Source organism: Siphateles boraxobius, unplaced genomic scaffold (assembly GCF_051911475.1).
Source record: "Siphateles boraxobius isolate OS27281-9 unplaced genomic scaffold, OSU_SipBor_1 16, whole genome shotgun sequence".
Taxonomy (NCBI): Eukaryota; Metazoa; Chordata; class Actinopteri; order Cypriniformes; family Leuciscidae; genus Siphateles; species Siphateles boraxobius.
The window spans coordinates 10,014,360-10,158,538 of NW_027508766.1; the positions used below are offsets into that span (position 1 = coordinate 10,014,360).

At 38.6% G+C, this 144,179-nt stretch overlaps 2 protein-coding genes and 1 long non-coding RNA gene across 4 annotated transcripts; 2 read left to right on the top strand and 1 right to left on the bottom strand.

Moving 5' to 3' along the window:
- The first annotated feature begins 508 nt into the window (after nt 1-508).
- On the top strand, nt 509-3,472 carry dmrt2a (doublesex and mab-3 related transcription factor 2a). The gene is made up of 4 exons (XM_077231534.1): nt 509-725; nt 1,010-1,368; nt 1,534-1,636; nt 2,098-3,472. Exons 2-4 carry the CDS (start codon nt 1,036-1,038, stop codon nt 3,174-3,176), a joined length of 1,515 nt encoding a protein of 504 aa, XP_077087649.1. The 5' UTR covers nt 509-725; nt 1,010-1,035; the 3' UTR covers nt 3,177-3,472.
- Nucleotides 3,473-51,051: 47,579 nt separating this feature from the next.
- Nucleotides 51,052-64,128, bottom strand: LOC143739235 (uncharacterized). The gene is made up of 3 exons (XR_013204154.1): nt 64,063-64,128; nt 52,618-52,727; nt 51,052-51,526 (listed from the first exon to the last, which is right to left on the bottom strand). It is a non-coding gene; the product is annotated as an uncharacterized LOC143739235 (long non-coding RNA).
- On the top strand, nt 63,116-117,423 carry smarca2 (SWI/SNF related BAF chromatin remodeling complex subunit ATPase 2). 2 transcript variants are annotated; one of them, XM_077231553.1, is made up of 35 exons: nt 63,116-63,238; nt 65,034-65,273; nt 65,457-65,586; nt 71,011-71,343; nt 71,538-71,636; nt 73,936-74,203; nt 76,640-76,766; nt 77,798-77,971; nt 80,026-80,199; nt 80,619-80,789; nt 80,960-81,010; nt 81,156-81,286; nt 82,131-82,188; nt 82,433-82,533; nt 86,184-86,331; nt 86,771-86,934; nt 87,506-87,572; nt 87,695-87,805; nt 88,350-88,592; nt 88,694-88,807; nt 89,889-89,996; nt 90,099-90,185; nt 91,395-91,441; nt 91,563-91,729; nt 91,905-92,068; nt 93,441-93,668; nt 96,065-96,142; nt 96,320-96,538; nt 106,760-106,977; nt 112,340-112,445; nt 112,806-112,907; nt 113,402-113,525; nt 115,262-115,398; nt 115,765-115,778; nt 116,118-117,039. In XM_077231553.1, exons 2-35 carry the CDS (start codon nt 65,049-65,051, stop codon nt 116,167-116,169), a joined length of 4,740 nt encoding a protein of 1,579 aa, XP_077087668.1. In that variant the 5' UTR covers nt 63,116-63,238; nt 65,034-65,048; the 3' UTR covers nt 116,170-117,039. The 2 variants fall into 2 exon arrangements, with proteins under 2 accessions (XP_077087668.1, XP_077087667.1); XM_077231552.1 differs by lacking the exon at nt 115,765-115,778 and having other exon boundaries at nt 63,131-63,238; nt 116,118-117,423.
- The last annotated feature ends 26,756 nt before the right edge of the window (nt 117,424-144,179 follow it).

Here is a 144,179-nt window from a genome sequence, read left to right on the forward strand (position 1 = left end):
CTATAATTACATAAACAACATAATTCAGTTGTCCAAGCTAAGGCAATTTAAATAAATGTAACCTTCACGAAATATGCAAAGTGTTTATTTTTTTCTTTAAGCATCTGCCAGCCAACGTGTTAAGTTTTTAATTTATTTTCTTTTATCAAATATTATTTTATTAATATAACTGTCGTTTCTTAGCGGGAAATAATAATGTAACATAGCTGTAAGTCTTAGCAATAAATAATTCATTAATAAGCCGAGACATGGGGTTTGAAACTAGATGTGTTAAACAGCTGAACCCCCATTGTGCTCCGTGATTAATTTATAGTTTCCTAGAAATGTGTTATTTGTAACTTCACTCCATTAAGAAGTCTTAGTTCAGAGAGCGATTCGATTCCAGCCAATGGGGAAGCTCTGTTTCACATCGAGCCAATCGGGATGTGCTGTCACACGCCGTCTCCTGATTGGCTCTCTGCGAGCGGAGCTTCCCTATTGGCTGTGCCAGATTTGCTGCGCGGATCTTAGAGTTGAAAGGCTGAGAGAATCTCACCGCACATTTCAGTGACAGATCAGGTAGTCTAAATGTTGCTCACTGAAAAATATTTGAAGGTGGCCTAATTTACTTTGTTAAAGCGCACCTATCGCTTCAACATCTCTGGGAGAGGAGAAAACACAAGTCCTGGTGCTATAAAGACTTTTGGATATACTACACTCATATTTTATTGATCCGCTTTGGCAAGGTAAGTGTCTATGAGAAAGGAAGTCGGAATGCTAGATAAATAAAACATTAAATATTCTGTAAAAAAAAAGAGCCTATTTTTAATTGTTGCATTAAAAAAAAGGTAAATTCAAGCTACCATGATAAGTTTTATTTCAACCACTTTGGTCTACTGAGGATAATCTAATTTGACTATTTGAAACTCAAGTTGAAACTACAATAATTAAGTGACGCTAAATGAATGAGAAATATTTATAATAGGCTACTCACTTCAAATAATTGACTATTTATCCTCATTTCTTCTAGACAGCATCTATTGACGCGTCCTAAAAATGACGGATCTTTCGGAGTTTGAGATCGACGTGGAGGGCCTGGAAACGGAGAGCGATGATCAGGCTGTGTTCACCGGCACTGGCGAGGACGAAACGGCGACCAAAGAAGATGACAAGCCAAGCCGCTTAAACCTCGGCTCTGGAGACCAGCGCAAACTGAGCCGGACTCCGAAATGCGCCCGCTGCAGGAACCACGGCGTAGTGTCGTGTCTTAAGGGGCACAAGAGATTCTGCCGATGGAGAGACTGCCAGTGCGCAAACTGCCTTCTGGTGGTGGAGAGGCAGCGCGTAATGGCTGCTCAAGTGGCCCTGCGGAGACAGCAAGCGACAGAGGTGAGTGCGCGCTGAATAATGCATCAGACCATTCATTGTCAAATATCAAATTGAGGAAACAAAAAGTGAAACAAAACTGTGAACAGGCAGACTTTCTATATTGCTACAGAAAAAAGTTACTTTTTAGAGCATAATCTCATACAACTATGTATCATATAATTTTAGGACAAAAAAGGAATATCTGGGAAGCAAATGCCAGTGGAAAGACGAAGTATCTATCAGAGACACATCCGTCCATCGACCATGCTGGCAAAAAGTATTTTAGAAGGTGGGTAAAAAATAAAAACAAACTGCATGCACAAATTGTGAACTCTTCCTCGCTGCTTATTTAAAGCTCAAGATTGATCTATCTGACTTCTCATCCTTTTCCCCTTCTTTTTAAAACTAATTTTCTCCTCTTTCTCTCAGCCTTTCTTGGACTTCTGTCCATTTCAAATTAATTCACTTGGTTCCTCTCTGGATATTTTCATGGCGTAAGCTCCTTTTAAATACAGCATGTTTAACTTACAATATTATTATTATTATAAAATAAAACAATTAAAAAATAAAAACTGTACATGATATTATTGATGACAAAATGTATAAAAAATCAGATTGAACAGAAAACACATGTTTTTGTTTAAAACAAATTTAGAAATTCTTCACAGTAAAATAAATCAACAGGGTCTGGCATAAACCTGGTCTGTTGTTCTATATAAATTGAACTAAATGTATCGTTTTCAATCACAGGATATCGTCCAGTGCAGAACGACCCATATCTAGGAGCCGGTCCCGCTTTGCCCCCTCCTCTGAGCGACCGCATGAGGAAGAGACGAGCTTTTGCCGACAAGGAGCTGGAGACGATCATGCTGGAACGAGAGTACAAAGAACGGGAGCTTCTCGAGTCCAGCCAGCCCAGCTCTGCCTCACTCTTCCTTCCCGGCAATATGGTCCATGCTGCCGAGTATAACTCCTACAAGACGGCCTTCTCATCCTCCTCGGCCCCATCCACGGTTGAACCTTCTCCCAAAGATCTCTGTGGCTTCCTGCCTGGCTGTCTGGATCTCTCCCTGCAGTACGCAGCCACAGGGGGGACGACGGCTAACGTGGAGCTCATCTCCTCCAATGTTAGCGTAGCGACCACCTATCGCCAATACCCGCTCTCACCTCGCTTCGTCATGTGGCCGCGGGGCAGCAGCAGTATTGGGGATGCCCTGTTATACCAGCAGTGTCTCTTGAACGCCACCGCAGTCCAGAACTTGAAACCTGGAGCTGTTTGGGATCCAAAGATGATGTGCTCATCCGAGAGCCACCCGCCAGAGCACGAGGCAGCGGCATCCAGGCTCGAGGGATCTCGAGTGGCTCCAGAGCCCTGTGACCTCCAGCCGGGGCCCAGAGAGGCTCAGACAGGACTCGGCCAGAACGGAAGTGCCCGTTCAGCCTTCTCGCCTCCTAAGAGGGCGTATGGACAAGCTTTCCCAAATGTAGGGAGCCATGAGCATGTGATCAACAACATGAGCAAAGACGCTGCCAAGCACACGCTGTCCATGAAGCTCAACTCCTTCCATTCCCTCATACAGCAGACACTCAACGACAAGAATCCGGAGATGAATGGACCGTACTGTAAGGAACTGCTGGAGGAAGCGGCGAAAAAGTTCAGGGAGGGTACAGCCAAAGACACAGTGGGACTCAAAAGCTCAGAAAGAGCGGGAAAGGACTTTGTAGCAAAGCCATGGAGCACCAAGGTCACCGCAGGAGAGTCTCTGTCGTTCTCAGTGGAGGCCATATTAAAAAGACCTGCGCTTTCTTTAAATCGGACGTCCCAGTAAGGCTTCCTGCTAAAATAATGATAATAATTTTAAAAGCACATGCTTGCTTTCTACTGATTGTATATTTATTCACACAGACACATTTGGACATTTAGAAAAAGAAATGTCAGGAAAATGACACTAGCATTAATCTAAGCAGCAATGCTGTTTTTTTCCACACATCTGTATATATAAAACTGTACATAGCATTTCAGACATGCATGTTGTACATTATAACACCTCATAATGTGTAGATTATTTAAATGTAAATGTTAATTTTTCTACTTTAAATAAAATGAAATTTTTAAATATTTTAAGATGTATCATGTTCCTACCATACTTAAGAAAAGTTATTGTTTATATTAATCTTTTTAATCAAGGCAATAAAACAAGAAGAAAAAAAGACAAAAACAACATCAGTTAATTTTAAATATGAATACGAAGTAAAATATATATATACATATATATATATATATATATATATATATATATATATATATATATATATAATGACTGATAAACTTTAGCAAACAATTGCTGCTGAAATGTTCATTTGTTATTAATTAATTCGTGAATTGTGGCTTAGAGCAAAAGCAGAATCAATGTAAGTATGTGCAAATACTGCAACTATACACGTGATATTAACTCACTTTAATTCTAGACAGATGACAATGAGCTTTTTGTGTACATTGTTCAAGGCAACAATTTACATTGGCCATCAAGTTTATAGAGTAACTGTGTATGTTTGTCTAAAAGGATAAATTATTTTGTTGACTTATTCCACTTTATGTGCAAATACGGAGCACCTGCTCAAGACATTAATTTTCTACATGTATCACAGATGTCCTTGAAGGAAACACGAGAAGTCCATAAATTGTGAAATTCCCTTTACAATTCACTCTTTTTTAAGATTTAGCTTTAGCTGACGTCAGATTATGCTGGGCCGTGTGTAAATGCAGCACTTGTATTCTGAAGATGATAGAGAATAAAATAAATACATTGACAGCTAAAGCTAAAATGATATTATTCCAAACTATTTATGAAATTATTGTAAATGGACCTAATAAATGTTAACAATATGAGACTGAGACAGTTTAAATGCTCATTGCACAGTTCATTGGTTCAGATGGAATCATTTCAGGCTTCAAATGGAGCAGGGAATAGTCTCTCAGGAAAGCCCTCTGCACGATATCTCCTAAACCACTGAGAATAGCATGAAATTATAGATTGACTACAGCTGTTCTGTTAGTCAAATTCTGCTTTCTTAGGAAGAACAGATCCTGGTAAGGAAATCGTAGAAACAAATTTCAAGAAACGATCACATTGTCGGTATCACAAGAAGGTTGTTCTGTGCTCATTTTACCTGTTATCTCCTCACTTATTTACTGTAAATACCCTTGCAATGTGGAAAATGGGTCAGTAACTATGCAACAGTAGGATAAGCTTTTGAGTTCAAATAAACTGAAGCCAGTGAGGGTGGATTGTAACAGTAGGACAGTGGATCTGCTGATCAGCCCTGTTCCCATAGTGTCAGATTTAGCACATTAGCAAAGTGCCATCACTAGCATTGCCAGCATGTTTGTTCAGTTCCTTTTACTATACCCTTATGTCAGTCTGTTAACCCGTCTGTTTAAAAACTGTTGCTAACACACACACACACAAGGAAAGCAGATCAGGACCCTGTTGTTCCACATTTATATTTCCTTAAGCAGAGTTTGGGAGCAAGGATGATAATGCATTGCAGTTATGTGAAACAAGCAGTTTTGTCTTTCAGCATAAAGAAATCAGATTAGTGAGAATGAGATAATAAAATCAGATTTTGATAACAGACAAGACAAATTATTATCTAAACGCAGAAAACCATCACTCACTGAAAAAAAGATCACAATTTGTTTATCAGAATTTAATTTAAAAATAGCAGTCTTATGAAACAAAACTTTTATCTTTAAGCATAAACCCCACTACTGAGATTTATGCTCAAGTCTAAACCAAAAACTATTTGTTAATGTAATGTACTCTTCAATTCAAGATATACAACATTTTGCTTCTCAACTTAATCTTGTTTTTAAGATAGATATTTTTAATGGAAAACAAGACAAAAAAAGGAAAAACAGATTAAAAAAAATGTTTTGTGCAGCGCCAGTAAAGCAATGAAAATGCACTTCTGTTCATTTGCATTGCTGCACAGTTTACACCCAAAACATTTGTCTGGCCAGAGTAGGTGAGGACAACTCAAACTTTCCTTTCCACGTCATTGTCCCAACTCGCACCTTCTTTTTCACTCGTTCCTCCCCAGGTGCAGAACAAACCCATCTCTCAATCTGTTGACTTTGTCGCCTCAGTTGCTCTGGCCGAGGCCTCGCTGCAAGACGCTGTGCATTTAACACACATTAAGCCAGAGAGCATGCAAACCTTTACGCGGGGAAGTCACAAGGCCACAGGGTTATTTTGACATGCGAAATAAATGGCGTGCTGTAAATTTTGCATTGGCTTTCACCAATGCATGAACGAAAGGGGCAGGATCCCAATTTGTTACCCTCATCTCAATGCCAGCAGATTTTGTGTGCGGAATTCCTGCAAGGCAACTTGTAATATAATAAGAAATGTGTAGCGCTGAAGCTTTTTGTCAAATTTGCGGCTCTTAATTACCATGTTTGCTAAGCTGACAGCTGATGAAGTCAGTGCGGGTAGTTGAAGTTGTGTCTGCTCACACACTCACACACAAACTACCATCATCCACTGTGTTTCCATGGCGGAACCTTGTCAGGCAGGTTTATATCATTAACACCTGTGGGATGTTTTTCTTTTCTCCTTCCTTTCACTTACCCCTCTCTGTCAGCGTTTCAACACATGCACAAACAGTCTTTTACAACATTGATTGTATTCTCCAATAAATAACAGCTGAGGATATCAAGAGGTTTTCCCTAAACAAACAATGCTGGAAATGTCACCTCCTCCCTTTCATGGCAGGTTCATAAAGTCATCAGCCAAAGTGACAAGTCAGGGGAGCGTGTGAATTGAGAAGGGAAGTACAAATTAATATCACTTTTCAGATCAGTTCATATCAAAGCCAAGCCTTGTGCTTGTGATATTTATTCAAAGTGGATCCAAACAATAGTACAGTCCTGACCTCCTCGCTGTGCTCCTGCGTTTTAGCTCTCGTTTTTTTCGTTGTAGTTTGTTCGCAACATTTCCAAGACATTCAAGTAGATAAGCAAATCGCCTCAAGTTCAATGCAAATGCTTGTGAATCCAAATGTTTGTAAAGCGCTGCCTGTAACAACATTTCGTCTTGATTCGTCCTGGCTGGCCTTGGCACGTTTGCCCATCACATGTTTTTCTATAGCTTGTTCGACTGTTATTGTTGAGGGGCATTTTGTGTGAGTTTAACCTGAGTGTTTTGTGTGTACAAGAGCAGCAAACTATCTTCTGTGTCCAGCAATGCATGGTCTTAATTTGCGATTCTGAAAAGAACATGGAAATTGTATGGAAATCCTTGGAGAGAGACGTCAGATTTTACTGCAAAAGTCATTTTTGAAGATCTTTGGTTAGGCTCATTTACAGTGCCCTAGCAAGAGAGCCAAGGAATGATGCCATACTAAATCCAGAGAGGACAGCATTGCTAAATGAAAATAAACCTGTTCTAATGTGCTTTTTTGGCTAATAAATGCTTGTTTTGGTGATTAGTTGCATCTAATTGGTTGGCTGTAACCACCATAGACATTAAGAAAGATACAGCACTGTTCAGAAGTTTGGGGTCAGTAACATTGTTTTGAAAGAAATTAACACTTTTATTCAGCAAGGATGCATTAACTTGACCGCAAGAACTTTCTATTCGACAAAAAACCCTGAAATTCAAAAATATGAAGCAACTGTTCTCAACATAACAATAATATAATGTTACATAATAATGTTATGACATAATGACGTTTTTTGAGCAACAAATCAGCATATTAGAAGGATTTCTGAAGGATTATGTGACACTGAAGACTGGAGTAATGATTCTGAAAATTCAGCTTTGATATCGCAGGAATTAATCACAAATAATATAAAACATACGATATTACATAAAATATATTAAAACAGAAACCAGTTCTTTTATATTGTAATAATATTTCAATATAATATAATTCATATAATTTTTGAATGGCACATTTTGAACATCATTTATTTTTAATTCAACCTTTTCTCAAACACAATTTCAACCATGAAGAAACATTAAAAAGTCATTAACAAGCTAGTAGGGGGCTCAGCTCCCAGGGGGCCGCAGTAGCTTCGCTAAAGAAGTTGTCACCCATTATTGGAGTCCAATGACAAAACACAGCTCTGTTTTCCCAGAGAGCGCGCTGTTGGCTTCCCATCGCTATCCACAAACCCTCAGCTTGGGGTTAAGAGTCCGGCCCCTGAGGCTACTTGACATCTGGCCTGGCCGTGGCTCTCTGATTCCTCCTCTCTGTGCATTCTTGGGGTAATGCCTGCTGGGAGAGAGGGCTCACTTCCCTCGTGCAAGCAGGCCGGACAAAGTCTTGCTGAAAGATCAGGCGAAGGGGAAGAGATTACATGTCAGGTTAAGAGTGGGTGAGAAGCAAACACGGGAGCCCCTGATGAGAGCGTGAAGAGGCTCTGAGGGAGGAATGTACACAAGGGATTGTGTTTGGGTTTATTTTGGGGTGGTTATTGTTCAGTAGCAACAGGCGGTGAAATAGCGGGTGGTGAAACATAAAAATGGTTATACGGAAAGACAGCTAATTCAGCCTGCAGACGTGATTGTCTTTTCTTTATTAGAATTCTATTATATTTTATTTCATTATCTTATTTTTATTTTTTTAGGTCTTAATACCATCTTAAATAAAGCACCACACACATCATACATTTTGTAAAGCTGATCTGTGAAAAACAATAGAAAACATAATAAAGAATAAATCTAATTAAAACTTTTTTTTCTTACAATAGAATAATCTAAGAAACGCAATAAATCATGCATATCCACATCATAATCATGTTTAAAGGCTCATCTGTGTGAAACAAACATTATCTTTAACAAACAATCATTATTTAATTTAATTTAATTATTTAATTTCATCATTTCATTTCATTTTATTTTGGATTGCAAGGTTCGTCTCTTTTCTGCAATCTTCTAACATCTCTCTTACTTTCTCTTCAAACAATAGGAGGCTGTTAAACTTGATAGGCATTGCTGGCCTCACTAGCACATTTACACAGCAGCGTCCGTGTGGGTAGCATGCTAGCCTGACAAGATGTAGCTAATTCTTGCCATAGTGGCAGGACGTCCGTGGAGGACCGACCGAAGAACTTTCTACAAGAAACTCAGTGAATGACTTCTTTTGTGTGACACACTATTCAAAGGAATCATGATTAAATTTCGAAAGTCATTAAAATAGGTTCCTCATGCAAAGCCTGACAAAGAAACTTGTTTGAACACACACACCACAAACTTAACCTTGCTGGAGGGTAAAGACTGAGTCGTTGCTACTCTGACACTTAGACTCTATTTAGCCAACAATATGTGTGCTAATCTCTGTGTTGCCATGTAAACACAGATTGTTTCCTGCACAATGTTGTGCAATAAAACTGGTTCATACCTTTGATCTGCTCTTTTCTAACATTAGGGACATCATGTCCAAATACCAGCCAGCAGGGGATCTTGTGACGATCCCAACATCTGCAGGCTATTTGATTTGACACAACAGGCGCAGACTGACCACTAGACCACTTTTTCAGTTTTTGGCCACAATCAGCATGGGCTGACCACTACAATAGCTGATTTGACTGGATTTGAATAACTCATTATCGCTAATGTGGTTTGGGCTTCTATTATATATGAAAACGAAACCGGGAATATCTGCACTGTTCAAGAGAGTTTAAGTCATTTTTAAACGATTAAATTCATTGCCTTATTAAATATGCCTTATTTGATGAACTAAAATAATCGGCTTGAACTACAATACCATTCAAAAGTTTGGGGTGGGTATACGATTTTTAATGTTTTTGAAAAAATCTCTACATTTATTAAAATACAAACAGCAATATTGTCAAATATTATAACAATTTAAAATAACTATTTTAATATATTCCTGTGATGGTAAAGCTGAATTTTCAGCATCATTACTCCAGTCTTCAGTGTCACATGATCCTTCAGAAATCATTCTAATATACTGATTTGATGCTCAAGAAACATGAATTATTATTACTAGTTATTATTACAGTTGTGCTGCTTAATATTCTGGGGGAAATGGTGATACTTTTTTTAGGATTATTTGATTAAGTTCAAAGGAACTGCATTTATTCAATATGTATTTATTTTAATAACATAAAGTCTTTACTGTCATTTTTTATATATATTTTTTTTATTTTTAATGTTTCCTTGCTGAATAAAAGTATTATTTTATTAAAATTTAATTAAATCTTGCTGACCCCAAACTTTTAAATATTATTGCATATATTTTATGTATATTAAACTTACACTTATAAATTATTAAATAAAAACGTATAAATGATACAAGCCAAGTATAATGTATCAAAATAATATTTTGAGCATCAACTGCATAACAACATAAAACAAAACAGGTATATAAAGGTACAGTTAAAATAAATGAAATAAAATGAAATATATGAATGACAAATCATGATAAAAGTAGTAATTGTATGAGATATGTGGCTTTCAAAGACTTGGGATATAGTGCATGATTAAAATAGATTTCATACTATTATACTCTTGCAACTCCTCTAGATAAGTAGAGCAAATACTGTCATTTAGCATTCTTCATCATCTCAAAAAATGCTCTAAGACCATCAAATGAAATTCCTTTGGGTCCACCTGTTTCTTTTAAGTATACATAGAAACAGTAAATATCCTGATTTGTGTGCTGTGTCTAATTCTCTTACTGAAGGCCTCCGCATGACAGAGAACTTAGGTGTGATGTCCTGTCACATCACAGATACACAGATTTAGATTTAGGACTCAGACCTGCCCTACAGTGGAAAGACTACACAGAGGAGCCTGTTACTAAACCGATCCATACCATATCTGACATTGAGGAAGAGCTGTGAACATCTCATGTTTCCCCCTCTATCCAGGTGGCATTTCCTCCAGGGTGATCCTCTGCCAGCCTTTGCATCCCACTCCATAATCTGCCAATGGGCAAGACTGGACGTTACTGAGGTCACTGGGCTTCTCAATACCTTTAATTGATACATTTAAACATTTCAGTGCCAATGGACGAGATCTCCAAAGTTGTAGGTATTCATTTCTGGAGCACACAACAATAAAAACACACACTTGACTCCACTTTTAAATTTCACAAGATGTGTTGTCTTTTACACAGACACATGAAAGACTTGAGTGAGAACCTGAGAGAGTGAGGGGTGATGCCCCTCATGTCAGTTTGGACATTGAAGTCATCAGATATATCTCCTGAAACCTGGCTCTTGAAACAAAGCTACATATGCCTTTACTTTGGAGTGCAGGACTGAGATAAAAGCTGTCCTGTCGCTGTCCTCACTGTGGAAGTATTATAACCTCAGAAATACAACACGTCATGCACATCCACATCATAATCATATTTTTGTCAAGATGATCTGTGTGAAAAACAACAACAATAAACATGTTTTTTTTAAATGTATATGTGTATATATATATATATATATATATATATATATCTTCTTTTTTTTCAGATTTTCAGATTTTTTCAAATTAAGGGACAAAGGGTTACCAGAGCCTGATACAAAATATGATCAATCACATAGGGACGTCTACATTTCTTGGTGCTGTCACTTTAAGGCTGGTTTGAATGTGTGGTAGCAAATGATTTATGTCTTAGAGCTCATTATAGAAAATTGACAAGTCTTAAAATACGCTCACCTGCAAAACAGCTTTTGGAGCAGGGCTATCATTTGATCAAAGGCCTTCTGCTGAAATCTATGAGAAAAACCCTCATGTTTTCTTAGAGGGAAAAAATTATATCACCCCTGTAAAAATGATCTGCGTGCAGTGCTCCTTACTGAACAACTGAAAGATCATACTGTATGTTAAGACATTACCATTACAGACTGAACAAATTTGCCCTTAGTCTTTATTTCAAAGACGATAATATGATAATTATGTATTTAAGTATATATTGTAAAGTATTTTTCTCCTCCAAAATCCATTTAGAGGCCCTTTGAAAGGCAGGGGGGCGACATGTGCAGCTCAGCTGCTAGCGGCAGCCAAATGCAAGACTTCCTGCACACATTACAGTAACAGAGTGAAAGATTTATATCCGCTGCACCAAATATGACCCTATGAGGCAACGTTCAAAACCATCCTTATTAGTCCCACACCCACAGGTTATATGCTTAAACAGCACATACATGTTTGTCATTATAATTACTGTACTTTACAATTACTTAATCTTAGGAAATTGTATGTATCAACCCATATACAATACAGCCCTACTGTTTGCTCTGTTGCAATTTGCCGTCACTTGAGTCATGGCAGTAATTAGAAAAATAAAGGGTGTGTTCAAGCCTCAAATCCACACAAACTAATTGGATTCAAAAGAGTTTTCTTTGCCAATGGCAGTAAAACAATCTGTCATATTTAGTAGCCTACTGCTTATAATAGAAACATCCAGCAAAATAATTCACAGCTTTAAATGCAGGTGATTCTTGAAGGAAATGGGGTGGATCACTGTTTGATGAGAGCATGGAGGTGAATAAAAGACAGCATTGGCCAAGTGCCAGCTTCACGCGGTTACTCATTGTGTGGAAAAAGGTACTTCACTACATGCATGTTTCTCCTTTCAATAACGCTCTTCATAAATAAACACCAACTTTTTCTGTCAAACCATGGAAGATGTATTGTCTTAAAGGGAAGTTCAGCAAAACAAAAACAAAAAAAATCATTTATGTCGCACTAAACTTTTGTAAAATGTGAAACACAAAAGGAGATATGTAGAGATATGTGTTTGTTATGTTTTACATATAATTTTTCTCTAGTTTCCCCCATCCACTTTCATAGTAAAGTTGAAAGGCAATGCAGTTCGGACATTCTGCTAAATACTTTTTTCACACTATAAAGTCATACATGTTTGGAACGATATGCAGGTTAACTTCTGCTTGCTTTACTTGAAGAATAACATAAAATATAAAATAAAATGACAGACATCATGCACATCCATAATCATATTTTTGTCAAGCTAGATCTGTGCGAAAGAATATAGGATAAAAAAAAACTGTTTTTACAACTTGCTAAATATAACTTTTTTGAATAAAATAAAACAATAAAATGAACATTTAAAGACAATTATTCAAAAGGATCACTGTCAGACTATTGTTGAAGAAAATAGTCTGACAATGATCCATTAAACGAAACCTATTATGCCCCTTTTTACAATATGTATTATTCATTTAAGCCCACCGGCAAACTATAGTTGCCGCAGTGTATAGTTGTCATTTTCCTTTTTTAAGATTTTTTTTAGATGTTATCCATGTTTTATTTCTCAATGACATGCAAGCAAACAAACACATAAAGGATATATTAAAAAAAGGTATTTATTTCCTTCCTGTCACATGAGGCTGTCAACGTCTTACCTCTTCTTCCAAGACACATAGCGAAGGCAAATCCTCCCAAAGAAATGCAATTTTCATTTTACTAATAAGTATTTTTGGTTGACATATATATACATAATCATGAAAGTCTCCAGAATCATCCAAACGAAACAAATCTTACAAGAGATCTATAGTTTTTTGTAACTATAGTTGCCGGTGGGCAAATGCCTTGTAAGTACATATATCATGGGGAAATGGGGTATACTGTGTTAATAGGTTAATAAATCAAGGTTATTGCTCTTGTTTAGTGCACTTTGCTTTCATAATATCCTACCTAAAACCCTTTAACTAAAATCTCTACTGTCCAGTAGACCTTAATTTGATAAATTTTGATAATTTGAAAAAATATATATTTGTGTTGTTTGGTATTTTGCTATTTGTTTTAGTTTTTTGGTCTACGTATAGAAGTAATTTTTTCTTCATTCTAATTATTTTTATTGATTTATTTTCATATTTGTTTCATTAACTTTTGTTTAGATTTTTGATATATACACAATGCCCTGTTGGGGAAACTTAATGGCTCCACTTTGTTCCGCACTATGTTCCACCACTTTAAGACAAATGTATTTGTTGTTTGTTTTGTTTATCATAAACAAGAGATTATAAGCTAGATGCAGCCTTTTTTGGGTTCGCATCAAATGTTCTTTGACTGTTATTCATAATAAATGTGTTTATAAATAAAGATTGATCTGTTGAAAGCAGTTAGATGCCAAATGTTCTTCTCCCGTTCAAATTTGACATTGAAGGGGTGCATACAACATATTTGCCCACCGGCAACTATAGTTGCCGCACATTCAAATACGATTTTCAAGAAAATAAAAAAAAACCTAGAGAAAATAAATGCAGAACATGTTCACAGAGGACACGATTAACACAACTATATGCATGAAACCATTCAGAAAAATTTGGGCACAAATTTGATATGTCTCTGATATTCCCAGAGTGTGTAGCCTATATGAAGTTTTAGCTTATGTGATTGGCGCAAAGCCACAAATGTAGACATTTTTTTCTCTCTAAGAAAACATGAGGGTTTTTCTCATAGATTCCAGCCGAAGGCCTTTGATCAAATGATAGCCCTGCTCCAAGAGCTGTTTGCAGGTGAACGTATTTTAAGACTCGTCGATTTTCTGTAATGAGCTCTAAGACACACAATGTCCCCATGACTCAGATGGCAGGAGTCTATGGAGACTCTTAAGTGCATTGGTACATCCCAAAACTCAACACTTGTAATGCCTCTTTGGTGCAGACATTGTACAACTCCAGCTGCTACAGTGAGGATACATAAATGTGGACTCTGGTGCTTCTCACTCAGGGCTGTGTCTATGCTAATAGGGCGGATCATCACCAGCTGTGGGCGGGGCTTCTCCCTATACAATGACGTCATTGTAGGGGGGAATTTGAATCAGCTCGTTTGAAGAGACTGCTTTTGATTTGTTGTAATAAAAAAAAAAATGAGTGAGTAGATTGTTACCATTATAGGCTGATTGTTCTCACACACTGTTGAAAAATTGGTGTTTAAATGATGTGTATTCAATTATGAATTTTGCACAATAGGTCCCCTTTAAAATAGATTTTCTTTCATATTGCTTAGAGAGCACATCAAGATTTTTGCCAAAGAGAGTTTTTTTCAGCATTATCTGCCATTTATAATTGTAGCTGTTCTTGAACCCAGTCCAACACTGCCATCTTCATCCTACATGCAGTAGCTTGGCATGGTCTCAGCAGAACTGGAGGATGGACGGCTGTGGTAGTAATGAATGACAACAGAGATGATTGCATTTACGAGACAGCCTGCATGCAGTGGACCCCCTGTCAGCCATGCTTGAGGTGATGGGACCATTTTCAGAGGTGATGGAAAAGCCAGACCACTAGTGCAGTATTTTACTGTTTCTTCCTCGCTGGAAAATCCTCATTTCCACCGAACACGTTGGTGTCTCAGGCATTGAGTGACCAGGGAAAGTGTATATAGGGCTATACCATGACATGTGTAAGAGGATATTGGTGCATTTGAAGTTTTAAAAGCTTCTGCCTGAAAGATTTAGTAGGAAGAGAGAAAGGGGAAATTGTATATGACACCTTTGCGAGAGCACTCTTATAAATTGGAATAAATTTTCAAAGGAAATAATAAAATCTGTTAACCCCTCCCACCCAGTTCCATGCTGATAGGCTCCTTTCAGGCTTGAAAATTGACATTTTTTACAATTACTGCAAAGTATTCGCTTCCAGGCTCGTACCTTCCATGGTGCTCTAACAGACCAAGCTAACTGTTTAATGGTCCAATTCAACCATTTTTATATCTCTGCAGAAAATATGGGCTATTATTTTGGAGGAAACTCAGAATCTATATAGGACCGCAGAGGAAGACAAAGCATCGATTTGGTTTTAAATTGACGAACTGATGGGAAAAGCAAAGTGCATATAATAGCATGTGTGACTTCAAAAAGGCACCACATGTTGAAAAAGGAAAAAAGAATACTTTTCTGGTGTGTCATGCTTGACTGCGCTGGCTTGTAACAAACCTGACCCAGTTGAGCTATTGGTGACGCAAGACCGACGCAGTGACTTGTTCACAACGGCTCATCTAAAAGTTCCCTGCTTTCATCAGGACTCAAACCGGCTTGCCAAAGCTATTGGATTTACTTATATCACTTTCAGTAAAAGAAGTCTATTTTAGCTCATCAACTTTAGTGACTTCAACTAAAGGTTTAAGGTCAGGGTGAATATTTTGGATGTGCTGCCTGACAATACTGATCAGATCAGATACTCGTCTGATTTGCATTTTCATTTGGAAAAGTTTATCAGCACCTGGAGAAGATTTGAAGAAGAAAATGAAAAAAAAATACAGTAATAAAAAATAAATAGACTAAATAATAAATGGTATAACATTCAGAAGTTTGCGGTCTGAATGTTTATGACAGTCTCTTATGCTCACCCAGGCTGCATTTATTTGATAAAAAAACAGAATAAACAGTAATATTATTCAATATTATTAATGTATTATGGCTAAGCTGAATTTTCAGAATCATTACTCCAGTCTTCGTTTACATGATCCTTCAGGAACTATTTTGATATGATGATTTGCTGCTCAAGAAACATTTATATTCTTATAAACGTTGAAAACAGTTGCGCTGCTTAATATTTTTTGTGGAAATGCTGATTTGGATCTCAAGTAACATTTCTTATTCTAATAAATAATAATTAATTCCTGCTATATATATATATATATATATATATATATATATATATATATATATATATATATATATATATATATATATTATTTATCTTAGCCTATACTGACCCTAAACTTTAAAATGGTAGTGTATATATTTTTTTTTTGTTTTTAAGGGCTTATTTTGGAAGTGGACACTTAGTAAAAACAGAAGCTTAAGCAGCTTAACTGAACATAAATGCATATCATAACCAGATACAGTATGATATGATAAGATATGATAATAAATTTCTCACAAATTACAGATACTTTTATTTTCTTAATCTTACTCTCTTAAACATAATTAGCCTTATTAAATTATTAAATTCTTAATCAGTACTCTTTAAGTTCTCTTAAATCTAACCAATTGGGAGGCTACTTGTAACCCAGCAGCCAATGAAAGTCCATCTTCAGAGACTGTAGTATTATCGCCACAATACAGATCTCTGTCAAGTTTCAATGCCTCTAACATCTGTTACCTCAATGCGAGAGACCCTAACCTGCTGCCCCTGAAGACCAAACATGCATAGCCTTCAATTTCCAAGCTTGACCGTTACAAATCCCATCCAGAGTCTCTGTTGCAGAAAGAGTTATTCCTTCATGTAGATGAGACCAGGGATCAGCTTAGCATCTGAACTACAGTTCTCCACAGCCGCTGAACTCCATTGCCCTGGGTGTGTACAAACACGGCTAATAAATACATCAGATGGACAACAAGAATCCTCTCCCCCTGTGATCGGAGAGGTCGTTAAACCAAGTTCTGCTTTATCAAAATGAAATTCTCTGCATCTGTAATAAGTATCAAAACTCAGCCGTTCTTCCTACCTCAGCTGCTTCCCAATGGAGAGACATTATTTACGAGTGGCTTGGCCCCCTGATTCTTCTGAGGGAACTTGGACACAAACAGTTGACAAGTTCTAGAGCAGCATGGCAGTCGAGAGGTGCCTAGAAGAGATGGCATGCTGCTCCTCAGCTCCATACACCTACAGCCTCCATTCTAGTGGACATGTCTTTCAGAAGGTTTCAGTAGGGGCTCCGACAGTCGAAATTGCATCATCGTTGGAAGGACATAATTGCAACCAGACATTTCAGTCTATCTATATATCTTTCAATCTATCTCAGCTGTATTTGTCTTCCTCAAGACTTGAATGATGAGCTATTGTTGGGATGAGGCCCTGATTTCCACTTATTCATATTGTTTAAACAGATATTTTGCTGTAAAGTCTCTTGGTCCATTATAGAGCTCCATAAAAGCCATTTCTTATGCAACCAAAAGGCTTGACATGGCTCTCACTGGATATCATTTGGCCCTCGAAACCTTAGTTCACTCAAAGCCTGACATCTTAAAGCCTTCCAAACACTTTGTTGGATAGTCTTACCGCTTCTTAAGAACACTTAATCCATATAGGCCCTGGAAGGTAATCCATGGGAGACTGGCAGGAGATGTCCTGAAACATGGGTCCTTTTTTGGTACAGAGGCCATACAGGTCTCCACAAGTCCTCTTCTTTAATCTCACTACGCTTAGCTCTTGTGCTCTCCATGACTGCACTGTTGTCCTTTTCAGAGTTCAGATCTCACACCCTCATGTTAACCATGCCACAGCTCCAAAAGCACCTGATTACAACACTTCATGTGAGAGGATTGCATTGCATTGAGAGCATTGTGCTTTTCTTAGGAAGAGGCATAACATTTTGTAAGCAGGTATGTGGCTACAGCTCTGCATTACGACTTGCTTGTTGTTTGTTCAGAATTACAGAGAAGAGAGTGGAACAGCGGCTAAATCCTGCTTAAATAAATGTTAAGAGAAAAACAAAGACCCCCCCCCCCCCAAAAAAAAAAAAAAAGAATTCAAAGAAATGTATAAAAAATACAAATAAAACAAAATAATAAAATAAAACAAAGAAATTGGTTACACTTTATTTTAAGGGGATGTAGTTGCATTGTATTTACTCAAATAAGAAGTGAGTAATATCAATTAACTACACGTACTTACTATAGAGTTACAATTAGGGTTAGTTACTTGTAATTATGCATACTTTACTGTTATTACTGTAGTAAGTGCATGCAGTAACGTGTAACTACATCACCTTAAAATAAAGTGTGACCAAAAATCTGGTCACACTTTAGATTATAGGATCCAATTCTCACTATTAATAACTATTAAGTACGCCTCGGTAAACTAATTATGGTTTATTAATAGTTAGTAAGGTACTTTTAAGTTTACTGTAGGTATTGGGCAGGGTTAAGGGATGTAGATTATGGTCATGCGGAATAAGGCCTTAATATGTGCTTTAAAAGAACGAATAAAAGGTCAGTATCCTATGCATGCTAATAAGCAACTAGTTAATACGGAGAATTGGACCCTAAACTAAAGTGTTACCAAAATTTCTTATGCAATTTTCGTTCTTAATTGATCTTGTTTAAGTTTACTGGAAAAAAATATGTAAATGTAGGGTGGAAAAAGTTCTGGGAAAGAATGCAAAGGAAATGTCCTGACACGTCCCTAAATATGTCAAACAGTTTCACATAATGGTGCCCTATCAAAAAGAATAAATATGATCTTCCTGTTTCTAGCGTCCATCTGAAAGTATGATTTCATGCAGCACTCATCCATCATGGGATCAGTTACTGAGTCCATACTTTTCTGGGCACCTGGAAGAGTACACAAACTATAGCACAAGAGACACACGCACTAACTTATCTATGCAATGGAAACCATCTAACATGTTTGAACTTCTAAACTTTTTTGTTGACGAAAGTTGCCTATTTATCTTTCCACTTAGGATGTCAAGTGCATTTGTACCATGTTTCCCCTGGATTTATTTGTCCTTTTGGTGTGCTTTCCCCTGGTGGGAGGCTGGTCGTTTAACTGCAGAGGACTCAGCAGGACACAGCAAATGCCCACTTCCTCTCACACTGTCAATGCTGTACCTGGGAATGTGATATATTGTGGTTTTAATGGTACAGCTCCTTGACTTGGTCTCTGAGATATTTAGTGATGACTAAACAGGCTCTGATTATAGAAAGTATATAAGTGTACACACACACACACACACACACACACACACACACACACACACACACACACACACACACACACACACACACACACACACACACACACACACACACACACACACACACACACACACACACACACACACACACACACACACACACACAGAAAGTGTGTGTCATAGAAAGGAAACAAAACAAAACAAAACAAAACAATGCTTAAGCACTCCAAAACAAGACTGACAACCATATTCTGCTACTGTGAACATTGTCTTTATGTTCTGTGAACACAAAACACTCAGCCTCACTGTAAAACCCTGCCTGAGGACAAGAGAAGTGTAAGGCGGTGTAACTGACCCTGCATAAACACTTTCAATAAAAGTTAACACAAAATATTTGAAGAACCACAGGCCTTGAGGTTTGTGTGAAGACGAACTGGCCAGAGCTGTTTTGCTTGAGCAAGAGCGGATCCAAACCGACCGCCTGCAGTTACTGTAACGCCCTGCCGAACAGGGTGATGCAGCTATTTCCGTGAGTGTACAATACCAAAGGAATGCACAGAAAGCCATAAAAGAGAAGCTGGATTCTAGATCGGAATATATAGAGGAGAACATTAATCTCTGCAAGAGGTTTTCCTTTTGTTTCTGGAAGACTCTTTCAGGGTTTACTATTCAGTCCTTCATGTGTCCACCTGTTTTTGTTTTTTTTCAGATTTTTTTTGTTTCCACCTCTCAGTCTTTTGTACAAAGATTGGGGAGGGAAGCAAATGTGTAACGGATGTGCAGTGATGTGATCTTCCGAACTGATCTGTTCTTTGATACACTAACCTTTACGGATTAGAATAAATCAGAGGTGAAGTCTCAGTCTTCAACCCCCAGCCTTCTTTTATTTTCTCTCTTCTCTCTCTCTCTTTCTGTGCAATCCCACATGTGCTCAATATATCACTTAAGGTATATCACCTTATCCCTTTGTTTATCATCTCATAGGATAACCGTGTGGAATCCTCATGCTCAAGCGTTCCATGTCTATAGTATTTCCAAACGTATTTTACAAGAGATCAGTTACTGAGCTGAATGCTTTGCAGCAGCAGTGCTGGTAGCGCACATGATATCTTAAATGTAACAATCAAAGAAGCATGCTAGATTTCGGTATTTCCGCTGGCCTACAGATGTGCCGATGATTCTCTCACCCCATCTTCCAAAATCTGTAATGTCAGTTTTGGCAAAGAAAAAAAAAAAACTTCAAACACACTAACATCTTATCACCATGTGTCAATATGAAGTTGAATACAGAGGAGATTTACTGTGGCTCCTCAAGCTAGTTCTACTGATTCTGCTGGTGTTTGCACTATTTCTACAGTATGTCACTAATCATATAAGCAATTTGGAGGACAGGGCACTATTTTTGAACTCTTCATCATGTTCCTCAAAACATTCCTGAGCAATATGTGCAGTGTGGGGGGTGCGTTATCCACTTCCACCAGGAAACATAATTGTCATGAAGGGGTGTACCTGGTCTTCAACAATCTTTAGGTAGATTGAATGTGTAAATGTACGTCCACATGAATGGCCGGACCCAGGGTTTCCCAGCAGAACATTGCCCAGAGCATCAGGCTCCCTCCACCGGCTTGTCGTTGTCCCACAGTACATGCTGATGCCATCACTTCCCCAGGTAAACGGTGCACACGTACATGGACGTCCATGTGTTGTAAAAGAAACCGTGACTTATCAGACCAGACAACCTTCTTTCTTTACTCCAAGGTGTGTTCCGACCCTTGCATGCCCATTCTAGGTGCTTTCAACAGTGGACAGTGGTCATCATAGGAACTCTGATTGGTCTGCAGCTACGCAGAGCGTGATGCACTGTGTTGTGACACATTCCTCCCATAACCATCATTACACCTGTGTATATACAGTATATAATAAAAAAAAACTAGTGTTAGCAATTTATCACTTTATCACAATACCATCTGATTAATCTTTTGCAATATCACTTTAATTAACAAATGCCAGATCCTTAAGGATGCCATTCTTCAGGAAGTTTCATTATTTTTGGTGGGAAAACAAAAGCAAAAATTACTAATAATGAATTTGATGAATTTTGAGATGTTTTAGTATTAGTATTTTTTTGTAATTTAGTATTAATTAGCACTCTTTCAAAAAAAATTGCACACATAATATCAGAATGGCAAAATATATCTTATTTTTATCTCTTACAGAGGAATGGCAATGACTTTAGCTCTTTATTTCTTGTTAGGCGTCCTGCTAAATTTCTTGCCATTGTTTGAATATTCAAGCTATAATTAATCAAGTTCAAGTGTATGAGTGTGACCAGGGCATATTTTTTATTTAAAGGGCACATAGGTTCACAGCACAGAGGAGCACATAGGTATAATGCTAATTATATAATTTATCATGAAATCATATTTTATTAAATACAATTAAAACAAAAAACAGAATAGTGTTTAAAAAATGTCACTAGTGATCTCAGACTATTAGTCCTGACACATGTGTAAATTATCACTTTTTTCACACTGAGTAGAAAATAAATGTGCTTGCAATTATCCAGCTGAGCTCATACCATGCAAATCCTCTACGGAAATGATTAAGTCCTAAGGATTATTAATTACCTATGACCATCTTCTAAAATAGCATCTTTTGACATTTGAATGAATGAAGGCTTCCAGTGTCTCACAGACTCTATGTGCACGAACAGTGCCAAAGAAAATGAAGGAAAGAAAAAAAGGAGTGACAATGGAGATAAATGAGCTTTCTTTCTTCAGGCTGAGAAATGAATGTGGAGTCAGAGAAAAGTAGGACGTTCCATCCCACACGTCAGCCAATCAATGCCTTCACAGAGAGACCGGCGCTGTCTGCTTCTGTAGGGCTGGTTGATGGGACAAATGAGCTTTTGAATGATGACACGTCCGCATTCAGTCGGCTCATGGCCAAACCTTAGCAATAGCTGCCGGGAGACTGTCTAGTGACTGTTGGACAGTCATGAAATTGTTTGCAAATGTAAAGCAGTTATATTCACTTGGCCAGTACCTGGATTTGTATTTGGCTGACAAAGAACATTCCAACAGGACAGGCCTTACAAATAGCCAAAGACAGACTCTTATAATATTATCTAGACTTTTTATTATTAGAAAATATAGTTTTAAATATTTTTTTCTAACATTATTCCTCGGCCAGTGCTGTTAAAATCATGTAATTTTTCAGTAACAGTGCTTATGTATAAACAGAAGCTCAATAAGTTTCAAATTTCAATATGTTTTTAAGAACAGAATAAGGATTTTGTTTTACACTGCTTGTCCCAGATTTGTCTTACACTTACACACATCTCAGAGAACATGTCTATTCATTTCTCTTGTAAAAAAAAGAAAAAAGTATTGTATCGAATAGACCACAAGGTCAAGAAGGGGCAGCCAGATATGGTGTGTTAATGTGACCAGGAAAAGTGGAATTAGTTTTAATGTTTCACATGCTAATATTTTTACAGTCTCCCACAGTTTTGTATTACATGACACTGTAGAGGAGGAGGAGGAGGGGGTGGTCACCTTTCAGATATTGAAACCTTATGAACACTGCTGTCAGTGTTCCAGCTCCATGTCTGCTTGAATGGAGATGCACATGCAGTTTTCTCTCACTCTTTCTCTTTCAGTGGTTATTTTATGTCCACATGCACCAGGGTAAAAATGTTAATATGTTTTCGAATGCAGAAGGGATGAGGGTGCAAATCTGTTTTAGGAAACAGAATCTTGTTTGCAGAAAACAAAGAGGGTGTTTAAGTGCTGATAAGAACATGTGGCAGTATTAACAGAGAATACGTTTTTCATATAGGGGATTTCCATGAACTGAAGAATGGGCTGGTCTGAGATGGAAAATGTTAGCTTTGTGTAGATGATAAACAGCAAGTGTGCCACATCAAATGAGCTCTCATTGTTGTGATATTGCAAAATATAATTAATATACTATCACAAAAACTCAGTGTCCACAATTAACTACACCTCCCAAAAGCAGATAAATTGAGATAATTTTACAATCCAAAATATTTATATTATATTCGATCAACAATAACTGAAACACTGGGATGGATGTATATATATATATATATATATATATATATATATATATATATATATATATATATACACACACAGACTATCAAGAGGTTAACAAGGCAAAGGTGAGATTGATTAATTACTATGGTGATTAACAAGGGTAACTAAGGAAACCAAATCCACTTGAAGGCAAGCCTGCAACCTTAGCCGGAAAAAGCGTAACCCCTGCTACTGCGGTACGCGGGTTAGACAAGAGGCCATTTTTAATGGATGTCGATGGAGGAGAGGCTTCATTACGTAGAATAAACCCTTTTTTTGAGGAAATAGTTTATCATTTAATAAATCTACAGCCCATCGATTAACCTTCAACATGTTTGCTCTTAAACATTTCTTTTTATATTGATCTATTTCTAGTGTACACCGAATAAAATGCTGTTTTATAAGAGAAGTCATGGACAATTGCGTGACAGGTAGGATTCAGTTTACGGCACTTCTCATTCATTTCTATGCTGTCCGCAAACAATGATTGATGTCGCACAACTCAATTAAATGATGTCAAGGCTGTAATGGGATTGGTTGTCAGTGCACATGTGATCCAAGTTAGTCGTTATGCTCTTTGGTTATGCTCTATGCTCAATGGTAGAGCTGAGGACCCTCCTATCTCCCAATATTAAGACCATCTCTGAAGGAAACAAAGTCAGACAGAAACTAAACATAGGAAGTGAAAACATGTAAACAATAGAAATAGCAAAACACTTCAAAATAAAAGGTCCACATTTTAAAACCATGGAGCACAAAACCAGTGAACATGTAACAACAATGGGACAAAAATAATACAAAGAAAAAATATTTAATGACTCCAAAATGTAAAAAAATAAATAAAATAGGTTTCTCACATCTACAGAAAATAATAATAATAATAAAAAAGTATATATATATATATATATATATATATATATATACACATATAATACACAAAACAGCTTGTGAGACAATGAGAAAAGTAAAAAGAGAGAGAAAGCGAGCGAGCCAGAAAGCAATAGAGAGAGAGAGCAGGAGACGGGCAGATAAGTCATCCATCCCTGTTAACTATCCTACAGCTCAAGAAAGCAGTTGATCATAAAAAGATAGCTCTGCGTCAGTGAGAATTAATCTTCATGCATACCGTTCTCTGAGATAACACAGCAAAGCACAAGAAAAGTCCTGTCTGTTAAGTATGATTTGTTTAGAGAAATACATGCAGTGTTGCCAGATTGGAAATGTCCAAGTATCGTACCAGAAGCTCAAAATGATCGTATTTGGAAAAAATGATCGTACACGAGTCAAACATACCGAGTACATCTATTTATCTAGACCAACAACTTTTTGACACGACAAGAAAATTACTTTATAGCTAAATTATCGACCTCAGCTTAAAAACACAGATCAAGCGCCGCGGCAGAAACTTTTTATTTTCTCTTTTTTTTTTTTCTTGCAAAACATAAAAAAATGACATGTTTATGATATACAACTTTGTATATACAAAAGGAATGTTAACTTATGCTCGTGAGAGAGAGTCATTCTCCACGATGATTGGCCGAGAAGACGTAATGTGAGATGAGATGTAAGACATGCGTAACACCACGTTCATCTTCTCCTCACAATCATGACAGTAGACGTAGAATCCACAGCTACATCAATGAGTATAGAAGTCCTATGATTACGACAGCCATCATTTTGAAGTGTCACAAAATTCAGAATTTTGTACATTATGGAATTTTTTTCATAATTGATCGTACATCGTACAGAGGTCAAATCTATTGTACAAATAGCATTATAATTGTACGTCTAGCAACACTGAATACATGTACTCTTATTGAGGATGTTAATATTTAAGACAGGGGCTACAATCCTTGTATTCTCCAGCACAAAGAGTATTTAACTTGCTTCATTATCAACTGCCATGACTGCGAATGAAAGCTTGTGTCCACACTTAATTTTTGTTTTACAGTCAGGGTCCTTAATTCAGTTGATCAAGTTGATCCATGTTTGAAAGCTACAAAGCAGCTCCAGTTCACAAAACGCAGACCATCTTATTAGACACATGTTGAATTCATTGCTGTTGACTTCCACTTCATCCAAGAGTTGCATCAAAGAGACGCTGACAGTCCTTATATAACATAATCTTTGGCAGGTGGTAATAAAACAACAGATCTGGCTCAACTATCGGTCCTATGTGGTGAAGAGAGAGAAAGAAAGAAAGAAAGAAAAAAAGAGAGAAAGAGCTGAGAGAAAAAGTGACAATGAAACTGTTAACTCCCACAATGGATGTGTTTATGCATAATTTATAGTAGTTCATAAAGCTAAACTGTAATTTAAACAGTCTCATTTTTGAAGAATGACACATATAGGTTGATGACAAACGTTCAACTTCAAGTTCCTAAGAGAATATCAAATAAATCATCAAGACGAAATGTTTTACTGATTGATATAAGGACATTGTTGGATAATCAAGTGATATTACTATGTGCACTTTTGTCCACAACCATCAAATCACAAACACAGATGAAATGCAGTCACAAATTTGTGAGATGCTCCTTTTTGTCAGTCACATGATAAAGAAGTAGGAAAACTAATCATGACCATAGGAGTGAAAGGTTATGCTGAAGCAATTAGACCTTGGTGGTGGTCCATGAGTCGGCCCATAAAACAAAAGATCTAAACCAGACACAGAAAGCAGGCACTGTGTTACAAAAGAAGGAAAGTTGAGTCAAATAATTTGTCACTGTTGAAAAGCATTGAGCTGAAGAGGTCTAAATCAATTTTCACACCCTCTAAAAAAAGGGCAGTATTTAGGTATTTTTTGTAAACATTGCTAATTCTATTTGAGGAATCCTGGCATGCTCCTTACAGAGTTTTTATTAGACATAGTGATAAAACAGAAAATTATTGGCCTAAAACATGTCATGTGCACGTGTTAGGTGCTGTTAGGGTTACAGTCTCTATGTTATCGCCAACTTGTAATTGGAAAACCATGTTTCTGAAGGAAGTGAATGATATCAAAGCAAACTGAACAAAACTACAATATCAAGACCAAAATTACATCATGGCACAGGCCTTATAAAATGTCGCCATATGGCAATAGCAAATTTTTTTTTTGACAAAATGCTATACAGTGTTTCAACAGGGTTGAAGAGCCATAAAAGGTTTAAATCTTTTATGTGTTCTTTCCTCTTTGCTGTTTCTCACAAAGACTTGATTTCACAAATGATTTACAGCAAAATCGTGCTCTCAGATATACAGTATGACATTGATCAGTTGTCACTGTAAACACTCAAAATAATTAATTGGCAAACATAAATAAAATAAAAAAAATTGTTCAATCAAGCTAACTTTTATGAGTATTTAGAACTTTCTTTTGCCTTTGAGTTCACAAAACTGACACATTTTAAGTAATCTGAATTGTTTCATTGTTTTGAGTTATATGAATATCTTTTAATTTAGACGGACTTAAGATTAACTGAAACTGGGCTGAGATTTATATTTCCCAGCATGCTTTGCCATGACGCTCAAAAGGAAGAGTAAATGCTAACATTAAGTGTTATATAATGTTTTTGTGTGCAAGATTAATGTTAAGTGGGATATTTAGTAGTGTTTAATGTTTTGCTATGCTAATTTAGAAGAGTTTGTAAAGATGTTGTTAAATGTTCTACATTGTCATACTACAAAAAGAAGGAGCGTGCGAGGGCTAATTTCTATAAAGACCCATTCAAATTCGTAAAGAAGTTATTCACCAGTGAGAAGAATGGCACTTTAAAAGCATCTAGGGTTGAGCTAGAGCGATATTTGAAGGAAACGCATACAGATTGAAAAAGGCATGAGCCTATGTCAATTCCGTCAGATATCCCACCCATCACCCAGGGGTGGTGATGGCGCAGTGGATAAGACACATGCCTTTGGTGTGAGAGACCCGGGTTCGAATCCACTGTGATACACCAATGTGTCCCTGAGCAAGACACTTAACCCCTAGTTGCTCCAGAGGCGTGCGACCTCTGACATATAGCAATTGTAAGCCGCTTTGGATAAAAGCGTCAGCTAAATGAATAAATGTAAATGTAAATGTAATCCCACCTATCAATCCACCAGAATTCCAAATGGAAGTCTGTGCACCTAAGTGGAAAGAGATAGAGCAGGTTGTGAGAAAGGCAAGGGCTTCATCATCTCCAGGGCCTAATTCTGTGGAAATTGATCAAAGTGGCATGGGAAAAGCAGGTTGTACCTAGAGCATGGCAGAAGGTAAGATTTTCTTCAGCATTATTGCGCAGAGATTGTCAACCAACCTATTAAAGAATGGCTTCATTGACACTTCAGTTCAAAAAGCGGGCATTCCAGGATTCTCAGGATGCTTAGAATACATCAATGTTATCTGGCAACGAATTCAATCAGCTAAAAACGAGAGGAAGGAACTCCATGTGACATTCCTGGATTTGGCTAATGCATATGGTTCAGTTCCACATGAGCTTCTTTGGGCAGCATTTGCTTTTTTTAGAGTACCAATGTCATTAACAAATTTAGTGAAAGCCTATTTTGGAGATTTGTAATTTAGTTTCTCAACTCCAAAATTCAGCACCGCATGGCAATGCTTGGAGGTTGGAATAATGGCAGGATGCACCATTTCTCCACTGGCTTTTACCATGGCAATGGAAGTAATCATTAGGGCATCAAGATGGGTAGTAGGAGGAGAGCGCTTGGCTTCTGGGATGCGACTACCACCAATCAGAGCATATATGGATGACATGACAACCATGCCTACAACAGTAGCCTGCACTAATCGGTTATTGGGGAAGTTAACAGATAATATCGAATGGGCACGAATGCAATTTAAGCCTTCCAAATCAAGGAGCATCTCGATAGTTAAAGAAAAGGTAGTAGATAAAACGTTCTTCATTAATGGTGAGGCAATACCAACAGTTTCTGAGAAGCCAGTGAAGAGTCTTGGGAGATGGTACGATGGGGATCTAAAGGACACAGTTCAAGTGGGAGAAGTTAGACGACAAGCAGTGGAAGGGTTGTAGAGCATAAACAGCTGGGCTCTACCAGGCAAACTAAAACTCTGGTGCTTTCAGTTTGGTCTACTGCCAAGGTTGCTGTGGCCACCGACTGTGTACGATGTTTCTTTGACAACAGTGGATAAGCTGGAAGCGTTAATAAGTTCATACATCAGGAAATGGTTGGGAGTTCCACGCTGCCTTAGCAGAGTGGGACTTTATAGTAAAGGAGTATTGCAGCTGCCAGTCTCTGCTTTTACCGAGGAGTTTAAGTGTGCCAAGGTCAGACTGGAAATGACTTTAGCAGAGTCACGGACAAATGTGTAAGGGAGGCAGCCCCTGTGGTAAAAACTGGTAGAAAGTGGTCATCAAAGGAATCTGTAGTAGAGGCAAAGGCTGACCTTCAAATTGGGGATATCGTGGGACAGGTACAGCATGGAAGAGGGGGTTTTGGGCTCAGTTGAGCTCCTCCTAAATGGCACAAGGCAGGCTCAGCTCAAAGGAGGAAGCTGGTAGTCAACGAGGTGCAAAAGCAGGAGGAGAGGATGAGATGTATAAAGGCCATTTCCCAGGCCAAGCAGGGAGAGTGGATGAGATGGGAGAGTGTGGAACAACGCAAAATGGGCTGGCAAGACCTTTGGTCAATGGAAGAGAGTAGGATCAGTTTCCTTATTAGGTCAACATATGATGTTCTCCCATCACCGCAGAACCTAAACCTCTGGGTAGGAGAGGATCCCTCTTGTCCTTTGTGTTCATCACCTGCCACATTAAGGCACATTTTGACAGGATGTAAGGTGGCTCTTAGCCAAGGTCGGTTTACTTGGCGCCATGACCAAGTATTGCGATGTTGGGCTTTAGCATTGGAAGGCAAGCGTAGTATGACCAATACGTTGCCGCCTGTTCTAGCAAAACATTACACGCAGAAGACAATATTCCTCCGCCCAGGCGATCAACAACCAAGAAAAGGTGCTAACACCAATTCTCGCCCAGGACAACTGGAAGCTGCTAGGGACTGGAAGATGCTGGCTGATCTTGATCAACGGCTTATTTTTCCACCTGAGATTGCCACCACTAACGACCAGATATTGTTTTGTGGTCTGGATCAGCACGCATTGTTCAACTGATAGAGTTAACAGTGCCATGGGAGGATGCGGTAGATAAGGCATATGAGAGGAAGAAACTGCGATATGCTCATCTGGCCACTGAAGCAGAGTCCAGGTTTATCCAGTGGAAGTGGGTTGTCGAGGTTTTGTGGCACACTCTACAACCCGGTTCCTCAGAGACGTCGGATTCAGTGGCCAAGAGTTGCGTCGCACAGTAAAGAACTTATCTGAAGCAGCAGAAAGGAGCAGCAACTGGCTGTGGTTGAGACGGAAAGATTCTAGCTGGCTGTGTACAGGCCGCCATGCTACGGTTTCGCAGAATTCTTGAAAACTTGAAGAGTCTGTTGGTTTATTTTTATAGGTTGTATAGTATTTACAGTCATTACGTTCCTGTGTATATTGCGTGAATGACGGGTGGTTGGGCAGATATTGTGTTTTGCGGTAGGTGGTATGCCATACGGAACCGTTGCCACTGAAACTGCATATTAACACACCAGTGGGGCTCGACAGCCTTAGTCAAACGGGTTGGCGCGTATGGTTGGGTTGCGGAGAGATTGTGGTTAGGTCTCAGCAGCAGGAGGGATGTAGAGGTCAGTAAGCTGGGCTGAGTTGAGTGGGGGACGGAGGGGGGTGACTCTGGGACGCCAGAGTCACTGTCGAGCCCTCTTGAGGTGTCGTGGGCTAGTCGACGAAACACTGAGGACGGAAGGTGCCCACTTGAAGACCCTAGAGATGTCCCCTACTCAGCTCAATCCAGACGGTTGTCATGGGGGGACCGCACTGTGGTTGCAGCCGTTGTGTGTGCTGACGCGTGTTAACACTAGACAGAAGGAGATTTACATCAACATATGGAAAGAAGCGTAAATAGATGGAGAAGCATAGGTTACTGTAAAGCTATGTCTTAGTTGGTGCTTATCTTGGCGAAATCCGAGTACAAATCAGCATGAAGTTTTAACATCTACTCTCGTGTAATGGAAATCTCATTCAGCAATTGCTATGCTATACTAATGCTATCAAAGCATTGTTTATAAATTAGCAAGTTAGCATTTATTGAATAAGCTAGTTAAAGCTAGACATGTTTCCATTGCTAAAAATATATAAATTGAGATTACATGATAATTTTATGTTAAATGTATGAAATAGCTTACTCGAATGTTACAAGTTAAGATTATTTAAACTGAATAGAAACTAACTAAAAATCTGCAAGTTCTGCTTCTTAAAATGAATTCTAAATTTTTTTTGATGTTACTGATTACCTACAATTTTTGAGTTTATCCAATTTATTCGGGTTTACAGTGGGGGGGTTATCTGGCCAATAATATGATTGATTTATTATATAAATCTACTAAAAAAACATATTACCACTGCAAAAATATACACTACCGTTAATTTAAAACATTTTTTTAAAGAAATTTTAAAAAGAAATTTATGGCTTTTATTTAGCCATATTATGTCAGTAGAATTCATATAAATGCTGTTCTTTTAAACTTTCTATTCATCAAATAATCCTTGAAAAAAATATACCATGGTTTCTACAAAAATATTGCAACACAGTTTTTTTTTACAACATTGATAATGATAAGAAATGATTTTTGAGCAGCAAATCAGCATATTAGAATGATTTCTGAAGGATCATGTGACACTGAAGACTGGAGTAATGATGCTGAAAATTCAGCTCAAGGAATAAAATACACTTAAAAATTTTAAAACAGATATTTTAAATTGTAATAATATTTCACAGTTTTACTATTTTTGATCGAGTAAATGCAGCCTTGGTGAGCATAAGAAACTTCTTTCAAAAATATCTCACCAACACTAAACGTATATAAAATGATTAAAAGCTATATAATAGTTTCACTTCTTTTTTTTTTCTTTTCTTTTTTTGGATTGGAAACAAATAAGTAGTTTAATCTGGGTGAGTTTTCACACAGTCACTGTCAGTTTTAAGGAACAGTGACAGAAACAAAAGCAAATAGTCGGATGCAGAAGGTCAGTGACATGATCTCAAGGGGAAACATTCCCCCTCCTCGGTCCATTATAACCTTAATTTGAGTGTAAAACTGACAAAGGCACTTTGGAGATTTATGTGCTTCTTTGTACTGTCGACTGCCATGTGTGCAGCCTGTTAAGATAGTGACTGGACAGGCTAGCTAAGACCTTTTAACACAGTCGGCAGACACTTTTAATCTGCCTCACACTCACTTGTTTAGATTAGATCTGGCCTCCACACATGGAGAAAGCATAGAGGGCAATTAAAAACACACTCTATCCCTGCCGGTGGCCTTTTGCACTGGCAATTGCTTCCACACTTTAGAGCAGGGGCGCGTCTGCTAAACAGATAAAGCATCGTTTAGCTTCTGTTACACTTTGCCCGCCATCAAGCAGAAGTTACACATCCGTCCACTTGAAGCGCCCTCTGTTTATTTGCTTATACAGCTTGGTAGGAGGCCATACGTTTGGTCGTTAAGACTTTGATTGCCACCTGCACCTGTCTCGGACAACGCTGTTTGTTACAATGTCTGCTACTTCATTTGGAGCTGCAGGGGAACATCTGATGGGCGGGGAAGCAATGACTCTCTCTTACCGGTCTGTTTGAATCAGCCTTTGTACAAAAGATGGAGTGAGTGGCCGTAGGGTAATTCTATACCGCATTTACCTCTAAATGAAGCAGCAGGATGAAGTGAGTCATTTGGTTCAGATAAACAAATTTGTGCAAACCTCAGCTCTGCATGGCTCTGGCCTCAAATGTGTCTTACAATGCAGCGCAAGTACTTCAACATGATATGACCGATAGTAAACTATTGCTAGATAATACTGGTTGTATTTATTTTAAGAGAGTGATTTACACAGTGAAAGCCATTTAATCCATTTTATTTTGCGTGTAATGCTTAGTCTTAATCGTAGTTTCTAATCTTAGTTTGTCCTATTGACATATGATTACTTCATAACCAAGAAATATTACAAAGATCTGGTCTTGAAACGCATGGTACCGGTAATTCTAAATGATTTTCCCTATTTTACATGCCTTCTACATCACTTCATATTCATTTATTTATTTATTTATTGAAATTGCAACTACATAACTAACAGTGTAACTTTCTTTACTCAATTACATGTTTTATTTTTTACTCTGACAAAATGGGCTTCCATTATGTCTGACGGCAAAATATGCAGAGAGCCATTTTGTTTTAACCAAAATATGTATTGCAGCTGCAAAAAGTGGTTATTTTTCTGGCATCATATTGTGATGTGTAAGTGAAACACAAGTAAGAACAGGTCTGTTTTGTTTCCTTCATGGTAAGCCACGCCATGCAATGCCTGAGCGCACAAATCATTCTTGTCTTCCACGAGAGCCCAGCTATCTAGTGTCGGAAGATGCTGTAATGACATCTAAATCAGTGATTCTCAATGACTGCTGTTGTTTTAGCATTTGACTTGCTTCTGTTTTACTGCCAGACCGCTTTTGGCTCCGGATTTTCCTCTTCAGAGGCCAACAACATGCACCAAATGTTTCACATTATCGGTGTGAAAATCCCCCAATTCTTTCGCTTTTTTTCCTTACAAGTCCATACATCCGTGGAAACTTGATATTTCATATTTCATTCTGGTTTGTGGATGTCATCACGAGAGATGCTGGTTCACATGCAACTGGCCGCCTGAGTCCTTTGATCAGCCTGACCACGACTAATTACGAATGGAGAACAACTGAAAGAAATATCGAGAGATTTCATGGGAATTGGCGCAATGGCTGAGCTCCCTAATTCCAAACGGTCACTGAATGTCCATTGAAGAGTGTGTCTTTTCAAACATTGTTAAGGTGTCAACCAATAAAAGAACAACAACTGAACTGCATTAAAGTACTACATTTGTCAATGTCAAATAAACATCACTTCACACAACAAATAGATTCTGTTCTAAAAAACGTGTTTAAGATCCAAGTTGAAAGTGATTGTACTACAAAGGTGATCCGTCGAATGTGACTATTTGAGCTTATAACGAAAATCATGTCGAAACTTTGACCAGGAAAGGCGAACATATGTGATTCAGAGCATTCGAAATAAAAACCAGCAGCTCTGGAAAACAATATCCCTGAGCTGAGATATCAAGGGAAAGATGTAAAAGGAAATTTAAAGCAGCATAAATGTTCTGAGTGTTTAAGAGTGGTGCAAAGGTCCCAGGGGTCTCATCTGGCAAAGGCCTTTGTTCACAGGGCAGGATGTATCCAGCGAGATAGTTTCCTTTCCATAACATTCTTCGTCTCAGACGTGCTCCATTGTATGCTTGAGTTCCTTATCAATTTACTAAAAAACTATAGTCTTTATCTACACTTTAACCCATTTGGGATTTCAAGATTCCTTAGAACGTACAAAAATGAAACCGGAAAAGCTAAACACGAGCAGCTGAAATGGCATGTTAGTCCACATTGTTTCTGTGAGGCATTTCTAAAAGGCTACAGATTTTTTTCCAGAAGAGATGCCAGGTCAAGCCTGGTCACAGCAGCAGGTGACTCAAGTGAGGTCATTATGTGGTCGTTAGGGTGATTTGAACCCAGCAAGCAACTGCTGGGTTCGGAGGTGAGAGCTGTCACACATCCAACAGGAGTGTTTTTGTTTTCATTCTGCTTTCTTTTTTTCTAGGGATGCTGTCTCACACCAGGTTTTTGCATGCACGTTATCTTCAAAAAGAAGGAAATTAGCAAAACTTGGCACTTTAGAAATGCGTTTGGCCCCTTATTGACAAAAGTGATTCATGCCGTTTCAAAAATCCCAAGTTTGGAAAAAGAATTTTTCATAGACGTCTTAATCGACACAGCTAAACTGCTGGTTGTGTCATCAGCGTTTCCATTATAAATCAGAAAATTAAAAATGTGTGTTGTACTTTTGTTTCAATTGTTCACACGGACAAATGCAAAGCTTTTGTGGATACGTGAAACCCATTCTCCCATGTTTTGGCTGACTTTCCCAGGCCATACTGTGATCAGCCTGAATTCATCTTACATCTCTTTCTGCCCTCTGTTTGGAACAGGTTCATTGCCATAGAAAGTGAACTGTTCCACATTAAATCCTCCCAACTACCTGTCTGATAGTATGCCAGCTGAATCCCTCAAAGTCTGCCAGGTCTTCCCTGCAGGGCTGGAGATCACAGAGAACCTTGGCCTTCATACAGTTTTATAATGACTGAATACACCGCGGGTGGTGTTTAGAAAGGCATCTATCTATCTATCTATCTATCTATCTATCTATCTATCTATCTATCTATCTATCTATCTATCTATCTATCTATCTATCTATCTATCTATCTATCGTCATGCACAAATGTTCATAAATGTTAACTTGTATAGTTAACTAAAAAATAAAAATTCAGTCATCATTTTGTTCATGCTGCTCATGCTGCATTAAACTCACATGCATAGGCATCATGTCCATTCCTTTCAAATATAAGTCCAGACTGTGGCTTTTAGAGTCTTCGTCAACGCACCTGCATCCCATGCTGGCGACCCGATTTGAGGCCTGCACAGAGCTAGTAGGACCTGAGGGGTTACATTGGTGCAGTGACCTGGATGGGAGTGAGGTTTAGAGGTTTAGATGGTAAGTCTCCAAGGAAACACGACTTGGTCATCAGGTTCCTGAGAAGCGCCAGGAGGTTGAATCCTCTAGGCCACGCCTCATCCTATCTTTGGACCTCTTTTTGGTCTTGACTTCCCTACCGAGAGAACCCTTTGAGCTCTTGAAGTCAGTGTAGATTAGAGGGTGGGGGACCTGCAGACATTTTCGGTCAGCGAAGCGTGCCTGGAATTCGGGCCGGCTGATTTTCACATCATCCTGGATACATGCCCAAAGTTCCAACCACTCCTTTGATGGTCCAGGTGGTGAACTTGCCCAACCTGCCCCCGGAGGAGCGTTGGTGTGTCCTGTTTGTACGTGGACAGCACGCAGAGCTTCAGAACCTCAGAAAAGCTCTTTGTCTGCTATGGAGCCCAGCAGAAGGGAAAGGCTTTCTACAATCTCCTAGTGGAGCCGGTGTCTTCCCGTGTGTTGTGTACAAACATTTAATATGTGGGAAGGATGGCTCGTTGTCTTGCTTGCTGTGCCATTCCCCTCTAAGGACGGGATAAGAGCACTTATTCTGCCCCTCAGGTGAGTTCCCCGGCTGGTGAACCCTGGCGGAGTTCATCCAGCATCCTCGGCAGTTAGATGCGGCAGAGGCATCTGACACCAGGTCTAGTACTTATGTAAATGCCCGGTTGGGCAGCCACTGTACTAGACTAGAAGCCCATATGCTATGATTCCCCTTTCTAGGTGATCCCATATGTGTATTTTCCATGGTATGGCTTCCCTGTTGGCAAACCCGTGTCTTTCCCACAGCAGAGTCCACTCTGCCATCTCTGTAAACGGTATTGACGCCACCCCTGCACAAGGCGGGATCTACATCTTTCACATGTAGCACTGCCCTAACGTTCAGTCTATGGCCCCATCCACACTACTACGTTTTAGTTTAGAAATGGAGACCTTTTGCTACGTTTGCACCTCCCGTCCAGACTAAAACGGCAACAACGAAGACCTAAAACGGAGAAGTTTAGAAACGCTGCCGACCCCCTTTTGCGTTTTGAATCTCCAGAGGGCGTTTTAGTGAAGACGGGTCCAAACGGAGGAAACGATGACGAAGAGCCTCACGCTCGGCTCTCTGATTGGTTGTCATACAACGGAAGAAAACATACAACAACAGCCTGGACTACCAGTTACATTAGTGCAAATAAATTCTGCATTTTACAATGCTATAGCTGCCTACATGCGCCGGAGGCAAGCTATTATTTGAGTGATCTGTGACAATTCCCGTGTGCAGCGGCGGTATCGACCGTACATGGAGCGTCGGTTTTGGGTTAAGCCGGGAAGAACCAGCGCATGGTTGGATAATTTTATCAATGAAGATGTGGTTCCTGAGGAATGGTGCGAAAACTTTCGAAGGCCAGATCGGCACTTATAAACCTCAGCGAAATCTGAGGAACAGTCAATCTGATTCCTGTTTACACCAGCACGCGCATGCCCAGTGTAGTAAATGGTGACGTGATCCACGTTTTCAGTCGTTTTAATGTGGACGGAGATCAGATCTAATACGCAGCTAAAACGCTGGTGTGGACGGAGATCGTATTCGTTTTAATTCTCCGTTTCTAAAATAAAACGCAGTGGTGTGGATGGGGCCTGTGTGTGTAACTCCACATGTCACCTCCCTACGGAATGCATGTGATCTCCGTACCATCCCTTTCTGGTTGGAATGGGCATTCTTTCCCAGTGTTATCCAATAGTCTCACTGTACAGGATTGGGGTTAATAGAACATCAGTGATTGACATTCTCCATGCACAGCTCTGTTGTTTCTTCCGCCCCAACAGGCACGGGGGGGCAAGGCAGCTTTTAGGGCACTGGAAGGGGCAGCAGTTTTCCATAGGGATACCAATTCGTCAGTCGTTCTTACGAACGTGACTGACTGATAGGGAACGTCAGGGTTACTAATGTAACCCCTGTTCCTTGAAGGAAGGAATGGAGACATTGTAAACATACAGTATACTGTATATTTATAAATTTTTTTAAATCAAAGTATGTAGCTGTTAAATGTTAGTAGAACATGTTCATAGTTAATGTGATGAACTACACCTGTGCTTACTCTGCTTGTAAACTTAAAACTGACTTCAATTATCCACTAAAAATCACCTTGACACTGATTAAATGTAACTACAAACATTAAAAATGAAGTTAGTTTTGAGATAAGCTCAAGGATAATTTGCATGCATAACTACTTACAAAATCTCTGATCGCATTACACAGTACAAACAAACATCCTATTTCGGGCATGACTTGTATGTACATTTCTTCCTCATTTTATTTCCTAAGCATCAGCTACAGCTTCTTCTGTTTCCTGGACTTCTGAGAAAGCCTCGTCTTCAACAAGTCAAGAATGATGGACACGATGGCGGAGGTGGCGGCGTCTCATGTGAAGGCAGTTGGTAGTAGTGGAATAAAAACGAGATATCTGCACGGCTTGTTGGGCTCCATGCTGGATATACTGCTCTACTACTCTAACATCTTTAATGATGCAAAAACGTGTGGCATATGGAATAACAAGCAGCCACCTAAGCGTAAAGAAAGATTCTGGAGTCACCGCTGTCAAGACAAACAAAGGCGGCACACATCAAAAGATCAAGTGCAGCCTTTAGAATCACTGGCTCTTTATGCGTTTTGTTTAGGATTCCTGATTCTCCCATGGTTTTACACTGACATTGTACGAAGATATGTGCTTGTGCGCCCACTGGGTGTGATCTCATGCAAGTTTTTAAAGACTGAATATGGTCATTGTGTAATATCGGCAATCCAACACAATGGTTTGGTTAAAACACAAGGATCAAAAAAAATTAACATTAAGGCCCACACAGAAGGACTCAAATACATATGGTTAAAAATCAGACTTTACCTGATGCTTTTGCTTCTGGCGGGGGATGTACATCTAAACCCCGGGCCTGTTACGTGCAGTCACGGCCCACTGGCGGCGGGGCTCGAGCCTGCCATTACAACGGAGGCGCTGGGAGTGACACCGCTGGGGAATGGAACAACTCCCCAGATTACCATCTCAAGCCTTGTTTTTCTACCGGAACCGCTCTCGGCACTGCTGGCAGTGGATTCGGCGAGGACCGGAGTGGGTATGATGTCAACGGATCTAGCGCGGAGGACCGGTGAATGTAGGCCTAAGGCAGGCGGGGATACGCCTGATAAGACGGGGGGATCGCCGATGGAGAGGATCGGGCATGGTGGTGCATCAAGCAACCCGAATGTGGAGCTGATCATGTCGGATGAAGTGGAGCATGTGTTGGATACACAGAATTGGACAACGGAGCGGACTATCGCGGACAAATCCTCGCTGGACGTGCAACCCATCTTCACGAGGGATCCACGTGGAGATCTAATCCAACAAGAAAGGGGACCTTTCATAATATCACACGGTTGGAAAACTACAGGGCAAAAAAAAAACCGCAAACGGAACTAATACTACGGATGCAACCGAATATTTAACACGACATAAAGCCACACTGAACAAACAAATTGTGAGTAATCACTCATATTCATTACAACATATTGTTTCTACAGTTAGTGGTGCGAAAATTGTATGGGACAGGGATGAAAAGCCCAAGGGAATCTTGGGTGCACAGTTAAACATACGCAGTTTATTAACAAAACTGGATGAGATTAAGACACTGCTAACAGACTCAAATTTACATCTTCTGGGCCTTACTGGAACCTGGCTTAAAGGTAAAATTAATACTAGTTTTTTGGAGGTTCCTGGTTATAGCTGTTTTCGAAAAGATAGAAAGATGAAGAAGGGTGGAGGGGTGCTAATCTATGTACACAACTCTTTGAAATGTATAGAAGTAACAATCGATTGTGATGTCCAAATAGAATACCTATGTGTTGACATCTCTCTATCTCCTAGAATGCATTTTCTTATTCTGTTGTTGTATAATCCGCCATCTACTAATGAGGAGCAATTTTGTAATGAATTAGAGAAACTGTTGAAGGTAATATCACATAAATCTGAAATTATTGTCATGGGCGATTTTAACATTGATTGGTTTAACAAAAGTAAAAAGAGAAAATTAAAAATATTAATCACCAAATTTGATTTTACGCAGCATGTGAAAGGGGCTACAAGAATTACAAAATCGAGTAAGACGCAAATTGATTTAATTTTTACAAACGGAGAAGAACGTATTCTGAAATCTTATAACTTCTTGACTGGAATGTCAGATCATAATATGACCCTGATGGTGAGAAAATTATCTAATAAACGCTTTGTAAAACCTAAAAAGCCTAACTACAACTCACTAATAATTCCTAAAAATGATGTTCCTAAATTGGACAACGAGTTAAAAGAAATAAATTGGTATAACATGGTGTGGGATGAGGTGGACAGCAGCTGTAGGCAAGTCATGAATAAAATAGATGCAACTGTGTCTAAATACCTAAAAGTGAGGAAAAGTGGTAAACAGAGATCTTTACCCTGGATAAATTAATCTATTAAAAAACGTATGAAGCAACGAGACCAAATCTTAAAACAAGCATTTAAAAGCAAGCTTAACAGTGATATGGTTCTATATAAAAGCCTAAGAAATCGCGTGATAAAGGATATGAGACTTGCTAAAAGTAATTACTATATCACAGCAATTACTGAGGCAAGAGGAAATCCTTCAGTAATGTGGAAAAAATTAACAACAGTATGAAACCCAAAGGAAAGCAGCCCCACTTGTGTGAACTTAAAATTGGGGATAAGTTTGTAAATGACAGTATGCGTATCGCCCAGGAATTTAATGAGTACTTTATTTTGTCGGTTCAGGAAGTGTCGGATTGCTATGATTTGAGTAATAGGGTAGAGCATTACCAACCAAACAAATTAATTGACGCATTTTCACTTGAACAAACGACTGAGCAAGAGGTTCTAGCTGTCATTGAAAAAGTAAAAAATAGTCATGCCAAAGATCTTTTTAATATTGACACTTCCTTTTTGAAAAGAAATAAAGAAATACTGGTAAAACCTTTAACTAAATTGGTAAATCTCTCTTTTAAAAATGGAGAGTTTCCAAGTGTTTGGAAACAATCTAGGGTTATACCTATATATAAATCTGGGAAGGTTGATCTAGCATGCAATTAATGACCAGTCAACATCTTACCAATTTTTTCTAAGGTGTTGGAAAAGATTGTAGCCAATCAGCTAATATCTTTTTTTGCAGTTCAATGACATACTGCATCCTCTGCAATTTGGATTCCGGCCACAATACTCGACAGAAACGGCCAATTGCTGTTTTATTGAAAAAATTAAACTAGCAATTGACAAAGGTTTTATAAAAAAAGCCTTTGACGCACTTAATCATGATCTACTTATACAGAAATTTTCTCAGATGAATTTTGATAAAACAACTCTACAGTGGTTTAAGACATATTTGGAACATAGGCAACAATGTGTAATAATTAATAATGAAAAGTCACCCTTTGCAATGTTGAAAACGGGGGTTCCCCAGGGATCAATTCTTGGGCCTCTGCTTTTCACATTGTACATTAATGATTTACCAAATGTATGTCCGGGCGCAGGTTTCCAAATGTATGCAGATGATGCAGTTGTTTTTGTGAGTGGCAAAAGTGTTGAGGCAATTACTTAACAGTTGCAGCAACATATTAATTCTGTGTCAATATGGTTTCAAAACTCAGGACTAACCCTTAATCTGAGTAAGACAGTGTCAGTTTGTTTTGCTTCCAGATTACACCCCATGGAAGAACTGCATCTGACAATTAATTGTCAAAGAATTGCCCAGGTTAAAGAAGTAAAATATCTGGGATTAATCCTGGACTCCCATTTATCATTTGAAAGTCATGTCAAAAAAATCCCTAGAACAGCTAGGGCGAACCTGTATAGTTTTAGAGTCATACGGGATTGTTTAACATTTCATGCGGCAAATACATTTATGCACAGAATGATTTTTTCTCACCTAAGTTATTGTATAACCTCCTGGTCACAGGCAACAGACACAACAGTCAGGCCCTTAAGATTGATTTACAACAGAGCTTTAAAAATATTTGATAAAGCTAAATATTTGATAAAAATATTTCTCATAAATTTAGAAAATTTTATTAAATTTTGTAACTTGAAATTAATGTATAAATGTTTGCACAAACAAGCCCCTGAAGTTCTTAGACGTCACATAGTCCCACTTCGATCAGTGGGCTCCATCACACGAGGAGCTGCTAATGGAAATGAGAAAGTGCCCGTTAGAAAAAAGACCTTTGGACAGTCGGCTTTTACTGTCCAGGGTGCTAAGCTCTAGAAGCCCGCCGAGGTGAAACACGACTTAGATCTGGGGGCTTTTAAAAATGAATTAAAGCGTTTTTTGAAAAGTGATCAAGTATGCAATCATAGATAGTTTGCGCTCAAATGCACATTTCTTTATGCAATGTCAGAATTAAGTAATGTTCTTGTAAATGTAAATGTATTCTTTTTTACTTTCTGTATGTACTGTTATGTGAAAAACCCATCTGGGGACGGACATTGCAAATTAGCCTTCGCTATAAATGTTGTAGTGTGGTGCATGTTGATTGTTCCCACTTGTCCCTATCAAATAAGTAAAAATAAATAAATAAAATAAGTGCAGCCATCACATGTCACACAAGTATCTAACTACTGTAACCAAGTCAGAACACATGGGTCGATGAAAGCACACTAGATCTGACAGTCGCAGAGTTATGAAGTTTGTCATGCTGGAAGATTATCAGTTGGGGAGCGAAAACACATGTGCGCTTTAATAGCAAAGAAGAAACAGAAATGTTGATCGATTTATAACACTGCATGTGATTTATTAAAAAGTAAATAACCCACAATGCCAAAACCGTCTCTTTATATATATCAATTCCTACACCAAGTAAAGTCTGTTACAGCACCCCTTTTTTAAATTAAGTGGTTGGGATAAAACTTACTATATAGGAGCAGAAAACATGCCAAGTTCTTCAGACAGGCGAGTGAAAAATGCGCATCTGTTGACAGTTCGGATTTAAAGTAGCTATGGTTTGAGGTAAGAAATGACCTGTGTTGAAATGGCCTCGAGCATTCCAGTGTAAAGACATGCAAACCAATTTGGTTCTACACAGTGCCATATAATATCGAGCCACCTGGTCTTGGCGCTTTTAATGTGGGACATTTCAAACTAATTCTACTTCAGAGCATCAGCTGGGGCTCCCAAGACAATGCACCTGATACTTAAAACAAGTTCACAGGCTCTATGGAAAGACAGATCGCTCCCTTGAGGATGATCCTCACTCTCAATCTACAATCTACAATCCACGGGCACCCCCTAGACTCAGATTAGGCACGTTTACACTCAACCAGAATTAATTTTGACCTCGATTTTGACAGGGGGAGCAAGTCTCCTCAATGTACACTTCAGGCAGATCCATAGACCTCCATGCAACATGATTGTTATGTCACAGCAGATCATGCTTAACTTAATTTACCCCCACCCACATAGCTCTAGTGTATGATATTGGAGTTATTTGGACATTTAACTGAATAACACTTGTAGCCACCTTAAAGGTGATGTTACACAGGGCAACTTGTTGAGCAATGTTGCTGGGCAATCTTGCCGAGCGATTGTTGCTTGGGCACTTTCCCATTGAAAATGGGCAATACATTTCTATCTGGATAATTTTGATCGGTCGTGTGCCCTGTGTCTCAGCTGGTTGCCCGTTGACGGCAACATTGCCCGGCAACCATGTTCAAAAAGTTGCCCTGTGTATCATCACCTTTAGCGGACTTTTATAGTTTATTGTAGTGTTATAATTTTCATTTGTGTAAAATTCTACAACAGCCCAAGCATACATAGAGGCCTATAGAATGGTGCATAAAACAAATTCACGCTCCGTGTGAAAGCACCCTGGCCTGCAACTAAACCCTAAATACCGGCTGAGGGGCAACATACAAAGGGCATGCAGTAACGGTGGTCTGGGCGCCCCCCCGACTGCATTGGCATCCATTGCCTCGAGTTTGCACTGCTATGCACTGGTGGAACCTTTATTAGGCTGGGTCCATATGTTGTGATCCCTACGGCGATCCCATATGTGTATTCTTCCTCGGTACAGCTCCCTGCGGCGAGCCCATGTCTTCCCTCGGCAGACCCTGCCGACACTGTCCGGTTGAGAAAACGCTTTCCCAGTGGTCTTGTGGAACAGCAGTGATTTCCCTGGCCTAAGCCCTGTCCCTTCTCTGCCTCAAATAATGCGGGGGGGATCAGAAGGCTTTTGTCTAGGCACTGGAAGGTGGCAACACTAGTGGTGTTTTAATTGGGATCGCAATCAGTCAACACGTCGACTACAATGAATGTGAGCGACTAAAAGGGAACGTCTCGGTTACGTATGTAACCCTTGTTTCCTGAAGGAGGGAACAGAGACGTAGTCCCGTCGCCACTATTGCTGGACCACCACTGGCTCTGAGTTACTCTCGGCTCCTCAGAGAAAAACAACTAGTGCGTGCATCCACTTCCATATTTATACCCATGCCGCAGGGGTGGAGTGTGTGATGCATTTCACGCACGCCAATGTGCATTGGCTCGTTTTAACAGTACTCTAAGATGACAGACTCCCTGCCATGATCCCAATCAGTCGACACGATGACTACGCCTCTGTTCCCTCCATCAGGGAACGAGGGTTACATACGTAACCGAGACGTTTAATTTAATCTTATTTAAAGTAAATCTCTCCAAGTAAGTAATTATTTGTTTAAATTGAATACTGTCACCTGAGATGTTTATCGAATCAAAACCAAATTGTTTTTGTGAAAGACAAATATGGCTCTGATTAAATTATACAACTGAACATTAAAAACAAAATTAATGTAAAGATGTTATAAAATATATATTTAAAAATAATAATAGACTTAAATGAATAGTTCACCAAATATAATTTTCTGTGGAACATAAAAATAAATATTTTGAAAAACATCTGTTTCCTTTTTTCTACTGTCTGTTTACACACTCTAATTTTCATCAATCGGAATGAATCCAATCCTATTTTATGGAGCTAATTATATGACAAAATGATTTGAATTTGAATTGTGTAAATTTGAATTATTTGCAAGTGTAATCTAACAAAACTGAATTTTAAATAGTTCTGAATTTTGAATTTTTTTGGAACGAATATTGAACATCTGAAATTTAACAAACTGAAAGGTTTTTATGGCTGAATTTTATAGACATGTATTTTCAAACAGCTAGTTTTTGTGTTCTGAATTCAAATACTGCAAATATTCAGTTTAAAAAAACACGGATTCAAGTTTTCAAGATGAAGAAATTCGGAACTTCAAATTCAGTTTTCTACAATTCAATGTCGGCACGTGATACATTTGTCTAAGCGATCTCTGGTGTTTGTTTTAAAGTATATTTTGTGTAAAATTGATTAGAACGCCACCGTGTCTACTAACTTACACAGACAGGACGCGAGCGCGCGACGCAACACAGTGCTTGAAAAGCACTTGAACTGTTGTAAAGAGCTGGGACTAGGTCAGAAATAGGATGGGGAATCGTGTGCTGTTGGGAATTTCACTGGTCGCGTCGCACCGCTCGCGTCCGGTCTAGATTGCGTCGTACGTGTAAGCATAAGGTAGCCTACGAGACATGTACGACGCAATCTAGACCGGACGCGAGCGGTGCGACGCGACCAGTGAAATTCCCAACAGCACACGAATATTATTAGCTCCATACTATTTCAGTTTCTGAAAGTCCAGTTTAACTTGCAACGTGTCAACTTGCAATCAGATTCACATATTTGTTTACACATGCATTGCATGTATTCCGAACAAAACTTCAGTGCATGTGCATTGCCCAGTCGCAATGTTCAAAACAGCAAAAACCTAGATAATGTTACCAGAGCTACCATGAGTAGAATAGCCATTTTGAAATGAAACCCTTGATGAAAGTTGACATGTATATGTTAGAAGAGCTTTTTAACAAATATTTCGTAAATCAGTCTACTCCACTGACCAGTTGCTGTAAGACATGAGACGTAAATAAACATACACAAGTTCATATAACTTCCTGTGCAGCAAGGTATTTTTGAATCTGATTGAGAAAATCAGATTCCAGCATTTAAGTTCTTAATTGTTTCCTGTTGATCAAATTATTGCAGGTCGAAGTTTCATTCCATTCAAGCTCATTCGGATCTATTCAGGTGTTTGCATGAAGGCTTTTTAGTCCGATTAAGCCATCAATCTGATTACAGATTATTTGGGTGTATGTAGCTACCTCGTCTCATCAAAGCACAGCAGGTGAGTGTGAGTACAGATACACTGTGTCTCTTCAGAGGTGTTGAATATCTGAAGATGAGGAAGATTATGGTTTAGGATTCACCTATCATGGTGTTTCCTACAGTATGCCCCAACACAGCACTGTTTTGAATGTGGTTAGTAATGGAGAAATGGCTGTTGTATTCTCCACAGTCCATGTAACTTGAGGAGGCTGCCGTTTCTGCCTGGAGACACGTTGGATCGAGGCCACAAGGTACTTGACTCTTTCAGAGTGAACCTGTAGGTTGCAGCCACCACTTGGGTCCTTCAACCTCAAATGCGAACTCCATCAAAATATCATCTCTCATGTGCCGGAGACACCCTGCTCATTTCTGCAACCCTTAACACCTATGAAACAAAACAGCCTGAATACCTCCACAGGCCTTTATTTATTACTGCTCAGTTTTACAAAGATTTGACACAAAAGAGTCATAAAGATTACAAGATCCATACACCTTTCTATTAAAAGGTGACAACCAACTCAAAAGTCAATGCTATTATTTCAGCAGGTCTTTCTCATTCCTGCAGTAACATAACACTCTTTTATTAACCTGGTTAATGGAAATGCAGAGCACCTGCTCTAAAGGGGGGGGGCTTTTAAAGTGTAGCTTTTCTACAACCCAACTTTTTTGGGGTGTGTTGCAGCCATCAAAATCAAAATTTGTTCATATTTACAAAATACAATTATGTTGGTCAGTGAAAACATTGGAAAACTTTTCTTTGTACTTTTGTCAGTTAAAAAAAGTTTAAATAGAATCATATCACAGATTCTTGATTTTAATGCATTTTACAAAATGTCCCAACTTTTTCTGATTTGGGGTTGTAGTAACAAGCTAAATAAATAGTAGGGTGAAGAAAATGCTACAGCATATCACAGTTTTAAGAACTATTGTGTTATGCATACCATCCGTCACACAGCAGACAGTCGAGACTCATGTGCGCGTCCTCTAAACCAAATCACACAACCATACGGAACATGTGTTCTCAAAATGTGTGACTTCTTACCCACACTGCACCTCAAAGAGCAAAATTTCAAAGGCCCACAGCGGCATTTATTGTGTCTACCTGGACTTTATTTTTTCGCAAAGCAGTTTCATTTTTATCACCTTGAGGAACAGTTTAGACTGGTACCGTTCACGTCACACATAAACTCTTTGTTTAAGCTGTAAATGTGTAGGCGTATGTGTCCCGTCACGTTATATGTGCTCTTTGTGATGATGGTGTGATGATTTAAAGCAGTCAGTGTTATTGAGATAACATCTTAAGTGAGTCAGTTGCAGTTGCGTCTGTATCTTTTGGAATCACATCAACTAGAGAATGATATAAACTGCTAGATTGTTGGGAAAGATTGTGCTAAATTTCCCCAGATGACCACTACAATGTCTAAATATACCGGCATTAACCCACATTGTATAACAGTGGAGATAAGAGACGATAATATAGCAGAGAAATGATACAGAACAGAGATAATGTAATGTTAGATGGCCACTTTCATTAATCAGATGCATCATGGGTGACAGCAATGCTGATGTTTCCACTCACACCACTAAAAATGCTTATCTAAGCAAAGTTTAAGATCAAAATGCCTCCATCTTGTTAATAGAGGCGTGAATTTAATCACAGTCTCTGAAAAAATTCCCTTATGGTCAGAATCTCGCAGTTTCTCAGGTAACCTCTCTTATGTGCCAAAATGCAGCAAACAACACCTGCATCCAAAAGTATTTTGCCATGCTTCATCGCTGCGATAGATACACCACCACTGAAAGAATGCAGGGACTTTCTCAAGATAGAAATGACCAATCAGACATAAGGAAGTTCACGGAGACCGGCTCCATCTGTCAAGTCCATGGCCGAGTCATGAACCCTCCTCTTCCTCATGCTTTGAGCAGTGAATGTGAGCTCTTGTAAAGATACCTGCTGAACTGCCACTCTGATTAATGCCTCCAGACATTTGACAGGCTTTGAAGATCTTTACACACATGCATGCAGTGGGTCAGTGGTGGAGGCCATGTGGTGGCGTGATGTAATTTTGTTTGTGAATGTTATAGCTGTCCTCATGTCCTGCGATTCTGTCTACTTTCGCGATTGCCCTGATAGCTGTTCTGGTACAGGTGCAAAATGTAATTCAGGATCAAAGCAGAAAACACAACATAGAGATAAATACAGGCGGTGTTCTGTAGTGCTCAGTAGATAAGACACATAAGAGGTTTAAAGGCAAAACACTGACAGAAGAACACATTTCACGAAACCACAATCTCAGCGCTTTGTGGCAATTTCACTAATTGATTGAATCAATAAAGACAATGCTATTTTTGAAGTAATACTGACCAATGCATGATTTGTGTAGCTCAATGAGAAAAGCTGGTCTTGGACTGAGGGTATGAAAAATGTTAATAGAACATCAGCCATAAATGGGATACATATGCTTAAGCACTTTGGGAATAATAGAACAAACTCTCTTTCCTCAATAGGAGAATAACCTCTGAGGAATTATTAAAACTTTCTAGAGTTCATATTTGGCCTTGAAATGGTCTATAAACGGCCAAATGATATCAAGCTGTGCTGGGGTATATTTTGAGCCATTCGTTTTTGGTTGGAATATACTATGCGAGTTAAGTAAAATGACATGCCTGCAAGAGGAATGATTAATTTAAGGTGCAAATGTCTAATTATATTTAAATGAGACAATTTTGTTTCTCAATAAAACCACTATTTGGAATATATACGGTTTTAAAATTTAATTTTTTATATACAGTATATTTAAAGGGATAGTTCACCCAAAAATGAAAATTATGTCATCATTTACTCACCCTCAAGTTGTTCCAAACCTGTATGAATTTTTTTCTTCTGCTGAACACAAAAGAAGATATTTTGAAGAATGTCAGAAACCAAACACTTGATGCACCCCATTGACTTTTTCTTCCATACTATGGAAATCAATGGGGCCCATCAACTTTTTATCATACAAGTTTGGAACAATTTGTGGGTGAGTAAATGATGACAATTTTCATTTTTGGATGAACTATCACTTTAAATAAAATAAATATGTCTACAAAGGTACTATTTATAGTATAGGCTATACTATATTGTTTTACTCTCTATATATTTACATTTACATTTATTCATTTAGCAGACGCTTTTATCCAAAGCGACTTACAAATAAGAACAATAGAAGCAGTTAAACTAACTATAGGACAATATGCAAGTGATATGACCCTTCCCAGTTCAATCTAACGTATTAGAGTACCTATATATACACTGCCTTTCAAAAGTTTGGGATCGGTAAGATTTTTAATGTTTTTAAAAGAAGTCTCTTCTGCTCACCAAGGCTGCATTTATTTGATTAAAAATACAATACAAACCCAGTAATATTGTGAAATATTATTTCAATGTAAAACAGCTGTTTTCTATGTGAATTTATAGTAAAGTGTAATTTATTCCTGTGATAAAAGGTGAATTTTCAGCATCATTACTCCAGTCTTCAGTGTCACATGATCCTTCAGAAATCAGTATAATATGATGATTTGATGTTCAAGAAACATTAGTATTAATGTTATTAATAGTTAATGTTAATAATAGTATTAATGGATCAAGTGTTGCCGTATATATATATATATATATATATATATATATATATATATATATATATATATATATATATAGTATATATAAAACATAATATATTTTTACATAATATAAAACAATATACCGGTAGTATAGCCTATACTATAAATAGTACATTTGTAGCCATATTATTTTATTTAAAGTAATAGTTCACCCAAAAATGAAAATTCTGTATATATTTGAATTTATTGAAAGGATAGCCCCTTGAGATGTAACATCTCATTTTCAAGGGGGTCCTAAAAACACAAACAAAATAATACAACACAAACAGAATAATAGTACAGCACAAAACACAACAACCTTACAAAACAAGCATACACTACAAACATACAAAACAAGATAAATGCTCAACCTTTCCCCCACACCCACAAACCACAGTAGAAATACAATAACTCAACATCATACCTGAAATATCAACAAAAAAAAAAAAAGAAAAGAAAAAAAATCAAAAACATGAACAAGTTATTTTAAGATAAGAAAATAAAGATAGCCTAAAGTGATTAAGGGAGGTAATAGATCACAGAAAGATCATTCCAGTCAAAAGGGGCTTTATACTGGATTGACCTACGTCCGACTTCACTGAAAATTTAAGGAACAAGATTTTATATATATATATATATATAAACTTTCACAAATGAGAGCAGTGCAGAACTGGAATAATCTTACCTGTTGTGTGTTGTTTTGTCATTGGTTACAGTTTATCTTTGAAACAAGATTATAAAGTTTGTCTATACAAATACAGGCAGCCCTTGTTTATGTGACAGACCATTTTAAGAGGTGCATTCTCTTTATCAGAAATCAGTATTTACCAACAAACACTGTTTAGCTGTTCAGTTCATTGTTCAGCTATTGAGCTATTTTTCATGGATGTGTAAATACAAGGTCAAGATGTCTAACACTTTCTGAGAAATATAATTTTACTTAACAGGTAGTTGCAACTAAAAACAAAACATTAAATATTTAGCATAAAAATGTACCTGCTTCACCAGATAGGCATTTAGTCCCTGGCATTCTTAGAAGATTATGAATTGAGCAAAAGAAAGCATTTATTTATACATATTAACCACATAATACATATTATATAAATTACCTAGTCTGCTTCTAATTCTAATTGAATCCATTATGTTGTGTTTCCATGTTTTATGGGGACTTTCCATATACATAGTGATTTTTATACTGTACAAACTGTATTTTCTATTTCCTTACACTAACCCTATCCCTGAATCCCTACTCATCACACAAAACTTGCTGCATTTTTACATTTTCAAAAAACATCATTTACACTCTCAGAAAAAAAGGTACAAAAGCTGTCACTGTGGCGGTACCTTTTCAAAAGGTACACCTCTGTACCTAAAGAGTGCATATTAGTCCCTCAAATGTACATATTGGTACCAGAAGTGTACATATTAGTACCTAAATGGTACATATTAGAACCCTTTTGAAGGGTACTGGCCAAGTTACAGTTTTTGTACCTTTTTTTTCTGAGAGTGTATGATTTATGGGGACCAAAAAATGTCACCATGACAAGGATTTTGGATATTGCCATCCTTGTGGTGAGAGAGAAAAACACACAAAGATAGACGAATTAAGTCAATAAACAATACCTTAAATAATTAATTAAAAATAAATAAATTATATTACAATAAATTACACAAAAATTATGATAATTAATTGGACTACTGTGGCTGCAAAAATTTTTTTTTTACTTCCAGAAGCAGGTGTCAGTAATGTGACGGTAATCAAATATTTAAATATTTGATGTTTTACTAATGTAAAGGTATATAGTAAATTTAGTTCTGTGTAATGGTAATCCGGGAACTGCCATCTTTGTGTCCTTGAGGGAAAGGCAAAGCTGCCCATGCAATAAGTGTGCTTCAAGTCACTTCGGATGACCAAAACAGTACACGTCATGTCAGTTATTTTAGGAAAAATGACTGTTTTTTTCACAGAATACAGTGTAATGTTGTTGGTCAGTCGACTTTCCATAGAATTACAAACTAGCTCTGTATCAAGAAATAGCTATAAATGTATTTATTTAATACATTTAAATTGGAATCTACACGTTCCGGTTGAGTAGAATTTTGCCTAATGCAACTGCACCTATACTGTGAATGTAAGAATTGTGTGCATTGATATTTTTCTTAAAATTCTACTGTTATTTTATTTATTATAGTTTATATGTGTTTTTCCCCCACAGAATGTTATCGATAGCATTTTTTGCCCTTTTCTTTTTTCCTGTTTGCCAACTCATTCCTCAAACACAAAATAAAATACACATTTTACTCGACATGTGCTTAAGTTATAGTTACAGTAGCCTAGGTTCAAGGATACTGAAAAAAACAAAAAACAACTCTTGCCTTTTTTAAAAGCAAACCCATCTAGCAAATCTCAGAGGTACGTTGTATAGAATTGCCGTTGACATGACAACTTATCTCTTTGGAAATGAGCTGAAGAGGCTTGTTACATGCTTCTGTGACACTTCCAATCAGCACTAGCACTAAAGTGATAGTGAAAGACAAGGAGGCAGAGGCCCAGCCCAGTCACTTTGCCTGGGCGCATTCATCACAGAAACCGCATCATGCTTTATTCCAATAAAGCCTCGTGAAACGAGAGCTGATTTCTTGCTAAATTCCAACATTAGTCACAGGTCCATATTTCAGGATTAGCAAAGTCTATGGGGAGTAATTGTTGCCCTAGGAACGAATGAGGCCTGCCCGGGTTACAGAACCACTCCATTTAAAGACATTTGTTTAGACATTGCTTTAAAAAAAAGAACGAAAAATTACTGTTATGCTACCGGATCAACGGCCACAAATTCCAGTCTTTGTAGCTGTCAGTGAAACCTTGTGAGTGATGCCTGAGGGGCAAAAAAAAAAAAGTTAGAGGAGATTTTCACTAGGTAAAGAGGTTTCAGCATATGTTAGAGTTGTCTAATGGTTACCTTGCAAAGGCTAAATAGTTACCCAAGTACTTGAAAGATCCAATTTCACAAGTTTATATGAGGAGGATCAAGACGGGAGAGCTTTCATCATAAAAGCACTTAAGATCCGTGCTGATATTCGATAGAACTTAATCACTGTTTAGAAAAAAATGGCGCCTGTCTAAGCACTCTTGGATTGGATTCCTTCATTTCAGTGAGTGGATTTTGATTTCTTAGGGGACTTGCATTGACTCGTATATGATCCCCAAACATTCTAGATCACTCATTCATTCATCCGTTTTCAGCACTGTGCTAATGCTCAATATGTCTCTTGAGATGGTCTTTATTAGCAATTCCGCATTAGCATTTTAGGCCCATCCACGCTGACATGGTAACATTTCATACTCCATAGCTTCAATCATATTTATTTTAACAATAATATTTAGTCAACCCATCTTCTGCGGTTTAATGGAATGTCAACCCCCGTAATGTTGGAGTTTTGCTAATTTTTTTAATGAAAGATCAAAAGGATAAACAATGCAGATTTATTTTTACAGCCATCTTTGATCATATCTACCAGGGGTGCCAATAATTCTGAGCACAACTGTAGATGTAATTACAGAGATCAATTACAGCTGTAATTACAGGTTTGTTTGTTTTTTTAAATACAATGTAAAAACATCTATGTATTGAACACAATAAGTGCATTGTATCAAATCATTAATTTAAATGTTACATAGTAGTTAAGTTAAAGAATATAAAGTGGAACCAAATAAATTGTAACCAAACATTGTAAAAGAATAACTTGGATCAGTGATTGGGAAACAACAAGTCAGCGCAACCCTAAATTTAATGTCTGTGATAACTTGTGACTCAGATGGGAAATAAAAACAATGTGTGTGACAGGGCCAATATGATTAATGATAAAATCTTGACAGCGTAAACTATGAATCAGACATCTGTAGAGAGCAGATCTGTGGTTATCAGACAATCGGGGGAAGTTTCTCTCTGTGTTTGTGCACACTTACCAGGTGAAGTTGAGACTTGTAGAGCGCCACGGCCATTGAAAGGCAGGATAAAAGCTCACAAGGACTGTTTGGAGTTTGGACACTTGAGATCTTGCTGTGAGGGGATGTTGCTGCTTGGTAAAAGGAGAGGAAAAGATAATCAGTTTGAGCAGGATGGGGGTACACAGTGTTCAGTTTGTGACTGTGGATTTGACCTTGACCAGCATGTTAGGCGACCGTTTAAAACAATCTTATGCAAAGAAAAAGGTTGCTTTTTGTCTTGATGTCCTCAATCACAGTTTACAATTTCAAAAGATAATTAAAATACTAAATACACAGAAATACACTGTTACTAAATGTGATACTGATAATATTCTTTACTAATGCTTACTTTCATTAATGATAGTGCAACAAGACTTTTTTTTGCTCTATAAAAAGTGATTTTAACACTGTACATATATGTAGTGTAAATTTACAGTATATTGCTGTTTTTTATATTGCTTGTTTTCCTACAGTAAATATTACTGTGGAAGTTCAATAATTTATTGCAATTGCATGATAACTATATATTAAATAAATAGTTGCATGCTGATTGTTGATGCTGATCTATTTGTGTCAATGATAACAAGCACTCAACAAGCCCTATAGATATAAACTATAATATTGCGACATATGCATTGCAAAAATGGTAATATCTAAATTGACAAGTTTTATAGTCAAAAACAGTATTCAACATCAACCTAAATTATTCAGTGATGCATATGATCCGACATATGAGATCAACACTAACTATTTACACTATTATGCAAAACACTGTGAATACAGTTTTTACTGTAAAATATGTTTTCAGTGTGTTTCAAATACAAGGTACAAGTACAAGTACAAGGTACAAGTACATTTCAATCTAATAGTAACAAAGAATTTAAAATCTCTAAACATTCAAAATACCCCATTATTATATTATTTATTTAAGCAACCAACCGCAAATAAACATATTTTAGATCCAGTAGATGAAACACTAATGATAAACTACACAGGTGTACCCACAGCTTGTATTTAGGTCAACAAATGAAGCACAGAATGTGAACTCTATTCAAGTCTGTCAATCAGCAGAATGCGGTAGAGAAAGTATTAACTTTGCAACACCTTCCATTGAGAAACACAAATCACTCATATCAGTCATATGCCGAATTTGTTTCAAGAGGGTGTTGTTGTTTCAACAGCATGGAAACACTTTCTTTTGTGAAGGGTGGACAGGTTGGCACTAGCCAGCACATAATTCTCTTTTTATTTTTTTGTAAAAAAAAAAAAAAAAAAAATTCACAATGAACTGAATAGCCTACCAGCACTTAACGCTATATATAGCCAGCATAGAAACAACTTGCTGATCCAGTGCGGGTTGTTACAAATATTATACTTGGGCCGATCCTACTTGAAAATGTGCTCAGCCGTGATGTGTCGTAAACGTGTATACAAATGAAAACAGTCTGCATTATCTTCATTTATTGAAATTAATTCTATGTGTCACATATGAGTGGATGTCATCTTTTTTTTTTTTTTTTTACTTGCCAATGCATTGGCCTTTAGTAAACCCTTTTCTTACAGAGATAGCCATAGTGCACCATGCCTGACCCCAGGAGCTGCCATGCATTTATGATGAAGAGTATATGATTACTTTTTGTGCCAGAGCGATTTTATTATTTTGCACAAGTTGGGGAACGGACTACGTGTTTAATTAAAACCAGGTGTCACCTTTTACCGTCAGTTTCCATCGAGGGGCAGCTGCCCAGGAAATACTGTTTATCTTACAGATTTACAGTAGAACATTCATCTGTTTGATTTATTGACACAAAACTGATGGACAATAAGAAAAAAAATTGTGAACAAAAAAAAAACAAAAAAACTCTGACCCCATGGCATGAGTACTAATGCTAAGCATTTTTATGTTTAAAGAAGAGATTAATTAAAGGTAACAGCACTGCTTTATGAATGTAAATGATTTGTACTTGCACTTTCATTAGTTGAGAAAGACTGCAGCATACAGGGAATGTTACACGTTATAACTCTGATTACATTGTAACTAACCCTAAACCAAGCCCTAATCCTAACCCTATAGTCTAGTTTATTTTCATTGATTTATATAGCACAATTAATCATGACAGAGTTGACCAAAGTGCTGCACAAAAGTAAAATAGATACATAAGACAAATAACAAAATAAACAAATTGCAAATTTACCCAACAATAAAAATTCACACATAGTAAATTATACAGCATTTACTCCAGCCCATTAGCCATTTTAAAAGGATAAGTCTTAAGCAACAATTTAAAAACCTGAAGAGAAGTGGAAGATTGTAAAAGGGACACCTTAAATAATCAAGCCTTATATAGTCTAGATGTTAGCACAAGGATTTTATTTATACATTGTTCATGGAACATTATTTTTCCCATTTTAGTTGGATGTTTTATGTTTTAATTAACTGTTTCTGAATGTTCAGAGAACATTCAAAAGTAGTTTCCTTGTCTGCAAAATGATAAAACAAAACATTCCCACAATGTTTTCTCTAACATTCACATAACTAAGTTTTTTTTACACATCTTGACCATTATTCAGAAATACAAATTTTCATAACCTAATTGGAACCTTAGCAAAATGTTCTAAGAAAAACATACTTTTGTTAGTTGGGTTGACAACCGTTGATGATGCAAATGCACAACATGTTGTGTTGTAACTTAATATAAAGTGATATCGAAGATCATACTAAACTTTATCCTGAATGAGTGATGAAAAAAAGCCTCTATCATATAAGATAGGATGGGGGAAGATGCCTCCTTAAGAACAAGGATTTATTTTTAAATTGTAACATTAAGATATAATTTTAGCATGTTCTGGAATATGATGCATCAGCCAATGTGTTATTGTAGGAAATAAATTGAAACATTTGCTAGTTGTTAGCACAGAATATCAAATATTAAAAGAGGGGTAATATGGCCCCTATGGGTAAGAAGCCCCCCTGGTAACTTTTACAGAACTTAAACTTTAGGTTTTAATGAAAGCAAAGATGTCTGAAATGTAAATCTAATTCATGGAAATATTAAATAATAATCCCGTTAATTAGAGCAAGTAAAGCATTTTAAAATAATAACACTAGTAACAACATGCCACTCGGGGCCTTCTGTGCTTATAATAATACTTTTACTCCACACAAATACCACATTAACAAGAAGACACAAAAAACTTTGATATTCAACATAATATAATATCATAGATCACTATTTTCCAGAGACAAAAAATGAGATCAGTTAAAGTTTTGACTGACTAAATCTCACAAATGTTGATATTCAGATGAAATGACAAAATTAAAAAAAATAGCAAAGCCATTTATCAAAAGTGCTGAGATGAGATGATTTTGTGTCATCTATGGACAGGAGAAAAAAATGAAGGTGGTGGTGTGTGTGTGTGTGTGTGTGGTGGGGGGTTCTTACCCCAACCTACCCAACTAGTTGTTGCAGGTGAGTGTTTGCTAAGGCCTTATGTCAAATGCCATTCACCTGAGGACTTCTCTTCTTGCAACAAGTCATCACGAGCATAAAATAAGGTGAAAAAGTTACATACACACCCGTCCTGTACAACAAAAAAACCCTCATTGTGTTTCCAGTGCTGAAAAATGAAAACAAAGATTTGCCTTCTGAATGCTAACGTGAGAGGGCAGGGACGTACGAAATGGTGTGTATGTACATAGGAATCAGAAATTAATTACAGATGGGGCAGCTGTCATTCTGCCACTGGCAGCTCAACAAAGCTGAGCAGAATACCTGAACCGTGAATTTAGAGGGGTAAACACTTAACTTATTCACTGCACCTTCATATGGCATCTGAGCTTCTGTCAGAAAAAGACAAGCACTGTTATGTCTACAGTCAATTGAGAGGCAATTACGTGAGACTAATCTTTCATTACCACTAAAATGAACTAAGCCCAGGGACATTGTATCAGATCACATGTGTTTGACAAAGCATGCCTGTCAGATAAACCCATTGCATACCAATGAGCACAGAGCTTGTGTGCTCAGGCATAGCATGAAAGAGGGAAAAGGTCAATGTTTACTGTATGTGGCATGAAAAAGGCAGACTAGCTCAAGTTGTCTGTGATACGACAGATCTGCATTCTGTCATCTTCCTTTCAGAGAGGTTTTGGTTTACTTGTCACCAGGGCGCAATCGTTTATTAATTGTCGTTTTCTGGCATCCATTTGGTGCCTTGATGATTCAACAGACTCCGTTATGGCCGCTGGAGTCAGCGTTTGGCTCCTGAGAATATGAGACTGACAAATTAAGATAGAAAGTCAGGCCAAAACAGTTTCTCACATACCACAAGCTTCATGTCATCCCAAAGTGTTTTGAAAACCTGAGATCTCCACTGATATGACTAGCTAATGCATGAAACTCCTCCTCTACGGCCTGTATTCATTTCATGGTTCAGAACGGCCAAAGACACTGACCAGTCCTGTGCTGTCTTACTCTCTGAAAACAATATCTTAATCCAGCAGAAGTCCTCAGAGGGCCGGACAGGAGGTGTAATTGCTTTTGTACATATGTGTCTGCAAGTGCGGACACTGCAGATGTTCATAAAGATATTACACAGATCTTTATCTTTTAATTTCTATAGCGTGTGTGCTGAGTCTGCTGACATTTTAACGTTTACTGTCTCCCCAGTTCACACATACACACACACTTGACACTGAGGGTGCGAGAATAAAGTAGCTCTAACTAATCCCAGATGCTGGTTCGGTCGTTGGTGGTAGTCAGGTATTTTGCTGACATCATCTCTCAAGAGTTGAAAGTATTCAGTGTGACAAGTTAAAAACACATTGTGAGGTTAAATCGCCAGGCTCATCTTCATTTGAAGCAAGACAGAGAAACCAACAGTCTCTTTTCAGGACTCCAGACTAAAGAAAAATACTAGAAAATAATAACTACCAAAAAAATAAACATTTAGAAGTCAATACTTTTTTAGTAGATAAATTACAGATTCACTCAATAAAAGCAGATGCTCAAAAGCAATTTAGTTTTTATTTGATGTTTGCATTGAAGGCATTGAATACATGTATTTGTGCTATATCATTCCGTTTTAAAATAAGATTATATGTTTTTTAAAATATTGTGGTTCCAAAATGTTGCCATCCCAAAGTTTCCATTACAAACGATTCATCATTACAACTGAACCATGTTAAACATATACCAATTTTTGCTAAATATTTCTATTTTTTCCCCTCCGAGTTTGATTGAAACAAACACAAGCAAGATCAGTACTTATAGTTTTTGATAAACGTATTAAAAACGGTTACACAAAGAGTTATTTGTTTGTGAAACGGACATCACTGCTCATGCTGTGTTTGTTGTTGCATGCAATAGACACTAGTTGATATATGACACATCCGCATATGGAAAAAACACAATGTTTTTTTTCTAATGTCAACTACATAGATTTAAAATTATTGTTAATAATTCATTATTGTTAAAATTATTTTGTGACCACTTTGTCACAGTCTTGATCACAGCTTTTAAAAGTTTAAATGATAGTTCACCCAAAATTCCATCATCATTTACTCACCCTCATGTCATTCCATATCTGCATGTTTTCCTTTCTTCTGTGAAACACATAAGATATTTTAAAAAATGTTGGTAACCAACCAGTTTTGATGACCATTGACTTCCATTGTACAAAATAATATAAATACAGACATGTTTTTAAAATATCTTCTTTTATGTTCTACTCAATAAAAAAAATCATTCAGGTTTTGAAATTACATTAAGGTGAGTAAATAATGACAGAAACTTCATTTTTGGTTGAACCAAAGGTTTCCTACAAGTTTGAATGTATTAACTTTTGCTCATCGGATCAGACTTCACTCTTGCAGATGTTTGACTATCAGACAATCACTTTAAACCTGAGTGTAGGCCAAAGCTCTCTGATTCTCAGTCCTATTAAACCCAGCCAACATGTTAAGAGTTAAGTTTTAGTGCAGAGTCTCAATCCCGATAGTAATGTGTCTTAGTTTAGCCAATGTCACGCAGGTAAAGATGATGAATAGACAGCAGAGGATAATAGTGAGTGGCAGAACACCTGCAACAAAGGCAACTACAAAGAAGCCTCACTGACAGCGCTTCCTTCCCCCCAGCCTCCATCGTGACCCCTCTGGAATCTAGCACCATCTTGGAAAAAGATTTCCAGCACTGCTCTTTATCAGATGCTGGTCCCAAGAGCCTGTTAAAAAGTCCGGGCTTTGCAAACCGAGCAGCGCTGCGGCGAAATTAAAGGGTCAAGTGATGGAAGGTGTCCCACACCTGCTGCTAAATCTGGCTGAGTTACATTTTTGAATGGGATGACAGAGGAGCAAATAAACATTGGCCAGAATGTACGGGATAAAAAGGGAGAGATGTAGCAAATTGGCCAAGAGGGATCTTTAAGAAACCGTTTATTATGGACAAAATGGACACTACTTACATTGGAGAAGTCAGATTTAGAGGTGCTTGACAGATTTTTATTTTCACAAGAATAGACATATATAGTGTCTGTGGATGATAAAAAAAATTTGCTGCATTAGGTCCATTAGGGCACAGCTTATACCCAGAAAACAATAGAGCCTAGAACCAGCGAGTGTTGTTCATTGAAACATGACACGAGTATATAAGTATCCTCCATAACTGATATTTGTTTTAGGCATATGGGTGTCAATAACACAAGATTTCACAAGTGTAATGGCTCGCGACAAACCCCTGCCGTGTGGCTTCATTTAAATACGAAAGGCTTAATAAGGAAAGTTATCCACCTGGGACGCTCAGAATACCAGCAGCACCACGTACAAAACAAACAAGCCCTCGCAACAGATGTCACATGTAAAACTAAATATAACGTGCCTTTGGTTGGGTCACACCTGGAAAACACAGGCAATTAGCCAAAGTAGCCTATGAAAGCCACTCCAGTCTATGATATACTATATATATATATATATAGCTGTGGCCACTGTGCAAATACAGAGCGTGAATGCCGATACTGGCGTGGCGACTGTAATAACCGATGTGTTCATTTGACGCCCACAAGAGCTAAAATTGTCTTTTTGTGAATACATCACATTTGTTAAAACACTTGGACCTTTTGTGATGTACATGGGATTGTTATTATAAGCCACATTTCCATAAAGCTAAAAGCCTATTGTTGTGCTCATTTGAACTGGTAGTTTAAAGGTATGTTTGAGATCTAATCCCTTGGCATTAAGCTGCTAAGTGTTATTTAACCTATTTGACTAATTCAAATCTGAATAGTGACAGATCACCTGACTGGACTATAGGATAAGTACAGGTTAGGCGACTGCGCACGCCACAATTGGATCAGTGGGCAAATTTCATGGTGGGCACTGGCAGTCTGAGGAGGTCATGGTTTTAAGGCAAATTGATTTTGAAACCACTGTCCACTGTCATTTTCCTTGTCAAATGAACGCTGGTCTGGCCTTTCCTGGCCAGTGAATCTGAAGTGGTGGCACTAACCATTCAGGTTATTTGGAGGCTTTATTTGGATGAATTTACATTCAGGAACCTTGCACACATCCTTTTTTGAAAATGGCAAGAAAATAAAGGATTACTGAGGAAAGGAAGCAGAGACAGAACCAAAACCATATACTTTGTTTACTTGTCAAAGGCTATTCAAATACAACCTTTAGTTTGGGCCTTGCAGAACAACAAGATTCATTAGACTGATTCTGACTTTTGCTGATCAGAATTGAGGAAATGCAACAATATTAATGGAAAGTTCATAGTATCCGTAATGGGCTAAAATGCTTTGTCGACTATCACTGTATAACAATTGTATTTCCCTAAAAACATCAAATTATTGTACATTACATTTTATATTCTTTGTGATTGGTTATTTATCTGTTATATTAAAAGGTGATAACCACAAGAATTACAAATACAGACAAAAAACAACCTGCATATCTGCAGCATATGTTTTAAAACATGTGGAAAAATATAACTTTACTTATTTACATTTTTTTCTCTTGTTTTTTTCCCCCTCTAAATTTAGTGTGTCGTTAAAAAACCCTGAATCATATTCTGTGCTTTCTCGGTGTGAACGCTGGACGTAAAATCTACACCTGTGTGACAAAAAGTCATTTATTTTACCATGCGGTTAGTATTGACTTGATAAGAGAAACAACCACAAGAATACAATCTGTCATTCCAACACTGAGGTCACATTCAACAACATGCCTATCTCACCTGATAGCATCAGCCAGGTGTCAAAGAAAGCTGACGGGCGATAAGGTTACACTGAAACCCAAATTTCGTTTTGTCAGGGCTGCTGTTACAATTTGTAAATACATGATTACCAGCCAAAGGACAAATGTATCATTTCAGTACATTTGAGATATTTTAATTAATTTAAGAAGCAGTTATTTAAATTAAAACAAAGAATCTAGCCTAATTACAACTAAACTTAGATGTACCCCTCCCCCCCATGTTTTCAATAGATCAGTTTAAGCTTGACATTTTTATAATTGTGAAGGATTCCAGATTAGAATGTTTATTTAATTATATAACTTAAATCTGTTTAGAAGTGCTCCTCTGCAAACTTTAAGATACGGTTATAATTTTCAGCTTGTAAACAATACAACCTTCTTGACTCATTGGCATTTACGTTATACAGTAAATCAACTTTCAAAAACAAACAAACAAACACAAATTCTCCATTAAAGATATAAACTATTTCCATTCAGAACAATAGAATGCAAACTGATTTGCATAAGTCCCTCAGGCTCAACTGAGAGCCAAATTGACATTTTTTTTTTTAGAAAATTGTCTATCTTGGCTTATCTTTGTTGCTTGTTTTTTTATTTTTATGGAACATTAGTAGTTTCCCGATTGTTTTATTTAAATATGTATTTATCCATTATAAAAAAACAACAATATTACTTTTGCAACCATTTTCTCTCAATGCTGGAACAAGTTCCCAATTAGAACATTGGTTCTGAAAAAAATGAAGACAAAAATGTATGAAAAGCTTCAGAAAAGCTTAACCTTAAGCAGCCCACTAAACAGCAGTGGAATACTAATACAGTTGTTTTGAGAGCATTGTGGTTTAACCTTCATCTCTCAAGCACTCAACACCACTTGTATCTGTACCTGTACTGTATTCTTATTCAATGACATTTGAGGTTTACTCAACTCTTCACTTCTTTCCTGTCTGCACAAGCACAACCAATTAGTTTTCTTTAAGATGCTATATAAAAACATTTTCCATGAATGTAAATGTAGATTGATATTAAGATGACATTTTAGTTAAGATGATGCCAACAGTTTAATATCACTGTTGCTTTATCTAATGACATTACATCAATTCTGAAAACTAGGTAGTTTCATTTGCATATTTGTGTGCACTACTCCACAGTCATCATGAAGGATGGAATTTAGTAAACTGGTTAGCAAATTAGTTCACTAATTAATTGCTTTTATAAATGAGTTGCAATGTAATAATTTCAACACATGAATTACCCTCTTAACACTATGAACTGACTGTTGAGTCTTGACTCATAGCTGTACTTGTGTTGCGCTTGAACCTTATTGAAATCTTGATCACTGACTCCCTCGTGTGGTAACATTATAAAACTACAGTTTTATCACGCCAGTGAATATTTATTTGGGTATAAGTCATAAGTTAATTTCCCTATAGACACACAGTCTAGGCATACCTCTATTTTAAAAAAAACACAATAAAATAAATAAATAATAATAATAATAATAATAATAACTTGATTGAGTGACAACTTGTCCCTTGATGGTGTCGGTGTAACACACTATAAAAAATTATATGATCAACAAGTTATGACAACATATGTTTTTACATTGCTTCATCAAAATAGTAGTTTCAGTTATACAAGATTCAACTCATTGTTTAAAGTCTGTTTAATGTAATTTAAGATTAAATTACTTATATTTTTAAGTACAATCAACTTAGATGTTTAAGGTAGCATTTTTTTTCACAGTGCAGCTTCCTGAGTTATTAATTATTAATTTCGGTCCAAAAATAGTTAATTATTGTTACCTCTAATTTAAGTATGATAGCCTATACATTATCATTTATCGCACTTGTTTTTAAATAAAATGCATTATTCAGCAAACAACAACATGCTTATGCAACCAATGCATGCAGTGTATGGAACCGTGTTCCAAACTCATCCGTAGTGTAGGCTACTATCAGGAAAAAAAAAACTTCACTCTTCCCACAGATACTTGTGGACAACAACAGTCGTGAATACAATGTGTGAAAGCGTGATTTGAAACGTGTCCCCAAACGCCCTGGCGGACATGCGAAAGTTCCAGTACGTTCGGCCCTGTGAAGTGAAAGTGTACATGAAAGGCCCCGCCCCCAAATATATCACGAAATGATCGATGTCTTCCTCAACCAATCACATGACAGAGACGACTATATTTCCTGTGCTCTCAACGAATCAGAAATGACAAAACACTAAAAAACACGAACTTCAACTTGTCAGCAAACAGAAGGGGGAGGGAACCAACATATGGCAGTCATATTTCTGAAGCTGAAATAATGTGTTAGACGTTTTATTGTGTTGTTTACCTCGCAGAAGGTAATTGGGTTTAAATACTATTTGCTTGGACATTTATACTGATTCATATACGTCAGTGGGGAGCGTTTTTGCCATTTTTTGCTGAAAAAATGTAGCGGGCTAGCATGCTAATATAACTGTACTGTAAAGACGGTTAGCGAGCCGCTGCTCGATTATATTAGACAGGGGGGCTGCGAACTTGCTTTTTAACTTTGACAACATAAAAGCAGGTGAATAAACGGCTCCTCTAATAATGCAAAACATGTTTGTAATGCCAGCTGAAAATCTGCTATAAATGTGCATTGGTAGTGCGCTGTGATGGGAAGGTCCCAGAAAGTTTGAGATTTCTGGAAACTGCAATGGCGTGAGGGGGAGACAGTTATGACAGCAGGTCGAGGAAGCCATGATCCGATCAGAGCAACTCTCCAAATGACAACCCTGAACCGGGCTATATGCTATATAATTATTCATTGAAGCGATCCTTTTTTAAAATAAGCTTGTTGCTTATAATATTGCGGCCGGGTTACACTGACTACTAATTAATAGTTGCTTTTTTTTCTTCTTTTTTTTTAAGTTTTCGCGATTATGCTATGGACATTAAAGATAGGCCTGAATGAGCGCATTTGTGCACTCAACAACAGGTTAATTGTTTATGCCTAGTTCTTCCATTTTGGATTTTTTGTGTGAATGAACTCTAACCGTTCATAGATACGCGACAGCGTACACAGACAATTACATAAATACTTAATGTAATTTTAAATAGAGTGTGTAATTTAATGTTAACGTGCCTTTACATGATACAAGTGTATCATTATCTCACCTTATGCATTCCCTTACCCTCTTACCGTCATTATTGGCGTCTTATGATCCATCCATCCTCTTCATTTTCCGAACTGAAGCCCTGCTCGTGGGGGGCGTGTCCAAGACCAGCGCGGGATGTTGTTAGCATTGTTATGCAAATAACGCTGGAAGAACTCTATTTTAACCCTCTCTCTATGTTTCATTTATGAGATTGTTATTATTATTATTAATAATAACAACAATAATAATGATAAAGCAAGATATGAAAAATAATGTAACTTATTTAATAATGTAAGTTTCCTTTATTTGAGCGGGCGAGTTAATAATAATAATTATAATAAATCAATATTAGAATATAAATGTAATGGTGTGGGCAGTTCAATTCGATACTAAGTCATATAGCAAGTATCAGTGTTCCCACTGTCATGGAAAACCTGTAAAAATCAGGAATTTTCAAAATGCTGTTTTCCAGGGAAGGAAATTAAATAAACAAATACAAACCATGAAACTTCATTAGTCAAAAAGTGTGGACCCTGAAATATCATAATACTACTGCAAACATTTCCTCAGTATTATGATTATAGGTTATTTAATGATGCAATAAGCCACAAGAAACTGTAATGCACAGCCTCTCTTGGCTTATTGCTATTTTTTGTTTATGATAAAAGACAAAAAATGGTATGCATAGTTCCATATATTAATTACAATAAACAGTTCTTCCATTTGCGTTTATTCCATTTGATAATTATATTAATTAGCCTAACTAGCTTTGAAAAACAATGTAGCAACTTGCCACATTTATATATAGTTTATTTATATTAAGCCAATTAGCAATTTACAGGGACTTTGAACAAACCACCCTTTTCATAAAAACATATTTGATTTGCACTTTTTTTTTATTACTTAGTTTCTTGTTTTGGTACTAATAAATGCAAAACGCTGTCATTTTGGATGCCAAACAATGTATGTAAAAAATACAGTAGGTTCAAGCTTTTCTCCATTTCCCCCCCCCCAGATTCCCAGCTGATAGATGTCCACCCCCAATGAGCCACCAGTTGGGATGTCGCATGCTGGCCCCTCACCAGGTGCTGGCCTGTCTCCGGGGCCCATCCTAGGCCCCAGCCCTGGACCCGGCCCCTCTCCTGGCTCTGTACACAGCATGATGGGCCCCAGCCCAGGGCCCCCAAGCGTCCCGCATACTATGCAGGGCCAAGGGGCTGGAGAGTACTCACAGGACATGCAACCAATGCATAAGGTAGAGGATCACTTTTGACACTGATTATATTAGAATAGATCAGTTGTTGTCTAGTAAATGCAAAAACAGAAAAACAACATAAGTACATGTAAATGTAAAAGAACTTGTTGCAGGTTCAAACAGTCTTTTTGATGTTGCCAGTATGCCTGCAGTATGTATGACTAATCTCCTGCCTCTGTTCAGCCAATGGAGGGAATGCATGAGAAGGGGATGGGAGACGATATGCACTATGGCCAGATGAAGGGGGTGAGCATGAGATCCCTGCACAGTGGCATGGGTCCTCCACAGAGCCCTATGGATCAACACAGTCAAGGTGCAATTACTTATAAGCCATAATTTAATAAAGCAGAAAGAACTCAGCGGTTATAATTTTAACCTTATTTATAGTTCATTATAGAGGCTCTTATTCTTCTGCCATTGAAGGATTTAAGTCTAGAATGGCCTCAGAGGTAATTAAGACAGTTATCCGATAGTGTTTATTTATTTATTTTTGTGCACTTATCTTTGGTGCTGCCTTTGTTACACTACGTATCCTCATATGCTCATACCTATGATTCTTTGTTCTTTACTCTCTTTACCAAGGGATCTTTTTCTTTTATCTGTACCTTTTACAGTTCAAAATTAATCTTTAAATGTTCATAATTAAATATTCTGCAATTAACAGCCATGGGTATAGTTTAAAAGTTGTTGATAGTAACCTCAAGATGCGGTAACATTACTGAAATTTCATTACAATTTGATGGGCAAAAAGGTTGATTGCAGGGCTCTCAAGTTTTGAAGAGAGGCAATAGTGACAGCAAAGAGTGAAACTTTCGGAAGATGTTGCAGCAGCATCATGTGTGAACAAATTCAGGATATGCTTTTTTTTCATTGGTTGTTGCGTTAAATCTTACCCAGATACTATATTTTCTGATTGGCTATTCTCTGTATTATTTTCTTTAGCCAATTTCTTTTTTTTGATTGGCTGATAAGTGCAAGTAGGGGTAACTGCAGGCTGGAGCAATGGGCGATAAGGTCGGAAAGGAATGGGGCGTGCCAAAAGTTCTTTACAATTGGACGCAAAACCTTCCTGATTCGCATAAAAGCGAGCCATAAACTTAATCACTATTGGCCAACAAATAATTATACAAGACCAAATACCTTTCTTTCACTGTAAAAATTGCAATAATGATATTGAGAATACATTCAAAAGTACATTACCTTAAAAACCTTCTTTATGGCGCGGGTTACATGACGTCATCACCACCACGACTTTGTTTTTTTAGGGCTTATAGTTGATCAATCATTAAAAAACAAATTCAATTATTATTTTAAAGATAAAAATGTCTCCTGACACTATTAAAGTCACACTAGTTTTGTACTTTCATTTAAAGTACATACGAACTAAAGTATTTTTATTTTTATAATAATTTGACAGCAAATGTTTTTGCTGTTTAAATGAAAATATATTTATGTTTGATAAAACACTCACCATATAATTATAAAATAGGAGTTAAAACTGTCTATTAACCTTCTTTTAAGTGACATTAATCAATTAAGTAAAACAAACACCGTTTTATCCACAAAACATTTATTCAGTTGTCATTTAGATTCAGTTGTCATTTTTCAACAATTAATTTTTTGAAACGTCAATTGAATTTGTCATCAAAGGCTTCTGTTCAAAGTCAAAACTCATTCCTTCACTCATTCATACTGCAGTAGCAGTCCATAGAACAGAAGCCATCAAATCTGAATAGAACGCTGTGAAGATCCCCTTCTTTCCATTGCCGCAATATCCAGTGGTGTTTTTGTAGAGCAGCAATTCTCAAACTGTGGTCCGCGGACCACTAGTGGTCTGTCCGGGTACTGCAAGTGGTCAGTGGAAAGGCAAAATAAAATATAAAATAATATTTTTTTTTACCTTGATTTTACCAGGAAATTCCCATAAAAAATAAAAAGTAAAAGAATACGTAGGCCTATATTGATATAAAATTTAAATTAAATTGTCAAGTTATTTCGTGTTTACTAAAATAGGCTAGTGGCGCTCGGCCGTGACGTTCAAGTGCGTGCCGTTAGAACCACAACATGGATCGGTGGATAGCAACAGGTTCTTCATCAGGGCTCTCAAGCAGGGTGGGAAATTAGCACCCGACACCAGCCAATGGCTGGTACTTTTTCAAAGTGGCGGGTGACTTTGCCTTGTATACCAGCCACAGTGGCGGGTGAATTGTAAAAGATATTTTTATTGGTTACTATTTAAAACATTCCTTGTAACGGATTGGACATCTTTTGTCAAAGAATGCTGTTGCTAAGTAAAAATAATGCACTTTTGTCGAGTAACTAATTTGATTGGTTTTCAGCGCTGTGCGTCACGGACACAGCGCACGGACACGGCACTGAACGTACCGTGACACTTAGGCTATAGCTGAGCTGAGGTACAGATGAAAGGAAAATTAAAAAAATGTGGCAACATATACCCGGTGTTAAGAGGCCCGCCGCGGAGTCAGCAGTATATGAATGTACAACCTGTTGAGGGCGAAGTAAATAAAAAGTGAAGGTACTTTTCGAACAAGTGGCGCATTGATGACGAAGGGAAAACGAGGGAATGGTTAGCCTACCTTCCCGTCGAACAGTTCATGCACTGTACTTACTGTCGAACCTATGCGTCGTCCGAAAATGCAAACAATTTGTTCTTTAGAGGAACAACTAACCTTAAAATAGAGTCAATAATGAATATGACCAATTCTATTCAGAAACGTCCATGCGATCGGCAAAAAGGGCAGGCCTTTTCGGGACTACGTTTGGATGTGCAAGTAAATTAATAACTTGAAGTTGTGTTTTGTGATGGCTAGATAGCTATCGTTTTTTTAGTTTAGCGATAGTTTTAGCAGCCGCGAGTATAGGAGCCGATACCGTGTCAGTTAAACTTTTCATCTCCAATCCTATCTGTATTTGTGAGAAGTGGTGCTGTCCTGAGTTGAAAGATAGCCTACTTTACGGCTTTATTATCGAGTTAACCCTCTGGGGTCGAAAAACGCGCTGGCGCGTTTTGCTGGATTTTTTTCAAATAGCAGCAAAATACATTTAAATACTCCATCATTTATGGTCATACAGACTTAACTAATATTAAAAAATAAACTGTAAAATAACCATGCATAAAATTCTCTCAAAAATACAAACATGTACATACATGTTGCTTACATATTATGGTAGCCCTGTTTGTGCTAATAGTGCTTTTTTTTTTTTTTTTTTAAGGGCCTGCGCCCGTGAGCATCCACGGAGGAAAACATAAATTAGCTCCTGAGTGCAGCATAACTCATATTGTTAAATGGATAAAACGAATTACATATTTGTAATGGACGTCAATATTATCAAAGACACAGTTCTCATTCATAAATTTGAATTCCAGAAAAAGTGGCTGGTAAAAAATACCAGTGGCTGGTAAAATTGGGCATCCACCAGCCACTGTGGCAAAAAAAAGTTAATTTCCCACCCTGCTCTCAAGTGTCACACATTGAGCGTGACAGTCACTCATTTCGGTCTTTTGTCACACACTCCCGCCACACATTTTATTTCTCACGCAGAAAAATTATTTATAATATATTTAATATGTCGCAGCTCCCAAAATTTCTCTGGCCGTGCCGCTCTAATTATGGACCCGTCAGGAATCAAGCGTGTCTCCCCTGGTGTTGTTAGTCGAGCTAAACAATAACCAATCAGAAAATAGCACGATTGTATTTAGGTAAGATTTAATGCAACAACCAATGAAATTTTTTTTTAATTTGTCATGAAACAACCCCATCTACCCCCATCCTGATTATGCCCTCGAGCGCTTGAGTAAATAAATAAATAAAATATGTGGCAGCTGTTGTGTGCAGTAAACTTTCTTTTAACAAGCCTGTTGTACTGATGTGATGACCAGTTATAGTTTTAGTGCTAGTAAGCCTATTTAGAGGTGCGGATTAATTCAGGTAGGACTGTGTGTAGACATATTTTATTATGTGTATTATGAGGTGGTCCGCAAAAATTCTTGATTACAAATAGTGGTGCACACACACAAAAAGTTTGAGAACCCCTGTTGTAGAGGAATCCACAGGCATCACATCTGGTGAGCTTAAACTCCACCCTGTATTCCTCCCTCACATCCGGACTGACAGACTTACAGTCAACGAACAAGACTATGGTTACTGCTGATTGGCCTACGCAGTTACCAGGAGGAAACTCCTTTCACCAATGAGAAACCTTTCAACACGCCCCCTACCTCTCGCCACACCCCTACCTTTCGACACGCCCATTGCTCCAAGCTGCAGGTACCCCTGTCTCGATAAGTGGCAGGCTTGACTAAGAACTCCAGGGGAGACGCACTTGATTCCTGACGGGTCCATAGTGAGCGGCGCGGCAGAAAAAATCTGCAGCCGATTCTAAAGTTTTCATTGGTCATGTCAATCACTGTACTGATTGCCTACACCAAACACTGATCCCTAAACCTACCCGTCACTGTAACATAAACCAATGAAATCGGCTGCAGGGCGGGATTTCCGCTGAAGTGGTTTGGGGAAAAAAAACATGCGAGAAATTTTGGGCACTGCGACATTAAATATATTGTAAATAGTTTTTCCGCGTGAGAAATACAACTTGTGGCGGGAGTGCGTGACAAAAGACCGAAATTAGTGACTGTCACGCTCAATGCGTGTGTCAGGTGTGGGTAGAGGAGATGAGGCGAGGACTCAAGTGCAGAGGAATAAGGGCTTTTAATGAATAAAAAACAAAACAGACAACAAAAACTATCCCGAGGGGGAAAACAAGACAGACTAGAACAACTTGACTTGACTGAAGCACACAGCAGGGAAACACACAGTGTACATATGACGACGAAACAGCACAGGACTGCAAACACAGGGAGAATAAATAGGGAGAACAAACAGGTGGGGCAAATGTATCAATAATCAGGTAACAGGATGGGAGGGGCTAGACAATCAACAGGAGAGCACATGGCACAAGGAAACATAACAAGCCATGTGCTCACACCAAACATGACAAAAAACACAAGCACATGGCCAGTAAAACAATCACAAGCCATGTGCTCACACAAAACGAGACATGAACACGCAGCCAATGAGAACACTCATAAGCCACGTGTTCACACAAAACATGACAACATGAAAGCACACAGCTAGTGAAAACAGAAGCTGCGTGCTACACAGCACAAGACAAAACATGACATGAAAGTACATGAAACAAGGCACACAGACAAGACAAAACAGGAGTGTCAGGGCTCTGTCACAAAACAAAGAAGTAGACTAGACAGAAGTGACAGAACCCTGACAGTGTGACACTTGAGAGCCCTGTGATTGTCAATAGTGTAGAGATGCATGAAGCACAGCTCACACAGAAGTCACGTTCAAACCTAGTAGCTTTCTGTTGTTCAACATGGCGAATTTGTGTGAGCAACTTGAACCCTTTCCAAAATCTGTGTGGAGAACTTTTTTGCAGTCATGTGAAACTGCAGTCATGTGATTTTGCCCACGAAATTTCGAATAAATGTTTTTATGCCAATTCAAATTTGTACGCATAAAACAAATAACCAGAACTTTTGAGAAATACTCTCAAAACTCATATCAGTCTTCTAGAAAAATATAAAAAATAAGAGAAAAAGTAGACAAAACAACTGACATAAACAAACAACTGACCAATTTAACCGCAGTCAGCTCCATACTTGTAACTACAGGATACATATTTTTTTTGTTTTGCTTATTAGGATACATGTCCCCTCATCCCTCGCCATTGGGCCAGGTGCCGGAGCATGTGCCTAGCCCTATGTCAGGAGGAGGGCCGACCCCGCCGCAAATGTCTCAGGGTCAGTCGCCCATGATGCCCATGGATCCGCAGGGGATGGGACAGCAGGCCAGGGGTCAGTCTGCCTTCAGCCCAATCCAGCTACAGCAACTGAGGGCTCAGATCCTGGCTTATAAGATCCTGGGCCGTGGTCAGCCTCTGCCCGAAAATCTACAGTTAGCTGTGCAGGGCAAGAGGAGCCTCCCCACCATGCAGCAGCAGCCCGTCAATACTGGCCCCTACAACAGACCTCCAGGTGAATATGTTTTTGGCCATTTTGGTATTAGCCAGTAGCCTTTTATGTGCAGTTGTGCAGTTTTCTCTTGTACAATTTATAATGATTTTAAGCCTGTTGCAGCCTGAGTGTGTTGCATGCAAAATTGGTAATCATGTTAGGTTTTTTTTGCAGTTCTATTCCTTAAAATATTCAATCTTGTGCTATTTTGCTAGGTATGCCAATGCCTCATGGAGGGCCTGCGACTGGCCCGTGTCCCTCTCCAGCCATGCAGACTCTTACCCAGAGCTCTGGGCCAAAACAGTGGCCTGAAGGTGAGTGTGGGATGCATTTTTTATGTACGTTTTATTATACAGACAGTATTTTTATTATAAAAACAGATGGGGAAAAAACATTGTCTGAACTTTCTTCTTTTTTAACATTATTTGCCCAACATTTAACTGACCATTTAATTAGTCTGGCCAGTGGTTCAAATTTTGTATGGCCCCAACCAATAAATAAATAAATAAATAAAAATAAAAAGTGTTGTTATTTTTGTTGTTTTAACCATGCAACATTGTATTCTAATAAATAAGCCACCAAAATGTTAGGTAAATTTCACAAGTCTCGACTGATTCCAATTTCGATACCACAGCAAAAACTAATAGCCTAACTAATAAAAAGTTAAAAAATGATTGACGATAAGGGAGTCTTCAGTAATAAAACAAGAACAAATTAACAAGCAACACCTCAAATAAATACAACAGAACAAAGATACAAATGAATAAACAGTGCATTAGTTTTTCAGGTAAGTTTAAAAGTATTCAGGTACAGAAATTAAATAATCAAATGCAAAATAACACTGCATAGTCTTGACTATATAAATTAAATATAGATGAATCCTTGTTAAAGCTACAAAATTTGTTCAGTCAAGATCAGTGAGTGATTTTGTCTTTGTCTTAACATTAATGACAGACCTCATGTATGTATTTTAGGCTGCTGTCTCTTTAAGAGCTAATGCACGAATCCAGTATACTGATACACATATTCGTTTTCTTTCTCATCTGTTTACATTCGGTAAAAGACATAACCGACAGTGTTTACGTGAATGCTCGCAAAGAAGGGCATTTTGACAGTTTTGTTGTGTGTATTTTTCCATGCAAGTGCAAGAAGACGTGAAAGAGAGCTCAATTCCTTACACGCCATTTTGATCTCTCTTTTAAGTCTTTTAACCATTTAAATGTTTAAAATCACCTGAATTTTTACATTTACAAGGCGATGCAGCACTGGCCCGATTGGGCAAATGACAACTCCGTCAACTGTCCTGAGTGCTTTCTCCCTGGCCCCGGGCCATCGGGCAGTCATTAATGTCGAACCCTGTAAAACCACAAAAACAAATAAAAAACAGATCTTAAAATTCCAACTCAACAGTTTTATGTAATCATACAGTCACAGATCATGTTTTTTTTCCCCCCAAAATCCAAATCCATATTCTGGTTAAGCTTGAAGAATACATTTACATAATATAATATTTCTGTATACATGGTAATCAGCATATTTTGAGTTAAGACACTTCTGCACATTCTTGTCCTGCTGCTCTAATCTGCTCACTCTTGCCATATATTTATGGATCATTTAGTAATTAAATCAAAGCTGTCCCATTTATGCCAAGAAAAATGGCAGACAAAATTAAATTTGAAAGTAAACCAGTAACTAACTTTCTAAAAACAATACATTTACAAAATCTATATCTCGATTTATGTTCATTTCTTTTTATGTTTGGATGAAATCTAATATAGTCTTCTATTCGCTATAGCTCAAATATGAACAAATTCAGATTTATATGTAATATTCTTGTGCACATAAACATCGTCAAACTGCTCTATATAAGTGAAACTTAGAAAAACTTTAAATGAAAATGCTAAGGGGCAACCTTACAAAGGTTAAATCCCCCCTCTAATATGCTTTCAAATGTGCTGTCTGCATGGGAAAGTCACTGAAGTACACACAAATAAAGATCATTGTTTATGGTGAGTTAGTCTGTTTTAATTCTAATGCGCTTCTTATTGGCTATAGTTTTGTAAGATGCAGTTGATGTCAGGTCAATTGATGTTTTCACTGCATTTTATGAAATGCCCTCATGGCGGTTTGAGAAATTGACCTCAGCCAGAGATACAGATCCAGAGACTTTTCTTTTTCTTTTTCTGAACACTCTCTTGTATCATCTCTTGTGTGCATTCTCTCATTTAGGGATTGCATGCCCTTCATCCAGTTTCTTTAAAGGCATTGAACTTGACTTGAAACGGGTCATAAGAGTTTTTGTAAAGATTTTTCATTTCAGAAGTGGACGTCAGTTCACACTGTGCTTTGAACTATCTTAAAACATGCCAGCAACAGCTTTGATGTCCTCTTTGAGTATGATCAAACATCCCAACGACAATGGACTACTGAAATATATGACATTACTTATGCTGTTTCATTATGGCTCATGGTATTGATCGATCTGAAAACAGCATTGTGGATCATCACTAGAAGCTTAATGCATTTTTTCATTCAGTAGCATTTCTTTGACAGACATGACATTTTGATAAATCTCACAAGAACGTTCACAAAGCACATCTCCTGTTTTTTCAGGTCAAGGTGCAGAGACCCCCACCACTCCACAGAAGCTGGCGGTCCCAGTGCCCAGTGGCAGACCCTCTCCAGCTCCCCCCCTGGCCCCCACCGGTACACAACCTGTGCCCAGCACCTCTCTCACCTCCCAACCCCAACCTCAGCCACCGTCTGGACCAGGCCAGCCCTCTCTCATCATCCAGCTCCAGCAGAAACAGAATCGCATCACCCCGATTCAGAAGCCTCAGGGTCTGGACCCTGTCGAACTCTTGCAAGAGAGGGAATACCGGTATGTAACGAGTAATTAATTTCAACTTAATTTAAACTGGTCATTAATTGGATTTTTTCATTTTATGAGGTTTTTTGAGGTGCACTATTTTATAATAATATTATATATATATATATATATATATATAATATAACACACATATGTGTATATACAGGTCCTTCTCAAAAAATTAGCATATTGTGATAAAGTTCATTATTTTCCATAATGTAATGATAAAAATTAAACTTTCATATATTTTAGATTCATTGCACACCAACTGAAATATTTCAGGCGTTTTATTGTTTTAATACTGATGATTTTGGCATACAGCTCATGAAAACCCCAAATTCCTGTCTCAAAAAATTAGCATATTTCATCCGACCAATAAAAGAAGTGTTTTTAATACAAAAAAAAAAGTCAACCTTCAAATAATTATGTTCAGTTATGCACACAATAGTCAATACTTGGTCGGGAATCCTTTTGCAGAAATGACTGCTTCAATGCGGCGTGGCATGGAGGCAATCAGCCTGTGGCACTGCTGAGGTGTTGTGGAGGCCCAGGATGCTTCGATAGCGGCCTTAAGCTCATCCAGAGTGTTGGGTCTTGCGTCTCTCAACTTTCTCTTCACAATATCCCACAGATTCTCTATGGGGTTCAGGTCAGGAGAGTTGGCAGGCCAATTGAGCACAGTAATACCATGGTCAGTAAACCATTTACCAGTGGTTTGGCACTGTGAGCAGGTGCCAGGTCGTGCTGAAAAATGAAATCTTCATCTCCATAAAGCTTTTCAGCAGATGGAACCATGAAGTGCTCCAAAATCTCCTGATAGCTAGCTGCATTGCTGCCCTTGATAAAACACAGTGCACTAACACCAGCGGCTGACATGGCACCCCAGACCATCACTGACTGTGGGTACTTGACACTGGACTTCAGGCATTTTGGCATTTCCTTCTCCCCAGTCTTCCTCCAGACTCTGGCACCTTGATTTACGAATGACATGCAAAACTGAGCAACAGTCCAGTGCTGCTTCTCTGTAGCCCAGGTCAGGCGCTTTGCCGCTGTTTCTGGTTCAAAAGTGGCTTGACCTGGGGAATGCGGCACCTGTAGCCCATTTCCTGCACACGCCTATGCACGGTGGCTCTGGATGTTTCTACTCCTGACTCAGTCCACTGCTTCCGCAGGTCCCCCAAGGTCTGGAATCGGTCCTTCTCCACAATCTTCCTCAGGGTCCGGTCACTTCTTCTCGTTGTGCAGGGTTTTTTGCCACACCTTTTCCTTCCCACAGACTTTCCACTGAGGTGCCTTGATACAGGACTCTGGGAACAGCCTATTTGTTCAGAAATTTCTTTCTGTGTCTTACCCTCTTGCTTGAGGGTGTCAATGATGGCCTTCTGGACAGCAGTCAGGTCGGCAGGCTTACCCATGATTGCGGTTTTGAGTAATGAAACAGGCTGGGAGTTTTTAAAAGCCTCAGGAATCTTTTGCAGGTGTTTATAATTAATTAGTTGATTCAGATGATTAGGTTAATAGCTTGTTTAGAGACCATTTTCATGATATGCAAATTTTTTGAGACAGGAATTTTGGGTTTTCATGAGCTGTATGCCAAAATCATCAGTATTAAAACAATAAAAGACCTGAAATATTTCAGTTGGTGTGCAATGAATCTAAAATATATGAAAGTTTAATTTTTATCATTACATTATGGAAAATAATTAACTTTATCACAATATGCTAATTTTTTGAGAAGGACCTGTATATATATATATATGTGTGTGTATATATATATATATTATATGTGTGTGTATATATATATATATATATATATATATATTATATAATAATTTTTAAATTCATTACCTCTTTAATTTACAGTTAAAGGCAGCAAAGTTTTACCACACATTACCACAGTTAGACAATCACATTTGAGTACAGATTCAAGCCTGTAAACCTATCATCCATTGTTCTCCTGTCTCTAAAATGTCATCAGAACTATTGTTGTTTTGGGGGGTTTGTGAGCTGTAATGAATGTTAGAGGAGGGTGAGGAACCCTCTGAGGTTTCTGAAAGTTACTCAGAACTTGGTTGATTACACTGGCTTGCACAGTCTGAAACAACAGAAAGGTGTTAATTGTTTGATGTACCTTGAGCTCACCAACACACACTTTTTTTAACACCGTCTGTACCATCTATTTTTTTTTTTTTACGGAGTGAAAGTTTCAGATCTTGCTGGTGATTTATAATTTGGAGAATTCTACGGTTACTAGAAATTATTAATGTCTAGAACGTTCACCTTCAAAGACATCTCTGTTCGACAATAAGTCTGGTGATATGTGCTTGTTTGACGGTTTTTGCTTTCATTTTTTCACTTAATGACCACTTGAAATCTCTGTTATTCTTTAAAAAAAAAAAAGATAGTGCTAGTATTCAGTACATCTGTCCTTCTCATTTATGTTCAAAGACTTCAGGCCAGGATTGCTCACAGAATTCAGGAGCTGGAGAATCTTCCGGGGTCGCTGCCACCTGATCTGAGGACGAAAGCAACCGTGGAGCTGAAGGCCTTAAGACTGCTCAACTTCCAGCGGCAGGTTTGTCAATGACATGACACTCATTTTTTGTCTTATCTATTCATTTATTTAAAAAATTCATACATTTTCTGTATTAAAATGTAAATGTTATTATTCTGTATAAAATTTGTGATATTTTTTCGGGGGCATACACGTGATGCAACTGTCTGATATCACAAAAAAACAAAAACAAAAAAAAAAACAGAATTTTGGAAAAGAACATTTATTAAGTAGTTTAGGATAATCTTTAAACTTCTCAACTGCTTTTTAATATTAATGTCATTTGGTGCAAAGATATTTATGAAATAATATTTCATGAAATTTGTTAAAAAATGTCTTACCTTAAAACAATATTTTTTTAAACTTTTTTATTGAAAATAGGGATTACGAGTTTTTAGGATGTAAGGAAATGATGTTATGTCTTTTTTATTGATGGTCACACAATAGGTTTTTAGATTTATAGAATTTAAGTTTTTTTTTTTAAACGGTCTAAAAGTGTTTCAGAACCATTAACATACTTGCATATCTTTGTCCCAGAAATAAATGTCAATAATAATAATGAAAATAATAAGTGCTCTAATAATTTTCTCTTTCACTGGTGCATATAATTGATACAATTTAGATAAAAGCATATTTCCAGTAATGTATTACACATCATTTGGGAGACACTTCTAATGAGAATATCTCAGGTTTACCTTTGCTTTACAAGTCATGAAATAATTTACAATAAGACAAGTGAAAATTGCTCATGCATATTTTTGATTTGCTGGTTCCATTGAGCTTTGTCCTATTCACATTGTGTGGATGGTGATAGTGTCCAAAGTTGTGCTATGAATGTTTAATTTACACTGTGCAATAAAATGCACCATTAGAGGGCACCCTTGTTGTATTCACTCAGTCTCCTCACAATTCACAGCCTTGCTCTGCTATAATTAACTATCATGAACAAAATATGTGTGAAATGCATCAGAATATGATTATCATTTGATGAAGCTCATTAGCTTAATGCATTTTGCCACAGATGACTATGATTGGGTTTTTTTCTCTCACAGCTGAGGCTAGATGTTGTAGCCTGCATGCGCCGAGACACAACTCTGGAGACGGCCCTGAACTCCAAGGCCTACAAGCGCAGCAAGAGACAGACCCTGAGAGAAGCTCGCATGACTGAGAAACTAGAGAAGCAGCAGAAAATCGAGCAGGAGAGGAAGCGCCGACAGAAACACCAGGTGATCAATGAATGATCAGTGTACTAAGTGTGATCAAATACATGGACTAAGCATACTCAATGTATTGATAAAACAATAGACAAGCTCCCACAGCAAAATGCTCCTATACACAATTCATGTTCTTACATTTTGACTACTGATAAAGTTCAGGGCTTCAGACTGTGACCATATGGTCACATTTTGCGACCATTTGTCCTGCTGGTGTGACACAATTTTGTTAGAGGTAGCACTGATGCTGGCAGCACGTTGCTCAACTGATAAGACCTGCCATTTCTGTTACATATGAGAAACATCTAAAGACAAATGAAACGCAACTGCACCACTCATTTGAGTTGTGCTGCGAGGACCGTTTATCAGCTCGGGGCAGTAAAACACTCAGAGCAGGTTTACTCGCGGGACGATCTCGAGCATGTGAAACCCTTACTACACAGAGCTGGGATTAGTAAGATCCAGTGGGAAGCATTCAAATTCGGGCCAGAATTCTGTTATAAAACACGCATACTGTATCATGTCAAACAGTGCTGACGTGGAAACCAGGATAAACATTGTGCCATGAAATTATAGAAAGCATTTCAGTCCACAAATCACCAACATTCACCATGGATTTAATGTAGTTACTCTAACCGTAACCACGTATGGTGGCAGAAATAGTCGAATGTTTTAGTTTTTTTACATTAGGTTATTCATATCATGGTTTGTACAAATTTTTGAGAGTGAAATTCAGGCACTTTTCAAGGGCTTTCAAGTGCTTCAAACTTTTTCCAGCACTTCAAACCTCTGAATATCATCTAATTATAATGTTATTTTTAATGTGATGATTTATAACACTAAAAGTTTAAAGAAGTCGGAAAACTAACAGAGTAGCACTTGTTTGCCATTTCCACTCCCTAATATATGGAAAAAAGTCGAAAGTCACAAAGTCTCATGAAAAACAAAAATTTTCTTCAAATTGTGACTGAATTACACAGAAAACAAGTAAAGATAGCTCCTTTAATAATCACTGAAGCTGTCTGCCAGTTCAGTATGATACAATAGAAGACCAATGGTCAATTTAAGAGTATAGAATATTAAAATGTTCCATAAAGATGAGGTTTTTGCACGTTACTGTTGTTAATCATCAATCAAGTTCAGTGCCTCAACTTTTAAATTTCCAATAAACAAACATGTAATTTTATTAGTAACTGTACTTATTAATGAAAAACAATAGTAATTTTATGGTTAAATTAACTTTATGATAAATTTTCCCCCGGCTACCAAATCAGGCTACCAAATCAACTTAGTGGCACCAGTGCCATTGCTTTCAAATGTTAGTCTGGAGCCCTAAGGGAGCTTTTAAGAGCGGTCATATCATGAGGAATCAAATTTCCTTGGCCTGCCAAGTCAAGCTGAGCCAATAAGAAGGATCTAGGATAACGCTCTCCTAAACACCAGAATAACTATGGAGACTAAAAGGATTGAAAATTGCTCTTCCTGAGACCTGACCATCTGCCTGACCTTCTGAAGAATCCTAGCTGTAGAAACGAGTGGCTGAAGTTTACTAAGATGTCTTTAAAACATTTCCATCTGACATTAACAGTTTGTGCTGCACATTTGATCCAGATTGTTTATGAACCTGTTAATTTTAACTTTCCATTCACCAAAGAATCCTGAAAAAAAAAAAAAATCTGTTTCCACAAAAATATTCAGCAGCGCAACTGATTTCAACATTTCAATAAGAAATATTTTTGAGAAGAAAATCAGCATATTAGAATGATTTCTGAAGGATCATTTGTCACTGAAGACTGGAGTAATGATGCTGAATGATGAATTTTCAGCTTTGCCACCACAGGAATTAAATGCATTTTTAAAATATATTAAAATAGATTACAGTAATTTTAAATTGTAATAATATTTCACATTACTGGTTTTACTGTATTTTTTCTTTAAAAAAAATTAAGCAAAAAAAAAAATTTATTAAAAAAATGTATATGACCTGTTTAGAACACAAATGGTTGAGGAGTTTTAAAGTGGCTTTGCTCTTTGATTCATGATGTGTCATTTTTTACTTCTTGTAGGAGTATCTCAACAGCATTCTGCAGCATGCAAAAGATTTCAAGGAATATCACAGGTCCATCTCTGGAAAAAATCAAAAGCTGTCCAAGGCCATTGCTACCTGGCACACTAACACCGAGAGAGAGCAGAAGAAGGAGACTGAAAGAATCGAGAAAGAGAGGATGAGGAGACTGATGGTATGAAGCACCATTTCTTGCATCATTATAAAACTTTCTGTTTCATTGTCTTCGCTGCCTTCACATTAAAAATGGGCATACACCACAACATACTGTCCAGTTCTAGAACAAATCACTTAACTGGTGCCTTTTCTTCTATTGATCATAAATTCATTCTTTTTAATTAATTACTTTAATGATTTAATTAACTGATTCTGATTGGTGCTTCACTCTGAATCAAACACAGAGTCTTATCAAACACAGAGATTTAATCATAGCCTGAACTCACTACTACACTGAATTGGCTCAGATGACTTTCTCGCATATATCTCGAACTGAGAACTAGTACTGTGTTTTAAAATGTTAAAAATGAAAAATAAAAAACAAAGATACACATTTTCCCTTAAAGATTCTCATTGGCTCTCTGTCGGTTTTCCTAGGCTGAGGATGAAGAAGGTTACAGGAAGCTAATTGACCAGAAGAAGGACAAGCGTCTTGCCTACCTTCTACAACAGACTGATGAATATGTGGCCAACCTGACTGAGCTTGTCTATGAGCACAAGGCTGCTCAGGCAGCAAAGGAGAAGAAGAGGAAGAGAAAGAAGAAAAAGGTATAGAAAATATGCTATAGAAAAGAATCCATAAAATCACTTATTCTCAAGTTTGATGTAGTACAGTATACAGTTTTATTAGGTTCAATTCCGTTTATACCACTGTGTTGTTTTTTTTACGATCATCAAACACTCAATGCTTGCTTATTTCTGTCATGTTTAACCTTCAGAAGGAAGCTGGTGATGCCGAAGGAATGGGTGCCATCGGGCCTGATGGAGAGGTAAGTAAATTGCTATGAAAATGAAAGCAGAGTAGATGTGAATAACAGACTGATGTTTGATCCTAATGGTAAACTTACTCTGTCAAACCTAATCTAACATAGCCTGTCACAGAAAACCTGCTTTTATGTTTACTTATTCGTGCAGCCCATAGATGAGAACAGCCAGATGAGTGAGCTGCCAGTCAAAGTCATTCAGACAGAGACTGGGAAAGTGCTGCAGGGGACAGATGCCCCCAAGTCCAGTCAGTTAGAGGCTTGGCTCGAGATGAACCCTGGGTAAGCTGTCCTCACATTGCATCATCTGTGTGTCTGGTAATTGAAAACATTTCCATAAAAGTATGACCAGTCACTTGGATTGAGCTGTGAAGCTGCAGTGAGCCATGAGTTTACAAGCACTATGGGGAAGAAAATAATGAAAGGGATGCACTGAAATTTTAGTCACTGTAGAAAAGGGAAAATATGCTACTCGACTACTCACCAAATAAATAAATACATAGACATTGAATATAATTTGTGTAGAAATTATTGTGCATGTATATCATCCTAAAGCCTCTGCTTAGAACATAATAATTATAATAATAATAATAACACAATAATATGTTGTACAGACTCGATATACCGCCCAGCCCTGATGGAGGTGCCGCAATAATGTGCAATATGTGAAAAATAATGTTGTTTTGAACATTAAAGCATTTTAACCTATTCTAGTACAACATTCTGAGTGCAACGGCCAAAAATCAACATCCAGTCAAGTCATAGAACCAAATCCTTTTTCAACAAACTGTTACACTCGGAGACAGGGAATAAAATTCATTTGTTAACCGATTAACATTTTATTTTTGTGTAATCACTTATGAAATCTTTTTTTTTAAATGAAATTGCATAGAAATAATAATGTTACAATTTTGCAAAAATTTGCTTTTTCATGTGTCCATGCATTTTGGATAAAAAATACCTATCCAACAGAGACTGTAGCTTTGTGCAAACCTCCTGTGTACCATATTTTAATTTAGAAATGGGGAAAAAAGCTTTGATAACAAGTACCTTTTTAAGCTTGTGTTGTCAATAAACCCTTTTCAGGCTTCAAGTGTTTACTAGTGCATTATGCCCTTTTAAACAGCTATGAAGTTGCTCCACGGTCAGACAGTGAAGAGAGTGGCTCGGAATTTGAAGATGAGGTGAGTGTTCTCTTATTTCTGCTCATTGAGCATTATCAGCTCCTTGGTGTGGAGTGAGTCATACATAAGTACACAAACTGACACACATTATTATCCTTTTCTCTGCATTCATAAAGCATCTCCCATAAGCTTTTTCAGTATCTACCTTAGTAGCCTCTTTCTTTCAGAATATGCCGCTATATTGTGTAACTCAAGCAATCACAGTGCATTAAATGAGCTTAATCCGCTTATACTCCTTTTTTAGGATGATGACGAGGTGGTCTCCAGAGCCGAATCCGAAGAAAAGAAAGTCGTCGATCCCAACAGTGATGAAGTATCTGAAAGAGCAGCCAAGCACATCATAGAGTATGTTGCCTGTTATCACTTCAATAAAAAAAAATGTCTTGTTGAACTGGATTGAACTTAAAATGTACAGGGGGGTTCAAAAGTTTCTATTTAGCAATTTTCTGATTTTCTACACTTTTTTGCATTGCAAATTATATTATCCGTTTGACGAGTAAAGCGAAAAGTGCAATTTAAAGGGATGGTTCACCCAAAAAATACTCACCCTTAAGTTGTTTCGAACCTTATTCATTTCTTTCTTCTGCTGAACACAAAAGAAAATTTTTTGAAGATTGTTTCCATCCAAACAGTTGATGCGCTCCATTGACTTCCATATATTTTTTCCCCCATACTATGGAAGTCAATGGGTCCCATCAAATGTTTGGTTACAAGCATTCTTCAAAATATCTGTTGTGTTCAGTAGGGCTGGTCCGAATACCATTTTTTGAGCTTCGAAGCTTCGGTAGTAATGAACATCCAATATTCGAAGCTTCGGAATCTCTAGCCTATGTCTGTGTGTCCGTTGTATTTTGATTATTTCGAGAACCGTTCATCCAAACGACTTCACAAGGGAGTGCAGTGTAGTATTTGGTGCAATATAGGTAGACAGACGAGACGCGACACGTTCAGAATTAATAAACTTTTAATAAACTACAGAACAGTCTTTTAACTTAAGCAATATTTTTAATAAGGTAGTCTTATAATATTTTTCTCACTGACAAAGTAGGGTAGATTTAAATAAATAAAAACAAAATTTAAATAAATAAAAACGAAATTTATATAAATAAAAACGAAATTTAAATATAGAAAAACGAAATTTAAATAAAGAAAAACGAAAAATAAACGTGACGTCCCAGTAAAATCTCAAAGTCTCCTATATTTAGCTGTAGATTCATTTAGATTGATAAGGGTAAAAAGGATAATACATTTTGTTTCTATTATTCTATGTTCCACAATGTCAAAGCAACGCAGCTTAACCCAAAATACAAGCTCATGCATGCCCTTCTGTCCATACAAACTCCGCTGTTCTGCACTCTAGTCAGAGAATACTCCCGTTGCAGGAACACATTTAGTAGTCCAAGAAGAAGCAAATATATTTATTAAGTAGATATAACGAAGTTATATGTTAAGTATTATATTTCACCAGATTTTATAGTGTAAAACATATTCAAGCGCGAATGAGAACCGTTTCGAGGGGGATGCCAGGTGTGCAAAAAAATAAAAATAAAATAATATTCGAATTTCAAATTTTCAAATCGAATACCAACAAACCGAACGAATATTCGAATATCCGGGTCCAGCCCTAGTGTTCAGCAGAAGAAAGAAGTTCATACAGGTTTGGAATAACTTGAGAATGAGCAAATGATGACAGAATTTTCATTTTTGGGTGAACTATCCCTTTAAGTATATCTCTCAGTATTTTTTCTTTATCTACAGCTGCATTTGAGCTGCAAGTTTAGTTTGTGTAAAACCTTATGATCATGTGATCCAGCATGATTTGTGATGATTTGAGACGAGCTTCTTAAGATTCAAGGGAACCATGAACATCTGACCGTCTTTACAAAGAGTCACATGTCAATGTCTCAAATGTAATCTGATTAGTGATAAAAACTACAGTGCAGAACTGTAAATTTATTTTTGTCATAACGTTTATTTGTTTGAATTAAATTAGTTTATTTCCAGGTTAAATTTGAATTTGTTCTCAAACTTTTAAACCTCACTGCACATGCTATAATTATTTGGGAATAAATGAAAGATAATTGAAAGTGCCAGATGGGGTTACAGTGTCTCGGGAACAGCTGATCTCCTGGGATTTTCTCACTCAACAATCTCTAGAGTTTACAGAGAGTGCTGTGAACTCTAAAAAGCACCCAGTGAGCAGAGGTTCTGTGGGTAAAAAGTCCTTATCAATGAGATGAATGGGCTGTCAGGAAGGCGAAGTACACCCCCACCCCCTCACACACACACACACACACACATTACAGTAGTGCTGTGCAGGAGAGATTGTCTGAATGCACAACACATTCAACCTTGAACTGGGTGGGTTATAGCAACAGAAGAGCACAACAGGTTTCGAAATATAAATCCATAGATGTGTTCTGCTTTGTGTCTGTGGATCATGCTGATGGTGTTAGGAAATACAAACTAAGCATTGTATGAATGGCACGGTCTACTTGCGTATTGTTAGTAGTCGGCAGAACCTCTGATCACATTCACAAAAATGTGGGTCTTTTTATGTAAAGCCATTTGTGAAGACATAAGGCATGTGTCATTTCAAGCTGGTTTAAAATGTCCACCAGTTTTTAACACGAGCGTCTTTGGTGGACTGGCAGATCATGTCAACATGGACCAGAATCTCTATAGATTGTTTCCAGCACCTTGTTGAATACTTGCTGTGAAGAATTCCGTTCTACCCATTTAAATGTATGGATTCGGCAGACGCTGAATATTCAGTATTACATTGGATTCTAAATGTTTTATCAGTACATGGGTCCTCCAGGAACTGAATTCATGACTTTTGCATTGATAGTTAATTGATCATTATTAAAGTGGCCACAGGCTGTATATAGAGCATATTGCATAGTTCTATTCCCCTTTAAAGTGTTCAAGTTTTAGTTTATTTATTCTAAATAGCAAACAAACAAAAGTTTTAGTGAAAGGTGAAGTTTTACTGAGCTTGTAAATGTTATTGCAAGTGAACTAAGGACCTGCTCTGTTTGAACTTAATATTTAAAAAATAAACAGCTACATAGCATTATTTGACAAATAAATACTGGGTAACATGGCAGGTGTTATTTTTTTATTTCAATTTAACTGCCATTGCGGTATGTGGTGTGGTAAAACAGTATGTTAAAGGATTAGTTTATCCAAAAATGGTTGTGATATTCAATATTCATGAGTCATCCCTATGTCATAAGACTCCGGTTTATCTTCAAAACACCCAGAACTTTTTTTTAATCTTAAAATAGTTCATAAAGAGAATGTGGGGGAAAAGAATACATAAAAATCAAGCAGTTTAATTCAGATTTTTTTTAAGAGACACAATCGCTTCACATGATGAACCGATTTAATTTTGCCGTTTTTTCATTTATAAAAACTCATCGACACATCAAATATGGTAAACAGAAGCTCAAATGCTTACTTGAGAACCAATGATTTTTGATGCGTGAACGTTTTCTTTACTTGGAATTTCAATGGATCGACAACTATGGTGAGAGAATATAAACAATATCTTAATTTATGTTTCAAAAATGTCGAAAGTCTTATGGAATAATGACCCTGGGTCATTCTAAACCCCGGGTAAACTGGATCCTGGGTTATCTTGCTTCACGTTTCACATTGTTTCATAATTTACACTGGGTTAACAATTAATCCTGGGTATTCATAAGCTGACGTTTCACATTGCACATTCCTAAACCCTGGGTTAACGTTCTTATTTGCATATTTGCGGGATCAGTGCCATTGATTAGATGAACGCAGAACTCGACCTGTTTACAGAAAAGCTAAATTACAAGTGTGAAACGCTCCTTTACCTGAGGTTAAAAGCAGTGTTTAGAACGACGATAACCCGGGGTTAAGCGCAGTTTGAAAAGCCCTAATGAGAATGTGTAAGTGAGAAAATAATTTTTAGTTTTGGATGAACTATCCTTTTAATGTTGAATTCTGTGTTGCAGTTCTGCTAAACAGGATGTAGATGACGAGTACAGTGTTCAGGCGGGAGAGACCAGCTCCCAGTCTTACTATGGAGTGGCCCATGCAGTCATAGAGAGGGTGGACAAACAGTCCACCCTTCTGATCAACGGGACCCTCAAACATTACCAGGTAAAGCAACCAATAAACCAAGCTTTAAATAGACACCTCCACAGATACATTATTCTTGGAATACATCTTCTCTGAAGAGACCTGTGTAGGTTTAAATGATATTTCAAGGGATTATACTCTAGAAATGGAAGAGGCTGCAGGAAAGAAATCACTCAGAGAGGAAATTTCAAAAATTTAGCAGCTTGTATTGAATCTGTTATAACCTTTGGGCAGTAATGGATTTCAAAAGGAGAAACAGACCTGTTATCTCCTGTTTATCCTTTGAAAGAATTAAGTGAGCACTTGGATTCATGCTTTATTAATTCCACTCGGCATCTGTGAAAAACAGTTGGATCTATTGTGCCATGTTTTGGAATCTGTGTGTCGTGTGTCTGCTTGTTTGTCTGTTTGTGATGCTTTTAAGATATTACCGTCGAATAATGCAAATCTTTTTGCTCAGATCCAGGGTCTGGAATGGATGGTGTCTCTGTACAACAACAACCTGAATGGTATTCTGGCCGATGAGATGGGTCTGGGGAAGACCATTCAAACTATCGCCCTTATAACCTATCTGATGGAAAACAAGAGGCTTAATGGGCCGTACCTCATCATCGTACCGCTCTCGTAAGTGCAACTAGCAAGCTGTAAATAACGTGATAAGAGGTGTAATCAAGTGAAATGTTTGAGAGGATTTGCAGTGTAATGGCTTCATTAGGTAGCTAAACACTATTACACACAGTTCAGTTGACCTCTGATGACTGAAAACGCTGTGATAGTGGTTTATGATGTTGCATTTTTAAGGTGACATATGGCAGTGCTTCAAGTCACTGAACAGTTATCATATTGATCATGCATGGTTAGTTGGACATTGAATTAAATGGTACAACAAATAGTTCAACATATTGTTACAATATTTGTGTAGTTTGTCTTGTTTTCTCGATTGCAAAAGGCTCTATAGGGTATGGTGAAAATGACCCTGAGTATCATGTTTTAGCTTTCAGTTATTTTGATTGATTTGTGCAACAGCCATAAATGTCCTCAAACAGCTTTACCTCACACCTATTATTAACTCTGCTCCACAATCACACCACCACATATCATTTCAAGAAATGACTTAGTTTAGAGGAAAAACGTTTATTCGTTTATTCCTTCTAGTACAAAAAAAATGACAATATTGATTTTCGTTTTTTCATAGGACTTTGTCCAACTGGGTTTATGAGTTGGACAAGTGGGCACCAAGTATTGTGAAAATTTCCTACAAGGTAGTCATTGATTTTTTCTTATCAGTATGTATAGTTACTGTGGACAATTAAATTTTATGATGTAATATAGCATAAAGGTTATAAAATCAGTTAATTGCGATTTCTGTTTTAATTTGTTGAAGGGCACACCATCAATGCGGAGGTCTTTTGTGCCGCAGCTCCGCAGTGGGAAGTTTAATGTCCTTATAACCACCTACGAGTACATCATTAAAGACAAGCACATTCTCGCCAAGGTAAAGGCCATGCATTTGCGTTTGCATTTGCAGACACTTTCATCTAAAGTGCACTCTTCAATTTAAAAGTTTGGGGTCAGTATTACAATTTAAAATAACTGTTTTTTAATTTATTTTAATATATTTTAAAATATAATTTACTCCTGTGGTGGTAAAGCTGAATTATCAGAGGCATATTCCATGCTTTAGTGTCACATGATCCTTCAGAAATCATTCTAATATGCCGATTAGCTTTTTTTTTTTTTTCGTTATTCTTTGAATAGAAAGTTCAAAAGAACAGCATTTGTTTAAAATATTAAACAGTACAAAAGTCTTTACTATAAGAATTGAGAAATGCCGGGCAGTCTGTTGAGGAACAACCAAAGTTAATTTCTAAAACAAAAAAACAACAACAACTTTCTGACCCCAAACTCTCGAACGATAGTGTACTTTTAATCTGTTCCTGCATTTCCTGGGACTTGAACACATGGTCTTGGAGTGGCACATGTTTGTAGAACGATCAGTGCCTTAATGCACTAATTGTCAAGTCCTTTCCAACCCCCAGATTCGCTGGAAGTATATGATTGTGGACGAGGGTCACCGTATGAAAAACCATCACTGCAAGCTCACGCAGGTGTTGAACACCCACTACGTCGCTCCCAGAAGGCTGTTGCTCACTGGAACCCCTCTACAGAACAAATTACCTGAGCTCTGGGCCCTGCTCAACTTCCTGTTGCCCACCATCTTCAAAAGCTGCACCACCTTTGAGCAGTGGTTCAATGCTCCATTTGCAATGACTGGAGAGAGGGTAGACTGTTATATTTCACCCTTATAGATTTACCATCCTGTTTTACACATTACACTGTAGCTTAAAGAGGTTTCTCTCTGTTTCGGATTACCCTGATTCAGGTGGATCTAAATGAAGAGGAGACCATCCTCATCATTCGCCGTTTGCATAAGGTATTACGTCCCTTCCTTCTGCGCAGACTGAAGAAAGAAGTGGAGTCCCAGTTACCTGAGAAGGTAAGGATCCATTCTGTCACACTTTTTTAATGAAAGTGGAAAAGGAGATACCAAGTAAAACAACAGTATTAATGTTTTATGTGGGTTCAGGTTAGAGTTGTCAAAAAGTACAGACTTTGGTACCAAGTCGATACTGAATTTTTTTAAATTGTAAAGCTTTGAGCGCTGTTGAGAACACCTCTGATTTGCCATTGTGTTCACGCACTCATCGGATATGTCTGATGGGCTACAATGATCAAGGCACGGGAGCATTTCCTTTCAAAATGGTTTTGAAGCGCTGATCATTGTAGCCAATCACAGACATATCCAATGGGCAATCAGAGCTGTTTATGATTCAGCTCAACAGCGCTCACAGCATCACATTTTTAAAATTTCAGTACCGACTTGTTACCGAAGTTGGTACTTTTTGACAACTCTAGTTCTGGTTTTAGATTTTGGTTTTTAAAAAATTAAATGCTGCTAAAAAGCATTCAGCATGACATTTAGCATTTGTCTTATTAGGTCGACCGCATACAGAAAACAACACATAGTGCCTTGTCAAAGCAGCTATAAACAATTTATCCTGGGTATTTATAAACTGGGTATTCCTAAAACCTGGGTTTGCGGGATCAGTGCCATTGATTGGATGAACGCAGCACTCGACCTGTTTACAGAAAAGCTAAATTATTAGTCTGAAAGGTTAAAAGCAGTGTTTAGAACTACGATAACCCAGGGTTAAGCACAGTTTGAAAAGCCCTCATGAGGATGTGTAAGTGATAACATCATTTTTATTTTTGGAATGAACTATCCTTTTAATGTTGGATCCTGTGTCGCAGGATCCTGTATTTTTATATTTAGAAATGTATTCTTATATTTACTATAAATAATATTTTGTATCAACGGTTACATTTTCTATACATCTTTAAAAAAAAAATTACAACATTCTTTACAAAACTATTTTATTTATTCCCAAAAACAACAAAAAAGAAAATCATTGTACACATTTTTTTTTTAATAAAGCATCTTCCAAACAAAGTTTGAATGACATCTGTATGTCATGCGGTTGAGGTTATAGTAATGCATTGATCTTAATTTGTCACAGGTGGAGTATGTCATCAAATGTGACATGTCAGCCATCCAAAAGGTTCTGTACAGGCACATGCAGGGCAAAGGTATCCTGCTCACTGACGGCTCAGAGAAAGACAAGAAGGTAAAGAGAGAGCCCGTATGGTAACTGTAACTGTATGTTACACTGCTGTGTGGATTAAAGCAGATGTTCATGGGGTTTTAACTTGATGTCTTTCTTGCACAGGGCAAAGGAGGAGCCAAGACTTTAATGAACACCATCATGCAGCTGAAGAAGATCTGTAACCATCCCTACATGTTTCAGCACATTGAGGTTATTATTAAACTGAAATAAAATATGAATATTGATTGGAAAAATTAGAAATATTCTTTTGGCAGTAAACTGAAATAAGTTTTAAGTTGAAGAACTAAAATTATTAACCATATGACAACGAACTCTAATCTTATCATTAGAGACCACTAACAACTATCATGAACAAACCAAATACGTTTTGATCAATTATTCTTAGAAATATCAACAAATCAGCATTATAACTTTCCAGAGCTTTTGGTCTAAAAAATGAGGAAGAACGTTTAAAATGCATAATTCATTACATTTACGAGCCTTGCAATCTCTGAACAAATGACACACATCAGTTTAACAGAAAAAAACTGATGCTATTTTTGTCCATTCTTCTTTGAATTTGTGGTTTACTTCGTTGTCTTCTCTGTATCAGAATAATTAATTGTGTCAATGCGTTCATCATCAGACATACTGCTGTATCAGTCTCCTTATTTGCACATATATATTTAACTTGAAGAAGACATGGTGAAATATGTGCGCATGCACGGTGCTGGTTCATGTTTGGAGCACTAGAGTATATGAAATATGTCCCTAAAAACTTGAAACACGCTCGTTCTGGTCCGGATATGAACTGTGATCCGTGTTGTGACTCTTGTTAAACTCATCACGGAGTTCCGCACAAAAAACACTCTTGTGTGTTGTTGCATATTAAATATAAGTCATATTTTACCATGTGTTGGTAGTCAAACTCCAGCTTTGACCACATCGTTGGGAAAATGCAAACAACACTTTTGTTTTACTGTTTTGAGGAAACATACACTTACGAACACATATGTGTCTCAAAAACAACTCCACAAAGCAGAAAAGGCAGAGGTATACAAACAGCACTGAAGTGGTCTTTCATGACATTTGACTTCTTCTCTGTAATGTGATGGCATGCATAGTACAGTGCAGTGATTGGATTAAAAGAGAAAAGCTCAGAAATTGATGACGTAGATGCATACTCTCCAGGCACTGGAGCTGTTTTTATCTCGTAGCATGAAAGTTAATTGGGTCTAAAAAGCATTGGACCCCATTGACTTGATATATGATATATGTATATATTTTAGACCTAAAACTTCTTCATATCTATGGAGTTAAAACTTCGTCAACAATCAAAACGAAGCATTCTACAGTGCCATGGTATTTTTCTACTTGTATGGCATCAGCTGTACTCAAACTGTCTATTTTGTACTTTAGGAATCCTTCGCTGAACACTTGGGATATCCAAATGGCATTATCAGCGGGTGAGTACGGATCAAATCGACTGTTACCATGAATTGTTCATTCATCAAATATGGATCACTAAACACATTGCAGAGCCCCTGTACTACATGACATTTTAGACATGCTATTTTGTTGTCCTAGCCCTGACCTGTACCGTGCCTCTGGCAAGTTTGAGTTACTGGACCGCATCCTGCCCAAGCTGAAGGCCACCAATCACAGAGTGCTTCTGTTCTGTCAGATGACCACCCTCATGACCATCATGGAGGATTATTTTGGCTACCGTAACTTCCTCTATTTGCGTCTGGATGGTCAGTAATCAGTGCAAACCTCCTTTTATGTTTTCCTGTCCTTTAGGACCTTCAGGACCTAAATGTTGGGGATTTCCAATTGGTGGCCCACCACTTTTTTAATGAGTGTGATCCCACATATATGCTGCCCTTTCTCTTTCAATAACACATGAATGTTTCATGCTGTGTTTTTCAGGAACTACGAAGTCTGAGGACCGAGCAGAGCTTTTAAAGAAATTCAACATGGAAGGCTCCCAGTTTTTTATCTTCCTGTTGAGCACCAGGGCAGGTGGTTTGGGCCTCAACTTGCAAGCTGCAGACACCGTTGTGATCTTTGACAGCGACTGGAACCCCCACCAGGTTTGTGTGATTTAGAGGAACTAGACATTCACATCCCTATTTTCAGCTCAGCAGTGATCTGTCATCTCTAAATCCGACTTGAAAACGATCTTATAGTATACGTGATTCACCTTGGTTAAGATAGTTGTGGAATTCAGAAATATAAAAGGAATTGTATTGTTTTGTACATAAAAGGAATTGTCTTTATTTCTCACAATTGCAACTTTATTTTAACTCTATCTTGTAATTATGATTGCACTGTAATTATTATTATTTTCTTCATCAATATAGTCCGGTTTACACAACGCTATTTTCCACTAAAAACTAAAAATTTTGTATGTATTTTGGCCATTCATTTACACAACAACAGTATTTTGGGGGCCTAAAGACGCAAACTTTTGGAAACGGGTTTCAAAGTGCAAGTTTTAGAAAACAATACCGTTAACATTTCCGTGTTAACTACAAAAATGTGAAACGTTGATAGCATGCACATGCGTATTACGTATTTAGTCTATAGGCATGCGCATGTTGTTTGAGTGCTCTCAATAAAATAATACTTTTGTGCACAGACGTGTAGTCCTTCTTTGTGGAAAAAAAACCCCTTGTATTCAGCAAGGATGGTTGCTGAAAATGGATCAAAAGTGACCATAAAGACATTTTTAATTTTACAAAGATTTAGATTGCAAATAAATGCTGTTCTTCTAAACTGTATTCATCCTGAAAAAAAATGCTTTGTCATCACAGCTTTTCCATCACAGGAATAAATTACATTTTAAAATATATTCAAATAGAAAACAGTTATTTTTAATTGCAATAATATTTCACAGTAGTTTTACTGCATTTTATTTGTAAAATAAAATGGTTTTGTACTGTACATATATCACAAATAAAATAAATCTATGTATTTTCTCAATTAATACAAGGCCATAAAAGCTACATGCATTATGATTAGCAAAATGCAAATTATTTAAATTTGTTGTATAGTATTTGATACCACTGCACTTTTTTAACTAACCACAGACAAGTATAGATTTTGGGGTGATTTTTGACGTGTTTATATATTTATTGATTTATTTATTCATTTATCTTATTAATTTATTATTTTCATTCATATGTTGGTGGTGTTGGTTGGATGATTTGTTTTTTTATGCAGCAGCATGAAGTTTGGGCCTTTTTCCACACGCATTTTCAGCAGAAGATGCTAAAGTTGTCCCTCCATCCGCCTCCACATACAGCAAAATACAATAGCAATCTTCAGCCAATTTGAAATGTTTCTTTTTTCCTTCTCCAAAGAACAAGCCAGAAAGATTGCACCATGCCTCTTCTTAATAACACTCTGATTGTAACTGATATAACTCTGTTAATCACACTCAACTGTGATTTCAATCACCAGGACTTGCAGGCACAGGACCGAGCCCACCGCATCGGGCAGCAGAATGAAGTGCGCGTACTGCGTCTGTGCACTGTTAACAGCGTGGAGGAGAAGATTCTAGCGGCGGCCAAATATAAACTGAACGTTGATCAGAAGGTCATTCAGGCAGGCATGTTTGATCAGAAGTCCTCTAGCCATGAACGTAGAGCCTTCCTGCAGGCTATTCTGGAGCACGAGGAACAGAATGAGGTGAGCCGCTGCAGCAAGCACAGATAGCAGTTGGAGTAACTGATAAAATGGCTAAATGTATCTACTTATGCACTGAGGTAAAGATTATTGGAAAAAGCCAGATTCTTTTTCATTTACTAGCCATTATGAAAACAATCATTGTGCAATCGGATTGCTATCAAATGGGCTATGCATATTCAAATTACACTTCACCACATACATTTGTCTTCCCAAAATGGATATAAATCCAATAATCTACTTTCCGCAAATATATAAATATGCAAATACTGTATAACAGATGATGCCAGTACCAGGCTGTGAAATAATGGAGAAGAAATTTCTGCACTCTGATGGCTGCTGGGGAGAAGTAAAGTTTATATATGTGACTTGAACAATCAACAATTGAACATTTCAACTTAGCCGAGTCTCATTTTCTATGAAGGAGCTTTTTAGTGATCGAATTGCTATTAGCCTTAAAGGCATCATGGAGAGCATGCTGTCCGAGTTACACTAGCTGTTCCATCTTTAAAAATATATTTTAATCCCATTCTGTCTTGAATTTATTTTTTTATGCTTATAAAATATTTATAAAATAAAGTAATGAAAGATGCCTGTATTTTGAAATAATGTTGAAATAGAAAGGCTTTATCAAATTTACTGACACTATTCAATATGAGAAACATTAAAGGGATAGTTCACATAAATATTAGGGCTGGGCAACGATTAATCGCATCCAAAATAAAAGTTTGTGTTTACATAATATATGTGTGTGTACTGTTTATAATTATTTTGTATACATAAATACACACATATGCATGTATATATTTAAGAAATATTTGCATGTATATACTGTATATATATTTATACATAATTTATATTATATATAAATATTTTATATATAAATACAAAAAATCTTAAATATATACATGTATGTGTGTGTATTCATATATACCAAATAATTATATACAGTACGTACATACATATGTAAACACAAACTATTATTTTGGATGCGATTAATCTTTACCTAGCCCTAGTCAAAATTTAAATTCTGTCATCATTTACTCATCCCGATGTCTTTCCAAACCTGTAGAAATGTAATTCTTATGTGGAACAAAACAGATGAATTTGTTTTCTTTTTTCATAATGTCTTCTTTTATGTTCTGCCAAAGAAAGAAAGTAATACAGGTTTGGGAGGACATGAGGGGGAGTAAATGATGACATGATTTTTATGTTATGTTTAATGTTTAAACTTAAATAACATTGACATTTTACACTATAAATTGCGAATGGTAAGTAATTTGGTATATTTCCATTTGATGGTATTTGTGATTCTGGTGAACTAACTGCCCCCATTTCTACCTATAAGTAGATTTAAAGGAAACATTAAACGACAATAACAAATGATATTGTGAACATTTCACACTATACAAATTTACCCACTATAACGCCCCTGTAACCCCCCAAAAACCTTTAACAGCTGCTTGGAAACATTTCAGAATTGTTGTATGGAAGCATTAAAGTCCCCCTGTGGTGACAATCAAGTTTTTAATATTGTTTATATGTCTATATGGTGTTTTTAATATGTTTTAAGACAAACCATGTGCAAATACATAAGTCAACACCATTGCTGAGTATTTTCTCTTTAAAACTGCAGTGAACCAAAAACAGTTTCAAAAACGCTGTTTGAAATCGCTGGTGTTTCTGACGTCACAAACTACCTTGTAACAAATCACGTCAACGTGTGATCGTCAATGAGTGGATCTCTGAGCTGGTGCGAATGAGTGGAGGCGGGGCTAATTTGCTTATTCATAGAACCGCATATAGGCTACTATTTGAGGCAATGGTGTAGAGTGACATTCAAGCTATTTTAAGGCATGGAAAACAAATTCAAGTTTAAAACAAATTTAAAAAACGTTTAAATATGTCATTTCGGTGATCAAAGATTAGCTTTATTGACTACAGGGGGGTTTTAAGTATTGTTACACAATTGCAAGGAATACAATTGTAATTGGTTGATGAATTGATTTTCTTTCCCTGACTAGACTCATCGTTCATTGCCTGTCTTAATGTCACTGTGTTTTGTTCAACAAATTACAGATTATCATTGTGAAAGATGAATAGCTTAGAGTCTGTTTTTTTATTGATTTTGAGTGTGACAAAGGCAAAAGGAAAGGCATGCAGTTTTGTGAGACTAACCGGAGTGCTGAATTACTTACAGGAACAGTACAAAGCATTTCTTAGTGTCTGGTTTGGTAGTGTCTATTCTGGTACTGTTACGATTTAAAAAGCAAAATTGTCTAAGGCACCCATGAGGGATGCTAATTTAAAAATCCACTCTGCCAGATATGAAATACTAGTCTTTCTCAAAATAAATGTATCCTAAATATATTTGTTGGCATATGTGTGTGTTATACCAGGAGGAAGATGAAGTTCCAGATGATGAAACTCTCAATCAAATGATTGCTCGTAATGAGGACGAATTTGAGCTTTTCATGGTAAGACTGAAATTGTACAAAATGTGTTGCTTGCACAGATAGTCCTTTGCATGGTGATTCACAGTAATTATTGTCTCTTTGAAAAGTAAGCCATGTGTTTCTGTGAATTTTTAGACTAGAACAAGAAATTTACCAATTACTTTCAAACTTTATGTAATCCATTAATGGCACTTTTAGCGCATGGATTTGGACCGCCGTCGAGAGGATGCGCGCAACCCTAAGCGTAAACCTCGGCTAATGGAAGAGGATGAGCTGCCATCATGGATCCTGAAGGATGATGCAGAGGTGGAGCGGCTGACCTGTGAGGAGGAGGAGGAAAAGATTTTCGGCCGGGGATCTCGTCACCGCAGAGATGTTGACTACAGTGACGCGTTGACGGAGAAGCAGTGGCTAAGGGTATGCTGCTTGCGTTACTTTCAGTTTATTATAGTCATACCCATGACAAACAAGTAAAATGACACATGGCATAGACGTAATCCCATCTACATGTTGAGAGCTCTTGTTACCGTAGCAACAGATTGTCTTCCGCTTTTTCTAAAGGTCTCTTTTTATGCTGAATGAGTTAGTTGCACAGAGATGACTCCTCAAAACCCGTAAACAAGTGAGCATTTTAGCACGTCCGGTACGTTTTTTTATTTTTTTTGAATGGGCCTTTGGTTAAATGCCCGAAATAAGCATTTACTTGTCCTGAAAAAGGTGGTTGCAAACAAGTGGCTAAATTCGGACTACAGAGGTTGACGGCGACATTAAACGTCATTAGCCGAACAGGTAAACTCATCTACTCACTATTTAACTTTCACAACCTCGTTGTGTTTATAATCAGGCTTTTGCAAACTATTATAACTTAAGCTTTCTGGGACAATCATTTTAAATAAAGACTGAAAGAGTTTTCAGAAGCTTAGTGGTGGTGATATTGAAGTCATGCGATCGTAGTGGAGTTCGTTTATACCCTATGTTTAGCTTTTTACTTTTGCCGAACTTCTGGGTTGGCTTACTAAAGTACATTATCACTACAGCACTCTATTTACCTTTAATTTATTTTTATTTCAGTTTTAGTAATGTTTAGTAATTCATGTAATTAAATTAGTTCCTAAGGCAGTTTTTTTTTAAGTTTAAGTTTTTATCTAATATTTATATTTTATTTTATTTCAGCAATATTTCAAATACACTTTTTTAAAGTTTTTGTTAACAATAACACTGGTACTGACAGAACTTACAGTGGTACTGACATTAAGGATGGAAGTACTAACTTGACCTCAAGAACTGATATGAAGCCGTTATTCATGAAGATAATAATAATACAATTGTACAGCTAGTGGCATAAGCAGGTCTTTGAAATATTTGCAGGGGCATTTCCAAAATTTACAGAAAGCTTAGCATATTTCCACAGAATTCGAACAGCCATCATTTATAAAATTCTACAAATCTCCTATTGCTTGTGTTTTCATTTTTTAAATGAATATTTGATAATACTGTCATTATCAGCTATCAAGAGTGTAGTAATCTTCTGCTGGGCCTAGATTATGCCCAAAGGTTTGAGGACCTAGACTAGAGAATCAGTTATAGCACTGATCATTTTGAGGTGGGGTCACTGGCTTCATTGGATGCTTTTATCACTTGAATATGAGTAAAATTAGAGTATACAGGTCCATGAGAATCAGAATGGAGCCAATTAATGTTGACTGAGGTTACAGTAAGGAGAGATTGTAAAGGCAGTTAACAGGTTTGACGAAAAAACTCAAAAAAGAAAATGTTCACAGATTTTCACATCTCTCTACAGTATTTCTAATGTTTGGACATCATGTAACAGCATTACACAAGTTTCCTCTGATCTGATTTTTAATGATCTACAGTGGTGCTTGTTTAGATTCTGTCAATAAGATATTAATTGGGTTGGAAAATATTTGAAACGTAGCAAACAGTGCCATTTTCCAGGTCTGTTCATCCTTCTCCCACAATAAATCTCGAACACAATATGACTAATACAGCCCTCCTCTGTGTAGCAATTCAGCTCGATCAATGAACCCAATTGCATTACACTGAATCTCACAAACAGCTTTTTCTTTTTTATTCTCCATCCAGGCACAAATTGACTGTCCTTCTCTCTAACAAGCTTTTTCCTATCCGCTTTGTCATTTCTTTTACACAAACTGGGCTCCATATAGTCCTTCTAAACAATTTCAAAGCAATCCAGTGGATTGTGCCGGTCGATAATAAGTGCCTGTTTCCATAGGGTATCAAGTTTGTTCTTTGGTGAGGGGTCGTTTGCTGCAGGGTTTGGCTAGAAGGTAACAAGAGTACAACTGCTTTTAGCACAGAGGCTGAAGGTGTAAAGCAGCAAGTGAGGTAATTATACGTGAAGCCGGTTCCTGATAAACAGAGAGCCACTGAGGAGTAAAAGTATACTGAAAGAGGAAGGAAGTTTGACACACAGCAATCAGATCTTCCAGATAAACAACATGTGGTCTGTGAGTTTTTATGAGGTGGAAAAAGACCACATTGATTAAAGCTATCTGAACCACCTTACTTCTATTGTGGCTTGATAGGCAATTTTAAAGTAATCTTATTTAGTGCCTCACTGTGTTTCACGTTTTTTTTGTGTGTTTTTCTAAAACGCACCATGAAAGTGTAGAAAGCAAATGTTTACCGTGTGATAGTCCCCACACACACAAAAAGGGATTCCTTTGTAGCTTGCGCTTAAAGTCATTCTCCAAGATTGCTTTTACACAGGAAATTATGACAGAGCATCTCCCCATCGACACATCTCAATGGCTCAACAAATTGATTTTGATGCTTGACTGCACAGAGTTTAGCAGTCAACTGTCTTGGGGAAATGAAGTCTGTTGCGGGGTGTGAGAGAGTATGTGTCAGTCTTGGAGACATAAATACTCTGCCTCTGTCGTCTGCCTTCAACTTAAAATCTGTTCTTGCAATTTGCAGTATAACTCTCAAACGGGGTGTTTGCATTTATTGCTTTGTGTGTGATGTGATGCCTAGAGAGGGGTCAGTCATCCATGGCGTTTCTGCTGCTGAAGAGGGGTCATTCACACTGAGGCCCCATCCACACTACTGCGTTTTAGTTTAGAAACGGAGAATTAAAACAAATACGATCTCAGTCCACACCAGCGTTTTAACTGCATATTAGAATTGATCTCCGTCCACATTAAAACCACTGAAAACGCGTATCACGTGATCATTCAGCTACACTGGGCATGCTCGTACCGGTGTAAACAGGAAACAGATTGACTATTCCTCAGATTTCGCTGAGGTAAAAAAAAAAAAAAAGATTTCTCTGAGGATGATAAGTGCCGATCTGGACATTCGAAAGTTTCCGCACCATTCCTCAGGAACCAGAACTTCATTGATAAAATTATCCCACCATGCGCTGGTTCTTCCCGGCTTAACCCAAAACCGATGCTCCCTGTACGGTCGATACCGCCGCTGCACACGGGAATTGTCACAGATCGCTTGAATAATAGCTTGCTTAGTTTACTTGCACTAACGTAACTGGTAGTCCAGGGTGTTGTTGTATGTTTTCTTCTGCTGTATGACACCCAATCAGAGAGCCGAGCGTGAGCCTCTGTGTCATCGTTTCTAAAGTCCTCCGTTTTGATCGTCTTCACTAAAACGCCCTCTGGAGATTCAAAACGCAAAACGGGGTTGGCAGCGTTTCTAAACTTCTCCGTTTTAGGTCTTCGTTTTTGTCGTTTTAGTCTGGACGGGAGGTGCAAATGTAGCAAAAGGTCTCCGTTTCTAAACTAAAACGTAGTAGTGTGGATGGGGCCTGACAGTCAAGTCTTTCGTTTTTACTGTGAATTGGCCACTTGAGGCGACATTAAGATGATCTGGGTGTCTCCAGTGAATCGACAGGGTTTAGAAAATATAACTTTATTCCAATGAGCACTGTGACACAACAACAAATGGGAATAAACAAATTGGAGCTCATGTAATCTGTCCCCTGTGAAATACTGTAGTCCAGGGTGGGCAAGTCGAAGGAGAAGTGCATGTTACTTTGAGCGACTTCACTGAAGAAGAAGAAGCTCAAGGTCGTTTTACATTGTACATTACAATACATGTACACACCCGCTCACATTACAATCACATAAGGACACATATAGTCACATTATCCAAAATACATATTAAATAGATATGTTTTTAGCTGAGTCTTGAATGTAGCCACAGATGAGATATTACGAAGTGTAAGGGGTAGTGAATTCAATAATTTAGGAGCATTAACACTAAATGATCTTCCACCTACACTAGACAACCGGAAACGAGGGATGGACAACAAAACAAAGTTTAGCTGATCAAAGAGACCGGGCAGGGCGGTAAGAGTAAAGTAGATCAGACAGATATGGAGGTGCAAGACCATTTAATGCCTTAAACATTAGAAGTAATACCTTAAAGTGAATACGTGATGCCACGGGTAGCCAGTGAAGGTCATGAAGCAGAGGAGTAATGCGAGCAGAACGCCTGGTGGAGGTGAGAACTCTTGCTGCTAAGTTTTGAACATACTGTAATCTAGCAATAAGTTTTTTGGGCAGACCAAGAAATAGAGCATTGCAATAATCCAGACTTTATGTGATTAATGCATGAATTAAGGTTTCAGCTTCAGCTAAAGTGAGAGAAGATCAAAGACATGCAATATTAAGAAGATGGAAAAAATAGTTTTTAACAAGAGAAGAAATATTGAAGCCAAAATATAGTGTTGAGTCGATTAAGACACCAAGGTTACGAATAGATGACGAAGGCTTAACACAAACTCCAAATCCACTATTCTCTTATATTTTGTTTTTCACCCACATACAGAGATATAATTAATAGTGATGCATCTGTCCCCAACCTGATCTGACTGATCTATTGATCTGAGACTGATCCACCATCATAAGTTTCAATACACTACCGTTCAAAAGTTTGGGGTCAGTAAGGTCACCCTAAAATGAAAATTAAGTCACCATTTATTTACTCACCTTGTTCTAATGCCCCCGTATGCCCTTCTTTCTTTGAAAAAAAAAAGTCCAGCTCGCGCTCGTCCACATAATTGCAGTGAATATTTTAAATATAAACTCACCTAAAGGATTATTAGGAACACCATACTAATACTGTGTTTGACCCCCTTTCACCTTCAGAACTGCCTTAATTCTATGTGGCATTGATTCAACAAGGTGCTGAAAGCATTCTTTAGAAATGCTTCTTTTTGGCCCATATTGATAGGATAGCATCTTGCAGTTGATGGAGATTTGTGGGATGCACATCCAGGGCACGAAGCTCCCGTTCCACCACATCCCAAAGATGCTCTATTGGGTTGAGATCTGGTGACTGTGGGGCTATTTTAGTACAGTGAACTCATTGTCATGTTCAAGAAACCAATTTGAAATGATTCGAGCTTTGTGACATGGTGCATTATCCTGCTGGAAGTAGCCATCAGAGGATGGGTACATAGTGGCCATAAAGGAATGGACATGGTAAGAAACAATGCTCAGGTAGGCCGTGGCATTTAAACGATGCCCAATTGGCTCTAAGGGGCCTAAAGTGTGCCAAGAAAACATCCCCCACACCATAACACCACCACCAGCCTGCACAGTGGTAACAAGGGAAGATGGATCCATGTTCTCATTCTGTTTACGCCAAATTCTGACTCTACCATCTGAATGTCTCAACAGAAATCGAGACTCATCAGACCAGGCAACATTTTTCCAGTCTTCAACTGTCCAATTTTGGTGAGCTCTTGCAAATTGTAGCCTCTTTTTCCTATTTGTAGTGGAGATGAGTGGTACCCGGTGGGGTCTTCTGCTGTTGTAGCCCATCCGCCTCAAGGTTGTGCGTGTTGTGTCTTCACAAATGCTTTGCTGCAATACCTCGGTTGTAACGAGTGGTTATTTCAGTCAAAGTTGCTCTTCTATCAGCTTGAATCAGTCGGTCCATTCTCCTCTGACCTCTAGCATCAACAAGGCATTTTCGCCCACAGGACTGCTGCATACTGGATGTTTTTCCCTTTTCACACCATTCTTTGTAAACCCTAGAAATGGTTGTGCGTGAAAATCCCAGTAACTGGACAGATTGTGAAATACTCAGACCGGCCCGTCTGGCACCAACAACCATGCTACGCTCAAAATTGCTTAAATCACCTTTCTTTCCCATTCTGACATTCAGTTTTGCATGCATTGAAGCAACTGCCATGTGATTGGTTGATTAGATAATTGCATTAATGAGAAATTCAACAGGTGTTCCTAATAATCCTTTAGGCGAGTGTATAGCGCTATATTATTGCTATAGCGACCAGCATCAAGGCTTATAAAAAATAATCAAAAGTATCACAGAATGGTCCAATGCCACACATGTTATATATTCTAAGTGTTCTGGCGGTTTAAGATTTGGTGAAAAACAAACTTAAATTTAATATATAATTTAACGAAAATCATGAACTTGGCCGTTGGTCTAAGCGACATGTACGTTCGTGTGACTCTATTAGCACCGCAGTTCAACCCGACTCGCCCAGAAAAAGCACACAAGTTGCTTCTTGATCAAAAATTTATCAAAAGTGACGGTAAAGACATTTATAAAGTTCTATTATTTTTATTTTTTTAATGTTTCACTGTAATACTGTTGTTACTGTATTTTTGATCAAAGAAATGTAGCACAGATGAGCATAAGAAACTTACATACTAACTTTTAAGCTGTAGTTTATGTATCCTGCAGTGGTGGGTGTTTCAATATTTCTTCTGAAATAAGTTACGGTTTCAGTCGTATGTATTTCTCTGTCTTGTTAGAACAACCCATTGAACAGTGGTTCCCAAATATTTTAGAGTGGTGTACCTCCTGAGTCATTTAACATCCTTCTGTGTACCTCAATTGTCAAATTGTTAAAGTTCCATTAATTTAATTATTAATATATTAAATAAAGGAGTAAATTAATCTAAATCAATGCTTTGCACTGCAGTGGTAGCTGCATCTAGATGTATTTACACACTATTTATTCCTGCTCATAGGTGGCATGAATTCAATTATGTTGGCTCAAATAGGCTAATGTTATGAGAAAATGTTTTAAATAAAAAAAATAATCAATAGAGAAATATGAAATTATAATAAAAATGAAAGGATACTTTTAAATATGAAACTAAAACCACCAGTAGGTGGCAGCAAGTCACTGTCTTAATGAGTGAGTCATCTAGTCATTCATTCATTCAGTAATGAAGCAAGTGTTTGTGTTTATGAAATGGTCATTTAATCACTGACTCTCCCAATTCGTTCAAATTCGCCGATTCACTGTTGATATTAAGGAACAATTTCTTTGCTCATATAATATATTATCAGCATTAAAAACAAGAACTCACACAGGGTATGTTTCTGTATTGAAGATACTTTAAGTCTTAAATCAATCTTTATGCACGGTATGTGTCTATATTTGTTTTTCACGCTAGTAAGTGCTAAAACCCCACTTTTACAAAAGTACATTGTCGAGAATGGCAGTAATGTAGTGTGATTTGCTAAGGGAGCATACTCTGCACACAACCTATCAAATGCACTCTTCTTGTGTGGAGGCAGTCAGTTTTGACTGCAAAAGATGAGGTAATTTAATTGGTTTGTAAACAAAAATCAGCACACTTGCCATTGCTGTTTCCAAAGAATCAATTTATTGAACTGTACAACTTTTGGACCCAAAGGTCTTCGTCAGGCATGCCTTTTTTGGCATTCTGTGAAAGCAGCAGTGGCAGTGTGCCTATTTTTGTTTACTCTCTACTGAAGTGCTTGATCTGATCGCGCACCTGCCTAAAGTTTTCTGGATGTGCACATACTACTACTTTGTAATTTGATTTGATGTCATAAATTTTACCTTTTACGGCACTACCATTTTCCTGTTTTTACATTAGAGGCCACATTTTGCCTGTTAGAAATGTTTGCCTCGGTTTCAATATTATTTTAAGGTAGGACAGAATTAAATGAATGGCAAAACTCAGCATTTTGTTTGCGTACCCCCTCTGTCACCTTACGTATCCCCTTATCCTTATGCATATCCCAGTTTGGAAACCACTGCCATAGATCATACCCACACAGTCCATGACATTGAAGACTATCCCCCAGTATCACATGACGTCCAGAGTACGCTTCCTTTCACAAGTGCTGCTGAGCTCTTTCCCTCAGATTAGTTTGGTACCCATAGGTGCGTTGTCACTATGACAACAGTGGAGGTGATGGAGGAAAGGTTACACATTATTGGCTAAGCTTTACTAAAATAAAGCCAGAGTTGTCCCTGCAGATGGCCGTTATTTGAACCTAGGATCTCAGCCATTGGATGCATCATTTGAGTGCTCCGGACACAGCATTTTAAAGGATGATGTGTGCCCCCTGGTTTGACCTGATGCATAATGCACAGAATTGATGTGGCGATGAAAAGCATGCATACTGTTTATATTTTATAATAATTTATAATTTTTATAATTGAATGCATAAATGTGCACTACAGTTCAAGTATGGGGTTGGACAAAAAAATTGTATGTCCTTGAAAGGCTGCATTTATTTAATTAAAAATGCAGTAAAAACAGTAAGGTTGCACCTTATTTTACAGTACGTGCACTTTCAATGTACTTACAGTGTACTTACCCTCAAAAGTACTGAGTAATGTAAGGTATCTACATGGGTTATGTTAAAGTTTAGGGGAAGGTTCAGGGTTAGTACCTAGTTATTACTAGTTTGTGTCATTACTACAATAAGTACATAGTATGTTCATCCGAAACAGGATAGAAAATAAAGTGCTATCAACAGTAATATTGTAAAATAATATTACAAATTAAAATGAAATTAAAAAAACTTTTTTTTTATTTAATATATTTTAAAATGTCCTTTATTCCTGTGATGGCGAAGCTAAAAACTGAAGTAATGACTGCTGAAAAGTCAGTGTCACATGAACCTTCAGAAATCATTCTAGTATGCTGATTTGGTGATCAAGAAACATTTCTTATCAATACTGAGAACAGTTGTGCTGCTTGATATTTTTGTGGAAACCATGATTTATATTCTTTCACGAGTAGAAAGTTCAAAAGAACAGCCTTTATTAAAAAAATAAATATTTTGTAACATTATAAATGTGTTTACTGTCACTTTTGATTAGTTTAATACATCATTGTTGAAAAAAAGTATCAGTTTCTTAAAAAAATTAAAATAAATCAATCTTAATCAAAATCAATCTAAATCAAAATCCCAAACATTTGAATGGTAGTGTACATTGGATCAAATTTCAAATGTAAAGTAAACGTGATATAGCTATTTTGTAAGTAATTGAAGGCATAGTTTATGTCTCTTTAAAACAAGACATTTACATTTGAATGTGCTTGCTATGGTGAGAACAAATTATTTTAGTCATTGAAAACAAGCTCTGTTAGGTAGATATAGGCCTGGATCCACTTTCATAACATCTTGGCTGAGAACCAAAATCCTCATTGCACCACTGAAAGTCTCACATTCATTTGTTTTCATATATGATTTTTGGTTTCAAAAGCGGACTCTCTTTTAGGTCTATTAGTTTGTTCATTGTTCACTTCTGGCTCTGTGCATTTGCATTCGTTTCAAATGAGGGCTCTGGCTCAGCTGCATAACAGGTTTGTTGAATTAATTAGCGCTGAGAATCAAGATTTCCGCATTATGATAACCGACCTTTGGGGTTTACAGCAAATTCTACAGAAGAGCATAAAACTAAGACAGATATATTTATCCTACTTTCCAAAGAGAATGGATTCTTCTCTGGAAGTTGTTGAATTTACTGTGGATTTCTTTGCTACGCCAAGTCTTCGCTTTGATGGTGGAATTACAAATGTTTTTGAGCATATTTGGAGATTTGAAGTGCTGTGCAGACATAAACATGGAGGATCACTTGTATACTGCTTTACAACAGGGGTGGGCATTGGGCCAAACGCAACAACACAAATATATTGTACCATACAGTACGTTTACTGAAGGCAAATTATTCTCTGTAAATATTCATGCCAAATGTGTGTTTGGAGAGACTGAAAGATGAGAGAATCCCTTGATATCCATCTGCGTAACAAAAGGAAGGGAAGGATGTAAAGAAGATGCCAGACAGATGGATTTAATTAAGAACAGATCTGCACAAATGCTACACTCAATCATGTCAGATTGTGTGACTGATGAAAGTCCACATGGCTCCATAATCAGAGCCCATAGTCAAGTTCTCTATAGTCAGAAGCTTCTTTCACTTCTAGATGTAGTTTATGGTAATGAACATGGCTTTCATGGCTGCCTATGGGGAGTTGGGAAGAAGTCCTCAAATCAAATATTCACTGTCATGCATAGTAGCCTAATCAGTCAAATTTGCATTTGCAGAATCACACCGATGGCATTTTCTGTTTGGCATGTATATGAATCAGCATGTGATTTAAAAGATTTAGAAGAAAGGCTTCGATCCCACATGCTGAACATACCTGGTCAAATTTTCTTTGGCAGAATGAATTTAGATAAAAATCACATGAACATTGAGTGCAAATTGCCAGTAGACAATGAATTTAATCTTGCAATCAACAATTGTGTCTTGTTTACTTTTCGTTTCGTAATTTCCCACCTCATTAACTACTCAGTGTTATCTTAACTGTTGAATTTTGGCAGGCTATAGAGGATGGCAACCTGGAGGAAATCGAGGAGGAAATACGGCTGAAGAGGCGCAAGCGTAGGAGACATGTGGACAAAGACATGAGGCGTGAGGATGGAGACAAGGCCAAGAAAAGGAGAGGACGCCCTCCAGCAGAGAAGCTCTCCCCAAACCCACCCAAACTCACAAAACAAATGAATGCTATTGTCGATACGGTCATCAATTACAGAGACGCGTAAGTGCTCATTTTGCCAGCCCATTCCTCACCTCACTGTATTGTTGCAGGTGACTCTTTGAATTGGCTCTCCTTAATCACCGTTTGATTTTCTGTTAATTTGCAGTAAAGGTGACCCTAAATAGAATGTCAATTTTTTAACATTGAACTCGTTTTGTACTGAACATGCTGTTCTCAACATCTCAGCTTTTCCAGGAATTTGCAGTGTAGAGAGAGACAAATAGTGTGTTGACGGGCATTGTTACTGTGTCACAGAGCATACACGTGGAATGACTCTTGACTGGAGTAACGACCAGAAATTTAAGTAATTTAAGGTGAAGTAATGTCAGGGCCGTCATAAAGGAGGAGGAGGAGGGGAGGCTTTGTAAAAACTCACATCTTTGAATCTCCTATCTGTGTGACACACACACAACTCGTGCGCACGGAAAGCTGCTTCAGACAGCGCGCCAATACTGCATTAAATCCTCTTTCACGCTTGAACTGACAAAAATAAAACAAAACAAGCATTTTGGCAGTATCCTCACAAGTGCAGTCTTAAATGAGTTAAATAAAGTATTAAATGAATGCAGAGTTGTGAGAAAATGGAATGCGTGTCAGATCTGTGTCATGTGCGGATAATGCTAATGTTAATCAAAGTATAAACGAAAAAAAGAGAAAATCACTGACTGCTCTTGACTGAATAACTTTTGTAGCTTTAATAAGGACTAAACTATATTTAATTTGTAATTTATGCAGTGAAGACTGTGTTTGATAACTGAATTTAATTTCTGTATATTTCCTACCTGTTATACCTACCTGAAAATTATAAAACACTGTTACAGTGGTACAAGGTTACATGTTTCAAAAACAATGAAAACAAATTTTTGCAGGGAAAATTCTGAACCAGCCCATCAAAATCCTTAGCGCTGACCCCTAATATATTAAAGGGCAGAGGTAAATGTGACCTTTATTACAATGGATTTATGTGAAGAATGTTTTAAGTTCACTTAACCGAAATGTTGTTATATATATTTTAAAGCCTAATAAATGTTAAAATCCATAGCTTTCAAGTATACATGAAATTCAGATGATGTCACCAACGTCTCCTCACTGACGTCACTCACTTCTAAAACTTGTCTTCCGCCATTTTGAGTACCTGATTCGGCAAGCTCGATACGTCAGTCGCAAAGTAACTAGAGCTTAGATTATCTGCCCTAGCCCGAACTTGACCCGGCCCGACCCGATATTTCCCGTCACTATCCTCGGGCTGGTTCCTTGATCTAGAGACGTGCACTCCCAACGCAAAAGAGTGCGGCCCGGGACTAGATTTGATGGCCGAGTGCGAGCGCAGGCGGTAATGCACTCACTCTGTGTGTGCGGGTTACGGAGAATAAAACGATTCGCGGGACTCCCGCAAACTAGAAATGTCTATGAATAAAACATAAAAACTAATACATTTTTGTACATTACAAAATAGAAACGATTTACAGGCCAGAGTTTCTTTTTATAACATGTTTGCAGCGTTGAGCGATTTAGCCAATCACAGACATATGTGTTGATTTCTTGAACGCAAAGGCCAATCAGAAGCATTTAAGATAGACTCCCCTCACCGCTCAAAATGGACTTTTTGTTCAGAACTGAATTCTGTGTGCTGGCAAATCCTCTAATTATAACAAACAAAGTGTATCATGAAAGATTTATTGTGCAGTCAGCTTCATTGATAATAACAGAGATGTGTGAGATCGCGATGAACTGATGTCAGCTTTTTAGGAATTAAGGGATCGCACTTTGTGCGCATTCAGTCATGCCAAACCATGCACGCAGTCACGTTATCTGCTTGCTTTTATGTTATAACAGTGGTTTGTGTGTGCAAACTCTCTGTGCAGTGTTCATTTTGTCTGTGGTGAGTGGATGTAAATATATTGTTGTTAATGAGCTAACGCTAGCTTAGGGGTGTGCGATATCACGATTTATGATCGTGGACGATTAAAATATCTCCACGATCTGCTTTTGAAGAAATGTCGTAACGTTAGTATCGTGCGTTATATCAGTTGCATTTTTGGCGCCTCGTCTCAGCATAGGCTACAACGCGACATATAGTCACATCAAATGTTAACGCAGAGGTCAAGCAAGTAGTTTTTAGTAGGTGCTACAGCGGTGGCTGTTACTGGCTATTTAAATCTAGCGGGTTTGATGTCTCGCAAATACAATGACGCTGGTAGTGACGATTCTGTCTGTCTGACCAATAGTGATCTACAGTGCTTCTACGTCACATTTTAGTATCAGTACAGTACGCTTGGAACCTAAACAGAGGTGGTACCATTTAAAGCGAGCCGTACTGTGCTGTACCATGCAGTGGAAAAGCGCCACAAGTGAGCCGTGCTGAGCCGAGCCGTACCATACCATGCAGTGGAAAAGCGCCAAAGCGTGCTGTACCGAACCGAACCGTACAGTACCATGCAGTGGAAAAGCGCCACAAGTCATTCACGTGTTGATGCGCGGCTCTAACGTGCGCTTTTCTGCGCAGACACCCGAAGCGCACATGCACTAAGCTTGTCTAACAACAGCGCCTGGTTACTCAACCAAGTTATCTTTCTAGTCTTATTGCGCTAATGTCAAATACAAACAAGGTTTACATAAACAAAGTTGGTTATGTATAAAGTGAAACAGAGAAAATTGAGAGAAGATCTGCTTGTCAAATGTCAGGCTGGAAGTAGCTACTACGCATCAGGTGTCGCGTAAGGATCACACCCTAACGATGATATTTTTTGAAAGTAGCGTTTCTTTTCATGGTAATCTAGGTGCGAAATGTCTTTCGTAGCCATTTACTGTATCAATATGAAGCTCTAAATCGTAGCAAGGTAGATAGCTAATGCGTGTCAGGTACTCAAGATGGCGGCATTGAACTGGAAAAAGAGCGGATGACGTAAGATGTCATGTGACTGACATTCATGTTGAATTGCTATAATTTATTGCTAAAATTGAGAAAAACAAATCATAGAGACATCAGTACCAGTATTAGCATCAGTGATGCTGGCCTTCATTTATAAACAGATGTCATTAAACAATTTAAAATATACTATCTTTATGTTGTTTCTACATTAATTTGGATATTAAAAACTTGAATGTTTGGTGCGATTAATCATGATTAATTACAGAAATATCTGCATTTAATAAACTAAATAAATAATACATTTTTACAGCACTAAAAAGTATATCGAAAATATATTTTAAAATGTAATTTTTTCCTTTGGTGCTCAAGAAACATTTCTCATTATTATTATAAATATTGAAAACAGTTGTGCTGCTCGATACAAACCATCACTATAATACACAGTGTGTAAACAGCAAAACAGGACATAACATTAATGCACCATTGCTCTGATCATGATTATATGTCAGGTTCTCCCACTTAGCAAAGATGTCATGCATCAGACTTTAACACAATCACAGTTTCAAGTGACTGTAAACATTGTTTAAAGTTGAACGCTCCCACACCTGAATATGTGGAGTCCACTTAATTTTTACAAGCCAAAGGTGTATGCATCATTTCTTGCCTGCATGGGTGCTCACTTGTGTCAGGGATGTGACATGAGTTGCAGCTCTTGCTAGTTCTTCCTCTATGCTAAGATGATTAGCTGAACACATATACGATGAGATTGATCAATTGGCAATTAATATGCTTAATTTGATCAAATTATTTTGATGATTAATCAGTGTTCTGATTGTAATCTGAATGGCACACTCGTAATGTAGTGGATGTTGGTTCATGGTATATTGAATATCATTCTCCTCTGAGAATTTCTAACCAGCTTTAAAGTGACGGTTTGATTTCAGTTGAGCAGGGGACATGGGCTTGATGTGTCACCCGATTAAGCTGCAGTCCAACAGATTGAAGCGTAGCACTGATCATACGTTGGGTTTCTCTCTTGGTGGTCCCAATGACAACCTCCAAGTTAACAGCCTATATCAGTTGTGGAATAATAATTGTGCTGTCTGGACATGGCAGTAATTTTACATGATAGACAAATCGCTCTAATCTAGCATATATTTAAACCAAGACGTCTAGAAATGTCACTTTGGTAGTACTTAAGCTTCTTAGAAACAGACGCCCTTGGCAATTATTCCAAATATATGACTCTGTTGAACTTAATGAGTCACGTAATGCGAAAACTGAGCACAGCTGCATTTGTTCTGAAATGACAAAAACTCCAGTCTTAGTGCCACACTTTCATGACTAATCCCAAACAACAGAGCATAAAATGCTTTCACCTGGGTTTTGGAGTTGAAATGTCTTGAAAATGTATTTGTCAAAATGACTGGTTTCAAACAGGTTTCCTGAAAAGAGGATTTAGGTCATTGGTTGGCCAAACAAAAAAACGTAAGCCATTAGTTGAGCACAGAGCCAGTAGGTTATTGGCCAATATCAATGATTATTTTATTTGTTTTCATTTATCTGTGTTGGTAGATTATGTATATTTAATTGTGTATGATAATTTCCTCTATTTTACATCTAGATGATCTTGATGTCATGTAATATCTATTTAAATTAATCTCAAAATGATTTTCAGGCTGTACGTTATTACAATGTTAAGATGCCTAAATTATCTTGTAGCTTTAAAAAAAATGTTTAGGTAAAATACTACAAATTGTATACATTTTAATATTGGATAACATCAACAAATCAATAACACGTATTATCGGTATCAGATTTTAATATTGGTGCATCCCACCGAATTTCTCCAGATAGTTTTGCTACTCATCTAATGATTTTTTTTAAATGGCTGCATGTCATCATAATAATGATATTTTAAGCCATTTGAAATTGTTAACATGTTGAGCCGCCAATTTTGAAATGTTAAACTAAGCTAAATGCTGAGTTCGTAATGAGGAGAATTCATCCTTCAGCTAAGCTGAAAGTATTTTGGTACACATACTAACACCAAACATGCATCTGCAGCAAAAACTATAAATTGAGGTCTGAATGAAGGTCGACACACCATAATTGCGCCAATTTGAGTCCTGATTTAATCACTGAATGTGTAATGAATCATAAATATTTAGAGCAACTGTAACAGAAAGATATGAGCTGAAGACAGGGTAAAAAAAACACCTTGTCGCCAGTATGTCTCAAGAAATTATTACTCCTGGAGACCTTTATACCCTTTCCTGTTGTCCTGGATTTAGACTTGTGTTTTCTCCTGTTGGCCTGGGGTTTACTTGAGGGATAATAGTCCGTAAAGCACCAATATGATGATAATGAAAAGCAGTTGGACATTATTCCCCCAAGTTGGAAATCCACCCAGGCTGATTGCATAGTTTATCTCTCACCGTGCAGTCTGAGGAAGTCAGAATAAGCCTTAATCTCTGTTTCTGATCACAGATCAAGCCGTCAGCTCAGCGAGGTCTTTGTGCAGTTGCCCTCCAGGAAAGAGCTCCCTGAATACTATGAACTGATAAGGAAGCCAGTGGACTTCAAGAAGATCAAGGTACGTGAGTTACAGTACATCTTTTATTTCAGTGTGGCCCTAAAGCCTACACACATCTTGACATCACATATTATATGTTCTGCTGTGACGTATTATCGTCCGATCAGGACTGGTACACTCATTACTTCGGCTGGACGATAACAGGATTACCCTGCCATAGAGAATTGGTTTTTGTTTTAAGATGAGATAAACTGATGTTTTCGTCCTTATAAGGGGCCGCCTTACTCACCTTGCATGTTTTTCGTAATATCGTTGTCTCTTATTTTCTGTTGCAACTCTAATTGGCCATTTCCTCAGTTGTTGATGTTGCAACCTACAGGTGAAGGATGTTCGGTGTTAGAAGTGTTGTTGTTTTTGCAGGAGCGTGTGCGCTGCCACAAGTACAGGAGTGTGAGCGATCTGGAGAAAGACGTCATGCTTCTTTGCCACAATGCTCAGACTTACAATCTAGAGGGCTCACAGGTCAGTGAATAAATGCATTGAACACCCTCCATGACTGTCTTAGGTATGAATTGCCTAGTAGGACCACACCGCCATTTTGCAGTGATTTTATGTTGCATGAGTTCTATAAAGTGCTTGTCATACATGCAAATATTAAGCATGTCATGAATAGCCACTGATCTGTTTGTAAATGGCTATTGTGTGCTCTTTACACAGCATTTTCATGGTGATTACTGTGTGATTACTGACCAGATTTTGTCTGTGTGTTTGAAATCAATATTTAATCTCTTCTGAAATTAGCTTTGAGTCTAGACGTCTTCAAAAATATGATCAAATCTCTCAAACAGTTCTAAGCATCCCTTTTTATTTGAAAGGAAATGTGTCAGGTTATGGTTTTATTATTTTTACCTCACCTTGTTCCTACTTTGTTCGGGTTGCAGATAATACAGTTAATCACAGCAAGGGGTGTGTTTGTTTTAAATTATTGCTTGTAAATTACCCTTTGTTTTTTGTAGATCTATGAGGACTCCATTGTTCTCCAGTCAGTATTCAAGAGTGCCAGACAAAAGATTGCCAGAGAGGAGAGTGACGATGACAGCAATGATGATGACGATGATGAGGAAGATTCAGAGGAAGAGTGTAAGATTTTTCATTAACAAAGGACCAATTCACTGATACTAAATCAAAAGCTCTACAATACCTTGTACTTCCTTGAGAAGTGCAGTTCTTTCCTTTGTTGAAACAGGTTGTTTGGACGGCACATTTCAAAGGCCTAATTTTAAGACTAAATTTTAAATGTGTAGCTATCTACTAAAAGTGAATTTTGTCATTTTCATCGAGTACACTGGCATATTGATGACGTCAAAGCTGAAAGACTAAAAGCCACAAACACTAAGGATTTCATGAGGCCTTTAATGTTTATGTTTAAGGGGCTGGTAAAACGCATTTTTTCGAAGGCTTGATTGTGTTTGTGGGGTGTACTGTAACATGTGTTCATGCTTCGTTTTTTAAAAATTGCATTATTTTTCATATATTTTACCTTTATTCTACACTGCCCTGCCCCTCCTTGTAAAAACGGTCTGATGGTTTCCTGGTTCTATGAAGCCAGTCCCTCAAAACTACGCAATGGGCTCAGATTGGTTAGCTGGCCCAGTGTGTTGTGATTCGCTATCCGTCTAGTGCACGTTTTCCGGGAACGTCACGCCCCGTACCTTTACGGGTACTTTGTGCTTTGGTGTATTATAAACAATGGCGTCAATAAAACCAATCGGACCCGGGGAAACGTTAGTGAAGATGATCGAGCAGAACCTGTTCAAGAACGGCTGTTAAACAACGTTTCAGAAAGGTTTGTTTTTTGTTGTTCTCTCATTACTTTTTAGATATGCTGTTATTTAATTGTACTAATTATTATAGAATTACAAAAAAATGAGCTTCATAAACAAGAATTTCAAATAATCGTTCTAACAAATTATACTACAGTCCTCAAAGGGATTTTTTTGAGTAAAGACTGCAGATCTATGGTGATCGTTTCTGACTGTATGCCACCGTTACTTTTGTATTTTTAGAATGATTGTTGCCAAATATCTGTCGACAGAACTATTAACCCGAAACGAACACTAAACATCGGCTGCCAAATCAAACACAGAACCATGTTTAGCATGCCTGTAGATAAACAAGCATGTAGATAAACATAAAAGCTCTAATCAAAGAATAATTTACAATAATTCCAAGTTCGCTGTTGAGATTAAAAAAGTTTGTAACGTTAGGTGTTTGTCGGATAACGTTAAGTATGAATGAGCATTTAACAAACCAGCAGAGCCAAACAGCGTTGTCATTTGTTTACTTCCTTGCTACAACGTACAATTAACAATACGAACTATTACAGGAAAACACATCGACGAAAAATAAATCATACTTACAGGTTGTGGCCCGTAAACAAAAGCTTCTGTTTTTAAAGTTGGAACTGCTTTCATCTTTCAGGACAAGCCGATGTGCGAATCCTGCATTGAGCTTGTGAAGATTGTGAAAGCTTTCCTCCGTAACATGTGCAGCACAGAGATCTGCAGATGTTGTTTATGCTCTAACAGCAACATTACACACTAGCTAAAGTTAGAAAAGTGAAATCGTGTTTTACCACCCCTTTAATTTTACAATTAATCAAGCAAACAGGTTAACTGCAAAGTACTGATTTAGAAAGGTGGCATTTGAGATGGACTTTTAATAGAGGTGTGTCATTTGAAACAAAATGGACTCTTATAGTGTTATCCTGTTAAATTGTATAAGCTAATTTGTATTTACATTTCTGTTAGAGTTGTGCTATATTTTTTATTTGCTCTTTTATTAAAAAAACATTTTTTTTATTTTTTTTATTCAAGCTAAGTCAGTGAAGGTGAAAATTAAGCTGAGTAAACGGGACGAGAGATGTCAGGACAAAGGCAAGAAGAGACCGAGTCGTGGAAAGGCTAAGCCTGTGGTCAGTGACGATGACAGCGAGGAAGAACAAGAGGAGAACGTAGGTCCACCATTCCTCTCACCAATTAGGCCTGTCATTGCTGCAATCTGTTTAGCCAGTTGACATTTAGCCTAATTAAACATCTTTTAATTAAAAACCTCAGGTGTATACATTGACATTTTGATGGAATATGCTTGAGGATATTACCCCCCCCCCCCCCCCCCCAAAAAAAAACAGGCTTTGATTGAGCCTCTAAAAACTGTACAAAGAGATTTCTAGATGCTTAGCCACATGTCCTTATCTTTCAACATCTAAGAGGTATTTGACGTGTTATACAGTTCCCTGAGGGAATCATTTATAAGAAGAAAGGATATACTGTGCCCTAAAACCTCACATTTATTCCTCTCTGCATCCCATCTGCTGCAGTTCAAGAGGAAAATGTAAGTCTGTCTGTTTCTCTCGCTTTCAAACCTCCATTTACATGTGTTTGATCGCTTGATGTCTAAACGTCAGTAAATTGCTTAGTCTCCTCAACTCAAGTCAGTGTGAAACATCTCAGAGCCCTGTGACCATGGCCCATGAATCAGTGTGAGATTGTCTCATTATCCAGAAATAAGAGAGCACATTCAGTAAGCAGCTCAGTCCACGAGTAATGAGCCTCTGCAGACCAGCGTTCAGTCAGGTGCGGCGCGGGGGTGGACGCGGGTCACCAGAGTTCTAGCGTGGGCCGATCTGTGTGTCTGCATGTGTGTGTAATGTCATTGTGTGTTTGTTTTCAGGACCAGTCCGAGGGGAGCCAAAGCGACGATGAGTGAGGAGGAGATGAGCTGATCATCAGCATTCCTTTCACACGTTTATTTGCTTCTTTTATTGTCTTTCCTCACCCAGCTGATTTAAAAGATTCGGCTTCCAATAAGATTCATTGTTTCTTTATTTTCTCTTTTTTGTTTTATTTTATTGTAGGTTTAAACACTTTGTTTTGCGCTATTATCCCACTTTTGAATAATCTACAGTTTTTTGCACCTTCAATAGCTTACAGTGATTTCCCTACATGCAGTGAGGAATTTTAGAGATAATTTCTGTATGCTTGTATATAATTTACATTTATGCAATGTTTAAAAATATATGTTTGATAAAAGAAAATCTGAATTGCATCAAAGAACGTCGTTTATAAGCTATTCAACCTTTTTTTCTTTAAAAAAAACTATACCCTTGGTTAAACCAGTTGTTTCAAATTTATGAAGCAAATCAAGCAAGTATTCAAGTGTTACTTAAAGTGAAATCCTCATAGCATTTCGTATCATCTTGATTAGATCATATATTATAGTGGCTTCTATATTGTATTGCATGCAGCAAAAAAGCCAGCAGAGATTACAAATGTGTTTGAGATGGGAGCCCTGTACCGTTTCAGTGGTATGTGATATACGAATTTGACCAGCTTTGTATCATATACATAGATGTGGCGATTTCTCTTTTTCCTATTCGGTGTCTTTCTTTCACTAGTTTTATACTCTGCAGTCGGACATGCACATTTCACCTTCACTTTTCTTTAATTTACAGTGAAGAAGAGTGTCTCACAATATTTCAAAGCTCATGTAGATAAGACAATCAGCATTTTAAAGCATATTGTTTAAATATAAACCAGGTCAGATTGGCTACCCTTTTCCCCTATGGATGGATATATATATATATATATATATATATATATATATATATATATATATATATATATATATTATTTTTATTATTTTTTTCATTTATAAAAAAAATAAACAGTGTTTTTTTTAAGGAATGGGACGTTTTTTTAAAATGATTAATTGCTCTTATACTGTATTGGTTGAAATGTGCATTTCATCTTGTTTTTTATTGAATGTTGTTGCTTTAAAATGTACTCACTAAGGCACTTGCATTATTGTCAAGAACTCTTTTTGATCTGTTCTCCTATGTGCCATTGGTCATTTCTGACATCTCTTTTGTAAGTGCTTGAGCTTGGTAACTCTTCAAAAGTGTCATAATCTTTGCTCTCCTTGCACAGTGTCTTTGTGGTTGTAGCTCATAGCCCAAAGTAAACATCACCAATGATAACCCTTCTCTCGTTGATCTCTGGTGTAATGTCATGCTGATTGTCTTCATGAAATAATTGTGACATGATATATTTACATGTTTGCAATGCTCCTCTACTAATAGACATGTGAAATCAATCCTTGTGTATTTTTGCAACCAGTCATGATGTGCTAGGAACATTTGCAATATCCCAAATATTATGTTTTAGATGTATATGGCATCATCTGCTTTATTAAAATGGAAGTTTAATAACCATAATAGTCATTTGAGATAATTACTTGTCACTTTGCAGTTGCCGTTTACCTAAAGCCACTAAGCTACAGTAATTGCAGGGCCAGTTCCCAAGCAAAACACTGAGATTAAGTACCTTGCTCGCAGGGTTGAAATAATAATGAGATAGGATTCTATAATTAGCCACACATGTAAGAAAACCTGTAACGTCTAGGTCAAACATTTTCAAACTGGGGTCAAGGGGGTGCTTGGGGTCTGCCAAAGCATGGGACATGGTGATGAAAAAAATGATTTCCCCGAGAAGAAACTTTGCGTCCCCTCAGAAAACGTTTGTGTTCCCCACTTCCCCTAAGAAACTTTGCGTTCGCTCACAAAATGTTTGAGTTCTTTGCAAGCGAATGCAAGTTTCTCGGGGGAGCCAAAACTTTTGCAAGACGACGCAAAAGCTTTGAAATATTTTTTTTCCATCACCATGTTCCATGCTTTTGCAAGAGAATGAAATATATATATTTTGCCTCCCATCTCATATTTTCCCACCACCATGTCCGTTTACCATCATGTTTTTCTAAACCCGTATCAATTTCTTCTGTGGGACACATATTTTTGGGTGAACTATCCCTTCAAGACATGTTCTTTAACAATTTTAAACACATTTACAGAATTGAATATTCTTAATATTTCTTTGTTCAATGAAAATGCAATGCAATGAAAAAGCTTGTTATTTATATTTGGAAATGTGTTGTTTTTATATCACACTTAATATTTTTCTCATACAGTATGAATGGGTTTTATACAATAATAAGAGTTTTTACCCATTAAATATAGACAGTAAATACATAATGTAACAAACAAATTATATTTCAAATAAATGCTGTTCCTTGAACTTTATATATCAAAGTATCCTGAAAAATGTATCCAGGATCACACACACACACACACACACACACACACACACACACACACACACACACACACACACACACACAATTATTAAGAAAGCACAACTGTTTCAACATTAATATTATTTCTAAAGGATCATGCGACACTGAAGACTGGAATAAATTTGGCATCAGCTTTGCATCATAGGAATAAACCAATTTTTTTTAAAAGGCTTCTTTAAGAAAATATTAACAATTCTTAGACTTGAACTTTTTTATAGTACCTGCCTTTATAAGAAGGACGCCTCTCACAAAGGGATCATGAAAAAGTTTGAAGAGATGTTTGGCTGTTAGGATACTGCCATTCCTACAGCTCAGCACACTTAAATGTGATGTATAATATTGCACTGAATTCAAGAAAACTTGAACACACATCTGGCCAATTGAACATCCTTCTATTTAGCCACCAAACTCCATCTTTCAAGCTAATCTCAATTTAAGTGTCCTACCTCATATGAGCACTGAGGGGCAGTGCAGAGGTCCTTCGTAGGTTTAATATTTTTCTTTTTTCCTCCCAGATCTGCTAAGCTGATTCATTCCAAGAGTACAGTCCATTTCTGCCCTGTTTGTATTCCACTTTGAAGTGGCAAGCTGTTTAGATAGCGGCAAACCTCAGATAAATTTGACAGTAATCCTTGTCTCTGTGCCAGGGATTTCAAATGGAAATAGTCAGGTGCCAATGCAATCCCTGCTATTCCTCTGTAGCCTTTGTGAGCTCTTTTCCCGATCATCCGAGTGACCGATGTGGTGATAACCAAGGCCGTTTCTCAAACAATCTCTCTCAGAAGTGCGTAGAAAATTAGTCATGTATGATTGAATGAAAGGACCAGGTGCTCCCTATTATTAGAAGTTCTGCTGCTAATCACGCTTTATATCACATATTTAAGGTCTCAGGCCTATGAATGGCCAAAATGCATCACTTAAAAGGGCTAGGCGAGAATACATTGATCCCTCTGGCATTCCAGAGTTCGTGATCAGTTAACTGCATGACTGAGGAAATGAAATGAATTAAACCTTACGCCCTATATCTGCTTCACCATAATCTGACCGCTGAACCAGCGTTTATATAACATGACTGCCGCATTTCCACCACCAGGGAGAAAGATCAAAGCTTAATTGTGGTCAGCGAATTTTCGGTCATACATTCATGAAATGCAGCACTTGTATTGATTGAACTTTATCGACTTTTTAAAATTTTTTTACCAGAGGCATATTAAGGCGAACTGAGATTAAAAAGTGTTTCCTTAAAGAGGAATCTATAGTGTCATTTATTCCACGATTAGGCCTTATAGCTCTGTTGTATCTAATTTGCCTAGATAATGGACTCTTAGATAGCAATGCTCAATATCATGTGAAAGGAGAGTGTTAAAAAAAAAGAATAAAGAAATCTCAAACTGTGTAGGAAAATTGGCACATTTGAATGAGATAAAACCGCACTAGGGGACCTGCCTAAATCTACTGCCTTTTTACTCTCGCTTGTGTCTGAAACCAGCAGAATGGTGCTTTATTCAGATCCAGACCAGCATAGGCAATGAATAGATAAAGACTCTTCATTCACAAGCAAAGGAACTCTTGAAGTGGCGTATTTGAAGGATTGCATATCAACTACAGTGTCTGTTCAGTCCTACTCTGTCTGAACAGTTAAGTCGAATGGTGTGCATATGTCTGGTCTTGACCATGATGCAGGATTTCCTGGATAATTCTATAGATCCTTGTTTCAGCTACTCTGGAAATCCTTGTACCATCATGAGTAGGTACTATCATAAGTGGTAATGGACAATTGCCATTTTTGTGTCTAATTTAGGGATGCAAGAGCTCCATGATGTAGGATGTAGAGAAAATGTCATCTTGATCATTGATTTTGTTTTCATCTTCAACTAAATGTTTTGCCTATTCTGTGCATCATATATGGACTTTGAAACCCATGCAGTTTTACAATAACCCAGATGTTTATAAAGTAAAATCAAAAAATACATACTGTCAATGTCATTATAGTCAAAATATGTCATTCAATTCACAGGCATTGTTTGAAGGGCGCATTCCAAGGCTGATTGCATCACAGCGGCACGACGATGGCTTTCCCAATTCGAAGGCTCATCCAAATGCAGCCTCCAAATGCAGCCTTTGTTTCCCTTGAAATGAAGGATACAACAGATGGATCCTTTCGCAGCCTTGCCTACCCCAGAATTGATTGCGTGCCAAATTTTTCTTTTTGAGAGAGAGTAATTGCCAAATTACACTTTTAAATGCAAGTATTGGTTTTCAGCTTACTCAAATATCTAATGACACAACTAAAACTTTTAAAGCGGTTCAAATGTTGACATATCTTATTAAGATGCGATTATATATAGTTTATAGTCTTTATTACATATAGAAATGGACCATATTTAGATGAACATATTTAGACAGTTTGTGAACCCCGTTTTGTTTTCGGACAGTTTATTATAACTTTCAAAAAAGTCCAGTACAAACGTTACAGCCACTCATCAAGGGCATCCTGTCACAGTTGGCTAATCACCACCCGATTTAACAATGCTCAGTCTGACCTTTGTGGACTTTGAAGGATGCAGCCTCTGAATTGGGACACAGCTATAGTGAGTGCATCCGCATTAAAGACTTCTGTAGTCAATAACGGGCAATAAATGTTCACTGGACCAGTCGATCATAAATTAAATAATATCCCCGTTTTCTTTATAGGTTCGCTGAATTCAAACATTCATTGATTCACATTTTGTGTAGAAGTGCACAGTTTAAATAATGAGCAACATTCTTATTAAATATGATCAATCATTTGAAAGAACCACTGAGATACAGGCCTGTTTAAATTAGGACAATGTGAAAAAAAAATATTTACAGATGGATATTTATCATGATGTAAAGAATCAACTGCACTACACTCCATTGCACTTCCTCTCTGGGATCTTTTTTTGGCATTTTGGCATAAATGGTGTAAGACTGGAAAAACTGGAAGAACGTCTCGGGGTTATGACTGTAACCCTTGTTCATTGAGAAAGGGAACGAGAACTGCGTCGAATTACACTTTGGGGAAACGCCCCTCAGCGTAGCGCCTCTGAAGTATGAATGAAACTTAACCAATCCTGATTGGTGTTGCGTCATGACGTAACGTGTGACCGCATATGCGGAAGCTACAAAAGGACGCCGGCACACAACAGAGTTAGCTTCTGTGATGAAGCAAGCGCTCCTAGGCAGGGGAAGGCGTGGTGAAGGGGCGCAGTTCTCGTTCTCGTTCCCTTTCTCAAGGAACAAGGGTTACATTCGAAACCCGAGACGTTCCCTTTCGAGGGAACTCGAACTGCTTCGAATGACACTCTGGGGGAACGAGTACCCACTATGCCACAATGAGCCCTGCCTGTCCTAGTGTGAAGCTGCTCACAGAGCACAAGAGTGCCAGGTGTAGATGGAATGTCCAGACTATAAAACCTAATAAAGGTGTGAGGGGTGGCCCATCCTGCTGCATCGCAGATTTCCTGGATCGGGGCCCCCGAGAGGAGGGCTCTAGAGGACGCCATGCCATTGGTTGAATGAGCCCTCACGTAGGCCATAGATATAGCTTGGACAATCCAGTTGCTGATGGTCTGCTTGGAAGCGGGAAGCCCCTTCTTGGGTGACCCGTAACACACCAGCAACTGGTCTGACTTCCGCCGTGAAGAGGACCTCTGGATATATAATTTAAGAGCTCTGACAGGGCAGAGCAGATGAAGTCTCTCCTCATCCGCCGTCATGTGAGGTGCAGGATGAAAAGCCTGAAGAACGGTAGGCCGTGCCACATTATGGCAACTTAGGCAAATAGCCTGGCCTGGGATGTAAGATGACTTTAATGTTGCTTGGAGCAAACTCCAGGCATCCATTGGATTTAGAGAGCGCCTGGAGATCTCCTACCCTCCTCAGAGAAGTAATGGCCAACAAAAAAAAAAAACCTTTAGGGAAAAGTTCTTGGCCTGAACCGACTCCAGCGGTTCGAAGGGGGCCTCGGCCAGCCCTTTGAGAACCACTGCCAGGTCCCATGTGGGAACCCTGGTACGAGCCGCAGGTCTCATCCTCCAAGCCCCACGGAGGAAACGTATGACCAACTGCTGTCTCCCCAGAGGCCCATCACCCAGAGGAGCGTGGAAAGCCGCAATGGCAGCCATGTACACCTTGAGTATGGAGACCAGCCGAGAAGCAATCTTGGAGGAACTCCAGCACTGAAGCCACTGGGCAGTTAACTGGGTCCACCTCATGCTCTCTACACCAATAGGTGAAAACATTCCACTTTAAGCCATACAATTTCCTCGTGGAGGGAGCTCTAGAGCTGAGTATGGTCTCCACTACTCTTGCTGACAGGCCAGCCTCTCGGTACTGTGCCCCCTCAGGGGGCAGACCCACAGTTTCCATAGTTCCGGCCGAGGGTGAAATATTGAGCCCTCTGCCTGTGTCAACAGGTCCCTCCTGAGGGGAATCTTCCACGGAGGGCCGTCCAGGAGCGATATTATGTCTGAGAACCATACTCGGGCCGGCTACAACGGGGCTACCAGCAGTAGACTGACCCTCTCTAAAACTCCCGGGAGTAGAGCGATTGGGGGAAATGCATACAGAGGCAGCCTCAGCCACGTCTGCAGCATGGCATCCAACCCCAGCGGGGCTGGATGTGTGAGGGAGAACCACAGTGGACAGTGGTTCATCTCTCGAGACTCAAATAGATCCACTTCCTCTGGGCCGAACCTCTGACATGTCGACTCCTCCACCTCGGGGTGGAGTCTCCATTCCCTGGACCTCTGCCCCTGTCTCGACGGCATGCCTGCCACATGATTCTGATTTCCCAGGATGTATGTTGCTCTGAGAGACCTCAGACCCCCCTGATGGTTTATATAGGCCACTACCGACATATTGTCTGACCTCACAAGGACATGATGACCCTTGAGGTCCGAGAGGAAGCTCTTCAGACCAGGCAATTTATGTGCCAGGAGGAATGATGGTCCTGCTATAGGCCTGTCATAAAGCGGCCGTCCATGACCGCGCTCCAGCCCGTAAGGGAGGCGTCTGTCGAAACGGTTTTCCGATGACATGGCGCTCCCAACACAGGACCTTGGGTGAGAAACCAAGCTTTCTTCCACATAGATAGGGAACGAAGGCATCTGCGCGTAACCCTGGTCATGCAGAATGGGTTCCCCCTTGGGGAGAACCCCTTGGTTTTCAACCACCACTGCATCAGTGCATCCTCATTTGCAGCAGGCCGAATGGAATGATGTTGGACGCTGCTGCCATGACCCCTAACACTTGGTAAATGTGCAAGGGGAGAGATCTAGGCAGAACGGAAGAACCCAATATTGGTATGCTTCGCCCCCTGAAAGCGAACCTCAGGAACTTCCTGTAAGATGGAAGGATGGAAATCTGGAAGTATGCGTCCATTTCTATCGTGACAAAACAATCCTCGGATTGAATTTGATTCACGATGATGGGAATAGTGTGCATCTTGAACCTGAATCTCCTCAGAGAACGATTCAAGTGCCTGAGATCTATTATTGGACGCAACCCCCCATCCTTCTTGGGAACCATGAAGTAGCGGCTATAAAACCCGGACTCCCTGTCCGGTGGAGGAATACACTTTATAGCCTCCTTTACCAGCAGGGAGTTTACTTCCTGTTCCAATACCCGACCCTGCACTGGGTCGACTACAGTCCAGACCACCCCGTTGAACCTTGGTGGGTGGAAACCGAACTGCAGCCTTTACCCCTTTTGAATGGTGCGCAGGGTCCAAGGAGAAATATTCGTGAGATTTTTCCAAGCATCAAAATATTTTACCAAGGGAATCAGGCTCAACGATTCTCGATGGGCGGACTCGATTGCTGCCTGGCCGCAAGCCTGTGGGGTGGACAGTGCAGCATGCGTTCACTGGAAACCGATGAGTTCCGAAGCACACTTGGCGGCGGGAAGTCGACATCGATTACCTGCGGACTCCGTGGAGGAAGCGACCTCAATTGCTCCGCCACGGGTGGGGCCGCCCGCAGAGAACCTAGGCTGGCTAGGACCTCTTTGACGAAGCCTTCTTAGCTTGCAGGACTGCCCTCAGGTCACCCTGGTTCTGTTGAGGCTTCGCCTGAGAGCGCCATCTATGCCCCCAAGCTCCCTGAGGGGGGACGGTCTAGAAGCGACGCTCTCTTTTTGTGCCTGTTTGTAGGCGGAGGTGCTGGTGGATGGCTGCGGCTGCCCACTGGGGGCAGACTTCTTGGACTTCGAGCGCGAGGGAGGTACTGTTTAACATTCTCAAGTTTGACTCAGGCTTGAATTGGTTTGAAATTGATGCCATCCTTAATATTTACACCTGAGCATATGAAACTTGTGGTTACCGCAAGGGGCGTGACATTTCCTGAACACGTGGGCAACAGAATCACAACACAATGGGCCAGCTAACCAATCACAGCACATTTCGTATTTCGTAAGGAGGGGCTTCATCAAAACAGGAACTAATGACGCATTCGAGCCAGAGGAGAGGGGTGCTGTAATAATGTAAAATATGTGAAAAACAATGTGTTTTTTGAACAACAAAAAATATCTTTTTAAGATATTTGTAAGTGTACCTGAAGTGTATATATAGAAAGGGAATTTAAGCCTGAATCAGAGTGTGTTCCTTTTTGGAGCAGCTGTGCTGACATGGCTGACTGCTGACAGTGCTGGAAGACCCTGGGATGTGAGTTCACTTTGGGTAATGTTGAAGTATGGCATGCGGAGGGGTGCCACGGCGGGAGTCGGCCCACTGCTTGATGTGCTGCAGAGGAATTTAAGTTTGAAAAAGGGGGCGGATTAAAAGCAACATGCCCGCCAGGTGGTATTATTGTATTGAGGGAATATGTGAGGTCTGTAGGCCTACTCCATAATATGCGCTCTCACTTAGCTTCTTTGAATGTGTTCACCTCCTTTTTCTGGAACTTTCCCGAATATAGTTTAATATTCCATTAGTGTAAACATAATTTGAAGAACAGATACTGCTGTATTTGCATGCAGTCTTAACTTAAAACACTGTTTATTTATTTGCTTTGCTTAGTTGTATGTATTTGTGCTATCCCTTATGAAAAAACAAGTTTATTCAAGTGTGCTTTTAGTATGCTTATTTTAAACTAAAAAAATAAGAAAGTATACTTTCAGTCTATTTTTTATACTTGTCAGAAATATACTTTAAATTGCATTTAAATATACTTGACTTATACCTACTGAAGAAAGTCTAAGTATATTTGGCCTATACTTGTACTCAGTCTTTTGATCGAGACATACTTCAAACTTTTTAAGTAGGATATACTTATTGAATACTTGATTATACTTTTAAGTTAAAAGGGTAATCAAGTGTTCTAAGCATATTAGGCTTGTAATTGTGTTTACTACACAAGTATTGCTGATCGCCGTTCCCGTAGCGCGATCTGCTTCTCCACAGCCTCAAGCTCCAACTGCACACGCGAACGTGTCCTCGCCATTGATGTAATTTTCATTCTGTGTGCTTCTTCCTTCATAAAGTCTAGAAATATACTGTCTCTCCATTGTAAACTGGATGCAATTTCTAAGAACTTCGCTGTCATTGAAATTCTAGAAACCCTTTTGGGAAAATGTGTTGTTGAGATTCAAGTATAGGCTACTTGGATTAGGCTACTTTTGTGATGGTAGCCTCTAAAACACTCAGAATGTACATTTGCTACAGGCAATACATCAAATACAGGTCCTTCTCAAAAAATTAGCATATTGTGATAAAGTTCATTATTTTCCATAATGTAATGATAAAAATTAAACTTTCATATATTTTAGATTCATTGCACACCAACTGAAATATTTCAGGTGTTTTATTGTTTTAATACTGATGATTTTGGCATACAGCTCATGAAAACCCAAAATTCCTGTCTCAAAGAATTAGCATATTTCATCCGACCAATAAAAGAAGTGTTTTTAATAAAAATAAAAAAAAGTCAACCTTCAAATAATTATGTTCAGTTATGCACACAATAGTCAATACTTGGTCGGGAATCCTTTTGCAGAAATGACTGCTTCAATGCGGCGTGGCATGGAGGCAATCAGCCTGTGGCACTGCTGAGGTGTTATGGAGGCCCAGGATACTTCGATAGCGGCCTTAAGCTCATCCAGAGTGTTGGGTCTTGCGTCTCTCAACTTTCTCTTCACAATATCCCACAGATTCTCTATGGGGTTCAGGTCAGGAGAGTTGGCAGGCCAATTGAGCACAGTAATACCATGGTCAGTAAATCATTTACCAGTGGTTTTGGCACTGTGAGCAGGTGCCAGGTCGTGCTGAAAAATGAAATCTTCATCTCCATAAAGCTTTTCAGCAGATGGAAGCATGAAGTGCTCCAAAATCTCCTGATAGCTAGCTGCATGGACCCTGCCCTTGATAAAACACAGTGGACCAACACCAGCGGCTGACATGGCACCCCAGACCATCACTGACTGTGGGTACTTGACACTGGACTTCAGGCATTTTGGCATTTCCTTCTCCCCAGTCTTCCTCCAGACTCTGGCACCTTGATTTCCGAATGACATGCAAAACTGAGCAACAGTCCAGTGCTGCTTCTCTGTAGCCCAGGTCAGGCGCTTCTGCCGCTGTTTCTGGATCAAAAGTGGCTTGACCTGGGGAATGCGGCACCTGTAGCCCATTTCCTGCACACGCCTGTGCACAATGGCTCTGGATGTTTCTACTCCAGACTCAGTCCACTGCTTCCGCAGGTCCCCCAAGGTCTGGAATCGGTCCTTCTCCACAATCTTCCTCAGGGTCCGGTCACCTCTTCTCGTTGTGCAGCGTTTTTTGCCACACTTTTTCCTTCCCACAGACGTCCCACTGAGGTGCCTTGATACAGCACTCTGGGAACAGCCTATTTGTTCAGAAATGTCTTTCTGTGTCTTACCCTCTTGCTTGAGGGTGTCAATGATGGCCTTCTGGACAGCAGTCAGGTCGGCAGTCTTACCCATGATTGCGGTTTTGAGTAATGAAACAGGCTGGGAGTTTTTAAAAGCCTCAGGAATCTTTTCCAGGTGTTTATAATTAATTAGTTGATTCAGATGATTAGGTTAATAGCTTGTTTAGAGACCCTTTTCATGATATGCTAATTTTTTGAGACAGGAATTTTGGGTTTTCATGAGCTGTATGCCAAAATCATCAGTATTAAAACAATAAAAGACCTGAAATATTTCAGTTGGTGTGCAATGAATCTAAAATATATGAAAGCTTAATTTTTATCATTACATTATGGAAAATAATTAACTTTATCACAATATGCTAATTTTTTGAGAAGGACCTGTATATCAGTAATGCAGCATTGAATTTTACTGAACAGTCTGTTGCGTTCTGTTAAATTACTCTTGAACAAGTGACAGTCTCTGCCAGGATTCTGAAGGGAAGTGCATTTCCAAACCATCCCAGGCTGAAAGAATTTCATCTGTGGATAATGGTGTGCTTTTGCTCTTATAAGGATGAGATATGTAAATGGGCAGGCTCATTTAGGTTGCCAGTGTGTTCAGGTATTTAGTTGATTTTTCCCAGGGGGAAAAATCACTAGATTTTTAAATTGATTTGATCTTTGAATCTGTTGGCCACGTTGCCAGTCAAATAATCATGCACCGAGAAGCAATATTAAAATTAATGATTTTTTTTTTTTTTTTTACTTGAACAACGTTTACCTTAACTTTAAGACTTCTGAGGAAAAATAATTATCTGCTTAATTACATTTCTGAAGACATCTGAACAAAACAAACTGTTTACATAAAAAAATTTTCAAGCTGTTTACATTCAACATTTGACTTAATTCAACATTGTTTCACTGTACAAACAATTGGAACAAATGATTGGCATATAATCACACTAGCCAGTTGTGCTTAAACTTGAATGCTGGCTAGCTGCCCTGTTTCACTACAATGGTTATGACGCTGTATGTTGTTCTCGGGGAGTCTTTTTGTACAAAAATAGATTTCAATGTGCCTTTGTCAGATATGAGTTTGATGACATTGTCATCGAAATGTGGGTTGAACAAATATGCACCTCTGTGTTCAGAAGCATTTCTTGTACAAAGCAAGCTGAGAAAGTGTGTGTGTGTGTGTGTGTGTGTGTATACCTACTTGCATAAATCAACTGTGAGCACAATGAATGTGTGCAGGTCATGGCACACAAATAGTTTGAACGATGTCACCTTGCTTTGTGTCCTGTATGTCAAGCTTTGGGCCAGCCTGCATAAGGATATTTACCGTTTTAGGCAGAGGGCAGGAAGACTTTTCAGATGCTTATATGTGAGTCCTAGACAGTGAATCTTTGGTTTTTCCTGTGGTAGCTGTAATTGTACTATAAAATATCAATTAGGTGTGTGATTCTTATGGAATAATGTTGCTTACTTGTTAAGTTTAGTGAGCGTTGTTAAGGGTGAGGCTTCCCAGCAGTCATTGCAGCAGGAATAAATTACGTGGTTATTAATATACATGTATCATTTGCTTTTTGCTAGTATACTATTTATGCTATAGAAGTTGATAGATTTTTGTCATCATTGTTAGTTATTTGATGTGTGGAGAGTAGATGTCTAATATGCTTCAATATAAAACTTTCACACATAGTTTAACACTGCTTTTAGACTGGCACTCGCAAACTTTTCTAAGCACTTCCCCGCGGAAACATCACCACCTCCAATTTGATGTGCGTTCAACTTCGTCAAGTGGACATGGGGAGTTTTTTTGGACAGACCCACGACCCCTCGATTTTGACCGAGGGAGCAAGTCTGCTCATATGTACACTTCAGGCAGATCCACAGACCACAATGCAACATTATTGTGACGCCACAACTGTAACTTGCATGGTGGGCTCCATAGCAGATTTCAAGTGATCAAGCTGGCTTGGGGCGTTCAATTAAAATCCATTACAAGGGTTCCGCCAGTAGTGGGCACTCGTGCAACGTAAGCAATGAAGCACATACAAACAGTGTTGGGGATAACTTATTACAAGTAACTTGAGTTCCCTTTCAGTCGATAACGTCAGACGTAGTCGATGGTTGACTGAATGGGGATCACGCCAGGGAGCCTATCATCTTCGAGTACTATTGAACAAGCCAGTAGAATTGGCGTGCATGATTCGCATCACACACTCCGCCCCTGCGGCGCAGGTATAAATACGGAAGTGGATGCACGCACTAGTTGCCTTTCGCTTCGGAGCAGATCGTTTGAGGTCTCTCAGAGTGTTGTTGTTTACAACGAGCAAGTGTGACGGTGTTCTTCAGGAAGACTCTCCCAGTGCTGGTGTTCTACTGCGCGAGTGCAGCGGTGATCGCAAGCTTTGAGCTCTCAAATGCTGTTTTTACAGCAACAAATTCTAAATGTTTGCGTGTGTTGACGGCTGGTTAGAGGGCGGAAAGGTGAGTGCTTCACTGTTTCAGTTCTCTGTTCAGTGTTGCCGCGGTCATTCCCCTGTGTGCTCCTGCACTGGTGACGGTCCTATTTTCTGAAAGAGCAACACGGGTGCGTTTGCGTCTTTTTCAAGATGTCATTCCACCTGTGCATTTCTGGATGCGATCGTTCCCTTTTTCTCTCTGACGGTCACAATTGTTGCATCACGTGTTTGAGCTGTATGTTTATGTGTATATAAATATGTATGCATATGTGCTTATATGTTCAGCATGCTGAGGCAGCTTTTGTGGACGGCTCATGTTCTCATTGCTGAAATATGACTGTTGCGGTGTTGAGATCGAGACTTGCCTTCGTCCGCGAAGCGCGAGTCCCCATTACCATGCCCCACCCCCGGGTGCCGTGTGGGATGGGTGATCGGAGGATAGTGATGGATGTCTCGCCTAGTAACCATTCCCTGTGGGCTCCTCACTCCTCTATCACACCGCAGCCGATGGGATTCCTGTTGAGCATGCTGGTCCCTCTGTAATGGACCGATCAGCTGTTTCAATGGAGGTTCCCCCAGAGGATAAGATGTCGATAGCAACATCGGAGGGTGAGCTGGCCTCTGGAGATGACAACTCGGCTGTGTTATCTCCGTGTCCCCTTCACACTCTTGGTTGGAGGATTGCTGGTTCTCAGCTCGCCGCCACAGTGCTTTTCTTTTCAGAAATGCATAGAGACCTTATCAGGTGGTGAACGGCATCTTTCTCTGCCAGAAACTGCCTGAATAGCTTTTCCCCCTCACTACCCTTGATGGAGGAATGGTGAAGGGTTGCGAGGTGTCCCTCCATTGGAGCGGTCTGTCATGACACAGGTGCACCTGTGTCTGGCGGCCGCTGCCTTTTGGGGGGATCCTCGTCCCCCACTAAGGCCTGTGAATTCTCGTCCGTTCCGACGGGCAGAGTTTACAATGCCTCTGGGCAAGCCGCTTCCTTTTGCGTGCCATGGTGCTGCTACTGGTCTGTCAGGCCAGGGTACCCATGGCATGCACAAGGGTAGCCCACACCATGTGCTCATAGGTGAGTCCCGCCCTCGCCCTCCGGGGCATGAGTGTCGTGGCGTTTGCGATCGGTCTGGCGATGTCCACCTTAGTGGTCCGGTAGCGCCATTGTTGGCTGAGCCTGGTTGATATGGCGGATGCGGACAAGGTTCGGTTCCTGGTGTCCCCAATTTCCCAGGTTGGGCTGGTCGGCGACGCGGCGGAGAACTGCTTCCAACAGTTCTCTGCCGCCCAAGCGCAGACGGAGGTAATCCGGCACATCCTGCCCCGGCGGCCAGCTGCTGCCTCCACCCCGCCGCCGGTGGCAGTTCCTCCGCCTGCTTGTCGCCAAGGGCGTTCCCCAGCTGCCGCTCCTGCTGGGCCTCCGAAGCAGCCTCCGCAGGGAGCCGGCCGTAGGAGAGATGCCCAGCCCGCTCAAGGCGCTGCCAAGCCATCAGGCTCCCTATGCGATTCAGTTCGCACGGTCTCCTCCCCGCTTCAGGGGAGCCGCTCCATATGGTTGGTGGCAATACCCCTATCATGAGAGCGGAGGTTGCTACCCTACTGGCGAAGGGTGCGATCGAGACTCTCCCTCCAGCCGAAATGAGGTCCGGGTTCTACAGTTCCTACTTCATTGTCCCGAAAAAATCCAGTGGGTTACGGACAATCCAGGACCTGCGCGTCTTGAACCGCTCCCTTCACAGGCTCCCGGGTCAACTGGGAGAAGAGCATACTCTGCCCCGTGCAGAGGATCTCTTTTCTCGGCATGGAAATCGACTCGATCGCCATGTCCGCGCAGCTTACGAGCGAGCGGGTGCAGTCACTGCTGACTTGCCTGAGACAATTCGAGGGCAAGAGTGCGGTTCCACTGAGTCCTGAGGTGGGAATGGCAACACGGCACGCTCCGAGTACCAGTTACTCCGACCTGCCGTCAGACCTTCACCCCGTGGTCGAAACCTCAGCTTTCTACGGGCCAGAGTGCATTGGAACTAGTTTCCAGGCATGTTGTTGTGTACAGATGCCTCCACCACAGGCTCGGGCGCCATGTGCAATGGACATGTTGCCACGGGCTCCTGGACAGGACCCCAGCGCCTTTGGCATGTCAATTGCCGCGAGTTGCTGGCACTACACCTTGCTCTGCACCACTATCTTGCGTTGCTCAAGGGTCAACACATACTAGTCCGATCAGACAATACCGCTACAGTAGCGTACATCAACCATCAAGGTGGTCTATGCTCCCGCCGTATGTCGCAACTCGCCCGCCACCTCCTCCTATGGAGTCAGAAACATCTGAGGTCACTTCGAGCCATTTATATATACGAGGCAGGTTTGAGTACCCTACCACCAGCGGTGGTGGCTACCTTCACTTCCGCTAGAGCATCGTTCACGAGACATGCCTACGCGTTGAAGTGGAACCTCTTCGTCAACTGGTGCTCTTCTCACCGAGAAGACCCCAGGGAATGCCCGATCAGTGTCGTGCTTTTCTTCCTGCAAGACAGGCTGGAGCGAAAGCTGTCTCCCTGTCACGATCAGGTCGTGCTTTCCCACGGACTTACCATCAACTGCGTCGTGATATGCGGTGATAGCAGCAATGTACACTTTCAGGGTGGAGGGAGACAGCCTTTGCTCCAGGCCGTCTTGCTGGAAGAAAAGCACGACACTGATCGGCGACTTGTTCCAATGACACTCCGGCCCGTAGAAAGCTGAGGTTCGACCACGGGGTGAAGGTCTGACGGCAGGTCATCTCTTGCTCGCTATTCCACTCCACGGACTGGATACGTGCGATATTTCCTCAGTTGAGCTTCCCCGACAAACCCCGAGTTCCTCCAGCACTGCTGACGCCAGTGTCTCTTGCCTGCGTGTTGGCCAGGTGCCTCCATGTGCATGCTATCCCCCCTCTGGGCGACCCCCACATGTGTATTTCCACTGTAAGCCTCTCTGAGCATGTGTCTTTCTCTTGGCAAGCCACCTTGCCACCCTTGGGGTTGAAATATTCCACCCTGCAGGCTGGACACCCCAGTGTTCTACAGATGCATCCTCCTCCGGGTCAAATGTGTATTCTTAAGTCCTCTCAAGTGGATGGTTAACGCCAATATAGTAGCATACACTTACTTTATTGAACACAACAAACCCGGCCTGTACTATCAGGTGAAAACAACTGAAGTTAACAAGTGTTACACTGAATACAGTCTGTACTGCAACAACAACAATCCAAACATCATTTCTCTTTTTTTTTCCAAGTAACTTACAACATTAAGGACAATTTATTTGATTGTGTTCAGCTTATGGATGACAGTGGTGGATTGTGTGTCAGGTAAGTAGTCAAGCTCCCAGAAATTAGTTAGGTAGTCAACAGTGATCAGGTAGTTTCTGTTGTCTAAAGTCAGGGCCGGCCCAAGCCTTTATGGGGCCCTAAGCAAAATTTTATTTTGGGGCCCATGGTGCCGCCAGTATGATTGACTATTGTCAATGCTTGATTATTCGCAGACTACAAAACACACCAATTTTATTAGTTGTAGCTGTTTTGCTTGCATCAACGTGTGCCTGACATATTTTTACCCTTATACAGTTTCAAATTGTAAAAGTAGCAAGCCCACAAGAGTGGCCAGGTCTTATTTTGCACTTTAATATTCAAAGTCTTACAGTACTAAGTGGTTTACTCAATGTGGTGTACTAAATAAACCAGCAAACCTGCTTTTGGTATAAAAAAAATGTGCATGCAAATGTGCAAAACAATTAAATAAATAACTTTAGATAAACAGTATCTTTATTTATATATACATTTTATATATAAATAAAATCTAAATTACAAAACAGACAAGGTTAAATGAAATACTAAAATAAGACAATAATAAAATAACAGATCAGAATCAGATGGACCTGTAACAAGATAACAATAATAAATGTATTAGCATTAAGGGGTAGTTCACCCATGAAAAATCTGTCATTTACCCAGTCTCCATGTATCAATTTCTTTCTTCTGCTGAACACAAAAGATGATATTTCGACGAATGTGTGTAACTAAACAGTTGATAGACCCCATTGATTTCCATAGTTTTTTTTCTTTTCTATATGGAAGTCAGTGGGGACCTGACACAGTTTGGTTACCCACATTCTATAAAATATCCTATTTTGTGTTCAGCAGAAGAAAGAAACTGATACATGGAAAGTGAGTAAATAATATAATTTTTGGGTGAACTATCCCTTTAACTATCCATGTATACTATAGGCTGCTGTCCCGCTTCTAACAAAGTAACAGAAGCAACTGATTACTTTCACTTTACACCCAACTGTGTTTATGTAAACCCTGTGTGTATTTGACAGTATTTGCACAATCAGACGCAATTTAGATAAAGTCCAGTAACCGGGCGCTGTTTGACAGGTTTTTAGTGTGCGCACGCTCAGTCTGTACGCGCACAGAAAAAAATGCATGTCAGAACAGCACACAATGAAATGTTTAACCAGCAAGGCTTTAAAGCAAATGCAAATTATACACTTTTGTGATTGAGAATAAGTGCAGTGACCCGTGAGTAACTCTACCGTTGGGTTAACATGTGATGCAAATGTATGTCGAGTTACAGGTCACGGTCAGGGTCTATGGTCGGACCATAGTTTGGGGGCCCCCTAGTGGCGACGGGGCCCTAAGCAGGGCGCTTAGTTTGCGTATAGGGAGGGCCGGCTCTGTCTAAAGTGAATATATCTGTCCCCACCTTAGACCATGGGCTACCAGGTAGTTTGTGAGACCGCAGAGTCTCCTTCTGCTGTTTCACATCCAAAGATCTGCAGATGTCACATTTTTCAATGAACGTCTTTATCTGTTCATTCATCCCTGGCCAATAAACACATTGTCTTGCCCTTCTTAGACATCCCTCTATGCCCCAATGTGAGAAGTGAATGCGCTGAACAATGTCACCTCTAAGTGCATCGGGGATTGTAACTCTCTCCCCCCTGAAGACGATTCCACTCTGGGCACTCAGTTCCTCTTGAAAGGAGAGGTAGTACGCAATGTCCCTTGGCAGGTCTTTCTTAATCATTGGCCAACCTTCTTGGAGTAATCAGTGACTGCAATTTCCTATCTTTGCTTGTTTCCTCTCTGATGGCCTGGAGTCTTTCTTCCGGAATATGTATGTGCTGGACCATGTTTATGCTCTCAATCTCCATTTCTACTGAACCCTCTGATGCATGTTCAGGTAAGTATGAGCGGCTCAGCGTGTCAGCAAACAACATGCTCTTCCCTGGGATGTACTTGACTTCAATGTCATATCTCTGCAGTCTAAGTAACATTCTTTTCAGGCATTTTGGGGTGTTCAGCAGGGGTTCTTTTACTATATTTCCCAGTGACTTATGATCGGATTGTACAGTAACTTTTCGCCTGTATGTATACTGATGGAATTTTTCCATACCGAAGACAATGGCCAAATATTCCTTCTCTATTTGGGCATAACCCCTTTCTGTCTGAGTTAATGCCCGGCTTCCATAAGCAACTGGCGCCCCCTCCTAAAGTAAAGCGGCCCCTAACCCAGTCTCTGATGCGTTGCACTGAAGTGTCAGTGGTTCATCTGGGTTGTAATATTTGAGAATCAGGGCTTTGGTGATGGCGTCCTTGAGCCCTGTGAATGCTTGCTCGTGCACATCTGACCATTCCCAGATACTGTCTTTATGGGTTAACTGCCTCAGTATCTCTCAGCCAACTGAAAGGTGATCACAGAATTTCCAGAGATAGTTTACCATGCCCAGGAAAATTTGGACACATCTGTTAGACGTTGCATGTCTCTGACCACTCTTGCCTATCGGGGTTGACTCTGAGCCCGTCAGAGGCAAGTAAATGTCCGATGTAGGGAACCTCACTCCTTCTCAGTTGAAACTTTTCTGCGTTCAGTTTTTTTTTTCTACATCTGTTCACCAAGTGCTCTCAGTTTGTTGTTGTGGTCCTGGTTTGCTCTTTTTAATGTCTCACCCTCTCCTGTGATGAGGATGTCTTCCACGATGACATGGATACCTTCCAATTCTTCCAGAGCTTTGCTGAGATTCCTCTGAAACACCTCTGGTGCTGCATGGGCTAATGCCCATTGTCATCTTCAGCCATCTGTATCTCCCATATGGTGTGGCAAATGTGGTCATGTAATTTCTCATCCGGGTTCACATGCCAAAATCCATTCTTGAAGGTCACACACAGTGAAGACTTTCCTGAAACACATCAGCGTAGTCTTGAGTAGTCTACATTTTTGATATTATCCATGTTCCACATTTCATTTTTCATCTCCTCAGTGACGATGCTATCCACAGCCATGATGTTTTCATACTGGACTTTCACTAGATTCATGGCTTGTACTGCCCTGCTGCCCAGTAGCGGCACTGCAGACCCCTCATCTACAACCATGAATTCTAATCAGTACAGTTTCTTGTTTCTTGGATTCCTCAGTTTAGCTATACATTTCCCCAATGGCTGCATTGTGCTTTTATTGTACATCACCAGCACTTGCTCAGTCTTTTCAATTTGTGTGGCTGGGTTTACCAGGTTGACAGGTATTATATTACAGCTGGCTCCACAATCTAACTGAAATACCTGTTCTTTTCCCAGGAGCATGGCAGCAAACAGTTTTGAGGGCGGCCGCTATTTCTCCTTCGTCACTGCGTTCCCTGTCTCTACTGTCACACACAAGATGTCCTCATAACTTCCACCATCTGACTCCGTAATGGTATGCGCTGTCTTTCCTGTCTGTGTTTTTGTTCTGAACATTGTGGCAAAATGATTATCTTTTCCACAGATTCTGCACTTTTTTCCATATTCAGGAAATTGTTTATTTCTGGCGTGCATTTTCCCGCAAAACTTGCAGTTATAAAATAAATACAACAGATATAAGATAAATACAACTTCCCCCACGGTACTAAAGGTGTGACAATTCATAGACCCCCAAAGTACACACGTCTCAGCCTACAGGCCTTGATCACCATCAGCCCCTTTGTGCCTTTGGGAACTCCAAATGGACTTTGTGGTAGAAAGAGGGGGTGGAAAACAGTAAAGCAAATGTTAATTTCAAATATCTTGGATTATTTTCAATCCTACATTATCAAAAGACTTTTACCATTAAATAACTGTTTTGTTGGGAAAGGGACAAATTATCTTTCTGCAGATCATCATTTTATAATCTCTATGCAATGAAAATGTATTTATTCTACTTTGAATTTGTCCATGACATGTTGGACATATTTTATGGTTTGCTCGTATATTGTCCGTTTGCAGTTAATTTATAGAAAGTGCAGGAGCTTGAGCAATATGCATTTCTAACAGCCTATAAGGTCTCCTTAATACAACACATGAAGTTAAATGGAAAATCTCAGATTTTTATTTTGGAGATTGTGAAGTCTCAAAGGCTCTTTATGGTGATTTTGACCCAATTGCCTGAGTCTCACGCTCAATGCGTGAGAGTTGGCAGCCCTTATTTAAGTGAAGTGTAGGACTACATATTGTCAGTCTAAGAGATAATTCATGACAATATTCTGTGCCGCAAACGGGATTCAGCATGACGATATAGGCATGGGCCAATAGGAGACATTAGAAGAAGTTTAGAAGAAGTTTTATTTATATAGCGCCTTTCCAGAAGCTCAAGGTCGCTTTACATTGTACATACAATACATTCAGACATCCACATATTACAGTCACATAGGATACATAATCATACTATCCAAAATGCATGTTAAAAAGATATGTTTTTAACTGGGTCTTGAAAGTAACCACAGAAGAGGTATTGCGTTGTGTAAGAGGTAGCGAATTCCATAATTGAGGAGCATTAGTACTGAAAGACCTTCCTCCTACAGTAGACAACCGGCAATGAGGAACGGACAGTAAACCAAGTTCAGCTGATCTGAGAGACGGTGTAGTACGGTAAGGGTGGAGTAGGTCAGACAAATATTGTGGAGCAAGACCATTTAATGCTTTGAACGTTAGAAGCAGTACCTTAAAGTGGATACGTGATGCCACAGGTAGCCAGTGAAGTTCATTAGAGCAGAGGAGTAATGTGTGCAGAACGCCTAGTAGAGGTGAGGACTCTCGCTGCAGAGTTTTGAACGTACTGTAATCTTGTAATACGTTTTTTGGGAAGACCAAGAAATAAGGCATTGCAATAGTCGAGGAGTGATGTGATTAATGCATGAATTAAGGTTTCAGCATCAGCTAAGGTAAGAGAAGATCCTAAGCGAGCAATACTGCGAAGATGGAAAAAAGAGTTTTTCACAAGAGAAGAAATATGAGAGCCAAAGGATAGAGTTTGATCAAATAAGACACCAAGGTTATGAATCGATGACGAGGGCTTAATGTGAGTTCCATCAATATCAAAGGACTGATCCATCCTTTTGACGGAGGCAGCAGAGCCAATCACTAATATCTCGGTTTTCTTATCATTTAGTTTGAGGAAATTCAGTGACATCCAATGCTTGATGTCTCTGATACATGCAGTGAGTGAGTCAGGCAGAGATGGCCTATCAGAGCTGGTGGTGAGATATATTTGAATATCATCAGCATAGCAGTGGAATTTAAGTCCATGCCTGCGTATGATGTCACCGAGTGGATAGATGTATATAATGAACAATAGTGGGCCAAGAACCGAACCTTGAGGAACACCCTGTGTAAGTGAGGCAGTGGCAGATCTAAACCCTTGTATAGTGATATAATACTTTCTGTCACTGATGTATGAAATGAGCCAGGAAAGAGCAGAGCCAGTGATGCCAATATGAGAAAGCCCAGAGATCAATATTTCATGGCAAACTGTATCAAAAGCAGCAGCGCTTAGATCAAGGAGCATCAGAATGTTTATCAGCCCTGAATCCATGTACAAAAGAATATCGTTGACCACCCGAAGAAGGGCAGTTTCAGTGCTGTGTGATGGGCGAAATCCAGATTGAAAAGGTGCAAAAAGACCATTAGCATCCAAATGTGTTCGTAAATGTGAAGCAACCACCCTTTCAAGGACTTTGCTCATGAATGTTAAATTGGATATAGGTCGGTAGTTAGCCATATTTAGGTGGTCAAGGCCTGTTTTTTTAAGAATCGGGGTCACCGCAGCCATTTTTAATTCGGCTGGAACAACGCCAGACGCTAAACTACAGTTTATCATATGTGTTATGAAGGGAGCAACCTCGGGCACACACAACTTAAGCAAAACAGTAGGGATAGGATCAAGCCGGCAGGATGTGGAATTTGATTTCACAATTAGATCACTTATGGCAGCAGGAGTAGTTAGAGTGAAAGCAGAAAGGGAGTTTGTCAAGTGAGCGGAACCAGCTAACCTTAAATGAACATCTGAGTCACTTGTATGAGGAGTGTTTTTGGTAATGGATGTAGTGATTGACTTCAATTTATCAGAAAAAATTTAAAAAAGTTATTTACAAGCCCCACCGAGCCCGAAATAACATGTTCTGGTGGATTTGTGAATTTGTTAATCATTGCAAATAGTGATCTGGGCCTGCATTTGGAATTTCTAACTGTAGAGGTGAAATAAGAAGATCTTGCATCATTAAGGGCTGTACGGTACCTAAGCAAGTGTTCTTTGAAAGCCACAGAGTGCACGGTAAGTCCAGTTCTCCTGTATAGTCTTTCCAGGCGGCGACCCTCAGTTTTTATCGTTCGTAGTTCAGGAGTGAACCAAGGTGAAGCACGAGTAGATGGAACCAGTCTAGTTTTAACAGGAGCATGCATATCAAGTATTTGAGACAAAGCATTGTTGTATATACAGCAGATCTCTGATGGACAGTTAGATCGTAGACATTCAGACAAGGTAGAATCCCTTATTCAAATCAAAATCAAATCACATTTATTTATATAGCACGTTTAAAAACAACACACGTTGGCCAAAGTGCTTTACATGTAGCCCAGCACATATTATCTAAGATTATAAAACAAAGTATAAAACAATTGCAAGAATTTAATTACAGTCAAAAGCAAGAGAGAAGAGATAAGTCTTTAAAAGAGATTTAAATGCATCAAGGGTGGCACAAGATCTTACATGGAGGGGTAGACTGTTCCATAAACAGGGAGCTGCAACAGAGAAGGCCCTGTCTCCTTTTGATTTAAGTCGAGACTTTGGAGTGGTTAACTGAAACCTATGTACAGATCTTAAAGGCCTAGAGGATGTATGTTGCTGAAGAAGTTCACTAATGTAACTTGGTGCCATCCCATGTAAGCCCTTAAAAGCAAATAACAAAATCTTATACCTAATCCTAAATTTGACTGGAAGCCAATGAAGGGATGCTTGCGGCAGCATTTTGCACTAACTGCAGACGTGAAAGTGATGCATGAGAAATACCATAGTACAATGAATTACAATAGTCCAGTCTGGACGTAATAAAAGCATGCATAACAACTTCCAAATCATGAAAAGACAGAAAAGGTTTCAGTTTCGCTATATTCCTTAATTGGAAGAAGCCACCTCTAACCACAGAATTAATATGCTTATCAAATTTTAACTCTGCATCAAAAATAACTCCAAGACTCCTAGCTTGATTATGAACCTTCGGTTTAAAAAGGCCTAATTGATTAATTATATGTTTAGTAGAACTAGGAGGGCCAAACACTATCACTTCAGTTTTTGAATCGTTTAAGTGGAGGAAATTGGCAGACATCCACTCCTTAATATCACTAAAACAATCAAAAAGAGACTGCAGGGCTGAATTATCCCCCATTTTTATAGGTAGATAAAGCTGAGTATCGTCGGCATAAAGATGATAATATATATTATGTTTTTTACAAATATCCGCCAATGGAAGCATGTAAATAGAGAATAGGACCGGACCCAATATTGATCCTTGTGGAACCCCACACTTCATAAGAGCAGACGTAGACGAAAAATTACCTAATTCAACAGAAAACGTTCTCCCAGAAAGATATGAGTTAAACCAATTAAGAGCTTTTCCCTGAATCCCTGCCCACTCTCTTAGACGCTCCAGTAGTATAGCATGTACTATAGTATCCAATGCAGCAGTCAGATCAATTAAAACTAAGATTGCACACTTTCCTGAATCGACTGCTAAAAACAAGTCGTTTGACACTTTGAGAAGGGCTGACTCTGTACTGTGTTTAACCCTAAATGCCGATTGGAACTTATCAAAAATACCATTTTCATTTAAATAAATAGAAAGCTGTTGAAAGACAGCCTTCTCTAGAATTTTTGAGAGGAAAGACAACTTTGAGATTGGACGATAGTTCTTTAAATCAGATGGGTCCAAGTTGGGCTTTTTCAAAAGGGGTTGCACCACTGCATGCTTGAAGCAGGACGGCACAACACCACTCAATAAGCTGGAGTTCACAATCGACAAAAGATCTAAACCAACCACATCTAATACCTGAACAAGGAGGCGCGGGGGAACAATATCTAAAGAACACTGAGTGGGCTTCATTTTGCAGACTATGTCCACCAGATCAGGGAATGAAATTTGTTTAAACTCACTTAAATGTTGTACTAATGAGGGTGGAATGACATAATCAAGGATGATGCTTGAAGGTATAATACTAGCTGTAAGAGCATAAATTTTGTTAATAAAATAGTCTAAAAAGCTTTCACATGTTATCTGATTAATCTCAAGGCCTGTTTTTATGTCAGGATTTAAAACTGAGTCTATTGTCTTAAATAATGTTTTAGGATTATTAGGAATCTTCTTTATAAGATCAGAGAAATATTTTATCTTTGTAGTTTTAATGGCCTTCTGATATTTAATCATGGCATCCTTCAATATGTCATAGGACACATGCAACTTATCTTTCTTCCATTGCCTCTCTGCTTTCCTCCACACTTGTCGGAGGCAACGGGTATCATTATTGAGCCATGGCTGTGGTTTGGGTTTTGCACTTATGAATTTAAAAGGAGCACACGTGTCCATAATTTCATTGCAGATGGAATTAAACATTGGCACTGTATCATTTAAATCCAGACCAAAAGATAGGGACCCTGTAGTGCGCAGTACAGAAGATAATGTATAGGCATTCGAAAACTCACTGGCTGTTGAAGGTTTTATAGGACGTACGTACTGGCCTAGAAGCTTACAATTTAAAGAGGAACAAGAAACTGAAATATTAAAAATAACTGGATTATGATCAGAGAAACAGGCATCCTCAACATCTATATTCAAGACAGGAACACCCAGAGTTAAAATCAAATCCAACGTATGACCAAGTTTATGGGTAGGGCTTGAGACTAATTGATTCAAATAAAATGACTCAATAAGATCTAGAAACTCTTTTACCATGGGCTGATTAGGGCAACAGATATGCAAGTTGAAATCACCAAGTATTAGGATCCTCTCAAAACTTGGCACAACTGTGGTTAAAAACTCAGAAAATTCTTGAATAAACAATTTGTTATATTTCGGAGGTCTATATATAAGGGCACAAACTACTGGACAATTTGAATCTACATTAACCAGCTGTAGCTCAAAACTAGAATAACCCTGTACTGTTAACAAGCGACATTTGAAACTATTATTAAATATAGTAGCAACCCCTCCCCCTCTACCAGATGTCCGTGGAGTACTTAAAAAGTTAAAATCACTTGGAGAGGTTTCAGATAAATATTCAAGATCACTAGTATTTAGCCAAGTCTCAGTCACAAACATAAAGTCCAGCTTCCGAGATGAAATAAAATCATTTAATATAAAGGTCTTATTTGAGATGGACCTGGCGTTTATTAAAGCCATCTTCAGATTGTTGGCTGTAGATACAATTGGGAGGTTGTTGATAGACAATCTCTGATTTGAGACAAACTCCAGCGCTCTAAGATTATAGAAGTTTACTCCACCTCCATGAAATCTCGTGCGCACTGTTCTGTGATAGAGCGTTGATTCTGGATGCTCCGGGGAAACATAGTGAAGAGAAGAGTACCTTGCTGCAAGGGAGGACGAAGTATAGCGTCTGCTTGATGATAAACAGCGACTGATGTCATCCACTGCTGACAACTCGGAACATCTGACAAAGACTCCGGTAGATTTTTTTTCTCTCACCAGGACACCACCTCGCCTCCCCCGTTTCCTATGTCGTTTCTTCCGATGAAGTGAGCAATCCGGTATGCAACAGATGTTTGCCGGTAAACGGGCTAGGAGTGCAGACTCCAATGGCTTTTGTCCACATGAATTCCAACCATGCACATCCGTGAAAATATTCTGAATGCTAAGCAAATATTTGCGATCATATATATGGACTGTGGCGATTCCTTGTACAGATAGACAGAAGAGTATAAAAAGGACAAACACAAACGCCAGGCGACGGCTTGCCGACAGGTATACTGGCGCCATCTTGCCTCAACCCTTATTGAAGCAGAAAAAGAAGATGGATTCACAGAGTTGATTTTACGATAAGTCAGTGTTTTCTTCAGTGGTGATATAGCTACTGGAAAACTACAACTGAAGCTTATGAGTTTATGATCAGAGAAAGCAAAGTCTGAACCATTAACACAGATGTTATTTAAGCCAGATGTACATATGAGATCCAGTATATGACCCCTTGAGTGGGTAGCAAAAGTTACATGTTGAGTTAGGTTGAAACAGTCCAGTACAGACATCAATTCATTGCATTGTGCAGTGTTTGCATGTATATTAAAGTGACCAAGCAGAATAACAGATGGATAGCTACCTCAGACAAGAGTAAGTAATGCACTAATCTCAGAAAAAAAGTTAGAGTGGCATTTAGGAGGTCGGTAAATTAAGATTACAGCCAGTGGTGTTTGGCCAGTCATTTTCAGCGCTAGGTATTCAAATGCGGAAACATCGTGAAACTCGATCCTGGAAGTTTTAATAGTCTCACTGCAAACTACAGCCAGCCCTCCACCTCTACGATGACGACGCGGTTGAGAGAAGTAGATGTACCCAGGCGGAGTTAGGAGGTTCAGGTTGAAAAGGTCATTAGGAACCTGCCAGGTTTCAGTCAACAGTAGCATGTCCAGGTTTGTGTCAGTGATTATGTCATTCAACATTGATGCTTTATCAGTTAGAGAGCGTGTGTTCAACAACGCACATCGCAAATCTGAAGATGCGCGTCTGCAGGCTCCGAGTTCAGGTTCGAAACGCAATCATATCAGATTTCCAAAGTTAATGGATCGATTTCCCAGCTGTGTTATATCCGACGCACGGGTGTTTGTACAGACAACCGGAATGTTATTAAAAGACGAGCAGTGATAGTTCCGAAGTTTCTTCCGCGACCGGTGTAGATAGCGCGGTCGGCGTAATACTCCAAG

What these genes read in the sequence shown, in the direction of transcription:
- smarca2 (XM_077231553.1), top strand. Translation starts at nt 65,049, where the DNA reads ATGTCCACCCCCAATGAGCCACCAGTTGGGATGTCGCATGCTGGCCCC. An exon ending in GGACCCTCAAACATTACCAG is followed by an intron (nt 86,332 to 86,770) that starts GTAAAGCAACCA and finishes CTTTTTGCTCAG; the next exon opens with ATCCAGGGTCTGGAATGGAT. An exon ending in GGAAGATTCAGAGGAAGAGT is followed by an intron (nt 113,526 to 115,261) that starts GTAAGATTTTTC and finishes TTTTTATTCAAG; the next exon opens with CTAAGTCAGTGAAGGTGAAA.
- dmrt2a (XM_077231534.1), top strand. Translation starts at nt 1,036, where the DNA reads ATGACGGATCTTTCGGAGTTTGAGATCGACGTGGAGGGCCTGGAAACG. An exon ending in GGAGACAGCAAGCGACAGAG is followed by an intron (nt 1,369 to 1,533) that starts GTGAGTGCGCGC and finishes ATATAATTTTAG; the next exon opens with GACAAAAAAGGAATATCTGG. An exon ending in GGCAAAAAGTATTTTAGAAG is followed by an intron (nt 1,637 to 2,097) that starts GTGGGTAAAAAA and finishes TTTCAATCACAG; the next exon opens with GATATCGTCCAGTGCAGAAC.